Genomic DNA, 144,179 nt, shown 5'->3' with positions numbered 1-144,179 from the left:
GGACTAGGCTAGGACAGAAGATAATGTTATCTCAATGTTCGTGTAGTACTCACGCGAAGAGTTGCCGGTGGTGGTGGAACTGTGGCTGGTGGTAGAGGCAGTGCCGGTGGGCACCCACTGCGCCTTGCACGCGCTGCACGCGGGCGCGCGCTGCGAGCTGCGCTCCGTCACGTCTGGGGCGGGCGCGCTGCGCTTTTTACCCTGTATTGAGAGAACATTACTAACTGATATTCAAGACCCAGAAAAATACTGACTAAGTTCATCAATAACAAACTAGGCATAACAAAATAATGTGTATACAAATTCAACTTGCAAATATTGATATAGCCTTTATTCCAAAACCATTGAACTTTTTGTGCTTATCAAAATGCACTTGCTAAACGATTACTAACTAACAACGACAAGAACGCAAAGCGGAATGTCACCTCAAAACAACATTGCATGCAGGCCGGAGCGGCGTCAAAAGAACACCTATTGCAATACATCGAGATCACAAATTGCTCTACATCACCCTGTTAATAGCCGCTTCGATTGATTTTTTACGGTTAGATATTTTTGTGCGGAAAAGCTGATGCTTTTTTTCTTTGTTAGATCGGATTCCTTTGTGACTATTTGGAGCGTAAGAAATATTTCATATGTGTCGGGGCAAGGTATAGGAATGTTTCGTTTGATTTTACCTGTGTATCGTAATATATTGATGGTATTCTGTTGTCGAGGGTGGCGTTGCAGGTGCAGTGCGCGTGGGGTCGCGGCGCCGACATGGCGGTGACGTCGGCGTCCAGGAAGGTATGGGCATCCTCGACGGAGTCGGCGCGCGACCAACTCTCCGGCACCCGCTCCCTGCACCGCTCGCTCGGGAACTCATTGTACGACATTTGTCTCCTTATACTCCTACATCGACTACGGTTATCTAAAGTGGAAAATTTCATACTTTCTACAGCGGGAGAGTGCCTCGTTATGAGATCCTCGTTATTGTCGAAGCTTCTCATTTTTATTATTTTTTGGGTCGACTTTCTACTAGTGTCGGCACTGACGCCGCAATCCTTAAGTCTGTCAAAACATTGGTCCACGTTTCCTGAAAAATTCGCATAAGTACTGGCATTGTTTTTCAGGTCGTCTTTCGACTGAAATCTCGTCGAACTAAAAATACAACTTTGGCTGTTTACTCTTCGTTGCGACTTGTCGACCAGTGACAGCATCGATAGTTTCTTCAGCGAGCTCGACGAACCCGATGTTATCTCGGCGAGTTGGACCGCATTCGAATGTTTTTTCAACATCGCTTCGCCGCCAATCTTTTTCAAGTTGGATAGTTTCCTCTTTATTTTCTGAACGATAGTGTTTGTGGGGTCGTAGGAAATCAACTGTTTCGAAATGTAGTTGGAAACGCCGATCGTTTTGCTTTTGGTATGTTTGCGGTCGAGACTGCGATGCGAGCCTACGCTGAGGTGACTGCGGCCGGTGTCACGTTTGATTCTCTCTAGGTCATAAATATTGAGGGTGTGGCCTCTCTGATCGACGGGCTCTCTATGGCAGTTCAGGTAGTTGTTTTGTTGTATGTTGCAATTGCAGACGAGGTCTAGTTCGTGCTCGGCCAGATGTTTGTCGAGGCACTGTCTCTGAGCGGCGAGAGCGAGGCAGGCGTCGCAGTCAACACCGAGGAGGAGCTCGAGGCTGGTATTGCCGATGAAGCCGTCGCTGAAGGTGCGCGAGCGGAAGTGCGCGTGGGGCAGGTGGTGGTCCCAGTCGGCGGGCGCCGCGGAGGCGCCTGCCTCGCCGTCCACCATTGTGGTGGTGGAGGCGTCGCGGTTCACCGTGATGACCCGCGGCTGCCGGAACACCCTGCTGTCGCTCCGCACCGAGCTCCGCGATGGTGAAGGAGATGGCCGCTTAAAATTGTCCACTTGAATCATGATTGCTCTCTAAACTGATGAGGTGTTAACTGATAACCTGCAGCCTGTAACAAAGATAAAATTGACTTTGTTAGCTAGCTTAAAGCTCGATTCACACATATCAGTGAAGCCACAGTTCCGTCACAGTGACCGCTCAGTTCAGTATCAGTGCTACAGTGTTGCGACAGTGAAATATTTTGAATATTTTAAAATGTTAGAGAGCTGTTTCAATATTCTTGTTCAGAAACTATGAACTAAGTTATTTTGTTTTTGATGCCGCGGCGGCGTCCGTGATCCGACAAAAAATATCGTCGTCAACGAATACGTCCGTGATTGCCGATGTCGGCACTGACACTGAGAGCACTGTGTCATCACTGACACTGACAAGTGGGGATGCGTACATAGAAACTGTATGAAAGAATATTTCGCACTGTGCCGGTACTGAGCCTGAACTGTGACTTCACTGATATGTGTGAATCGGCCTTAACTTAGCTAGGTTTTATTTTAATACGCAGGAAGTATCTAAGTAAACGATTAGTATTAAAAATTATGCACTTGGTAAATATTAATAAGAATATTATCACCTAGATAGAATACCATGGGCTCACGTAGAGAGATTACCTATACGCGACGCAAAAAATCATATAACTCACTTCCCAAATATTTATAATAGAGATCTCTCTATCCATTTTTTTCAATTTGTTGTTCAACCAGTTGAATGTTTTTTCACTGTGTTTCATTGGATGGTAGGAAATACAAACAGACGAGTATTTGAATAACAATAACCAATACAATCTGTTAAACTGGTTGAGTGATCAGATAATCGCTGGAATTTCTCTACAAAACAATCAAGTTCGTCGACGGTTGACGCCGAACACGGAACAGTTAACTAGGAAATCAGATTCTGCACACACTGTTGAATACAAATGGCATAATACCTACCTACTGGTACATACGTAGGTACTTAATATCTACAGGATGCCGATTCGCATGTGTGCGGTATTTATAAGCGCCTATTAACACGGATTACACTGAAATCACAAAGTCATTTTCAGTTTGGCTTGCAAATTATCAAACCTTGATCTTTAATTTAATAATTAGTTGATTATTTCATGATAACTATTCTGACTTCCTTATGAACTTTCTTTTACATCCATTACTTTAAACAGAATGTGAGCCAATATTATAAAATACTTTTAAAAGCAAAAGCTCCCAATATAAGCCTTAAAAATGTAAAATGTAATGCTTTAACGGGAAAATTTGTTCAGTTAAATCCTTGGACAATAGGTAGTAACGATATTTTAAACCTGAATGATTTAACGTTCAAAAGTAATTAACATTTTGAAACCTACTTGTGCCTACACGCTATCATTAAAAGGTGTACAATTTTCGAATCGCTTCAAGCTCAGCATCAACTTATCAGTATTTTGCCTTCTTCCGAAATTTTAATCACTACTAATATTTTGTATAAAATACGATTTTCGCTGCGGTTGGGAGGGCTACCTACAGCTTTTGAATTCTAATAAGATTATTCCGAAACATAATCAAATGAATAACATTTGTATGCATACTTCGTAACTTCGTAAAACACTTGTTACTTAATAAAAAAAACATTATGAAACAGTTTGGCCCGCACTAACGGCCGGAGCTTACGGAAAACCACAAAAGCGCCCAAACGTAACACATTCGAGCCAATTCATCACTTGTAGCTACAATAACTGCTTATTGAACGTGCTTTTTCGAAACTACAATAATGCTGTCTAAATAACTGGATCGATATCGGAGTAGATTTGCACAAACATTTTTTTTAAAATTGATATTGCATAATTATAAGGGTTATAGTACTATGCTAATAAGTATTTATAAGGATGTTATGTGTATTATATTTTCGTTTTCAATATAAATCAAACGATTTAAAGTTCTCAGCATGAATAGGACCCAATTTCCTACCTACATAAGATGCCTTCAACATAGGCATTACAAACCAACATACAAACATTTTCCTTTTTAGTTTTAAGGGTAAAATATGATTTACTGAGTTTGTGGTCAAATCTTACCAACTTTCATGATTTTTTTATTGAACACTACACCATTCAGGTCACGTACAATCAAAGTTCAGTACGTTAGGTAGCGATAGATACAATAATATTATGTAAAGCGTCTGTTGCGAACATGTTGGCACGCGTTCCAAAGTTTTCAACTCGAACTGAAAGACTGGTATCACACCAGGGAGATGAGAAGTTTGATACACAATATGTATCATAAGTTTCAGCATTCGCCATCAATAAAGTTGACTTGATATATGGAATTATGAACATTATTCTACATTCTTCAATAATGCAAAAATATGTTGAAACAATTTAATGCGTAACGGAGCAAAGACGAAGAAAATCTTTTTTTATTTCAAAAGTAAACTTTTACAGTTTCCTATTTACGAAGAAGCTAAGAAAGGACTTGATAATAGCATAATGAGCCCTCGTAGTGGGTGAAATACTGTTTATTGTCTATCCATAATTGGAAGAACATTCTTGAATAAGATTACAGCGGCGCATTTTCCCGCTGACATACCTATGAATATCATTGGCATGTTTTCGTGACGGGCGACTTGTCGCAGGGCGGTGAATGAGAGACCGCCGAGCCGTCGAGACTCGACTGAGACGGGAATAAGCCATTTTTGTTTTATGTCTGTTTTACCGCTGTGGAATCACAATACGCCTTTTGTGTTGAGTGCTCATTTCATCATTCATTATTATCAGATCTTATTTATACGCATGCTAAGCAAGAATAGCACAGACATAATCTAGTGTAGCTGCATTGGCTACACAATGAAGCTAGAATGGGAACATACATTGCGGGATAAGTAAACAGATTATTCATGGTTGTCATCGCAGAGGTTTTGGTCGCTGTTGTATGAGGAATAATGTGAGCCGAGTAGGCCACAAAATGCTAGTTATTTTCGCATCGAAAATATATTTCACTTCTGGCTGAAAATGTGAGACAGTAGGCTTAAGAATAAAGATATTCAGTTCATAGTGCTTTGTGTTGGAGATAATGTAAATCAACTTATATAAAGTCTTTGCCTTTTTAGTTACTCTACATTAGTCTATTATTAAAGTTGTATAATAAAATAAGACGTAATCAGTATAATATAAAATATCATACAATATTAATTTCATAGCATCCTATACCCATAGCATTTGAAGAACTGCAATATATTTAAAATACATTATAGGTAGGGTAAACCGTATAGCTATTGCCCACTTAAAGATTTCAAACACATTGAGATGAAAAATTAAAGAAAGTATTTAACACCTAAACCATTGTACCTATTCTTTGCAAATAAATACTTTGACTTTGACTTTGACTATTTTAATTATCGACCATTTATGACTTTTTTCTTATAACTCAATAAACTGTTAAACAGAATATTAACAGTTTTTAGTTAAAACTTACGTAACTTAGAAAATATTGAAATAAATTTAAAATCCTCCAAAAAGTACAGTCATTGCCCATTACTTACACTAATTGCCCACATCAAAGCACAGTAATTGCCCAGTATCTTAAAACAAAATAATCAATTTTAAAATGACAAAATAGGCTTTAAATAAACAAAACAAAACATCAAACTTAAATTCTAGTAGTACAGTCTTCATCAAAATAAATTACGTTTGGCCTTATTAACATATTATCAAATATTTCTTGAGCTGATGTTGATGAGTCAGAATCGGTAGAGACAGAATCATCTCTACTTCAAACCATAGATGACGCAAAAATTTGAATTTTATATGTAAATTTTATATGTATTTATTTTTTTATCTTCTTTGATAATATCAGTTCAAGTGGTTGCTCAGAATGTTCAATTAGCTGTTGGTTATTCTTCCCTAAAGGTGTATCTATTTCCTTACAATTAACATTTTCACTAGTAGATTTAAGGTAGGATTTTCATTTTTTGTATTTGCGTTTGAATTTTTATAAATTTTTTCAAGCCAAACCATATTTTTCAGCAATTTATCTTGTAGATAAATTGTTGGATACATCTTGTACAGCTTTGATCGCTTTTTGCAAATTTTCCATGCTATATTGAACTTTTGGAGTCTTTGGCATACTGAAAATGAAACATTAAAAGCCATTTTAATATTTATGCCTGTAAATTGCAAAACAAGTCTAGCAATGAGCAACTTAAACACTGCTACTGCATGGTGGCAACACTCTAATAATAATTGCTCTGGGCAATAACTATACATTAACATATGGCAATAACTGAAATTATGGTGGGCAATAACTAAAAATATACAGATTTACGTGCAGTGATTACCCACCGTTAAAATGACCGTTAGAAATCAAATTTTATCAGTTATTTTCATTGATAATGGAGAAAACACTTATAATTTCATCATGACTATACACCATTAGTTGAATATTAAGTGACTTGCAAAAAAAATTTAACCTCTAAGCAAGTAACTCCTTAGTAAAATTGTCAAAGTCTTTACTAGTTTGAGTAAAATTTTCACCCGTCTTGACAAAATCCGCCATAACTGTTTTTTTAGACTTCCTATTGTAAATTTTAAATCTACTGTAACTACATTGATCTCGGAGCCATCTACTTAGTAAATTCAAATCTAACTAGAGTGATTCAAAGTCAGCACCTGACAATATTATTCTTAAAGCGGGCAATCACTACCAGTGGGCAATCACTCTCTGGTTTACCCTACCTACATTTAGTAAAATACTTAAATTCTTCGTACCTAACATTGATTGATATTGTAGCTTAACTTGATATTTCACCTGTCCCGATTTTCCCTCATTTTAATCTCCGGTTCCGTAACTTTTTGTACGCCTACGCAAGCAAAAAAAAGGATTGTCAGTCTGTCGCTCTGTGAAACATTCAGCCAGGTTTTCTCCTTCAGGCTATATACCTAAAATTATATTTTATATAATAAATATTCATTGCCATAACATCACAAACTTTAATTGCTTTCTAATTATCTGAAGCCGCAATGCTGCTGATATAATGATATTTAAACTCGTACTGAAAAGCGCGTTTTGATTTGTAAAAGTTATCGTTAACTTTATTAACAAAAGCAGTCTATTGGTAATATAATATGAGAGATATTTTATTATAACTATATGTAACTGATAAACACCGACTGGATTGGACCGCCCATATGTTACAAATTCTCATACCTTCGTCTTTCAGATAGGCTTACATTGTTTGGGCATCTCTGAACACCGTTCCATTAACAGAATAATGGGAGTATCTACAGGAGAGAAAATAAAATGTGGAGAAAGATTTCGCAGTAGCCACCTAAGCGGTCATTTGTAAGCGGCCGAGAAAAATGCTCACTCGTCTAGAAAAAATAATCGAGAGAACAGCGTCGGTGCTCTGCTTCAGTTCAGCAGCGCATTCCTCAACGCTGTAAGCACTTGTAATCTCCGACCTAATTTACGTTTCCGAACTAATTTTACTTATAGCGGCCAGTTAATCGAGTTCTGAGGCCGTGTAGCGTCGAACAGTGAAACTAACTATAGTTTAAGCAGTTTTTACGACATTCATAAATTGCATCCTCTTGGAACAATGACTATATGTTGCCCCTAATTACAAACGGCACACTTAAAACAGTGTTAATGTATTTGCAAACGCGCGGCGCTCGTTTGTTAAATTAAGTTGCATATTTCTTTTGACTGCTTTTAAATGAGTAAAACTTAATTCGAAGACCTCTTTTTTCAGGATTTAAAGTAGGTAACGTTATTTATTATTTATTTATTTATTTAAACTCTCTTCCCTCCAGGTAGGTATTATTTATTATTTATTAAAATTTGTTTTAGAGTTTAACTTGATATATCCTTCAATTACCTATTTCCAAATCACAAAAAATACTCTACTATGTATTTCTTGTTATTAGACGCCAAATAAAAGGTGTGCCGGGAATGAAAATTGCTTTTTAAGTTTGACTTTGTGCAGCGAAAAGAATAAGGAAAATAACAAAGAAATGTTACTTAGCGCAAACCTGGGTGCTTCCTTCAAAGCGCATAATTAACTAGCTCCTGGACGGCGTCAAATTTTCGCTAAATGCTCGCGGGATCTCACGGGAGACTAATTGGTTACTGAAGACTCTCGGTGCTCTGCACGGTGCTCAAGCAACTCAATTCAATAAACATGAACACCTTAACCGAAGTGAAATTGTTTTATAATCGGATTCAATTAGTTAAGTGTCAAAGATAGAGATAGACGATTTTATTTGACACAGATATCTACTTGTAGTCTTGCATTTTTTTTATCTATTTATCTTATTGTACCTTTCATTGGAAGGTACCTAATGCAAAAGCAAAATTATAATTTCAAAATGTACTCTTAATATTGTTCGTATTCTCTTGATAACAATCTCACCCGAGGGCGTAGATGTGATCTAGGATGGAGCGAGCTTGCCCAGATTTCCATGCAAATTAACTGTTTATTATCTCGACGTTAATATGAAAATGTATATTTTTCGCTTGTATCCGTAATTATGACATTATTGAAATAAACAGCCTTTTTCTTTAGCAAATGATTCTTTGACCACTAATTTTATTTTCGTAGTGTTTTTAGGACAAAATGTTACATTTTTAGATAAAAGAGAGAGAGAAATCATTAATTGGATTAAAAAATGCCTAACAACTTGTCATTGTAAAGGATAATAATAGAGAATGGCACGTCGATTCATTAAGCTGCAACGCACAATAAAATTTGTTCTCGTAATCATGTGCCTGTACTTATGCCTAGTAATTACTCGTAAAAGGGAAGTTCCGCGTTTAGCAATAAATTAAACTTCATTTAAAATTAACTTTTATTTGCATTTACGTCTAGGAATTTAAGAAAAGCGCTAATAAACAAAATAATTCATACTTTTTGAATAGTAAATGTGAAATTCTGTTTGTTTTACTTGATCGCGGTCCAGTGGCTAAGCAAATTCTGATGAAGGCACACAGTGTGAATATAACATTTTATGGACACTTTATATTTGCATCTGAGATGCATTATACTCTTGTATAAAAACAAAAATTATGCGGTAGCAACGCAACGGGCTACGTAAGCAGTTCTGTAAAATTATTGTTTTTGAGGTTTGTTCTCTCGTAGAAATATTATTCATTAAATTGCTGAATGCACTAGCAATTAAATGAACAATATTTCTATGTGAGTGCACGAGCTTAAATTTTACTAGGTACTATAAGAAAACTATCTTCCACAACATTTATTTTCATTACCTATTGTTATCCAATAAAGACGTTTGACGTACTACTTGTGTCGTTTAATGCTTTTCTACGAAGTGGGTCGTTAAGACATGATAGACGCTTTTATGGGGGCTTTAATTACTCTGACAATTAGGTAATCATCGGCACCTCCTAATTAATCGAGCCCCATGCAGTGAGGCGTAATGTACCAAAGGGAATTAAAGTAAAGGAAATTAATTATTCTATGCCTGCTTTTTTGTTCAAAATTGACTTCTGTTAAGGTACGAGTGACTTTTATTTTTTTCTTAGAGGTTTCATCTTTTTAAGATGGTAGGTAGGTAGGTATATTTATTTATATTCATAGTTAGGTACCTGTTTAGGAAATTCACAAGTAGTTATGGTATGGTATCTTACATCGTTAACATGTAAAGAATATAAGTAGGTAACTACTTAATAAAGAAATAAGTTTGCTTTATAAAATGTCTTTATAATCTACTAGCGGCCGCCCGCGACTTCGTACGCGTGGATCCCATTTTACCCCCTTCATCTATCTTACGCGGTTTAGATTTTTTCATACAAATGTTTTTCCCGCTAACTCCCGTTCCCGTTGGAATTTCGCAATATCCTGTTGTAACTAAGCTTTGAGTTTACTAAGAGACCTTCATGCCAAATTTCAAGCGTCTAACTTAAGCGGTTTAGATATTTCATACAAAATGATTTTCCCGGTAATTCCTGTTCCTGTGGGAATTTCGGGAATTCTTTTCTTAGTGCACCTCTACGGTACCTAAGCTACGTCCCTTATAAATTTCAAGTGCCTACGTTTAGCCGTTTAGGCTGTGCGTGGGTATGTCAGTGAGTCAGTCATACAAAAGGAATTTCCCGCTAATTCCAGTTCCCGTGGGAATTTTGCAATATCCTGTTGTAACTAAGCTTTAAGTTTACTAAGGTACCTGCATGCCAAATTTTAAGCGTCTAACTTACGCGGTTTAGATATTTTCATACAAATGTTTTTTCCCGCTAACTCCCGTTCCCGTGAGAATTTTGCAATATCCTGTTGTAACTAAGCTTTAAATTTACTAAGGTACCTGCATGCCAAATTTCAAGCGTCTATCTTACGTGGCTTAGATTTTTTCATACAAATGTTTTTTCTCGCTAATTCCCGTTCCCGTAGAAATTTTGCAATATCCTGTTATAACTAAGCTTTAAGTTTACCTGCTTGCCAAATTTCAAGCGTCTAACTTAAGCGGTTTAGATTTTTCATACAAAAGGATTTTCCCGCTAATGCCCGTTCCCGTGGGAATTCCTAAGTATCCTATAACCTGCCCAGGAGTATGAAGAATAATTGTACCAAGTTTCGTTAAAATCCGTCGAGTAGTTTTTGTTTCTATAAGGAACATACAGACAGACAGACAGACAGACAGACAGACAGACAGACAGACAGACAGACAGACAAAAATTTTACTGATTGCATTTTTGGCATCAGTATCGATCACTAATCACCCCCTGATAGTTATTTTGAAAATATATTTCATGTACAGAATTGACCTCTCTACAGATTTATTATAAGTATAGATTAGTCTTTAAATGCAGCGTACCTACTGAATACATAAGAAGGAAATTAAGGATTAATTAAAAACTTCTTTAATCGTAGGAGTAGGTAAAAAAGACACTGCGCAAATGAAATAGGCGCAGTACCTACTTACGTACCTACTACAGGGTGGCCCAGAAGAAAGTTCACTTTTGAAAATTCAAGGAAACGAAAACTGTACGTTTTTATAGAACTTTAACTATTGCAATTCAAAGGAAATTTAATGCAATTTATTTTTAAATTTGCCTTTATTAGATTACATCGCCCAGGAGATTTCCTTGGCGCTTACAACATTCGATCAACATACATCAAAATCTTGAAATGCATTCGTTAGAATTACCTCGAAACCTATTTTCAATTTTTTGCCGAATGCTCAGCTTTAGTTGCTGCATGGTTGTTGGATTATAAAAGTATACTCTATTCTTAATGTAACACCACAAAAAAGATTTTTCTGGAGTGAGATCAGGGCTTCCTGGTGGCCAGGAGATGTCACCCCTGCCTGAAAAAAATTTTTTGTGGGAACATGTCTCTTACCATCTAAATGCTCTCATTTGAAATGTGACACGTAGCCCCATCTTGATGAAACCAAGTGCTCCGGTCATAGCCATGCGAATTTTGCAGCTTTGATATAAAAAAGCTTTTCAGCCTACCAGTATAGCGCTCTCAAAAATTAATCATCCTTTCAATGCAACAAACCAATTAAGCAGGGGTGAAATCTCACTGCCTCAAAGAAGCGCTAATCTCATTCCAGCAGACTTCTCTTTGTGGGGTTACCTTATGAGCAGAGTATACTCTCATAATCCAAAAACTCTGCAGCATTTATTTATTTTATTTATTTATTTATTTATTTATTTAGGTTCACCATCAACTATTACATCAATATTTGCACAGACACTTTGACAATTCAATAATGTAAATGTATAGCTATATTAAGGTAAACACCGCTTACATAATATTTAATGTTTGCTAATTATTTAAAGGAAAAGAAAAGAAAACAATAAAAAGTCTGTTAATCATTACAATTTACAACTCATTCAAACATGTTCAAAAGTCTCCATGACTGCCTTTCTAAACTGTTGACGGCTATCAAAGAATAAATCCACCGCCACACTGTGCTCATTCAATAACTTGCATAGACGAGGAATTGTGGAGCTCCTACCCAGGACGGTTTTGCGATGGGGGGCACTAAAGGGTGAGATCGGCTTGCGGGGGATCGTGCGTGGTACGCGAAGATTAAATTTACTCAGGAGTTGGCTGCTGTCAACCCTACTTCTCATGATGTTATGGAGAAAAACCAGGTCAAGCAAGTCCCTTCGCTGATTTAGTGTTTGCATTTTGAAGTGCATGAGCCTTTCAGCATAAGATTTAAGTTTTTTTGTGAGACCAAAGGAGCTTGACAGATGCCAAAGAAATCTCTTCTGTACCCGTTCTATTCGTAAGGAGTGAACCGCATAATGAGGTCGCCACACAACGCTGCAGTATTCCAAAGTGCTACGTACAAGGCAATTGTAGAGATTAATGCGTGTATAGGGCTTATGGAATACCTTTCCGTTACGCATGATGAACCCTAGCATTTTATTGGCCGTACTAACTATGCAGTCGATGTGCTCAACAAAGGTTAATTTTGAATCGAACGTTACTCCCAGATCTTTTAGCGATTTCACTTCGCTGAGAGTTGTGCCTTGAATGTGGTATTTAGATGGAATAATCTTTGTATTTCTAGTGAATTTTATGTGTACACATTTTTTAGAATTTAATAGCATGCCGTTTGAGTTGCACCAATAAGCCAGGGCATTAAGGTCACGTTGCATCATGGATACATCATCCGTACAGGTTACAACTTTTATAAATTTTAGATCGTCTGCGTATAAAAATGGTGTAGAGTTCTGAAAACACAAAGAAACGTCGTTGATGAATATATTAAAGAGAATAGGGCCCAAATGGGAACCCTGAGGAACTCCTGAAGTTACATCTTTATTGCCCGATTTGAAGCCGTTAACAACAACATGAAAAGTACGGTTCTTAAGGTACGAAGCCAGAAATTGCAAAATATTACCTGAAAAACCATATAACGCGAGCTTTTCAAAGAGAATATTGTGGGGGACGGAATCGAAAGCCTTACTAAAATCAGTGTAAATGGCGTCAATTTGTTTATGTGCATCTACCTCGGAAATAATTTCATCAAGGTAGAGTACTAGGTTAGTATTTGTAGACCTACCTTTGACAAAGCCGTGTTGGTAATCAATAATAAAATGGCTAAAGTGGCGTTCGATGTATGGATAAACTAATGATTCCAGAATTTTTGAGAAAGTTGATAAGATAGAGATAGGCCGATAGTTTTTAACTGAGGTAACGTCATCGCTTTTGAATATCGGAACAACTTTAGATTCCTTCCACAACGAGGGAAATTCACCATCCGTGAGAGCTTTGTTGTAAATTAGGTAGAGCGGGAAAGACAAACTTGAAGCGCAGTTTCTTATAAAAAGCGGTGGAAAGCCATCGGGACCTGCTCCCTTAGTCGGGTCCAGTGATTTAAGTTTTTCTTCAATCTCCTCCCGGGTTACAGTGATAGAGGATAAGCTTTCGCTTTGTGCATGGAGGAATTGAGAAATATTGTAATCAGAGAGCTCTACATCTGGGGTTTCACTATAAACCGAGGCAAAGTAATTAGAAAACATTTCACAAATTTCAGGAGTATCATTCGCCACTCTACAACCATCTGTCATCTCTGCAGGATAAATGCTGGCGGCGTTACGCTTTGATTTGATGTACGACCAAAAATACTTTGAATTTGTGTTTATTCTATCCTCCATCCTAGCGACATACGCATTAAAGCAGTCTTTAGCAATTGATTTGCAGCGTTTATTTAATATATTAAGTGTTATTTTGTCGATTGGATTTTTGTATTTCTTATATCGGTTCCAAACTCTATCCCTCTCTCTAAATCTTCTTATTGTACTACGACTAAACCAAACCGGGTAATTTTTAGTTTTTTTGGGCTTAAATGAGGGCACATGTTTATCTATAAGTTCGTTAAGTATATTGGTGAAGACTTCTACCATTGAGCTAGCGCTTTCACAGCACGAGAAGAGCTCAGTCCAGTTAGTTCTGTCTAAAAGTTGTATTATGGCCTCGTAATCCCCCTTAAAAAAGTTACGTTTAATAATACTCTGGTTGCATTTGGCATTAATGACAGCACTTGATGATAGCCTTATATCTAATGGTGGGTGATGTGGGTCTATTTTGCATGGGGCGTCCACTTTTTCGCATATATTTGATTCTGATAAGTTAGTTAAGACAATGTCCAGTATTCTATTTTTGTAGTTAAAAACGTGGTTATATTGTTTAAAATCGTTTACGTTACAAAAATCTATCAGTAACTGACCCAAACTAGAAGTACAGCGAGGAACGCCTGTGGGGCTCCATTCAATACATCCTAGATTAAGATCTCCGACTATGCAAGTGTACATGTTATGTTGCTCAATCACTCTAGAGAAGCTGGCCAGAAGAGCCTTAAGCGAAGTACTGTTAACAGGTGGCGGCAGATAGACGGCGCATAGTGCCAATTGAGACACAGACCCATTCGTAACGGTATTAATGACGATCCATAAATCCTCAAAATCACTCTCCCAGCATGACATGCGTTTTGATGTTATATTCTGAGAAACTGCAATTAGCACCCCGCCACCGTCTTTTTTTATGCCATATTTGGATGAGGCTCTGTCTCTCCTATACACAATATAATTGTTCCCAAAGATTTCACTACTTAAGATATTATTATTTAACCATGTTTCTGTAAAAATCACTACATCATAGTAACAACCTATTAAATTATTATAAAGATCCTGAGTTTTCGTTTTAAGGCCTCTTACATTTTGATATAATAAATTTAAGCAATTGAATTTTATAGTAAAAAAAAAACATAGTTACATGCAACAAAAAAAAATAAGTTTTATAATAACGAGTAAAAGTAATATAAGAATCCTATTTATAGTAATAGCATTCATTCATCCTGAATCCATTTCGAGGTAACTCTAACAAAAGTTTTCCAAAATTTTTATGTATGTTGACCGAATGTTGTAAACGTCAAGGGAATCACATGTACGATAAAATTTATAAAAAAAAGTAAATTTAAAAAAAAATTGCACAAAATTTCCTTTAAATTGCAATACTTAAAGTTCTACAAAAATGTACAGTTTTCGTTTCCTTGAATTTTCAAAAGTGAATTTTCCTCTGGGCCACCCTGTACGTACGCTACCGGATTGAATTTATTCGCCCTGCGACAGGATAATACGGAAATCTTATAAAGGAAAAAATACAATTTATCACGATACAGAATAAGACCAGATAACGAATTGTATCATAATAGGATTATTTCAGTCTGACAAGAAGCTTATTTATTTATGAGCTACATTAATCTTTCAGTTCACTTGTGTACATGTCTGAAAGAATCTTCTTTATCTTTGAAATCATACTTTTTTATCGTGGAAAAGGTAGCATACTAACATCTTGCAATTATTTTTTACAAATTAATAGAAAATCTCTATTTTACACGAAAACACCAAGAGCATTTTGATTTGTAATGAGTGGATTTAAAACAAATTATTCAAACGACTCCCTCAGGTTATGGGATTACCTTAACAACGAACGCCTTCATCTAAGTCAAACACAAAGCCAAGGCTTTTTGTTATGTTTTGTTGATCAAATGAATGATGGGTATGCATATGGTGTCTATTCAAAGTCGGTTTTTTTAGTAAACTTACGGTTTTTCTTCAATGTCAACAGGATAATCCATTCAAGATAAAGACAACTATAAATAAACATTTAGTTTAAAGTTAGGAGCTATTATTATTTACGTGAAAGCCGTTTTGTTTTAGATCCAAAAAAACTTGTTAGCTCGACCTTATAAGTTTTAATGCAGTTTAGATTGCGGGTTTCTAATAATGTTTCAAATGCGAAATCCCGTATATTTACTAAGTTTTTCACGTATTTATGTATTTAAAATTAGGGATATTTTATCATCATGGTAACTTCTCTGCCAATTTGGGAGTCTTAACTTACATAAAGGTATTAGAAACATTATTAAAACCAATTAACTTTATACTAATCGAGCCCTAAAACATCAAATCATTTAGTCTCCACTGCAGGAGCACACAGCCCTTTCTAATTTACTAGAAGCAAAAGGGAAGACTAGGCTTACACTCCCCACGTTCAACTGACGGGTTCGGACATTATTAAAATTACCTATAATAAAAAGTTAACAACCAGTTACAATATTAAAATTTAATCATGCTCTTCACACTAACATTTAATTTTGTCCTCCACGTGGATCAATCGGCCCGCGAACCATCAAACCGGGCATCCATCTAATATAATAGCCACCATTGAAAAAGTATTGTACACAAAATGATAGTAGGTAGCAAAATTGTGTTTAAGATCCATTTTAGATGTAATAAACGACGTCGCACGATTCGGATCCTCTATTATAAGGCCCCTGGGACTCGCTGGCCAAAGTCCGTGTTGCGATTTACCCACGTCATTTCACGTTAACTTTTTGCTTGTGAATTTGTTCTCATTACAAGTTTAATGGCCCATATTAAATTATTCATTAAATAAATCCACTTTCTCTTTAAATATATGACCGTCGTTCCGAGAGCTAGTATGAATCATTTTTCAGGGCCTTAATATGCGAAAATTCTGCAAGGAAAATTTCTATAGGGACATTGTAGTCATTGTCTGTCAGATTCGCGAATGCAAAGGATTGTCTAGATTCTGGAGAGGTTGCTTGCTGAAAAAGAACATTTTCATAACCATGACGTTGCATGTAGCGGGAGTCTCGAAGATACACACGTTGCATATTAATTAATGTCTTGACTAGCTATAGATTTACCTGTGTTTAACGGACTTTGGTAACATGAGTTGTCAGTTCCCTACTCCTTTGTGCAGTGAGCCATAATAAGAGCATAAAAGGATCTCGACGCACTCAACATTCGATATGGAGGAAGGTAGTCCTAAGCAAACGTAGAGTCCGCTAATATTTCAAAGATATCTGTATCAATATAAAGCGCGATGTGAATAGTGCCCATAGCCTCGAGCCAACTGTAGCGAAACAAAAACACGTTGCCGAAAAAAGTTCTTCCGGTGTTGTACCGGACGAGGCAATGTTACCTAACTAACTGTCCATTTGCTAACAAATACTGTTGTTCTCCGGTCATAACATGAAATAATTAATGGTTCTATAGCCGTGTTTTTTTTTCTTTGTGATTAAGAGCGTTGTAGCAAAAAGTTGGCGTTCGAATTTTAGGTTTTTATTGCTTGACATCGCGTAGTGAGTGCGCAAACTGCATTTATCTGTACAATTTCAACGCTGCGTCGACTAAACGATCTTAATCCGTAGTTGTATCGTACCTAAGATAGTACATCATACATAATAATAAAGAAATAATGTATAATTTACCTATTTGATTTTTTCTCAGATCAGACTTTTAGCAAAATCAAGTTACGTAATTAATGTATTTTTTACACTAGTAAATCCCGCGACAAGTTTTTAATCTTTAAATTGATTAAAGTAATAAGTTGATGGGTCTGAAAGAATGTATGTTTTATTTTATTCTTTTTACAGCATCAAAAGCTTGTTTATGAAAAATATTTACTATTTAAATTTTACTTTTGACTTTTAAGTTTTTATGATGCGGGATGGAAAAATTAATTCTGATTTTGTGACGTTTCCGCACATAAATATGGATAAGTTAAATAAATAGAATGAAATGTATGAAAACGAGCGTGCCATTTTTTAAACGTTTTCTATAATATCTGTGTCCATCAAAGAGCTCGTAACTAAACATCGTAAGCGCCATTCACATTATTATCTAAAAGTTAATAATAAATATTTAGTTTTTGTAAATCTAAACAAGTCAGGAAATCAAAGAGGTAAATACTGATATCATTGTGATTTTATAGAATTTATTATTATAAACCACGGTCGTATAATGCTAAAAAATCAGAGGTAACTTTAAGATTTTTATCCATAGAGCAATATTTATCTAATCGTGTTTTAAACAGTTATCCCATTAGGTACACATGCGTTCTGTAATACAAACCCATCAAAAACAATACTTGTCAAAAAACCAAGTCTCACTACTCAGTTGTTCTACGGTAAAAAGTTGTGAGATCCATGTAATACCAAGTCCAGTTCAGGAAATCATTAACGTTTTACATAAATATATTGACTTGGCCATCGCATGAAAACACGTGTAAATTAAATTATTTAGTGCGAAATGAAACGAAATTTTGCATGCCTGTGTAGACATGTAAAATTTCAGCTCAATGGGAAAACGGGAAGTAAGTAAATTTTAAGTTGCAAGATTTTACAACTCCAGATGTCAAAGAAAATAAAAGCTTGTAGATAGCTTTACAAAGAAAAGAAAGATTTATGAAGAAAATAAAAAGTACTGTCTACGATACATTTGTTAGGCCGTGTTGCACCGTCTTACTTTAACATTGACATCAAAATTTTGGATGTCAAAAATCTGTCTAACATAAAACACCGGTTATTGTCAGTTAGGGTCAAAGTTAGGTGGTGCATCTCAGCCTTAGTGTATTTTAATTAAATTTAATACAAATAAGGATGACGAAAATAATCGATAAGTGATCTCACTCGAATATTTCTTATAGCAGGTATACAAGATCTCGAACAAATGGTTACTTACTGAAAAAGTGCTTCATGAGACCTAGCAAATGGCATCAATAATATGTTTAAGAACGAACTGAATCTATTTAAAAAACCTATATTTCCAGCTTTCATACATTTAATACAGTTACAAACAAACACGAAATCAATGGTGTCTGAGAATTCTGAGTGCCTTAATGCCGTCCCCTTTATCTGTTTATTTAGTGTATTTATTAATTAGTATCTCTTGATGATATTGTAGCAAGTTAAATCTAAAATCATGTTTTCCGTAAATAATTTAACTACGAATGCAATTTACGAGTTTGTTGTTTGATTATTATATATGACTCAATTAAAAATTTAAATTTAAAAAATTAACACTTCTAATATGGTAGGTATGGCTGGCGGCATACATTTAGTATGAAATTCGGAAACATTGAATTTTCGCATAGATCCAGTTTATTCTTTGACCTATTTATTGTTATTGTTTTAAAGAGCTCATGAAGCACTTACAGGAACAGTAAACAGTTTCTCGATATCTTGTATAATTAAAAATCAAGTGAAATCACTTATCGTTTCCACCCCGTACCTATACTTTTAAAAATAAACTCATTTTATACGTTCATTTGTATAAGTATCTACAATACAAATACCTAACCAACTTAGTTGACGTTTTATAAAACTGTTTGTCTAAGTGTCATCGAGTGACCGCTGGTGGATTTGCCATTTACCTGACCATCCCCTTTATTACTAAACGTTTAATATCAGATGAATAGTTACGCACCAGTTTCTTTCATTCAGTCGTCAGTAATTGAACTTTCGGAAAAACATGACGAAGCGTTGTGTGACCATACAGACGCTATTCAACTTTTATTAGTAAGGAAGAGTATATTTTATGTTGGTAGAAACACAATAGCATAGACTAATGTTTTGACACCCTGTTAAAATTTTTATTAGTCATTTATTTTTACCTGACCAAACAGATACCATAATAATAATAATATCTTTTATCTATTCTACCCATATTCTGTAAGTAAAATAATAAAAAGTTTGAAAAGAAAGAAATTACAAGTCCGATTTACCTAAACAAATAAATTAAAAATACTTGCGGATCAAAAGTAGGTACTCAATCATACTACAATTTACGAAAAAATCACGCGTGACGCATATACGTCAGTGGGCAGTCAACTGACATAGACCCGGCGTCTACGAGTGCCAAAGCACGACTGATTTATGCCATTTGATGCACCCGATTTTATAGTATTTTCAAATTAATTTTTCATTTGAAGATTGAAGATAGATATTTTTTCTTTTTCACACAATAATAGTACTATGTTTCTTCTTAAGTATAAAGTAGTTTATGTTGCCAAATGACTTTTAGATTATGAGATGTGACCTGTTTTCTTGCAGTAATTTTCTCGAATTTTGACTATCTTAGACATGATAAAAATGCATTTTAATGAATTAAACATCAAAATTTTCTCAATACACTTTCTTCTTCAGGGTATGCTTATTCTAATGAATACATTCTATCTTCTTACTTAGAAATAAATTTGTTGTAATATTAGTTCAAAGTTGTGCCTTCGCGAGTTACCTGGAAATCGGGCTTTCGAAATTCGCTGTTTTCGTAGGCAAAAATCCAATTTGAACGAGATTTTGTCAATAGACATTCCGTAAAAACGTATGATAATTACGATTATATAAGTCAAAAGAAGCTATAACAATAAATTATATGACTAAAATCATTTCGAAATCTGCCAAATTCTCGATTTCTGCATGAAAAATGTGACAACGCTCTTATACTTGAAAAGTTTTGTTCCAAAATAGTAATTTATTGGTAAACTAAATAAGTTTTAACATTATTCACAAAAGGTATATAACTATTTCACTTCTTTCAAAACTTTTCAATTTCTTAAAAACCCATTACTTAGTAAAGTACTATTGTTATCTAAAAACTTCTAAAAGTTTCGCAAAAAATTCTACTTACAAAAACAAAATGTATATAATATAATATAAGATAAAATTCCTAAAAGTTGTAAACAATACTTACTCGTACAAAAGTATCAAAATATCACATGAAAATGACACTGGAATTAATGGTTCCACAGGTGCTTTCCATGATATTTTAATGTGACATTAGTCTCGTCATTTGAACACAATAGGGGTTGTATTAACCCACTTACTCCTACCAGGTGTTATAACACCGCTAAAAAGTAGTTCGGAATATCCTCAGATAAATTATAAAAATATCGAGAATTTGTTTACTGTTCCTTGTATTTTCTCTTCATTACGAATCAAGCTGTAATTGAGTATGTTCGATATCGCATATTTGCTTTATTTTGTTAGTTTTTTATTATTTTGAATTCTGTTGTTTAGTTTTGTGCAAAAACGTCTAATAAAAGGTAAGATATTTCATAAACTTGCTAGTAATACCTCAGATTATACTAGTTATTATTTTATGTACTACTGTTAGCTATAAAACTATAAACATATGTTTTTGAAAAGCTTTACATTTTTGAGACTTTTTATGACAAAATTACGATCGGTGTTTTAACACCTGGTCGCATAATCGACGTCTAACCTGTATATTTATTAAACATTTAGGCCACGATATTAAAGACCGCTTAGACTGCACGAATTGTAGACGTATTAGAAAACATTGACGACGATGCTCAGATACCGAATAACATAGCAATTTTACCACCAAAAAATGCTAATACAGAACCAACGGATGAATATTCTGGTGAAGAAGACCACGTTACCTTACAAAATCTTCCAGGTTAGCCTGGTTCCGTTTATCTAACTATAACCTGGAAGATTTTGTAAGGTAACGTGGTCTTCTTCACCAGAATATTCATCCGTTGCTTCTGAATTACTACTTATAGCGTGTAAGTTTTCTATTGCTATTTCTCGTGAACTCCAGGTTCTCAACTTAGAGCCGAGGCAGAAGTACAGTACGACAAGTCTTCTTCAGATAAAGATGATAACAGTCCGATCTCTGAATTTTTTAAAGTAAGACGAAATTAATCTAATGATGTCACCAATGCAGTTAGTTCTTCTACCATGAAAGTACCTACCGCAATCACAATTACAACAATGCAATATAGTGCAAGTACCTTCTGTGAAAGTTCTGTGCCAAAGTCATACTCCGAAAAGATATTTATGAAGAATGGCGCCACAACCAGGGTCCACGGAGCTTACATCCCTATGTACTACTTTACTTACGAGTACTACACGCAACTGACATGTAAAATTCGCAAGAAAAAATCAATTTGGTGTAAAATATGCGCCACGTACTAAAGCATCCTAGGCTATGATTTTTGTCTCTACCATCCTCCTACCTCCTCTGAATAAGATTTTGGTATTTTTTTAATAAATGAGTATAACTTACAACTCGTTTTTAACTCTTGAACCTAACAAAATCATAGTATAATTTTTTCTCGTAGTAGTAGTCCATTCTCCGACCAGGTGTTAAAACACCACCCATTTTCCGGCTTTTCCAGTTGACCAAGAATTTTTCTAATATTTTTCTGTGGACACTTGACCTCTATTTAGAAACATACTAAAAAATTATAAAAATTGACAAGTATAAAAAGTTTCAGGAGTATCTGGGTTAATGGCATGCTTTTAAATAGCGTCGCTAAAGGCGAACTCGAGCCACGGGTGAAAGGTTATTACGTGTGCGAGCTCGCGGGGCTCGACCGGTCGCGAGCTACGAGCTACGAGCGCGGCGAGTGCTACGCGGCGCGCTACGAGTGCTACGGCGAGGCGGGCGGGCGCTCGGGACGAGCAGTCGCGGGGAGCGCGTAGGTCGCACTGGCACTGGCTCCGCTCCACGCTCGCTCCGAATAATCCATACCGGGAGGAGAGGAGGCTGTATTTACCGGACCGAGAGCGGGCGGGCGAGCCGGCTCCGCCGCTGCGATGCACGCGGCGCACCGCACCGCATCGCGCTCGCCTCCAGCCCGGCCGTGTTGACACGAATTCAAATATACACATAATTTGCACAGGCTGCGCAATAATTTCCGTGCTCAATTCTATGAAAAGCTAGAACAATTGGTTCACGAACTTTAGTGCCGATTCTACCTCGGAGTTCGGCAGCTTACCTCGATCGAAACTAAGTTCACAAACACAAATATCATTTATCACTTCCAAATGGGCAAGTAGCGTTAGCAAATCGAACTTCCATTCAGGTTTAGTTTTGTAAAAGGATTCAATAAAGTTTTCAAATCGTGTTATTATTTTTTGAAAGTTAGCCGAACATACTTTAACTTTTGAGAGTATTGGCACGCTAATACAATATTTCCTTAAACACAGGTACAATTACTGAGTTAGAAAGTAACAAAATATTCTTTATGTAATATAAAAATCCCGACATGAATATAAGATCCTACGGTGATCCAATTTAGTCAGCTACCTGTTTAAAAAGCAATCAAATTAAGCGCATAAACCCAATTTAATTTAATAAGTAACAAATTTGTTTAAAGGTCCTATTAGGCTATGCCCAAATGGGGTTGAGGAGGGATAAATAAGCCTACTGGCGTGGTTTTCTTGTTTTTTTGTTGTTGCTATAACAATAAATAACGTTGACGTGACCGGTGTATTAGTAGCTGAATTAGGTTGGTAAGGTGTTCTCGCAGAAAAATTTCTGATTTAGCTTACTTTTGCAGATAAAGGATGGATCTTCTGAAACGTGCAGAGAAACGTTTTATACCGAATGGGAAGTATAAATTTTCCGGTCATAAGTCACTCCACTCCAATCACGATATCTCTGTTGAATTTTGTTTGTTTATTGACCATATCCTTTGTGTCCAAATGGCTTTTGGGAATGATTTAGCGCTGGCACACTCGCGGGTCGTGATACGCTCCGTTCCCTTCCATTTTTATTCATAGCCACAAACAATGACGTTAATAAGCAGATTTTAAAAGAATTATGTACGAATTGACTGCCCGACTTCAAAGGGTAAAATGCTCTGGAAGAGTTTCAATATTTATGAGTCACGCTTATTCGGCTGTTGACTGAAATAACTACCGACAGAAGGGACGTGTAAAGCATGTAATTTTATTCAACGGATTTACAGTCATAACGTTTACAAATTACAAAACAACATTACCTAAAAGGTGCTGAATAAATGTACTTATTTCTTATTCAGTTTCTCCGTGATACAGTGGAGTTATAGAGTATTCGTGGAATATATAAGCATGAAGGCAATTTTGGAGTAGAAAAGGAAAGGGCGGAAAGGTAAGGAGTAAAGTGGGTGACATGAGGCAGCGCCGCCTCTTGAGAGTAAAGTAAAAGATGTTTGGGTCGCGGGAACTGACGTGTACATTTATGAATGTTTCACACCCTCTTCAGTGAACGCGAGCATCCCGTCTGCCCTAACTAAGTTCTTTGTTATTGAAATAGTTATCAATATTTTTTACGGAATATTGACAAATGTATCGCAAAGAAAACATTTTGTGCCTCAGATAGGGGTAACCAAGAACTTTATAAATACTTAGAACAAGTTGAAGTAAGCCCGTTTTGAATACTCTCTGTTATTTTCATTAAGGCTATTTGGTATTACCTATACCTATTACTTGCGAGAACCCATTATTGGTTAATTAATCGCTAAACTTGATTGTGTTTAACGTGATTTTCTTAGAATTGTGTTAAACTAGAGTTCCAGTTCATTTGTTCACATTCAAATTAAGAACTGAAATTACAAAAAGATTAAGATTAATTAAAATTCCAGCGCAGCATGATACAATCTGAACGAGTTATTCTTTGGCGTCTAGAGATTTGCGTATAATATCACCGGCTGTTTCAATATGACAAACAGTAATTTCAATTTTAATTCTAAGCACGCATTTTCCGCCCTTAGATAATAATTCGAATGTACAAAACGTTGGGATTATTTTCGAGAGGCCCTTTCGGAGTTTTGTCGTAAGTATAGCTATGTGGCGCGCGGCGTTTCCTGCGTGTCGTTATTGTTAACGCCTTCCCACGGCGCCTCTCTCGTTAGCTCGTTACCGATTCATTCAAGGCCCAACACTGATACATTTTGCACGTTCAAAGCGTTTACCTTAAGCACTTATAAAATATGCGCCTTCCTATTTTTAACAATCGCCGACGTCTCATTCTTTGCCTGAATATTCAAGTAGACACTCAAAGCAATTGGCTACCGCAGCCCAAGTTTATACACCTCCAGGTTACGGATACTGGGGATTTCATTCACAGAATAAAGAATTACGGAATCAGCTCATGCTTTCACTTATTACGGTTCGTGGGTTACTTCTCTGATTTAGGTATCAATAAAGTCTAAATTTTGCTGAATTTCGCAAAATTCACAAAGAATGATAGCTAAACCATCTGCTGCAATACTTACTGCAAGTTTTTACCGCAGTGAATATTTTAAATGAAGATAAACTCCAGTAAAGGCAAAAGAACGAGGATAGCTTTCAAGTTTGAAAGAATATCTACACTTGCATTGGTCACGGTAAAATATCACTTAGTTCTTAGCAAAGTTAAGTATGCTTAAAATACACTAGTTTGAGTAGTTAGCTTCTGATCGTTGCTTTGCTGATGCCGGTTCAATTAATAATTCTATTACCTACCGAAGATTGTGGCTTCAGTACGAACTGACATAAATCAGGGAGGAAAAGAAGATTCACACATAGTAATTAAGCATTCGTGTTTTCGAATGATCTGATTATTTCTATTATTAACTAGCTTTCCGCCCGCGGCTTCGCCCGCGTGGAATTTTGTCTGTCACAGAAAAACAATATCGCGCGCGTATTTGCTCACCGTTTAGACCTACCCTGGACTACGACAAACATTTTAAAACCAAAATCAGCTCAATCGGCCCAGCCGTTCTCGAGTTTTAATCAGACTAACGAACATCAATTGATTTTTATTTATATAGATTTGATTTACTATGAGTTTAATGGAATTAATTATAAAGTACCTATTTCCAAGTTAAATTCACGTTTGTCATGATATCAGACTAAAATAAGACTGTGGTAAGTAAGTAGATGCGCACACACCATGCTGAGCTCGCTTTTGTTGGTGTTGTTCACATGGATGTTGATCACATCTTCCTCACAGTTTGCACAGCTCATAATTAACGAACTTATCAGTCTATTAAGCAATCTGAAAGATAATGAAAGTTTAGTTTAACCGTGAAGTTACTATTTGTACAGTATATTATATGGCCCAGCAGTCAGCATACACAGCAGGTCAACTGTAGTCGCCGGTCGCCCGCGGAATTTGCGTGTTCGGCAAACACGGCCGCAGCGCGGTCGCGCACGAATTATACATTTGAGGTTGCACAAAGGTTATGTTATTCTTGTTACTTGTTCACTGCTTATATTCAAATAACATTGAAAATAATAATTACATTATTATAAAGCATTGGAATTGTCAATATTACACGGAGTATTAGATACGAACTTTCATCTTTTACAGTTAATTATTACGATACTCAGCATATTCTTTCTTGCTTCGGCAATCCTAAAAAACTCAGCTAAACAAATGACCCTGTCAGTGAAATGATGAAGCCTAAAATTAGCAGACGACAGATAACCAGACAAATGACGTTTTATGTTGCTATCAATCGTTGAAATTGGATTAATTAAGATAATATTGTCCCAGCCCCAATCTATTAATTTGTTAGAGCGTCGCCTTCAATTTCCTTATTTTAGACATGATCCACTTTTGTCACCAGTTGACTGAAGTATTTCATTCTCTAAACGAGGGTTACATAAAAATTGTCCCTCAATTTGGGAAAACAGCGCAAACAGGATTAAGGGAGTTTCTGTCCGTGTGTAGCCGGTCAGCTGTACGTAGTACATATTATATCTACTTGCGTTGGTATTTTTGGGAATGAATAACACGCGCCCCACAATGTCTAATCTAACTAAATTGTTACGTACATACTATGTGTATAGGCAAGGGTAATGTCTCCCTTACAGCAATTAGTTAATAACAATATGTTTTGGTTTCAATTAATTATTTCACGCAACTCAGGATACTGTTATGTTTTGGTATTAATGTTACATTGCTTAAGTAAGTACTCGTACCTATACAGATTGTATTAGGAGGACGAATATTGTTTGAATTATTATTCTCTTCGCTGAAAAATAGTTATCGCTAAAATGTTATTGTTATTTCAATAATAAATTTACTGAAATCAACGATATTTTTATAGTCCTGTATGTCCAGTAGCAATAAATAAAAGTAGAGTTAAAAGCAACAATTTTTCAGTGTAATAAGTCTACTAATTTAATTTGTTTTATTAAAAAAGTAGGTGTAATGTTTCAGTAATTTTTTCTCTCACTTCTCGAATACTAGGCGTTAAATTCGCCAGTACAATTAACTTGCCTGTGCTCCACCGAAGGTAAGCCTAAGTTAAAGCAAATTTACTGAGAGAATATTGTATGTTGCGCTTAAGCCGTTCACTCCCTAAAGCGAAGCCAAGGCGCTTGCGACGTTTCAAACAAACTTTGTAGTTCTGGAAATCCAAACTTGAAAGATAATTTCCTGTACCGATTATTACTCATGTGAAGTAACAATCTCAACTCACATAGCAAATGCACTTCATAACACGTTCCGTGCACGTTAATTATACGTCGTTTAGTAACAAAAGCGAGAAAAAAACGTTAATTTACGTATGTTTCATTGTTCTCTGTTCATTTTGTTTATTACTACGTCCTGAATATACGGAAAATGCCATGGAGTTGGCCATTGTCCATTACTTGCCTATCAATTCACTCACGCCGGGCTAAACATTTGTATTACCTACGCCAAAATTATATTGCTCTACCAAAACAAATTACGTTTCAGCTGAACGTTATTATTACAGAATTGATTAATCGTCAAAATATAGGTAATAGGTGTTAATTTGCAAAGAAAATAATAGCAGAAAAAATATATGACAGGTATAAAACTGTTAATTATTTGCCGGCGCTACGTCGAACCGTAATAACAATAAACGCTACGTTCGTTTTTATAGTCTTTTCAAACATTGTAAGTTGAGCGTTTGTTTTGGAGGGTTCAGAAAACATTCATTTAACAGAGAACTTTTTATGGTTCCGTCAGAGAGAAAACAACCTTCACTAATAGGAATTCCTTCGGAATACTGTAAATAGGAAGACGTGCTGGGGAACTCTGTTATCTGGCTCATATTTTCGTGTCGGACTCGGACCCGATGGCTTTAGGAGGAAACCTGTTTTTACGCAGGTTTATTTGGGTATTACGGTAGAGGTTCAATATGTTGTACAGTAGATTATTTCGCCTTCACATCAGGATATACTTGGCGATACCTGGAAGTTATGATATAATAGGAATCAGAATGTAATATTTGTTTGCGAGGAAAAGGGATTCGAACATCAGGTTCCATTGTATTCCTTTCATTACGCACGAGTAAGTATAAAAAGCAGCAACAATTTATTATACAGGATATGTTAACCCATTCCTCCCCACTGTCCTATTTTTAGGACACCATATTCAACATTTTTTTTTTACAAGTTAATGAACTAATTTTTATTGTTTTTGACAACATTCGTATTCTTGCACTGTTATTCTAATAAAATAACATTTTTCGGCTGCAAAAAGTGTATCCGTTATTTTAATGTAATTTTTTCAAATTAACACTTTTGTTGCCTCAAAAAGAAGCATCATATTTTGATTTTATATACCATAATATAAAAAAACTGGCCAACTCCAATTTACATAAAACTGATTCTTAGACATCTACCAATACATAAAAAAAATAAACATAAACAAAACATAATTTAAAAACTTGTGGTAATGTTTCAAAATAAGCCGTACTATAAATATGACACTGGGAACATGTCTATACAATTTGCCGCGAAGGCATTTTCGGATCTGCAACGATAAGCACTAGTTCAAACGTGACAATTGTTTGTTTCTTGCGGGTCCTGTGTTTAGATTACTCAAAAGGTCTCCGGCCGAAAGGCCGAACAGATATAAAGAAAACTGTAGTGGTGAGGAGTTGGACGATAATAAAGTAGCCATATTACCTCCGGACGAAGTGGACGAAATAACTGACATGGAAGAAGGTTCTGGCGACTTCTTCTAGTAATCCAGTATATTCTGAAATTCAGCTAGTATCTAATACCGCAAAACAATGGGCTTATTCCACTATTCCCCATTGACAATCCCCGTCAACGCCAATTGGAGCTTATAATGGGGAATAATGAACTAACAAGTTCATTTATCCCCGTTATATTAGGATTTTATTTTTAACGTAATGGGGATTAACTAACTTTTTAGTTCATTATTCCCCATTATAAGTTTTATAAGCTCCAATTGGCGTTAATGGGGATTAGTGAACAAAAAGTTCACAAAACTTCAAATATTTCTATCGTTGACTTTCGTCCAATTCTGTAATCAATAGATTATCTTCAGCTTCAGAGGCAAAAAATGGTATTGGCCTTAGTCATTCGTGTTTTAGACATGTCCCTAGTGAATGCATGGATTATTTATTATTTACAATGAGGTAAATAAAGATGAGACATGAGAGATCTAGAAAGATTTCAAGCGTAGGGTTTTTTCTTGGATAAAAAAATCGGGAGGCAAGGCAAGAAAACCTGCACCAGGTACATATGAACGCCTTTTACAACCTGTGAGGTTTAACAATATGATCAATATTAACGACTATATGACGAAGAGGGACAAATAGAGGCATTGCCAGGGAGAAGATTGTAAAAAAAACTCTTATTTTTTGCGCTAAATGTGAAAAAAACACTCTGCAGTGATTGTTTTATACCTTACCATACAAAACAAGTTCCTAAAACTTTATGTTTAAAGCTGTTTACGGACAAATTTTCAAATAGGTACTGCTAATTTTCTTACAATTGTTATCTTTTATTATTTCTGATCACATGTCCCCACTGTCATATTTATAGGACAGGCTGACTCAGCATTAAAGGTACTATTTTTTTTATTTTTTTGTTTTTATTATTTTTTCTTATCCTATTATGAACTTAGTTTCAAGATTTGATCAAAAAATTTCAAAGATTTCGATGCTTGGGAAGTAATGGGTTAATATTGTGGTAGAGTCTAAACAAGTTAAACATTCAATAATATGTCTCCGGAATTAATAAAGTCTTTGATATCACGAGAGCACATTTTATGTTGATTCTATAACCAATTTAGTCGGAACATCATCCAATCAGGCAGGTGCACGGCGGGAAGGTAAGAGTCTGGCTCATTATTGCTACGCATCCCCGTTTATTACTATGAAATCCACCCTCGTTTATTTTAATAAAATCCCCGCTGAGATCCCGCGAGAAATTCACGGATTTTTTTTAAATGAATCAACAAGCTAGTAGGTATTGATCAAACTGCGAAAGAATATACTAGCTAAAGGAGCTCTCTAGAGTCAGCCTTTCTCATACCATCCATAAAAGAATGAGTAAAACCTCTCTATTGAAAAATAACCTTATTTGTTGACGTCTAGTGTGCTTCGGAGGAAAATAAATTTGTTCTGGTGGATATGAGAAGCCCCGGGGCACTCGCAAACGACATCTTATTGAATGCAGATTTCAGAGTCTTATCTATTTATTTTACCTCTTGACAGCTCGTTTTATTGCAAGGTGGACTACCTATTTTAAGTTTACTTTTGGTAAATATAAAAGACAAAATGGAACATCTTTTGTTAGATACTACGACTAATTCAAAGTACTAAGTACTTTGAGTCGTAGATACTGGGGGAAAAGAGTAAGAAAACAACTCTAGATTGAAACTTTCTAACTTTTATGGACGGAATTTAAACTATTCTGCTTCGTTTTATTATTCCGTGGTGTTTGTTTTGCGGAAAGAAAGGCAGAAACTTGAAACTCATGGCGATTTAAATGAAAAATCACGTTTAAATTATTACCAGGTTTAAAATGCATAATGCAACTGAATTTCTATGCGGTATATTGTATACCGCTGAAGTACTATTGAGTACTACATATTAGGTATATTTTATGCATATTATACTTAAGATTTCGATGAATGATAAAAACTATGTTAAACATAATTTTATTATACAATTATTTTCAATAAAAATTTTTTTTGCTCTTGGTGATGAACAACGTTACTACTATGCATTATGATTTACTTACAGCTCTGCAAAATCTGGTAGAGAAAATCAGAGAAATAAAACCAAGTCATATCAAATCGTTTCTAAAACGATCGCTAAATACAACAGTGTAATGTGGCAACTCGTGGAAATTGTAACACAGACTTCAAAAATATTTTAAGTCTGTTTCCCAGGAACCTAAAATGTAAGAGGCTTTAAAAGCTATAGTAACAGTTAAACAGGTATATATTCCGTAGCGTACCCACGTTTACGTAAAGTTGGCTTGGCACTTAAAACTGCATTTCAGGAGTGCAATAAAATAGCACATAATAGCTTGTTGATTGCTTAACATAAAATTATAAAATTATCACTTCACGGGATTTATTGCAACAATATCTATTTTAACGGTTATTTCTGACGAAAATATTGTGCAAATGCGGGTGGGTGAAGAAAACTCATCGCGCCGGAGCAGACGACGCCGCATCTCTTCAGTCTGCCCGCGACCATGACTCGTGCAACCGAGCCGAAACGTCGGGAGGGTAAATATTATTTACCGTTAAAATAGATATTGTTGCAATAAATCCCGTGAAGTGATAATTTTATAGTAAAAAATGCAACATAATAGTTTAAAATATTATATAACATAAAATTACTCTACATCGAGGAACGGTGTTACTACTTTAAGCCTTAATTGGCACTAACGACTGCAAAATTATCAATTGTAAAGTAAAAAATAGAGACTATTAGAAGAAATAGATTACCATCAAGACGTCGAAGGTTCTATCAAATATTCCAAACGAACATAATAATAATATCGTAGTCAAGTTATTTGTATAAAGAACGAAAGTATTAACTACATAAGTCCTCTCTCTACATATTGTACAAAACAGCAATTTAGACTCGTCAATCTACAAAAGGAACCTTTGCGTTTTAAGTTCAATTTATCTAAAGCTACGGGCCTTCAATAGTAATTTAATCTTCACGAAAAGACTATAATAGATACACAATTCTACGCCCTTAAAATATAAGAGGAAGCTCTTCGTATAGTTTGACGAGAAGTGGAGAAGGCGTAGTATCGCACCCTCTCGCTATATAAATTTCAATAAAGGTAATGGAGTACAGATTTAAGGCAGCACTTCACCCTAAATCGGCGAATACAATATTGTAATCTACGCGTAACCATGAATCATTGCGCGCTGATAATTGATTTATAGTTAGTTGGGGCGCCGGCCGGCCCGCTCCGCGCATTATTCACAAAAACATCATAGTGCCGCCGCACGCCGGGAAAATGAGGATCTATGTTTTACATAAAGCCCGTCTTTGCTTTTCTTATGAGTACATGATTTACAGCAGTTTAATAGCGTAATTAAATATAAACGGACCTCCTCATTCGGGCCGAACAAAAATCTAATTAACTTTCCAATGATCACATAATTGTCGAGCGAATGAACGCTTTTTGGTCGCTTAAATTAATAATTTTTAATTATGGATTTTAATCAAGCGCTGATTAAAAGAGTTTTTTTAAACATCAAAAGAAGAAAGGGTATTTAATCAGATGAGAAGAGCGCAATGCAAGTTTTGACTGAATAATGTCTGACTTCATTAACGTGATATTGTTTAATCAAAGTAACCCACTATGCTGGAAATGCTTTACTTACTCTACCACTCTGGGTTTATCATTCACTCGCGACTTCATTAATTTTAATAAATAGATAATCAACTTTGTGCATGTTATTATACCAGTACATTAGTAATGTTAGTAATTAATGAAGTTTCAATTATAAATGTGTACAGAATTTAATATTTGTATTTTTCTTCCATGGTATCTTTTGTCAAAAACCGCCTCGATACATGTATTTGAGTAATTTTTCCTTTTTCTTTCTTCGTATTTGGTCATCCACACGCGTTTAACATCCCCTATGTAATTTATAACACAACTTAACTAAGCCTCTGCCTGCATGGTAGGGCGATATAGGAAGGTAGACTGCATCCGTATCAGCAGGATAAAGCGGTGTCGGTCCTGCGGGTCAAAATATTACTTTTGTGGCGCCCAACGTGTGGTTTTCTTATCATAAATCAGACATGAAAAGAATCGAAAAACTAACCGTATTTTCGTTCCACATCATTTTTTTCACTTACATCTTACAATTAATACTTTTCGTGGAAAAGTTCTCAGAATACAGAGCGCTTATTATTTTACAAATAACCAGTAACCTATTTCGAAATTCAACTGAAAATGGAAGAATGATAGTATTCACGTGCTTATTATAATCTAGTTACATTGAAGCTGAAATGTTATCACGATAGCACAACAAATATGCTCTAATGTTACACGAATAAGGTTTATTTTCACTAGAAATTATTTAAATTTGTAGTAGGTAAGCAAAACTGATTCATTCAAACTTTAAATTTATACCCTAGTATGATATGGATGGATCACGTTTAAATTAGAGTGAAAATTTTGACTTTCGAAGTTATCAATTGCATTAGATTAAACGAGATGAAAGTCTGGTTTTTGAATTGAACAAATTATTAAATTAACTGGTAAGTGCCTAAACTTATTTAATTTCGCAGATGAAAAATAGGTATGCGATTTTTCTTTTTCTATGGAATGTTCTATTAGGAAATGTTGATTTCATATTAAAATGACTGTCCCAAGTAATCTCTGTTAGTACTAATAATGAAAATATTTGATGATTGATGTTTTGTGACTTTCTAATTAGGTAGAGAAGTTTTAAATTATTTCTATAAAATACATCACAGTTCTGACATTAATGTGATATTAAAGGGGAAAGACAAAGGTCTCAGCTAAATGGTGAAGTCAAAGAGCGAAAGCTGAGACTGTAATTGCGTCTGCTCGATAGATAAGGCGGGTGAGAGTTCATAGAGTACATAACTCATAGATTCAGTTATTCTAGTTAAATCAATTGAATTCAATTTTAAATATTATATGTGCACGTTAAACTTGACTTTAAGGGAAATTCTAGGTAGGTACATATGTCTGGTTTGGTTGATTATAAAAAGTTGAGTTTTATTTTCGAGCACGGGTCGTTTAATACCTACCTTTGAAAATTACTATGAAATTCGATTCTTATGTCAAGATACGATACTACGAACCCTATAACTCTATTAGTGATTTAATTGACGTTGATGTTATTGTATTTTTATTTTCAAGTTTCCACTTGCACGCCACTCTAACCCAAGCAGGTATGTTTTGAAGAAGAATATTTAAAAACAATGAAATCACATTATAAATTACATACTTAACTAGCGAAAATCAGTCTTTATTACAAATACCTAGTTACTTATAAGTATCCGAGTAACATCAATAGAATAAAAATTGCTGGCACATCTGTCTTATTTTCTGCTACTTTATTCTTATTGGATCGTATCGGAGAATATGGGTGTTTTGATTGATTTGTATTTATAACTCATCCGCCATTCTTTTGACGTGGAGATACGAGTGTCCGCCAGGCAAGCGGATGCCCAGCTTCGAGGCAGCCAGGGTACACTCTTCCTCGGTCGTGGGCATTTCGTCCATTCTTATCAGCGCGTACGCAGTCAGGTCTTCGCAACACATCATGGCCATGTACCGACCCAATAGCTTCAGACGCACATCAGCGAATTTGACCAGCGGGAGAGGATGTGGACGAACTGTAACAATAAACAAGTTAATGATTGAAGTCAATATTTAGGTTAAACGTTGAAGAAGTAATACAATTAGGTAAGTAAGGTAACGTAACAATTATCATGCGGCTACAAGATATATAACACATTTTCAGGTAAAAGGTAATGCAGGTGCGCTGTTTAAAAGTTTGTACGTGCTGTTTAACACGACAATTAAGGAACACAAGCATTGCTAATAGCAGTTACACAGTTGTTCACAAAAAGAAAAATTTAAAATAAATGCATGCGGACTCTTTAAAAGATAACAGTTTATTTAGCAAGCGCCTGTTTTCCGCCCACGCGATAAATATTTTGTCAGTCACGATAAACAGATGCTGTCCAATAAAAGCCGGTTAAATGGCAACGTGACCTCCGCAAAACTTCCTAGCGAGCATAAATATTTTTTTGTTCCCACTGTAGATACTGCTCCTCGTTTGTTAAGAGAAATAAGTGCAGAAAGAGAAAGTAACGAGTAAAATTGTTACAGTCATTAGCAGACGGTGAAAAGAAAAAAAGGTGTTTTGAACGCGACCTGTTTATTGTGATTGTAAGTCAGGAAGGAAAGTTAGGGGCGGAAATGAGTGGTGGGTACATTGTTGCACCTTTAGTGCGCTGTTCTATCTTGATAAGGGCGCGGAAGGCGCCGGGGGTGCTCGCGTACAGGAACACCACCATCAGGCCGGGCCGCGGCTCCATCAGCAGCGTGGCCTTGTGCCATTCTACGTCTAAATCCGGGTCCACTGCCTCTACCATTGCTTTTATTTTAGCGATTCTCTGCAAACGAAACAAAGCCTAGTAGCCGGCAGGAAAACTCAACGAACATGAAATATCCAAACATTCATACTGGATTGTGATTGGAATGGTGGCTTGCTATAGCCCAGCGCTTTATAGGTACGAGTACCTACATAGAAACCATATTTAGTATACGTTGTAATCTTATGTAAACGTTATTAAGAATTACTTATTTTCATATTTTCACACTTCTATTGGCTAATAAAGTATATTTAGCTTTTAAAACTGCCCAGAGTAATAATAAACGATGTAAAGTGAGAAGCTTGATTATCCAAAAAATAATTACGGCTACCCATTTTAAATTTTACTTAAACAGTTTTATAATCTGATTTAATATAAAAATGAGGCGTGATTACGTATATTAATAAATACTAGGCATAGTATTATTAGAAGCTGCTTTTAGAACACTATAAATGTTGAATTTAATATTACCAAAACAACTACCTATCTACATAGATTTAAAAATAAAATAAAATGAAATCCGTACGTTCTTTGCAGGCAACGAAAAGATTATTGGATACATTTCAGTAGTGTTTGCCCAGATGTAAAATATTTTCCACATGGAATCGACTACATCGTACGGGTTGAAGTATGCGCTTCGCTCGAATTCTTCACAAGTCGTGATCGCCTCGGGGTCGGCGTACACACCGAATGCCACTGCACTCGACACAACAATCCCAACTAGCCAAATCCACACACACATCCTGTCGTGGTTCACTCTGTAATGCCAATCTGTTTACTACACAGCGATACTTATAGCCTATCGTATCTCAAAGACAAGACAACCTCTCGGAGACAATCCTAGCTTAGGTAAATACATTGCTGTGAGATACACAACCCAGATACCTGTTAATAAATCAGTGCGCCTTCATAATCAATGATTAATGTAGGCAATTAGCATATGCATGGTGTATGAGGTTATTACATTTACTTAACAGGGCTATAACAGAAATAAATTGCATTGCACGGAAAATTGATGGTAGAGATCTAGTCCTCATTCTGTAGAACGGTTGGATAAATTAATAACAACTCTATAAGTAAGTACAGGCCGCTTATGGATTTTAAATGACAGGTAGGTAAAATAAACATTAAAACTGGCAGACTGCGACGTTATCGATTCTATGTTTATTTTTATTGCAGCATCGTCAAGAATTCATAACAGGTTCAAATATTCGAAGGGAATCCGTAATGGAAAAATAATAACAAATGTATTTTGACTAATATTGACACCTGTGTTATGTTACATAAGATTATAGATACGAGGTGTAGAGACACATATTCTGTGCAATATTGTAGTCGCATTGGCCTACATACTTTTACTGCACTTTAATTTTCACATCATTAAAATTAGAATGATTCTATCAAAATAATTGCGGCGGATAACTAATTTGGAAAATTAAGAAACAGGAGGCGGTCATGCTCATACTTCTTTTTTTTGCTGCGGGAAACTGTCTACTTTTAGCTGTTTTTAAACTTTTCCTCAGTACCTATACTTTTGGTAGGGTCAATTTACTTATTCAATAATTTATAATTTTCCTCGAATTTCTATATAGAGTTTGAGTTTACAATTTGAAAGAGATTTTTCCAGAAACGTACCTAGTTCAATATTACCTGGGTGCGTGACAGTTTATATAAGTTTATATGATATAAATTCATTTCAATAACGTTCATATTGTATAATAAACGTATGTTATAATAACACTTGATATAATTTTTTAACATATAATGTTTACTTCATATAATAAATCATTTCTAATAATATCATTTCAGGTACCAATCACAACGCATAAAGACATTTGATATAAACCTTACTTAATCTAAGACTCATTTGATGTAATTTTGTTTAATATAAATATTATTTCACATAACCATTACTTGTAATAAATATTATTTGTTATACTCTTTAATTGATATAATTTCTGATAGATATAACTTTAAGTATGTTCTTTTTTAGCTTGACTTATAAATGACTTTAGTGACAAAAACGAATCGCCGTAAAACCGACTCCACGTAGTCTTGTCTGTCCTACCCCTAGAGTGTAATTTAGAAGCGCGTAGGCACGGAGGGGCGAGGCGGCCCGCGGGGCTGAGGAGCAGGTGGCTGGAAGCGAGGCGCCGCGGCTGAGGCTGGCCGGCGAAGCCGGCCAGCAAGCCGAAGACGCGGTGTCGAGCGAAAGCCATCTGCGACGATTAGCACGCGAGGGACCGCCAGAGCCCCGCAGTGCCGGAGCCGTGACAGAAGTCTCAAGTTTTTAGTCAAATTTGCATGCTGCATGCCTGCATGCCTGCTTGCTTGCTTGCTTGCCTGCTTGCTTGCTTGCTTGCTTGCCTGCTTGCTTGCTTGCCTGCTTGCTTGCCTGCTTGCTAGCTTGCTTGCTGCTTGCTTGCCTGCATGCTAGCTTGCTTGCTAGCTTGCTTGCTTGCTCGCTTGCTTGCTTGCTGCATGCAATGCTTATTATAACAAATGAACTTTATATAAAATTATTATTGTTATATGATTTAAGTTTTATAGGAAAAGAATTTTATCTCATTTGATTGTTCGACATTTTATTTTTATATGATTTGAATGTTATTTGTTTTAAATAGTATACATTGTAAGTTTTATAGAAAATATTCATTATATCAAACCATTTTATATCAGTTAATAGTTATTTGTCTTAAAATTATTCGTTTTAAAATTATATCATTCGTTTATTATAGTAAATAATTATTATATTAAACGATTTTATATAATTTGATGTTATATCCTCTAAGTATTATATGATATGTAGTTATATCATACATTACACACCCATATTACCTATTATTTGATGATAGCTTTACACACTTTACACAAGTATGTAGGTTGTAGGTACCTACAGTATGCACATTGATAGAAAAAGCTAAGTGTAGAGCGCTACATACTTAAACAAATACTTACAAAAATATGGGACTCAGCAACAAATTGCCATCGTTCCTTTGTCTATTTTACAGTATAAATTCATTCTCAGCCCGAGCGGAAAGAAAGATTTTATTCGCCGTTTGGCCCCGTATTTATCACCTGTGGAACTGAATAGGTGCTGCGCAATTCGCATTGGAGATTCCTCGCCGCTGCAGGCAGTAAAGCACGCCCCATATAGAGCACAGCACGGCATACCACGCCTTAGTGCGCCACTACTACTTACAATGCCCATTTCAAGGAAGCCAAATGAATTCCCCAATATAAAAAGGCATTTCATATTTCTTCATTAAACGAAGTATTAATTTAACCAACAGACCGTAGAACGCCCCCGCCTAACCCATCGGGAAATCTGCCTTCTTTTTTAATAACAATTAAATTAAAACTAAAAGCGGCGTGAAAATATCGTGGTAGCTTTGTTCTTTAGAACTGCTATCCGTATTTAGGTACCTACACACTGATTGTTTGAATATAGGATCTGGATTGAAAAGTGATAGGTATTTTAAGTGGTGATTATGAATTGACAACGTTACGCCCCTTACGCTTATTTTGAGAACAGGGACTGAAATTAATACAACATTAACGGTAAGTTCGGGCAGTTGAGTTGTTACATGTCGCTGTGTTGACCAAATAATAGCGAAAGATCAACAGAAAGCGTGCAGAGGGCAAGCAATAACACGGCGAGCGCCGGGCTCCCGTATTTTAAAAGACGCTGGAATCTGCGGCGGAGTTTGTCAGGATGAAGTTTCTATCGCCCAGTAATATTAGTTTCAATTTGGAGAGCAAAGATTTCAGCTGCCAAAACCATTGCACTTTTATCAGAACATATTATTATGATCACGAATTCTCTTCGCGTTACAAAATGAAGAATATTTTTATAATACAACGCATTTCTGATTTTTCTGTAAGAATTTCATTTTTGAAACTCTGTTTTAGAGGTATCATATTTTGGTTGACGTGCCGTCGTCTGTACCTAGTTATTATTTACCTTTGTCTAGGTATCCCATAACACGCTCTGTAGCATCTTCTGTAGATTTTAATATTTTGGTGGATAATTGGTTTAGCCATTAAACTGTTTCCACGACCTTTTTTTAAATAAAAGACTTTCATAGCATTTATGACAGAATAGCCTTTCTACAAACACTTAAAAAAGCGTATCTTTTAAAAGAGCCATAAGAATTTTTATTACGAATTAAAAGCGATCGGATAGCCGGAGCTAATGAATAATGCAAAAGAACGGAAAGTGACGAGTGAAGTTAGTGTTTATTAATTGTTTCGACGTTGGGCCGGGAATTGGGAACTACTTGTAGAATTTGGAACGCATCTGGCGGGATGTTTGTACCTGGCTCGAGCAGAGCACACACGACACGTGCGGTGCAGTGCGCAGCGTCCGGGGATTACACAGCCCCAATCATCATCATAAATAATATACATTATTCAATATCCGATATTAGAACGCTCCAGCCTCACATTTTCGGAATGGACTTTTGCAACGCTCTAGATGTTCAATCTCATTGTTTAAGGCTTGGTATTTCTGCTAAAGTAGGTATTTCGCGCTGTCAAAATCTGCGCGCGCAATACTTCGCCGAAGACAGCGCGCCAAAGAGCTCTCGCGGCTACACAGTATAGAAATACGCAGTTTAGAAATACGCAGTTGGTTAGGTTAGGTTGACTTCCTTCCGTTCAAGCGTCACACTCACAGCACTTTCTAATACAAATCATATCCAAGTGATACAAATTAAAACAACTTTCAAAATTTTTGGGAATATATTTTAGAATCGAATAAATATAGAATATAACTGCCAAAGTAAACACGGTTCAAAGAGGCGTGGCGTCACCCGACCTTCCGGAAGTTCCGCGCCGGCTAAAAGAATTTCAAGATTAACCCGACCTATCGGTAGATCCTCGGGAGCTTGAGCGATTGGAAAAACATTTTATGATCAGTTACTCGTAGTAGCGATTATTAAGAGCTTGGATAATAAATTATAGTTGTTGCAATTCACGAAACTTTGCGAGATGGTTAATTACATTAATCAGTACACGCATCAATTTTGTTCAGTCTTTTTGTTTATTAATAAATAAAAATATCATACTAAAATTGCATACATATTTGTTTGTATTGGTCTGGGTGTTTTCTTTCCATAATTTATGTATAACGTATGTACGGGGCTCTGTATCGAAAATCACTATGAGCAATGAGCATCACACACGGTTTTTAAATGTTGCAAATTTTTTATAAATGTTGTGCTTTAGAGAGTCGAGAGTATAGCAGATAATTAGTCCATCGTGAGCAGAAATTTGTCCACTAATAGCAAAATTCGTTCAAATTATAGTTTTAAAGTTATTAGGAAAAAACAGATTTTGCTGGGGTAACGTTTCAAACATTACCCTGGCAAAAATTTTTTTTGAAAGTCGTTCTATCCCGGAACCAAATACATGGATAGATAGCTCTTGTTGCGTAGTAATTTGTCCACGAATAGCAAAATTTCTTCGTGTTCCGGTTCTCAGTTATTTAGAATTTTGCTGGGGTAATGTTTTGTGATGTCCCAGATCTCGTAAATGGCTCAACGCAGAAGTTTGAAAAAAATACCAATGATAGACCTTGATATGTCCAAATTAGTTCAAACATTAGTCATTGATTTGAATGATAAACACCAGTGTAATTAAAAGATTTCGAAAATCAGATAAAACGGATTTGTGAGTAAACCAGTACTCTTACAATTGAATAAAAAGGTAAAAGGTGTAGCATGTACCCCTGGTACACCTTTATAACCACAGTAAATATAAATGATGTGGCTTTGCGCAAAAGAGAGATTTCAAGAAATCTAGTTTATTTTAACAGTCTTACTTTTGTGGCCGAATACGCGATTCCCTTATAACAAGGGAACATGGCATACAATGGACAAATTAAAATGTTCCTTGACTAAGCTATCCTGTTAATTTCAGCTATACAGGGTGACAGGTAAAGCGATACATTCCTTGAAAGGGGTTAAAGTAGAGCTTATTTGCAGTCATTTAAGTCATATGATACCATGTCCGAAACTTGTTCATTTCCAAGTTATTCAAGATTTAAGTATTTTTAAAAAAATCTCCAGTTTTTATGTTAAAATGTACCCTTGTAATGAAGAATACGAAATAATGTTAACTTTTTTGTTGTATTCGTATAGCTAAATAACAAGATTGACATTTTAAATTAAAATTTGCAAGAAAGAATCGTCATTACTCAAGTAAAAGCTAAAAAACCATGTATTATTTTGCAAAAAAAAATTGTTTTAGGTAATTAAACGAAGAATTTCCAAGAAACAATGTATGGAATGTTGTGTACAAATTACAGAATTTAGTTCCTTGATTCATTAGCTATTCAAAAAGGTACAGGTGTTTAACAAACACTACTTAATTATTTTTTTATTTGAATTTAAACGTCTAGTGAGATACTTTCATAAAAAAATAAATAAATAAAAAAGTCACACTAACAACTGTTCTTGGGTCTAAATAAATGAAAAACTTAGTATTTTAATAATAATTGTATCACCTAATTTTATCTAGGTACATTATTTTAAGTCCTGCTCAAACTGTGAGCCCCGTCTTCTAATACAAGCTCGTAGTCTGTTTCTCACTTTTGTTTTTGTGACTCTTGTTGTCAAACTGCTGAATATCTTGAGCTGCCCTCTGAATGCGCTCACGAAGCTCTTGCTCGTTGTTTACGGGGGTTACATACAAGAGATACTTCATGTGACCCCATAAATAAAAATCGCAAGGGGTCAGATCCGGACTTCTGGCTGGCCAAGGAATGGGTCCACCGCGCCCAATCCAACGAAGTGGATATTGTTGATCCATCCATTGGCGTACACTGAGCCGAAAGTGTGCTGTGTGTGTGAAAGCTTCGTGAGCGCATTCAGAGGGCAGCTCAAGATATTCAGCAAAGTTTGACAACAAGAGTCACAAAAACAGAAGTGAGAAACAGACTACGAGCTTGTATTAGAAGACGGGGCTCACAGTTTGAGCAGGACTTAAAATAATGTACCTAAATAAAATTAGGTGATACAATTATTATTAAAATTCTAAGTTTTTCATTTATTGAGACCCAAGAATAGTTGTTAGAGTGATTTTTTTATTTATTAATTTTTTTATGAAAGTATCTTACTAGACGTTTAAATTCAAATAAAAAAATAATTATGTAGTGTTTGTTAAACACCTGTACCTTTTTGAATAGCTAATGAATCAAGGAACTAAATTCTGTAATTTGTATACAACATTCCATACATTGTTTCTTGGAAATTCTTCATTTAATTACCTAAAACAATTTTTTTTTGCAAAATAATACATGGTTTTTTAGCTTTTACTTGAGTAATGACGATTCTTTCTTGCAAATTTTAATTTAAAAAGTCAATCTTGTTATTTAGCTATACGAATACAACAAAAAAGTTAACATTATTTCGTATTCTTCATTACAAGGGTACATTTTAACATAAAAACTGGAGATTTTTTTAAAAATACTTAAATCTTGAATAACTTGGAAATGAACAAGTTTCGGACATGGTGTCATATGACTTAAATGACTGCAAATAAGCTCTACTTTAACCCCTTTCAAGGAATGTATCGCTTTACCTGTCACCCTGTATATTACGACTTATAAGAAAGTTATCGAACTGCAAAAAATATTAGGAATTCTTCTATAAGCCGACCAAATTAAAAAGGTTACAAAAAGCGACCGTTCCATACATAAGGCTTGCCATCTTAAATTAACTGTATAATATCGAGGTTTCGTCAGTACAGTTGCGAACAAAGGTGTTTGTGTAGTGTAGTTGAGTTGAGAGGTCAGATTTTTGAAATAATAAAACGAACATTTTATTATTTAAATACATTTTAAAAATAATTTACATTACAGATAACAATGAGAGGATGACATTGCAAGGTGGTGCCAGTCCAGTCTTAAATCCGTTGATATACAGGGTGTCCCAAAAACAATGGATAACCCTGTAACCATCGATAGGCCTCGCCATGGTCTCCCTAACGTCCAATTTTGACCCCAATAAAAATATCACCGTTTTCAAGATTTTTAAGTTTTTGTGCATTTTTAGAAAATTGCCACCTGCGATTACTTTTTCTCATGCCATTTCTACAAATGAGGATACTTTTCAATCTAGTTTTTTTCCTTATCACAAGGGATAGTTGGGCTATCAAATGAAAAGATTAAAAATCAACAAACTAGTTTAAAAGTATGAAAATTTTAAGAAATTGCAGAGAAGAAGGAAAAATTAATTCATTGTCTTGCACTTTTGATCAGCCACCGTGTAAAAAAAATGTAGGAAGACCATCGTGCCCATTACCTTAAAAACTTTCTTGGTTAATTGAGATTCTAAAAAGATATCACAAGCCTATGTATTCTGTATTATTTTTATCTTATGGCTACTTGAATAGCAACTAGTATCAAAACTTCAAAAATGAGTTTTTCTCGTAATAGTTAAACTAGGACTGCATAGTGGCATTAAATACAAATGGATAATTTTTAGCGTAGGAATTTTAATAAAGCAACATTTTATCATCATCATCATCATCATTTCAGCCATAGGACGTCCACTGCTGAACATAGGCCTGTACCCCAATGATTTTCATAATGACCGCTTGGTAGCGGCCTGCATCCACCTTCCTGCTTACCTTTATGAGGTCGTCGGTCCACTTTGTAGGTGGACGTCCTACGATGCGCTTTCCGGTACGTAGCCTCTACTTTAACCCTGCCGCCTCAGTTCTGCAAACTACTGTGCCCTGCCCATTGCCACTTCAGCTTGCTGATCCATCGAGCTATGTCAGCGACTTTAGTTCGTTTACAGATCTCCTAATTTCTGATACGATTTCGTAAAGAAACCCGAGCATAGCACGCTGTCCAAAAAATCCACGTTTCCGAGCCGTGTATTATCACGGGTATCTGTCTATAGGCACATTTATAAGGTTTAAAACAAAAATTAAGTAATCACAAAAACGCAGAACGGACGGCCAATGGGGCAACAGGGTTCAAGTAGAGGCTGCGTACCGGAAAGCGCATCGTAGGACGTCCACCTACAAAGTGGACCGACGACCTCATAAAGGTAAGCAGGAAGGTGCTGGATGCAGGCCGCTACCAAGCGGTCATTATGAAAATCATTGGGGTACAGGCCTATGTTCAGCAGTGGACGTCCTATGGCTGAAATGATGATGATGATGATGATAAAATGTTGCTTTATTAAAATTCCTACGCTAAAAATTATCCATTTTTATTTAATGCCACTATGCAGTCCTAGTTTAATTATTACGAGAAAAACTCATTTTTGAAGTTTTGATACTAGTTGCTATTCAAGTAGCCATAAGATAAAAATAATACAGAATACATAGGCTTGTGATATCTTTTTAGAATCTCAATTAACCAAGGAAGTTTTTAAGGTAATGGGCACGATGGTCTTCCTACATTTTTTTTACACGGTGGCTGATCAAAAGTGCAAGACAATGAATTAATTTTTCCTTCTTCTCTGCAATTTCTTAAAATTTTCATACTTTTAAACTAGTTTGTTGATTTTTAATCTTTTCATTTGATAGCCCAACTATCCCTTGTGATAAGGAAAAAAACTAGATTGAAAAGTATCCTCATTTGTAGAAATGGCATGAGAAAAAGTAATCGCAGGTGGCAATTTTCTAAAAATGCACAAAAACTTAAAAATCTTGAAAACGGTGATATTTTTACTGGGATCAAAATTGAACGTTAGGGAGACCATGGCAAGGCCTATCGATGGTTACAGGTTTATCCATTGTTTTTGGGACACCCTGTATGCTGCATCTGCCATGTTTTTGGCTAAAAGATTCTTCTATCTTGCAGCTTAGACTTTTATTACAGACCTTAGACAGTATTTTTGGAAAACTTTTACGCATGGTGGAGGAAGGGACGCTCTAGAGACTCAAGTCTAGAAGGAGTTACATGAACTCCAAGTTTTAAATCCGTTGACATCAGCTGCATCTGCCATCTTTTTGGCTAGAAGATTCTTCTATCTTGCAGCTTAGACCTTTAGCTACAGACCTTAGACAGTATTTTTGAAACATTCTTACGCATGGTGGAGGAAGGGACGCTCTAGACACTCAAGTCTACAAGGAGTCACATCAACTCCAGTTTTAAATCCGTTGACATCTGCTGCATCTGCCATCTTTTTGGTTAGAAGATTCTTCCATTTTGCAGCGTAGACCTTTAGCTACAGACCTTAGACAGTATTTTTTATTATTTATTTGTGTCAGTGTGCTCTTCTAAAGAGTGTAAGACGATTGTATGTAGGTACTATTAAAATGTAATTTTAACTCATTGGTTTTGTCACATATTTGAGGAATGTACTATGTATCATGAGTAGAGTCTTCGTTTAAAAGGATGCGAACGATTTAAATTTCAATAGGTAGACAAAATTGATAATTCTTAATTATCAAAAATTTAAGCTTTCTCCAGTAACACTGATATTATTATACTGTGACTCATCAAAGTCATCATTGTCAAAAATATTGACAAATCGCGAACTGTCACGGCCAAAAAACTGACACGCGTCCGTCCTCCGTAAGCGCCACCGCGCGACTGATTGAGATTGTCCAAGCCGTCATGGACGATTTTTTCCACATTTTTTAACATAGTAACTAAATAAGACGCAATATAAAAATTTCATCCGTTAAAAGCCCTCAAGTTATTTCTGAACTTTAGTTTAGTAAAAGATTTAGAATCTAAAATCGCTTATTTTAAAAATAAAACCATAAATAGAAAACGAATAGAGGTAACTTTGGGAATTTATTCTATCGAGTCAACTTCATCAAATCGTGTTTCCATCCGTTAATAGCCCTAGAAAATATCCTCAACTATGCCCAATAAAAATCTTAGCCTTTAATTTTACTGTTTAGTACCTCAAAAATGAAAAATGAAAACCTCATTTTCGCCATTTTCTCTGCTACCCGGCCTTAAACAATGAAATTGGATTGCAGAAATGCTAATATTCGTACGCTAAAGCGAAATCTTGCAGTTCTGATCGTTAATACAATCTCATTAGTTGCACTCGACGTTAATTTTACCGTAAAAGAAAAATGGATTCGGAAAACTTGTTATTTATTGCCTTAGGTCGAGTATTTTCGAACAAAACCTCAAAGTTTTGCTGCTTTATGATGAATATAATGAAATTCGTGTTGACGAAGAATATGAATCGGGTTATAAATGAGGCAGTCGACTAGAACAGATGTCGAACAATATCAGAGGAGCGCGAGCAGGCGGCACTTCTGCTGCCTCTCCAACAAAACGGTTTTACAGCTTTACTCTGCCGCTGGAGAGGCCCGTAATTAAACGAGTCCGGTTTCAACGTAACCGAACAGTGAAACCTTACTTTTTTTCAGGAAAAAAATACTTTTCAAGTAATTGAAAGGTAATGAAAGTTTTAGCTTATATTAAAACGGTTTGAAAGTGAAAATGTGTTTGCCGAGTGGCAATTTCTTATAAGCAATAACACTTGTGGTTGCTTCAGCTTTAGCTCTTATCAAGGCGCTCGTTCTTGATATTTTTTATTGATATAGAGAACAAGCAAATATAAAAGTCATCTGTATACTTTTTGCGATCTCGGGCGGGCAAAGGAGGTTAATGTTTACAGGCAATGTCGCCTCTGATGAAGCTGGAGCGCAGCTGCACGAGTTATTCAGCGACATTCATAGAGCTAGAAAAGTCCAATTACGTTCAAATTATTCCATTTTTTAGAAGTAAGTTCCAAGTCCCCGACTACAGTTGCCGACTTTAATCATAGATTTCTTCGATCAATTTTGCATAACGGTTAAAGATTTTGAATCGATTTGCCTCACCCTCCGTTTTCTTATAAGTACCTACTTTACTTTTACATAATAAAATCTGCTTAAATAGTCGTTTTTCTAAAGAATAACTTAAATATTTGCTTCCAAAAGTATTAGAAGATTCACCGTGAGCAAAATTAGTCATGGTTATTAAATTATTATCTCTTACCCTCATTGCAAATATCTCGCTTATTGTGAGAGGTAGACGTAATTTGTTCAGAGACCAGAGTGTACATTGGCGCCACAGATTTGTAACCCTTCACAATCGCTATAAAGATAGGTATAGCCCCGGTGAACTGTAGGGGAGAGGGGGGCATAGTGGAAGGGGTGGGCAAAGCGAAAAATTTGATTTTACCAACACTCTTTCACCCAACGGCACTCGTGCTTCACGTAAGCCAAGCACAGGGCCGACCAAGGTCATTGACCAAAATCAGTCCGGCTAGCGCCACCGAGCAGGCTACATGACTGCGCGATGTAGATCGAGTGAGTTTCTTACGAAATTCAAGGATTTTGGAGGCTGGATATTATTGTGAAAAGTGAGTAGTGATGGTATTTTTATTATTTAAATCTAATATCTGTTTATCATAGATTCCTTTGACATTTTGTAGATTAAACAAATTTAATTACTTTTTAAGTTATCAATTGAAAACTGTAATTATTATCAAAAAGGCAAAGTGGAAAAAATTACAAGGGGGCAAAGTGGAATGATTTCCACATAGAAATATTTAATTTATTTTTTCAGATGGTTCATAATTATTACAAAAGAAGAACGAACAAGGCTCATGGACAGAAGATCAAATGAGAAGAGCGATGGAGGAAGCGAGTCTTACAGTCTTACTACGATTAGTTCGGCATAAAAAAATATGGTATCCTATTTGGAACTCTTCATCGTCATTTGAAATCTGGTGATGCATCGAAGAAGATTGATAGGTTTTGTTCGGTATTTTTCAAAAAACTGGAGCAAAAAAATATATGATCTTGCAGTAGTAAGGGACAAGGTTTTTTATGGCCTAAAACAGTTCCTAATTACCAAATAAGTTGTTTAACTTATTTCATTTAATTGACCTCATTAGCAAAATGGTCAAATAGAGTAGATAAACGCTTAATAAGTGCCTTTTTCACTTTGCCCAAAGTGCAATTCCACTTTACCCTTCTGATAAGGGCAAAGCGGAAAATTATAGACTATTAAAAAAAGTAATTTTATGCCAAAATACTTAATAATTCGTTAATTTTTTTTAGAGTTATCTATAATACAATACTTGTAGTATCATTTCGATTAAAACTAGTCTTCATAACTTATCTGGTTCTTTTTATTTTTTCGATTGAAGTTAAGTACTCCACTATGCCCCCCCTTCCCCTACTATCTATCTAGGATACACGATTCTCGAGCCAAATCACAATAGCCGTCTCATGCAAGTCAATTATGTCTGTCTGCCGCCTGGTTAGTTATCCGAAGCCACTGATACAATATGAATTCGGTAGACCGAGTTACAGTTTAGCCCAAACTATTAAACACGATTATTCCTCGGTGAAATTGAATTAAAATTCAATTTTATTATCTCGGTCAAGTGCCGCTGATAGTCTAACCGACTTGACATCTCTGAACAAATTAATTTGCCACAGAGGTACTGTTGTATTAGATTGTAAGCTATCTGTTAAGTAATTGCTTTGTAATATTCCGTTAGCTGATAATTATGTAATTTATCTGCTCATACGCTCGACCCTGGCATGATTTTCAGAGTGGGTGGTAATCTGAGTTTGATCAGAATGAATACACATTTTTGGCCGTCTAAATTAATTTTGCATTATTTGTTACACAAACGCTAAAGTGTTGAACGAATGCTGGCCGCAGACCGCAAAAGCAGTCGGTATCGCGACCGCGGCTTTCGATAAGAATGTGAAGCAGTACCTACTCTATATCCATGTGAAATTACTTCCTAAGGACCGCAAACGTAGATCGTATTAGATCGAAGCTTTCGAAAGTCTTATCAAAAAAGCTTTTTTCTGCTGTGCACTTTCTTGACTTTTCTTTACATTTAATTCAACTGTATCTACACTGTTTATTTACGTGAGTTCATAAATAATGGGACTGTCTCAATTAATAACAATAAATTACACTCCCATGCTTGAAATGAAATCTCCCCTGTAGGTATTGGGGTACACCCGGAAATAAATTATTTATGAGACCCAAGGTCCATCTATCTGGTAAAATAAATTTAGGCCTAGACAAGAGTTAGTGTCAGATATTGATTAGCATGACGGGCGAGTTTGTGCCGGCGTGTTGCGAACACTTAACAATGAACATGCGGAATCCTTTATCCTGTTGAAATGAGCACGTTAAGCCGCACCGCACCGCTATGCGGCCACACGGTGCGACGCTATCATTATGCAAAAACTCGTGAACAACTTTTTTGGTAAATCCTAACTTTGGAGCTTGAATTACGTCAACTATTTAATTAGATTTGACGGCATAATCCTACAAGCATCTAACTAGACGTAATTGGAAGTTCGGTACGTTTTGCTTGTTGTAATATTGACGGCTGTCGGTCCAGCGGCTCGCGCTCCGGACTACAAAGCAAGAGGCAAATGTTTGAATGATGAGCGCGGACTTTTGTAGGTAACTGTACCATACATGGATGGAGTAGTATGTTATGAGTGGTTTTATGCATGTAGGTATATCTACAAGAATACCTGTTTTCTATTAAAATCATAATATACGAGAACTGTGATGATGGTACACGAAACTAACTTTAGATGTTATTACTCGTAGATTAGGTAACCAAATACATATGTAGATAACAATTTATTTATTTATTTGCTTGTCACATGGTAAATACAGGTGGTAAAATACAAGTTCCTTGCACACGCACACATGACACCCTTGAAAACAATGTATCTAGCTAATTAGGTAATGCACGTGAAAACAGTAATCAGTACAACAATCCCTTTAGTCTTTAAAACAACATTCACAACACGTATTGTAATAAGGTAGCAAAAAAATAGGAAACCAATTGTATGCTACTATTTCCTCGTAACTTCCTCGGTTATACTATAGTTGATTTCAAACAGCTGAAATTAGGTCAATTTTCATCTCGAATATTGTATCGCCGAGAGCTGGTACCGTATAATGTGTTGAGACCGCGCCAAGAGTATTATTACTACGGGCCACACAGCTCGCGTTGATTTTTCAAATGCTCGCCAGCACTGGTGAATGACCGATAACAGGACACCAACTTAAGTAAATGTACGCGATGCACTGCAATCGTGGTTTCCGAATTTTGTTCTTAAAAATACTTCTCGGTTTGGTAGCGGTCCACCTGTAATGTTGCCCAAATCTTCATTCAATACATTTTTATGTTTTTGTACATTCAATATATTTATTATTATTTTTAATCAATTACTTATTTCTATAGGTATCTATGCTTTAAGGGGTTTCGGTTTGGAGACTACATACTAAAATTAAATCTTTAAAATCAGATAAATTTATCGCCAATTTCATCAATTTCCATGAAGCTTTCTCGTAGAATTGCTTTAAATGTCTGTTCATGTCACACAAAAATATCAAAATTTGGGTCACTAAAAATGCTGAGTTTTTGCACCCTCAAAAATCTTCTTACAAAACTGAAATTTCAAAGGTAACTTAATACATTACGACGATAATTGCTGCGCATGCTATTAATTAGTGTAAAGGGACCCTTCGTACTTACTGTGTAAGTTATTAGGTGAGTGTGTTAGGCCCTGTGTATCATTTACTACTTTGCGGTGCACAAATGGTTTACTAGTTTATGGATATTGTATTTGCATGATTAAGTGGGTAATGTGTACAACAATGAGGTAGAGGTTAATCAATGTCATAGCGACTGAATTCCAAATAATATCTTCTTCCTAGATAAATAGGTATTTAGGACCTGTAGGGTCTTGGCTAGGAAATAATGTAGGCATGATTTTTGATAATTAACTCTGGAAGAAAACGTAGAGCGTATGGAATCAATAGCTAATAATATAATAATTTAGAAATTAAATTGATAACATGATCCGCATCTAATTAGTATACTCGTAATTAGGCTTCAACAATCTCCTATCTTAACGGTCGCCCCCTAAGAGGGGTCATACATTGGGTATATTCACCTCACCAGTAGATATCGCACAAGAGCACAATAGGTACTTAAGTAAATAATTACAGTAATAAAATATTAAGTACAAGTTAAAGAAGAATGTAGAGACGTAAGTTTTATGAAATATGCAGCTTTAACTGAAAATAAAAATATATGTTTAAAAATAATTTATTTTCACTTGTTGAAAATCTGTCAAGGTTTGCGGGTCCCAGCCTTTCAATAACTTTGCTTTATCTAAATAAATACCTGCCTTGTCTTGCATAAAAAAAATCTATAAATAACAAGCAAAAATTATCACGCTGTTATGATTATTCCGAACAAGTTTTCTGTTTTTATCCCACATTTAAAATAAAATTTTAAAATAATTTTATGTCTAAGATCTTTCCAAAAAATTTGTAGCGCGAACATAAACAAGCGCCCACGCACAGTACGCGCAATTGTGCCCAATTTGTATTAATAGAATTTTACTACACACAAATAGATGAAACAGTTATTTTAGTGGCGAGGCGCAGTTGCTCGTAGCCGTAGTATAACTTTTACTACGAGTTAAATAAATAGAGTAATTTTACGAGTATTTTGCAAAAGATTTTCCTTTTGGTCGATTATCGTAAAAGTTATTTTCCCCAGGCTAACTATATTTTTCCAGAACTTTTCCTTTATAAGTTTGGTGCTCCACGCTGCGGTCGCATCGACAAATTTATTTTATAATAGACATCTATTGAATCCAAATTTTCCCTATCTATACTTATAATAAATCTGTAGAGAGGTCAATTCTGTACATGAAATATATTTTCAAAATAACTATTAGGGGGTGATTAGTGATCGATACTGATGCCAAAAATGCAATCAGTAAAATTTTTGTGTCTGTCTGTCTGTCTGTATGTTCCTTATAGAAACAAAAACTACTCGACGGATTTTAACGAAACTTGGTACAATTATTCTTCATACTCCTGGGCAGGTTATAATATACTTAAGAATTCCCACGGGAACGGGAATTAGCGGGAAAATCCTTTTGTATGAAAAATCTAAACCGCTTAAGTTAGACGCTTGAAATTTGGCACGCAGGTACCTTAGTAAACTTAAAGCTTAGTTACAACAGAATATTGCAAAATTCCCACGGGAACGGGAGTTAGCGGGAAAAACATTTGTATGAAAAAATCTTAACCGCGTAAGATAGATGAAGGGGGTAAAACGGTATCCACGCGAACGAAGTCGCGGGCGGCCGCTAGTCTTTGAATAAATTACTCTCGGTTGATTTATTAATAGCTAAGAATATTCTAAAAAGTTCTCCGAGATAATACAATATCAACTTATTGACAGCTATTACAATATTATCCAAAGTTATTGTTGCGAAAAGTTTTAAAGTTTTTAAATTCTGCGTTTCTGCCGATAAATTTATTATGAAAAATATTGTTTATCACCGGAATGTTGTCGAGCCGTGTTTTAGTTACTATGTTCGCAAGTACATTGCTCCGAGTTGATAACTCTATTAATATCTATCTGGTGTCTCGAATCGTAGGTACTTTGCGAACCAATAGCCTGCTGTGCGAGGGCCCACTGTATAGCAAACGGCAAAAAACAGGAAAAATATGTTTTTTAATTTGTGCCTACAAAGCCTGACTCTACTTTTTAATACAGACTTAATAACGATAGACATTATGCCACGGCGATGATAAGTTCTTAACGTTATTATTGCCATTTAATATTCATGTATGTTAATAGATTCTGGAAATAGCGCTCAGCGAACAAGCGTTTCATAAATATTGTCAGTCTTCATCTAGTCTTCGTATTGTTCGGTTATTAAAACTTACGTTATAACATTAATAACATGAGTTAATTAGTATCTAATTATGTGATATTGCTCAAATAACATTACATATATTTTATATACGCGAGTGATTTCGTTACAAAATCCGATTATTTAGCTCAACAATCAAATACTTATACAACGCATAATGTAAGTAAATGTATTAAGTAAGTAATAGACTATTTTTAATACTCTTCTAGCTTTGGAAGATGCCCCGTGGGCCGTGAGTCGTGAAGTCTTGCATTTTTAACAGTTTTCCAGCAAACGATTTAGATTCACTGTAAATCATTAGTGATTAGTGATTATTCAGTGAGTTTTTGTCGCGGCGCGTGTACCACTGTGCAGCCGGCAGCCGGCCAGTGCGTGTGCGACGCGCGTGTTCCTGATAGTGTTTGCTCGTGCGCCGGTTTGTGTTCATGTTTGTATAGACGCCGTGCGCCGGTATACATCGTATTTTATTTCGATTTCGTAAACTTAACATTTGACGCACGAGTTCAAAGTTTTAAAGTGAGTATTTTTGTTTTTTTACAGCTAGTTCTAATTTGGTAGATTTTTTTTAAACAAGTTGAATAATTTAAACATAAGGAAATCTGCACTCGTCTTAATTGACATAGAAGTGTTTTAAATTAATTCTTATTATACATAGTAGAGACGATGCGCGACGATGCAAATGATGCAATGAATAGGATAGATGTCAAAATTTAATTGAAAATTTTAATAAGCCTACTTCAGTTATAATTATTAAGTTGTTTACAAATGCATTTGAGATGCTGTTATCAAATATGCCCTAGGCAAACATTTTTAGATAATTTTCTCTGATTTATAATTTGTAAGTTTTGCTTTTCTTTAACAAATGTCTAACTAGGTAATTTCCTATCTTTTTAATGATATTGAATTAAATATTGGTTTTTTTATGTGACGGGAGGCAAATTACAGGAAGATACAAGACTTTACACAAAAAAAATAAAGTAGAGTCACAGTAGTAAATTTGACGAACACGATTGTTTATTCATGGCCAAACTGAATATAGAGCTAATAATAAAATAACCTTTGTCGCCCACTGTCAACAAACCTCACATATCATGATAATATACAAACTCAAATAGCTCCTAGTGACCTCTAAAACGCAAGATTTTTTGACCTTCACTATTCTTGATCAGTTTTTTGGTTTTTTACCTTCAATTTAGATACTGTTGGCAATCTTTATGTTTTGAATATGAATACATTCCAATAATTTATCATTTATTCACCCACTCAATAAGTTTAAGCAGTGCAATAAAATATCGAATAATTAAACCGTTTTCCTTATAAACAGACTAGTAATTACATAATAACGTAAGTAATATACATTAATTTAAACTAGGTACTAACTACTCGTATGTTAACCTTAGCTTTTTTCTGAAATATAACCGGTTTATAATACTTTACCGGTATATAATACTTTATATTTTATACCTAAAACGATACTCATATACCTATCTAACGACAAAATTATTCAGGGTGTTTTTATATAAGTGCCCAAATCATTATTTACAGCTGTTTGTATGGTGAGTTTGATGGTTTGCTTTTTTTTAATCATTGAATAAAATAGGAATGATTAACATAATTTTAAATTTTAAAATTAATGAGAGATTTTAACTGAAAATGCATACGAGATTACCACTACCGTATAAGTATTTCAAGCATAAGTGACACATCGCACATCATTTTATGGGGACGAAGAAGTATGCTAGACCGAGTGTATCGATGCTTTCTTATTGCACCGTGCACGCATGGTCTGGCATGAATTACGGAGATTGCGTCTACATATTTTCATCAAAATATTAGAATTTTCTTCAATACTACCAAGCATCAGATCAGTTCTTTGTTCAGGTTTTCATAAATGCGCTTAGGTATGGATTTCGGTTCACTGGCAGCGGGTTCAATCATAATAATATATTTTATTTTGGAACTGATACGTGAGACTGATAGAGATGGGTTATACTAGGTAAATTTGATACTAGGTGCACCTATTCCTAGTATTTATTTATACTCGATCCAAATACCTATTCCACCTAGTACGTAGTAATTTAGCATACTTGACGCGACTAGTGCGGACTAATCCACGTATAGCCTGACCAGGAACATAAAAACCCTGGCATAGAGGCGCGTCAATTGCATTTGATAGTGCAACACTGAGTACAGTCGTACCTGTGTTAAATTAATAGGCTAACTTTATGTATCAGGATTCAGGATTACGGGCTAATTTGATATTTTCATAAATTAACGAAAAAATATTATTATAGGTAACCTGGTATAATAAATTAAATGAAACCATCAATCGAGTTAGTAGGATTTATTTTATTATTCATCAATAATCAAATTCAGAACTTGAATATTCAACTGCAATGTCTGCTCATGAACGCTTCAAACTCGGTACTTCTTTCCCAATTCCATAAAATTCAACACTTAGAAAGTGACAAAAAATTTAAAATAGGTATTTGAAACAAACCACAGCTAATTTTCATAATGGACTGTACTATACGATAAACATGTCAGTCAATTTGACAACCTTGTCGGAAATATTATTCAATGAAAATATTGTCCGAACCCTTAGTATTTCTCTTCGATAAATACTTTAACACATTGTGAACCACTTTTCTTTCACGACTATAAAAAGATTTTAGCAATTTAATTTACAAAATCAATTGCGCACATTTAAAATAAAGTTTGTTTACACTTTGACAGCAATGGACTGACATGCAAGGTGACATGTCAATGAAGTTTTCAGTTACTGTTGCCATTAAAAGAAATTAGTACCATTAGTTTTCCGCAACATGGCGAGGGTTTTTATGTTCCTGGTCAGGCTATAATATGACTTTAAAATACTTTTTTTTTTTAAAGATACAACCGTAGTATGAATAATGCAATTTGAAATTGAATAAAATAATTCCTCCCTTCATACTTCAACATGCTTAGGACTGTCAACTTAAAAGTTGGCGTATTTAAAAGATATCAATTTCATAAAAATATTTACATATTTTTTCTTATTTACATGAATATGGTTTGACTACGTTTGTGCGCGTTTGCTTCGTCGCGCTCAAATTTGTTTGGTCAGACAGAGACGGAGTGAATCTCTACGTTCGCACATAAGCTTAGCGAGAAATACTAGGTGCGCGTAATACACGACTACGGATTACGCAATAATAACCTCTATTACTTTGATGATAGGGTCGGAAATCGTGTAATTTATAAAATACTAGGTGGATCAAGTATTTAAAAAATTGGAATAGGTGCCGCCTAGTACTGTAAAATACCTAGTGTGTGGATCTGTTCTAGTAAATACGTCTCATCTCTAGAGACTGAAGGTGGACAAAAGCAATGAGAGATGTCTCGATCAAATAACCTCCTTTTACGAGCGCGACAGGGAGTTGTTCCCATAAATCCACCTGGTGTAATTCCAAGATGCTAACTCGGTTTAATATAAAGCAGATAGCGAGTAGTGCCGCCCCACCTCCAGTCACAATAACTCATTTCGACACCCTTCGAGCTCAGGTGGATGTCGAGCAGCTTAAAATATTGTTGTCACCGAAAACGATATTTCTTCAGCAGCAAAAATGTCTCAACCGCTTTTACAGCCACGAGTTTTTCGTATAGTGATTTATGTTTAATTAGAGTGTCCTTCACATTTTTATATCATTCCAGAATAATTCAAGAACTTCGTGACAGGGGAGAACCCGCGGAAACTTCTAAAACAATTTAAGAGTTTCCCCGCAAATGTTACTACATGTTGGGACCGTTGAGAAATAAATTGTTCGTAATAAGCGGGCTGAAATGTAAAATGCATGTTATTATTTTAATTGTGATAACAGAGTTACTGTGACATCAGTATGATTGACCTCCTTTGGTCTCAAAGTCGTACCTAACTGATAGGTGAGGAGTCTGATTTATCGTTCAGTTACTTTGTTCAACTCAATAATGCTCACATTTTACTAAGTAATCAGGCACAAAGTGAGATAGAGCTGGGTTTATCTGCGTTGTGACAACATCGCGACTAAACAACATTTAATGAATGTCAACGAAAGATCTAAAGATCTTTTTATTTCTTTTTAAGTAGCTACTTACAATATTTCTTAAATAAAATTTACAGGGAATATTTACCGTAGTCGCTTTATATCGTTGAATGAAACTCTCACTGTCAATAGGCTACTTAATTTTATACTTAATGACTTTTTTATTTCCTTTTCTATTAAGGTTTTCTCAGTGAATCTTAAGGAAATCCTCACACGAGCAGATTTGTATTCTTATCACACCATAAGGAAGTGGAAATACTTAAGTTATGTTATGTACACTATAGTTTCAACAAAATAAATGCGTCAAGGTTCTTTGATGGTGATGTGTTCACTTTGGATTTCCTATAATCAAACGATAGACTTTGTAGTCATGCAGACTGCTTGTATTTCATGATGATACAATACGATTGATAAAACACATCCTTATCTTTGATAAATTGTAAATATGAACGAACAGTGTGTGTAACAGGTGCTATTAGGAAATATAGACACGTTGTTCCTCGCGTCTAGACTGTATGTAACTCAAGGACATTTTCAGTGCAGATGAATTATGTATTTATGTATTTATATAAAATATGCATGCAAGTCATGTTGTCATTTACGTACAATGGTTTAGGATTCAGAGAAATGACTGGATGCAAAGCTATGCAGCAGTGAACGACGATGATGTGATTATGCTACACGTGTAGGTAATCTCTCAGTTGTTTGTTTTTTACATTTTGTTTCTTATCTACTTACTTAGTTTTAACCAAAATAAAATTATCATATACCTATCATATGAACATAAATAAACAGAGATCACGGTTTGAACACTGGAGTTAACCCTGTGATCTATAAAGTTCTGCCGTCGGGGTTAGGGTTGCCAGGTCCAAAATCACAAAAGCCGGACTTTTTGTTTCATTTGGCCGGACATTTCACCCTAAAAGCCGGACATGTGACGGGGGGGGGGGGGGGGGGGGGTGCAATTAGTGTCAGCTCATGAGTGAGTATTATTATCATCGGTTGCTAACCAACATCCTGATGCGTGCGCTTCTTATGATTCTGTGGCTCGACTTTCGCCTGGCGCGGCAAGCAAATAAAAAGCCTAACAAAAGCCGGACAGGCCGGACAAGGCAATATTTGGCCGGACAAGACCCTAAAAAGCCAAACATGTCCGGCTAAAGCCGGACGCCTGGCAACCCTAGTCGGGGTTCACGCGCCCGCGTCCCTCACAAGGGTCTAACCGCAGACATGTCGACCATCATTGTACCTATTTTCCGGATACTAACCGCCTCTACATAAGTTAGCGCAGCTCTGCCAATGTTGCCTTCGGTTATTCAATTATCATTAACACGTATGAGGTCCCAGATGAGGTACTGTGTGTGCGTATACCTTTGTGTACATTTTCCGGACCTACCCAAATTGCTTTTCACACTCATGATATGAGTGAGTTATTAGCAGTAAAGCCCCTGGCACGCGGGCATTGTGAATATGGCGTGGCGTGAACATTTCCAAACGATTTGACAGGTTGTAGGTAACTATGTTAGTAATTTCATAATGTCCAAAATAATTATTAATACCTATCACCTATCAATTAGCCTAGGCGCAGACCACCGACTTTTAGTTGGCTGATAGTTGGGCCCGATTCAAATTTGTATGAAGAATTGGCCGATACCAAATCGGTGTAATGTGCGCACTTTATAAACAATCCGACCTATCGGCCAACTAAAAAAATCGGTGGTCTGCGCCTAGGCTTACTTGCGTGTTGTAGCAAAATAACTTATGCATTGCTGATATTTAAGTACGTCAGTTATTATTTGTTTTTAAAATTGAATGCAAAAAGAATAATATCTATGTTTAGTGCAATCATTAAGTTATGTAAATAGATAACGAGTATCTTCAGGTTATCAATATTATGACGATCTGTTTTATGTTAGTATTTAGGTATTTAATGAGTATTTTTTTAGGTAGTTATTCAGTTTAATTACTATAATATGATGTCATACAGAAAAAGATGCAAATGTAGGTACATGTTTTTTTACGCGCCGAGTTCAAAAATAAAATCTTATTTTAAAAGTAGTATCCATAGCAGATTTCATTAAATACATCTAGGTAAGTAAGCAGTAAATGAATATTTATATTTCACGAAAAGATAGAGCATAGTCCCTTTGTAAAATATGTTTAACACAAAGTATAGAGAGAAACACCGAAATAATTAATAGTCTGCCTACCTTTGTCAATGAAAAGCTCCCCCCTCCTTCCGTTCCATTTCCGAACCCTAATGATACCTATTGATCGCATTACGCCGTCACGGGAAACAGGCAGGGCATATCTCAATATTTCTTCAGACAATAAATAAAATATTCCGCTTGAGCACTAAATCTTATTACGGATAAAAGGAACCGCTCCAATATGCCTCACTCGATTTCACAGTGTGAACAATCAAGTATTATTTATGTACAAAGTGAGAGGTCATTCATTCAGTGACTGAACATGACTAAACTTCGTGACCTGTAAACGTTGAAAGATAGGTAGTTTATTGGTAGGAGATGATAGTCTTAAAAGGTTTTCCGATATGGACAAATTATGGGGTCCCCTATCCTCAAAGGATGTTTCAAGTTTTGACAGTCTTGTCTTTTTAAAAGTGAACGCATTTTTCATTTAACTCAAAAAATTGTCTACCGTGAAAACTGCATCTACCAAGTGCTTTAGAAGTAGAGTTAGTGGTGTAACAAAAGCACGGATGACAGAATCGCGATTTTGTCTTGTACTATTTTCCCTCCTGCACTTGTTGCCTGTTTTAGATTTCCAAGAAACTTCGTAGCTTTAGCATTTTATTTATTGACTTTTTCAATCGCTAGCTTTATCATACGACTATATTTGCGGTCATAAACACTAGCGTAGCAGCAAATTTAATTACTTTTATCAGCATAATAACTATGTAGTTATGTAAATAAAGGCGATGTTTCATCATCTAAAGGCAATTGACATATAAAAAAACCAGTTTCGAAAGTAAGTAATATTGTAACTATTTCGACTTGTCTATGACTCTACAATAAGTAAGACTTAATTTTACATTAATTTTGTAGTCAACCTACTAAGGTTAGGAAAGAAGAGTACTTATTTAAAAAAAAAGCTGGGAAATGTTATCCAACAAAGCTAGGAAATGTTTGGCCATCACAGAAAACTTAAAAAAAGCGTATTCGACTGAAACCGCGCACTACCAAAGTTTAACTAAGCCAAAACTTACGTAAACTTGTGTAGAATATACTGGAAACTATACCGTGTAGAGAACATCTGTTTCATCAGCAAACATTTGCCCTGGTGCGAATTAAATCCATTACCCTCGCATCCTAGGCTGAGTACTTACTTTGAGGCAGGGGTTCTAAAAACCTTCTAACCCAAATAACTTTTTGCGTTAGCCAATTTTCGTCAAGTCGTGGAACCAAGTTTACAGTAATTCGAAATGTAAGATTCAAATGCATTTGGTACATTTTCAAGACTTAAAAAATATACATTTTTGTGTTTATCGATACTTCACCGAGATTTTGATAGAGTCACTGTCTTATTTCAATTGCAATAATGGGTATAATATATTCGTACATAACACCTACTATTACGAGTAAATGTATTCTGTGAAAGTTCTTTTTTTATTCAACAATGAAGAAATGTATTTTAATTAAGGAAAAGATCACTTATTTTTAAAAACCTACACTAAAACGTAGAAAAATAATTACTAATTACCTACTTATTTATTAGGACGAATTATTAATATTTATGTAGGTATACCATGATTGATACTTCTGGAGTCGGTGCCAAGATTATGAAACATGTAAAGTTTGCCTGCACCGACTCCAAAAGTATCAATCATGGTATACCTACATAAATATTAATAATTCGTCCTAATAAATAAGTAGGTAATTAGTAATTATTTTTCTACGTTTTAGTGTAGGTTTTTTGGAGTCGGTTTTATTTTTTTTTTATAAAATTTTACTTATTTCTTGCTTTTTAGTTAACTAATTATTACCTTGATGTTACCACTGAAGGTAGGCAGTACACTGAGACCAAAAAAAATTGGTTCATAATCGGCGGAGATATTGCGTATAAAAAAGTTCATCCCCAATTTTCCACCCTTGGGGGTGAAATATTTTCTTCAAATTCGCATGAAACCACCCTTTTGATAATACCTATTCAACAAAAAAAATAATCGTTCAAATTGGTTTATAATCGGCGGAGATATTGCGTATAAAAAAGTTCATCCCCAATTTTCCACCCTTGGGGGTTGTTTTTTTTATTATTAAATTTAAATGGGACCACCCTTGAGGTATTACCTATACGCCGATAAAAGATTTGTTCAAATCGGTTCATAATTGGCGGAGTTATCGCGTAACAAACATAAAAAAAAAAAAAAAAAAAAAAAAAAAAAAAAAAAAAAACAAAAAAACATACGGGTCGAATTGAGAACCTCCTCCTTTTTTGAAGTCGGTTGAAAATATTTTGGCACAGCTGCAAATAATGAGAAGATTGCAAGGAACGATGCTCAAAATATGAATCAGTCGCACATACTCAGGTCTGTGATTGGCCTGTTTTCAATTATTTAGACATTTAGCCTATACAATAATTTTCAAACTGGCCACGCTTATTTTAGCCGTTTAAAATTGAAAAATAATTTTTCACAAGGATTTTTTTTAATTCCAGCTACCGACGCACAATGACGCCACCTAGCGGCGAGGGCGCCGAGCCGCCACACATCGTGGTGTTGGACGGCGGATTCTCGACGCAGCTGTCCTGTCACGTCGGCCACGTCATCGACGGAGACCCGTTGTGGAGCGCCCGATTCCTGCACACCCATCCTGAAGAAGTTGTCAATACTCATCTTGATTTTCTGAGAGGTATCTACATCTTTTATTTTCTGTGAGATTTTGATTATTTTCTTTAATTTTCGATTTTCTGAGAGGTAGGTACTTACTATCTTTTAAATTGTTTTGACACTTAAAACGGATTCCGAAATAAAAAGGTAACAGGTAGATTTCAAAAAAGTTTTGGAATTCCTGAAAAACCGTGGTTCGTCCCTTAGGTACCTACGTTAATTGTGTTTATAGGTACTTACCAACATTTTCAGCCGAAGGGCGTCCACTGTTGAACATGGTCTCCCTACCCTAGCTGTTCAATTAAATTAATATGATAATTATTAATAAATTATTTAAATATTAACAACGTACAGCAGGGTATAAAAGGAAGAGGCGAAATGCGCTATTTCAATTACTAATAAAATACACATTTGCTCTATGTTAGCAAATAATTACGGAATTTCAACCTGTATTTCGCAGTGTGCACTTGATTCGACGAAACAAAACTATTCACAGAGGTATAAACGTAGAAATTCTATAGCAGCCTGTAGTTAATTTTCCAAATGACTCGTTTTACCACCGTCGCTAATTCCACCATTGAAGAACAAAATTACCATAAAAATTGATAGACTTCCTTGTTCCTTCATTACGAGATTATCAGGGACAATCGTTAAAAAGTATTAAAATCGTTATTTGATTCCGGTTGAAGGAAATCTTTAATATTTATTTTGCAGTATTTGCGTACCAGCTTTGAAATATTTAAAATTACAGGCAGTGGCTTTGAACTGAATTAATATTTAAGTACATAAAATATTTAAAATATTAATCATTTCGTATTAAAATTAACGAGGAAATACTTAAAACCACTATTTATTATTCATCCCCTCTATAGATTCTTAATTCCATTGGAGGAAGCAAAGCTCTACCTACAGGGTATTTATTTAAATGTACCAGTTAATAGCTTTAGTCCGAGGCTTTGTTTCGACTTCCGGTTAAACGAAAGTACCGATCAGTATTGAAAGCGTTATTTATTGCTCCACTTCTCTCGATAACTAGTGCTCAAAGTGTTAAGCCCTGTTGGATAATTTACTAATAGTAAACACAATACAATAATTAATTGGTCTTCTTTCTTAAAAGTTTTTAATTACTTATTTTCGTTCTCTAGCTTTTTATTATGAATAATTTATTAAGTGGGCCTTCATATTAAAAAAAAAAAATTACCTACCTCAATCATCTCATTATCGTCGCATAGCTAAATTTATTTTTCGTTGGAAAATGGCACAGTTCACAGAGATTTTAGACAATTATTTGCGTCAGTTCTATTCAAATTGACGAAAAGAGCCTCGGGGTCACAACCGTTGAAAGTTCTACGGGTAGACAAAATGGTCGAAAACTTTGTGAACCTGAATATTTGTAAGGCACAGGTAAACTCGATACTACCTGCGGTAGGTACTTTGAGGGTAGTTTCGCGCGGGTCACGGCAGAGCACCCTGGGGAGCTTATGAGCACTCCGCGAAACATACCTTCTTGCAGATTGCGCTCTGTTAATAGACTTCGGGGATTTGAAAGAAAGTAAGGTAGTGCTTCGCTGCGAACATTTACGAACGCTATAAAGTCTTTAAAGTCGTACAAAATATTCGTTATGAGTTTTAATCAAAAGTAACGCGCTACCATATTTTGCATTAAGTGCGCTTTTTAAATACGATAACATTTTTATTTAGAAACTGGCCAATCTTTCAGTATTTAAAAGTTTTGCATTGAGTAAGTTTTATGAAAACGTGTGATTGGAGTCCGCCTGAACCTTTAGTTTTTTAGTAATATAATTTTAATTAACTATTACATGTAACAAATAACAACTATTACATACAACAACGTATGTTTATTGATACTTGCGTACCTACAGACAGTGATCTCGTATCATAATATCCATTATCTTTTAGTGCCAACATAAAATGATTAAAGGCACAGCGTTATCTAGTTTGTTGCTGTTTACAAACTTGCGAGTAGATATTGGATATTCAGTCTCGCAGCCTGATAGGTAATGTGCATCAGCGGGACGCGCTAACTTATCACTGTAACAAGTTCTGAACTATCTAGCTACAAAGATTGCAGCTATGGTGCTCGGGCCATGAATAATGTCAGCGCCTTTCTGCGCATCAACGAACACTTGCGCCTCCAGGCGTCCACGAGCAAACAGTTTTAGACACTATTATTATCGCATCGTTTTATTACATTCACTGCAACAATTTAAGCCACGTTAGGTACCTACTCGCACCGAATGACGTTTAATTTAGCTAAAACAAGGAGGTTGGAAAGCGTAGGTACATATTGCGCGAAATCTGATGGATGGTGCTTGTTTACCAACGTCACGCGCAACTAATCCCTTTGAACTGCAAAGTAATTGCTTTGTTCCCCATTCCAAAGGCGAAGTTTGAATGAATTTCAAGACACACCTACCGACACGGGCGCACAGCAACCGCAAACGAATGCGTAGCGACTTAGCGAGCGACAGGAGTGAGCCCGCAATACACTCGTAGCTAAGTGTACATGCGTGTTTTGACGGATTACACGTTAGGTCGCTTTTAGCCCGTCATTTTCTTGCATCTGACAGCGAGAGTGCGACCTCGTCTCGTGTCATCGTCCTCTGAAAGCGCTTTTCTTCACCACAAAACGGACCGTTTCTTTTCATAAGGAAAAGCTGAAAAGTGTCTGCAAGCAAATAACTCCCTGGAGGGGAAAGCCTACTGCCTTGCTTTGCTTCTTCTTATACGGGACTTGATATGAAAAAATATAAAAAATGGCCGCGTACTTTGCGGAATTGTAAATGTTACAGTGACACCTTTTAAAGGAGGGACATAAAATATAAGCACCATTACATTTCCTGAACTTAAATGAAATTGAAAGATATATTTCGTGGAATAAAGTGCTGTCATAAAATAAGCTTGTGATTTAAATTAGTAACAAGTTGAAATGAGAGCCCACTTATGAGAATGACTGGAGAATCCAGATGTTTTCGTGCGATTATTATCATGGACGCGGTAGGTAGTTGCCAAGCGATAGCGTTACTCAGTCGCGTCGAATAACTACTTCACATTTGCATAGTAGAGGGCGGGCGGCGGAGGCTCCGCGGGCCGGCTGCAGGCTCGGGCCGAGGGCCGCCGGAGCTTCGCCCCGGGTACACTTCCTGCCGTCATTAATCACTTTGTGTGTCTAATACGTTTCCATTCGCAGCCCGTGCACCGTTTATTTATTATTACTACATAATTTTCATCGTCGGCAGGCCCGCTTCTGCACGTTTCCTCATTGTCGGTCTGCCGGCAGCCGGCTCGCGTTACTCTAAGTTTTAATAACATTAATTGTTACGCCTCTTGGCCGCACCCTACTCACTGTTAATAATACGCGACGCTGAAGTTCGCTAATATTTATCGTGCTAGTTTACAAATGCGAACTTTGAGAGCGTGTTTAATTATCGTAGATATGAAAGGTAGGGAGATATCGGTTAAATATTTTGAAACATTAATCTTGGGATTCATTCGTTTTCATTACATCTGTTGGTGATTAATGGGGATAGAATTATGAGGTATGAAATTGATGTTTTTGCAGCGGGGGCGGACGTGATAATAACGAACACGTACCAGGCGTCGGTGGAGGGCTTCGCGGAGCACCTGGGGCTGGGCGCGGAGCAGTCGCGCGCGCTCATCGCCAGCGCCGCCGAGCTGGCTGTGCGCGCGCGCTCCATCTACCTCGACGAGTTCCAGGACTACCTGCAGAGCGGTCAGTATCCACATGTTACTATAGCTACACGTACCAGGCGGCGGTGGAGGGCTTCGCGGAGCACCTGGGGCTGGGCGCGGAGCAGTCGCGCGCGCTCATCGCCAGCGCCGCCGAGCTGGCCGTGCGCGCGCGCTTCATCTACCTCGACGAGTTCCAGGACTACCTGCAGAGCGGTCAGTACCTATATGTTACATACAAATAAGTAAATTATGTAGCGTATCACAGAAAATATTCGTAAAATTTCAATTTTAATTGAATTGAGAATATGAGCGAACGTAACGTTGTGGAGTGATGAAAATTTCCGAGAATCTTTTGTGTAAAAATGTGTCTTAAAGTTGCCCCGTTTATAAGGTAGGTTTCAATAGAAATGATGAGGCATTTTTATGTCTTTCATAACAGATTGTATAAAAATGGTTGTAGGTATTCTTTACAACGAGGTACAAAGGGGCCCTAAGTAACTATTTTCTAGTAAGCTTGTCAGAAAAAGCTTATCTCTAAAATCATAATTCATTGCATGATTCTTTAAAACTGTAAAATTACGACATTGGTAATCTTTCTGCGACATTCTCTAATAACTATTGAAGGTGAAATTCTAGCTTGATTGATTGATCACAAAGGTCAAAATGAAAAAGTCTTACAAGGTATAAAAAATACGCACATCTTTACTGGTTTCAGACCTTTTTCCATTAGTGATAGTAAAACCAAAGTCCTGTGATGGAGTGAACACGGCATGCGTGAACTTTATGATCATTCCCGTGCGAATTTGTAATGGAACGACATAAAATACACCATAAGGCACATCCTGTATACCCAGCATATCAGAATCATAACTTCGATAATGTTAAGAGTCGAGCATATTTTCCTACGTGCAAAGGATTCTTGTATTATAGAATTTAACCCACATAAAGACGTTAAAGAATGTTACTCTACGTACCTTATTTTATAAAGATAGGTATGGGCGTAGATGCATTTTCCATCTTTTGCCCTTTTTGCTAGTTAAAATATTTTATACGAAAATGTGTTGGCTATGTTGCTAAGTATTTTCAGAAATACAATATCATTTCGTTTCATGAAATCATCCCCTCACAAATAAAACTGAGAAACATGTTCTTGACATACCATTTATAAGCACGAAGGATTCGCTTAATGTTCCTTTAATGCCAAAATTGAAATAACTTTTTGCTAAAATAAGTGCACCTATATTTTCCTTTACAATAAAACCAGTTACGCTGTTTTAATTAATGGTATTGGAGATATAATTAACTTATTTTATATTATTGCGTACGACTGAACGATTTCCGTCATTATCTGGTTCACCTGGCCTGAAATAAGCGGTAATATTATCTCGCATCCCACAGAACGAAATGATATTATCATTAAAACCACGAGCAAAATAATTGCTTATATTGATTATGCCCGACTAGAATTGGAATGCACAACATTATCGGTCCCTCCAATTCGAAACAACAATCTGTCAATATTAATTAGGGGCTTAGAATATCCCGAAAGAGAATTAGTTAACTCCTTTAAACTCGAGGATTGACACGAGCGGCGTTATTCTGCCTTATTTATACGGTTGTCGCGAGTTGTAGGGATCAGAGAGTGATTTTTGGCGGGTTACACGCTCCAGTGCGGGCGGCGGTTTTGAAGTGAACTCATAAATAAACAGGCGCGGGAAAATAGGCTGTTTCTTGCAGCCGATTAAGGCTTATCGTTTGAATTAACCATTAAATATGTCAATGGAAATATGGTACATATTAAAAAAAGCAAAATATTGTGACCACTAGTTACACACTGGCTAGCACATAAATGTTATGTCAAAGAGGTAGAGACGTAAAAATCATACACAGAAGATTTCCTTGAATTTGAGTAAGGCTTTGACCAAACCTAAAAGGCAAGTCGTGTTCAATAAATGAACTTACTCACCTTCCATTTCTCCTGACTTTGAGTTCTGAGTTTACGGCAACAATTGAATATTATCATATCTACTATTTTATTTTATTACTTACTCAGCAATTACTGTTTGCATTTCATTATGAACTTTTGCAGCAATTAACTTTATGAGAACTTCGAGGAATAACTCGAAACTTACACCGCAAAAGTAATTTATTACGAGGATTAATAAAATTTCAAGAATGTTTGCATTTTCGCGTAAACAAAGATTCCCGGGCCCGCATCCCTAGGGTCGGGTGCAAGCACGCATTAATTACTCTGCAAGGGCTAACGGTACATGTAGGTGTGCGACATAACAACGCGTTAACGTTTCCTGAAAAAAATACACAAAACATTCGCCTCAAATCTGAACACTCTGAATGTTGAATTTATGGAAGAAATTTTCAGTTTTCCGCACCAAAATCGTAAAAACGAAACATTTTGTGGAATCAGTGGCTGTCTGGCCGGGTTTCACGTTGCTTTCTAACAATCAACCTTAGTAAAGCACCGTAGTTGTGCATGCTGGCCATCTGTATCGAGTGTTTTGTTTTTCTCCTTACACTCGTGCTCTCGTGCGGGTAACGGTTTCAATAGGATTAGGTCTCCATGTTATGTGTTGCATGTGAATATACAAGTGAATTTTTTCATCTGTGCGTGGATGGCCAAATCCAATTAACTATTTTACTATGAAATGCCGAAAAAATCTGACTAGAGTCACTGCTAAACCGGACAAATTTAATTCTGCTGCTAAAATATAGCTATTATTCGTAGTCAGCCGTTTGACTTCACTTTACACAATTTTATTCCCCTAAAACTTTTTACTGGTGGTATGTTGCTTTTTCAGCTTTGATGAAAATAGTTCAATTCATCTCCAGTGAGGCTTTTTAATTAATTGACAATTTCAAACTTGGCCATACCTACACATACCTGAAATCACTCTGTATACCAACGTAGGTGTATTTTAGATCCAAACGCAGTTGAGGCGCATGATTGATGACCAATAAAGCGATGGTTTGGATATGAGTTAATCTACATACCTATCTCGTAGCACTACGAGTATCAATTTCATTGTATACGGGATCGGGGCACCCACTGAGTCGAGCTCAGTGAAGCAGGTGATACTGGACTGGACACATTCGATGTACCAACCTACGTAAAGTTAGGTACAGATATAAGTTACCTCAAGACGATTCAAAAACCAAAATCATTTTATTTGAGTAAGTAACTAGAGGTTGTTATTTAGGTGTGACTAAAAGTGAATTAATTGTTTCACTAAAAAGTAGGTACAGTAAATCTAGAACTACCTCAAAATTACAATTTTAATCAATTTAACTGAGGAAGGCGACTTGTTTAAATATATAATTTCTCAAATTCCTTAGAGAAAATAGAGAGGTTTGTATAATTACATTCTTGAAAATTCGAAATTATTTTACTTCGATATCCTGTAGGGATATGACCCGTTACAAAAGGTGAAAATCTTTTACTGTTAGAAATTGCTTTTAATTTAATAAGATTACGGTACTCGCGACAAGGGAGCGGAGTATCACTCAGGAGCAAAATCCAATTCAAGATTGTCTTAATTTTTATTAGCTGACACTGACACGAGACGACATTATCAATCTAAAAACTTTGATATTACGACTTAATTAAGAGAAAAATTGTAAAAGGATTTTTTTAAGTCCTTGGTAGTAATAATAATAAACTAAGTAGGTACATATGTATTACATATTATGTACCTACTGCCTACTTAATTAGTAGCTCTATCGATTTTGACAAATTAAAGCGCCATGTGCACTAAGTGCATGCTTACCATGACATGATTTATGTGTACCTAAGTAAATAGGTAGGTATGTAAAGTCAAAATAATAAGCTGTTTTCAAAGTCCATGCATCTTACTAATAGATACTACCTACTCACTTAATAGATAACTAACATCAGTCGTTTCTACACCAAAGTAAAACTTTATAAATGAAGGCACAATGGCGAAAATATTGTTTAATTTTAATCATAAAACGGTTAACTTTTATCTTTTTTCATGGCGAAGTAAAGAAAACGGAAAGAATACAAAGAACAAAGAAATTAAAAAGATCATTTGCATCTGTCAAGCGAAATAGACAGGCCGTTCACGAAGATAGCAAAAATCTACTCTGTGTCCTTGAGAGACATTTTTTTTTAAATATCATTTGTAAGGTATAATTTCACAATTTAGGCAAGAAAGTTTCAATCAATAGGTATTAATTATGATTATAGACGATTTGGACATGATAATGTTTCAAGAATTCTGAAAATTTATATTTATAATAATAATTACTGTGTGAATACCTTATTTTAAGTAGGGCAGATAAATTCGTGGAAAGAAAAATTAATAGCTTTTCATTCATAATGAACAGAAATGAATTTTCCGAATCGGTCGGACGAATTCTCGTAAGTAGAATATCGCAACTGGAATTACAATATCCGTGTAAAGTTAATTATCATAAAATGGAATTGCATCATTTATTATATCATAATTATGTAGATAAGTAGGTTATTAAAGTATTGGCTTACCACGTGTATCATACTGAACACTGACGTTGAATTCTGAAGGAAAGTTTACAAATCAAATCGTTTAAGTAGGTACCTACCTACTCCTTCCCTTCTTAATAAAAGTTACACCCTAGTTGAACTCTGGTTTAAATTGTCATTTAGTATCGAAATAAATAAATAAAATAAATCTTTATTCAAGCAAGAAAAATTCACAAAATACGGTATGACAAATGTTCACAACTGTCATTTTAATCCAGTGTTCATCCCAGGTGTAACTTTTTATTATTAAGGGGGTTAGAGTACAACTGTAGGCAGCCGTCATCATAATTATGTGCTCCGGCTCAGGCACCCAAGTAGGTAGCTAAAAGTTGCGAAAATTTTAGCTACCTACTTGGGTGTCACAAATTATTTGACGCTGACTGTACATTTAGTTATTTGGCAACTCAAACAATTATAACTAATGTTTCCTATTGTCTTCAGATCACATCCCCTTGGTGGTGGGGTCCGTGGGCCCGTACGGGGCGCATTTGCACGATGGCTCAGAGTATGACGGCAGCTACGCGGATACCACAACTGTACAGGTAAGTTAAACTAGGTACTTTTAAGTATTAGAGCTTTCGATGACAAATTCGATAAAGTACACTTACATTCATCATTTAATACACTGGGCTTCACTGGGCCGCAAAGAAATCAGTAGAGTCCTTTTAAAAACCTTCTATACCTAAGTACCTGGGCCATTCTTATTCTTACGCATTTTTGTGTGAGATGTAAGAATAGCATATGTTTTTAAAGAAAATCAGTGCACTGTATATTAATTTACTTAGTAAAATACCTCTATTAACTAGGCCCAATATCATTTTTATCATAAAACTATTAGAAGAATATTAAAAAAAAGTTACAAGTCCAAAATGTCACGGACCGTGTAGTGTGAGATTCCCGGATTTGGACATACAATATTTTTTTCTGAAGAGATGTTATGTTATTTTGATAAATATTACAGTAATTATGCAAGATTAATACATGTTATATAAGACTGTTAACCTTTAACTACTGACGTGGGGGCCTCTCAGGCCTTGCAAAAGTCAAATTGTTGAATTTCTCCTCTCCCACGTGCACGACACACCCCAATCTTTTAGTACCTTCGAGTTTCATTGCGCCGAGGCTGCCAACAACGGTGCACATGATTGCACGCGCAATTTCAGTAGGTAAATTAATTTTAAAGTTTCTTGTGGGCCTCTCAGGCCCCCACCTCAGTATTGGCGTAACTTTTTTTGTCTATAGTTTTCATTTAGTTGTCGTCTTTTCTTGAAATAATTGGAAAAAATCTATAATATGGAGCCCACAGTACGTCGTCCGAGAGAAAGCGGTATCTCGGAAGTAAAAATAACCAGCATTTAACGAAAAATAGAAGAACAGTAGTTTTTGGCACGTATGCTAGGAAATGATAAGCCTGTACCTGTCTATCAAGATTTAAACGATGAAACCAAGTGCCATACATGTATTTTGAAGATTCAAATGAAATCTTTATTTGAAAAACATGTATGGCTTCCTTCACTGAGCAAAGCAAGTTTATCCAGACTGTGTTTAATTCGCACTATTTGATGTGTGTAATTTTTTTCCCCCTATTTCATATTAGGATTACTGATATATCATTAGCTAAAAATACTATTGAAAATTAAGATTCTAAGTTGATTTGTTGAATTTATGAATATTTTTCATGATAACTTTGTGAATCATGATTTCATGAAATTTTTGCCAAAAATGCTACATGTTTTCTAAATATTGAAATAATACGTACATATTAACAAATAATTTACATAAAAATCGTTTTATTGTATTTAAATATAACCACTATTAATAATTATTAAACATAAAACCCTAAAAAGATTATATATTTTTAAATATAAGCACACATATGTACGGGCCTCTCAGGCCCCCACGTCAGTGTTTACGTGATATTAAATCCACCTCAGTAGCTAAAGGTTAAAAATGTATATCAATAATAATTACCATTTTTGATTTTGAACACCAAACATTGTGTGAGCAGTTTTTGTGTCACAACCACGTGCGCCACTTTAAATATGCGTAACTCGGTAAAAAACTATCTTTGATATTGACATCCCTTGCTAAGTTTTTTTAGAACAGTAACATTGTCATCTTATTAGATTTGCAAATGACTGAACGTAGTGAGTGAGCCGCAAAAAAATATTTCCTATTTATTTGAAAAAAGGGACAACCATAACACGTCCATCCCGTGTACGGTTTTTAAAGGTAGGTATCAATGTCACGCTATTGTATAAAACATAATTATGTACCTCATGCAGTATAGTTTCAGATAATTGCACAAGATCTGCTAATTCACAGATAGTTTTTTGGATATATCGGACACGTTCCAAATTGTCACGGCCATGGTATTAAAAATGTGTCACTACCGCAAACTATTTAAGTACATGGTCGTGACATTACAACGCGTGGTTGTGACATTCTATTTTTATTATTTTAATAGTTTTTGTTGTTCTGCTAAATTATTTTGTGTATTGTGCAATTTTTAGGAATAGCCTTTTAGTAAGTGTACTTATTTTTCGCTAGTATGATTTTCTAGATGCCACGAAGGAAAAATTATTGCACTTTCTCATTTCTGCAGTAATATCAAGTTTTACTGAGACAGCTCCCGGTAAAGGCCCTGCAGAGGTGGTCGGAGTTGTTTTAAAAGGAATTGCTATTAACCATATTTTTAGTGGTACGGTGACTATGAAACATGTTTAAGTTGTCAAAACCAACTATTATGTGAATCCTACAGAAATCTCATTTGATACTCAATTAGGTACCTACTGTATTTAAGATTTACTAATTTGTTAAGCATATCATCATATCGAAACCATGTAGGTAGCATATCGGAAGCATGATCAGATAGTGCCAATAATAAAAAGTCTATTTTTAGTAGATATATTAACTACCTGACGGTATTTTTGATCTCAATTTTAATTTAATTTTTGGATGTTCAGAAAAAAGTACATATTACCAAATAACACCTTTGTTGATGAAAAGAATTTAGTGTATTTTATTGTTAATCAATTTAAACTATTATGATATAAATTTAACAACATAAATATTATTATTTACAGTAAACATGTAAAACTGTCACATCCGTGGCATGCAGTGTCACAGCCGTGTTTACGTAGGCTATTTTGTTTCCTTTCCGAGGGCTTTAAGGTTGTCCATATACATTAAAAGTATGCTTTTGGTTTATACTTTCGATACACATCGCAAAAAGTTTCAAAAAACAATCTTTAATTTTTTTTTAAAATTTGGCACAAATTTAAGAATGGCCCACCTACTTCAAAACTGACCTGGCCTTAAGAAATAAAGACTAAATTAATATAAGCTTTTTATTTTAATAATGTACATTAAATGAAAATACGTAGCTTTTCCAGTATTTTTTGCTTCATAAAGCTAGGTTAGGTAGGTAGGTACTTTTGAAGATATTGAAGATTTTATAACCAACCCTTTTTCTTTGTGGTCCAGTGTTACATATACACTGGACTATAAGTATTTCATAAATAAATCTGTATACATCCTAATGTAGGTAAGTATTATTTATTGGTATCTCAAAGTCCGTGGCTCTCTCCGCATGAGGCACACTGAAAAACCAGGGTTGACCTTCCTTATCGTGGGTCATAATGACATAATGCTGAGTGGGGTCCTATTGCAATGACCCTCGCGATTGCGACAATTTACTATTCATCTCTTTTGTACAATTTTTGCAACTTGAATATAAATGATTATGTAGGGTATTAATTAATAGTCCTTACTTTGTGATGTCCCATTGTAATAAATGTCTCTATACATATATCTAAATAATGCTGAATTTCATTAATAATGTTACCTACTCATTATCATAATACAGATAATGAAGGCAAGTGCACGTAGGTACATTTAACATAGGTAGTACCTACATACTTATTATGATGAATTTATCAACCCACGCGTTATCAGGACAAGAGCTATCGTTTGCTAATCCACCAACGTCACTAGCCTACTCTTATACATTTATATTGCATTGGGTAGGTAGGTATACTTAGGTATAGACTGAATGTCCGATATTGATTTAATTTTGAGCAGACAGTCCGATAATATTTCCAACGATTTATGATGCACTTTATGATGAGAGAATGTTATACCAAAAATAGGTACAAATGAATGAAAGCTCTCACTAGTAGGTATCTAATGAATTTGATATGTAACTGACATTGCAGAGCGGTATTGATTGGGCTTCTGATCAAAGGCGGGAACTCTATATTGCAAGGTGCATTTTTATAAAGAGGGAATGAAATACAAAAAATGCATATCACAGTGGAAGCTCGGGAGTAGAGAATAGTGTGGCGAAACGAACGTCGCTTTGTGTAATCACCCACACTTGTCACGCGGGCCGCGCCGCGGATTTGTGGATTAGTACTGGCGGTAACAAAGGGTTTAAGGGCACGACGCACGCTGGTACATGACAAACGTACAATCTTTGTAGATATACTCACTTTTGAAGTGATATCTTATGTCGTAAGATTATCCGACGCGCATTGTAATTCTTTATCTAAGTACGACGCACGATTTCACAGTTGCCGATGCAAGTAATGTGACTCTATTACCATAATCTCTATCTACCGAATATTTTAATTAGAATAAAACTTTGGGTTATGTCCTTTTATACCAATAGGTCATTCTTAACGATAACTTCTATCACTCGGTACATATTATTTCGCTGTGCTATCTACGCCTACATAACACTACCTAACATACAGGCCTACCCATAATCCCCGTTTACGAGTCAAAGTAGAAATGTAATAGGGCGGTTTGCCATTTCCTCCCCAACTTCACACACAATTGATTAAAGAAGTGATAAATGTGCAAGTTTCCTGGCGATGTTTTCCTTCATCCTCGAAGAGCGAGACCCGGAAAAATAATTATCTACTGAAAAGGCTCTGAAAAGTCATTGATACCAGTCAGGATGGCCTAAGAGTTTCGCGATTCAATTATATCTTAAGAAGTTATAATCCAGACGAATTAACGATGTCCAAAGCTCTTAACCGAAGTCAAAGTAGGCACTTAATTATAAAATGTACCTACTTATACCCAATTAGGTTTGCCAAAACTCTTTGATTGCTTTCATTTTGACATATCTTGACTCGCGATCATAACCCACTTCGCTGCAAAGGGCCACGGCCATTAAAATAGCTGTCCCGACCGAGGAAACCTTGGCCGGAATCTTATATATCCCCGTTTATAAATAAATGAACCTGACTGCCAACTAATTAGGTCTATCTCCACGTCATCGAGAGCTTTTAGAGGCGATTCAGTTCATCGAATCAATTCCACTAAATGTTAAAGGTGAGCTTTCCGACTAAAAGCAGTAAATTCTAAATGAGTATTTTTATTATTGTACATTACGCCACGAGATTTTAGGGTCCTTTCAGCCTCTAGCGAGCATAAAGTGGTCCAATGCTTAGTCACGCAATTTATTACACAGTTATAGTTAAGTGTTATTAGTAAACTAGAGTAGGATAATGGTTTTCTGGTGATTTTTTTATTCGGTGATTTTGGATTTGATTCATTTTGTAATAATAAGGGCCTGTTCAGATTCAGAGAGTTATGGAGATGCTTGTTGCTGTTTACTTATGACAAATATCCGAGTCCTGTGAAAACAAAACTATATTTTATCTGGCAGATAAGTACCTACCTAATCATACTCCTGTTCCTAAAGACACTTTATCAGCAAGTAGTAGGTACACAAGCTGTGAGTGTAAATTAATAACTGACAAGCTTCATTGTTGAAATTAGACAATAGAAAACTGTATGAAAAGCTTTCCATAAAGCTGAAAGTTACTTATTTGTTGAACATTTTGGAAAACTGATTTAGTTGAAAATCATTTATAACAGAAATCCAAAATAACATGATGAAAATCCGTAATTTTAGCCTGAATTCGAAAATGTAATCGTTACCAAAAATTCTTAGCGAATAGAGTCGCTTCTCAAACTGTGGGTTCGAGTCCCCCCCTAGGCAGTTCGAAAATTTTCAAGTTGTTTATTTAAAAATTAATAAAAAATTCGAAAATGTAGTTTTAGTGAAAACTGATGTTGTCTGGTAATGTGGGATTACCTAATTAGTATTTTAAATCTTTTGTATCACAGATCCAAATTACCTAGAGGTAGGTAAAAACGTTTTCAGAAATTTAATTTTTTCTTTAATATTAATTCCATGGAAATGACATAGACAAGACTTTTGATGCGATGAGAATATTCGGAACTCTTTACATGTAGAAGTTACTCGAACTCAGACAGTTAGTATTTTATAAGTAGGTATTGCTCTCTAAAGTTATAGTTTAAGTAGGTAGAGTCTGCTACTTAGGCACTTTAGAGTACCTAGAGCTCGCATAGCCTGATAGTAGTAGTGAATTAATATCTACCTAAATTTTGCCCAAGTAATATTAAGCTTTTACATTAGATAAACTTCCAAATTAAACCTTAATGAGGTATTTTCCGTTACCACAATCGAAATAGGTCAATTTCGACGGTATTGCTAATCCAGGCCGTGTTTCTATTAAATATAATTAACACACAAGTTTATTTAATTCAGTTAATGAAAACAAAACCACAATACTTAATCTGTTTATTAAAAGCTAACAAGTTCAATTGCCACAACCGGTTCAAGTATCTAATTGCAAAAGGTAAATTGGGTATTTGTACGTTAACATGCTTTAACTGACCAATATATTAGTTACCAAACGTAAATAATTTTCAATGAATTCAATACTCGTAGCAACGTAGGGAATTCAATTTTCACAAATAATATAAAATATTTCTAATGACCCCATACTGAACCCCGGGCTCCATGAATGCACAGCCTAATAAAGGTTGAAAGCGGCAGCTAAATCGTAAAGAGGGCCGTAAAGTTGCCGGCAAATTAAAATTTACATCGCCAATATGAAAAACTCCCTCGCCATTCCTCGTCTTTTTTTCGACCGAGAGCATTTGACTGGGGTGGACAGTTAATTAACGAAACCTAGAACAAATGGCCATCAAAAGCAAACATGAAGTAACAAAAATACCTACTTCAGCTGTAATTAATTTTGCGATCCCTTTGCTATTGTTTGAACACGGTTTCCCCGTTAATTGTATTTTCCACTTGTAATGCGTGCCAACAAAGTGGCCAATAATATTTACCTCTTTTCTAATGGGAGATATTCGCGTTCTCATACAATAAACTGGGTATGAAATCTTGAAATACAGATGTGTCGGTGCGAACTGCGAACTCTGTCACACACGGTTTTACTCACAACTTAAGTAATTTTGAGTTTCATGTTGCCACTAATTAATTACGCACATCCTTTATCAAATCACAAAGGCGAGAATAGACGGAGTCGCTGTAACCAGGAAAAGTGCCAAAATTTTCATACTTCCAAAGGTTTCAATGGAAATACGAAATTGCTTTAAGGTTCAGTTTGTGAAACTTCTTTGTAGTAACTAGAAAGTTAAATAATGTTCCATCTGTTTCCAGGTAACTTGGTAACTTAGGTACAGATTAGGAATTCTCTTTAACACTAGAAAGACGGGAGCAGTCATTTGACTGCAATTTGAATTTCAAACCTTAATAAATCGTAGAGGTTTTGACTAAAGTTTCTGATAATTTGTGACTTTTATTATTTTGGGTAGTATTTCAAAACTACATGATTAAATTATGTTAATTTGCTTTTATTATTATTTAAAATGTAGTTGTACCTATAAAAACGGCGCGCTTACTCTTTGGACTGATATTTAGTAAAATGTTTATAATATGAGGGTCTCCTCATTATATGTAATTGTTGTTATGGCGTTAAGTACTTTATTTCATTTGATCACAGAAGTAATATATTTCATCATTTCAATTCATTTTTAGTATGTTATAACATTTTTGAGTATAAACAACCATGCCTCACACCTAAGATAAGAAGAAGTGAAATAACTACTAAGTATGTGATGGATGTCATAAGTTATTATTTGGATCTTGTTATGATAATAAAACAATAAAATGCGAAAAAAACGAATGAATGTAAAAAATAAAATATTAACTTATTATTAATTTATTGTTTTGTAAAACCTAATCTAGTATTTTGTAAACAAATAGTGTTTTATTACGAGCGCAGTCATATGACCGGCGTCCGTCTTTCTAGGTAGTTAAAATTTGCCGTCTTTCTAGTGTTAACATGGTGAAACATAGTAAAATAAAATAAATCATAAGGAGCCGCACAATAATTAACTGCCTATAAAACATTTAATTAGAGAGTTTTTATGGTCTAATATTACAGAAAACTCGTTAAACTACTTAATATCGTACTGATAACTAAGATCTTCCTTTATCGAATAATAAACAAAAATATAGCTATTCTGGTCTTTTCCACTTTGATCACCAAGGTGTTCTTACTCATGGGTGATCTAAGGAAACCAAAGTGTCGCCTGGAGTCCATTTTGATCACATGGGTGATCAAATCCAGGTGATTAAAGTGGAATAGAACGCTATTCTTACTCGCCTTTTCTTCGTAGACAATGCGCGACTGGCACCGGCCGCGGATACAGGCGCTCGTGGACGCTGGAGTGGACCTCCTGGCGCTGGAGACCATCCCGTGCCAAGAAGAGGCGGAGATGCTGTGCGACCTGCTGCGAGAGTTCCCCGGCGTCAAAGCCTGGCTGTCCTTTAGCTGCAAGGTTAGTCCTACTTCATCGCAATCATGCAAATCAAGCAAATGCTACGATTATGCAAATAGTACCTAAGGTATGAAATTAGCTACGCTGCTATCTAAATATTTAGCTTGCTAACTAGTATTTAGCGATAGCTATCGATCATATTCAAGAAGTTCAGGAAGGTAATGTTTAACTCAGTTTTGCAACAGATTTACCTGGGAGTACACTTCCTATAGGTAGGTAACCTACATCTGTAGGTAATGGGGAAAACTATCTATTCCATGTGGACGAGTTAATGTAAACACCTGTCTAAATGCCAAGCATTTAGTTGGGTTACCAAGCAGCAAATGTACCTAGCGAATCTAGGGTTAAAGTTATTAAGTCAGCATCGGTTAGTAGTTAGGTGCGGGCTGGTTGTGTGCATTGGCAGTTATGTCGGCGACTCCCTGCCAACTGCGAGAGCGCGTTTATTTGCTTTTGCATTTCAATGTTTTCAGATATGTAAACGAATTTAGATTCTGTTTGTATTTCCTGGTACGTTCGAACTCTGTAAATGTGGAATCTTGACATGAACACGCTTAATTAGTTTGCAAGTTTTCGTAACTCACGTTATGAGAGTATCCTAACATGACTGTATCTTATTATTTAATTAATGATATGTTAACTTTCTAAATGAGTAAACTCCCGGTACACTTGAGGGCAGGTGTTAGATATGATCTATATTATTACTAAGGAAATTAATAAAAGTTGTTTAGACTGAGGTAGGTATTTGGTTAATGATTTATAACTTTCTTTCCCGAATGTGTGAATACAAGTAGTTAAAATGCCTAGACAGAAAAATAGGTAGTTAAAAATATTTAATTTGTTCACAGGACAACCAGAGCATAGCACACGGTGAAAGTTTCCAGAAGGTAGCAAAGAAGTGTTGGGAATCAAATCCCGACCAGCTGGTGGCAGTGGGAGTGAACTGCTGCGCGCCGTCCTTCGTGTCGAAACTCATCAAGGGCTTCAACGATGACCGGCCACACGACCCCATTCCACTTATCGTCTACCCCAATTCAGGCGAAAAATACAACCCTCAAATAGGGTAAGATCGCAGTTAGATAGCGGCCCACTTCTATGAAAGCAAACGGCCACACATTTCGCGCTTCAGGTGGCACGGGCATGACGTAGTTACATTTATATTCTCGATAAGGCGCATAGTTTATTGCAAGACAGTGTGAAGTATTCAACATTGGTATTCACTGCTCTAAAATGGCATTAAAGTTTTATTGTTATCATTGAGAGAAGAAATTGAGTGGGTGGCTCAAGAATACTTGATTAATTATTCTGAGACAGTCTACGCTATTTTTTTTAACTTAAATGATATCTCATTGAGGACTGCTATTTTTAGCTTTATAAGGGCAAACGTCAATATTATGAACTCAAAACTATAGGCAGATTTAAAGTTACATTATAATATTAAGTGATTGAGGTAAACGGGTAAAATAAGTTTTAAATATGCATTTAGGTCACCATCAATACAGCTACTAATGAACATGCTTATTGATCTTCAGCGAACACGATTAAAATAAACTAATGGCTGGCTGCACATTTATCAGGTCAGCCGTCTATTTAGGCAACAGCTTTTGCTGGCCTTAAATAAACAAACCGGGGTTTCCATTAGAGAACTATTTCTGCTGACCCTGACCTTTATGTCAATTATATCCGAAATTATCCGCCGGTGGTGGGCTCAGCTATCGATAAGGCGCTAATTCTCTACCTTGAATAATAACAATAAATTTCCAGACACCTTTGTTATTGTCTGAGGTAAGAATTAAGATCAAGATACGAATAAAATAACGTAATGGAGTTTTATTTTTCACGTTTTTGTACAAAAGTTTTCCGTATTGAGCACCGCATTCGCTTTCGTAAATACGGCAAAGATTGAATGAGAGATAGGTGTGAATCAATACCTTGTCTGTTGTTGCTTATATGTATTTCGCAGTAGCCATCAATGTTCTCTCCCGTTGGTATAGACTCTACATAAAAAATACGGAATATTTGTTAATGCTTTAAAATAAACAAACTGGTACGAGCTTAGTCCTCACATAATCATCTAAGTCTAAGCATTAGGTTAGGACAACTGAACAAAACGTTGTAAAAATGTACCCACTCAAAATAATATTTCAAACTAATGGAAAGACTTTTTCAGCTAGAGCTTTCAATTTTCGCGAAAAATCTTGCTGATGGATGACCTTTAAGAGATTTTGAATTTTTCACGAAATACTCAGTCTCATAATATTAGTCTCATTTAGTCCCAAAAACTTTGCACTAACCTGGAATCTGATTACAGCTGGATAGACCGGGACAAGTGCGAGCCAGTAGAGGTGTTCATCCAGGAGTGGCTAGACCTGGGCGTGCGCTACGTAGGCGGCTGCTGCCGCACCTACGCTGCTGACGTCACGCGCATCCGCAACCAGGTCTGCCGCTGGCGCGACCAGTACCGTTTCGCCAAGTACCAACCAGAGACCAACGTGATCGCCAAATAATGTTGCCATTTATACTGTTTCCTATAGAATTAAGTATACAAGTGTATATTCTGAGTAAACTTTATGTGAATATAAGATTAATAAGTATGATTGTGATTTCATTTTAAGATATTGTCCGATATGATTCTCTTGGTCGTTATTAAAATTCTAAGAATAAGACAGGGAAGCAGGCCAGACGGTAACTTACAATTAGATTGAGCTTCAACGTAATAAAAATTAAAGTTAATAACGTTACGACTAGGTAGGTACCTAATTCCTATTAGTTTGATAATTTGTCTTGCAGAATATAATTAGTAAAGTTTTTACAGTTTAACAGTCAACCATTGGGGAAGCAAGAAATGATTTCATCATAGGCCTATGAAGTACGATTGGTTTAACATAGCAAGGAATCAACAAGTATCTAACAATTCGCATAAATCATTATTAGACCTTTCGATAACTGGATAATTAATTTATTGTTAACAACTTGGCGAAGTGGGTCGCCCTAGGGTGACCCCTCGGCTATCAGCCATGATGAATTCTTCCTACCCGCTGAAGTTTCTTTCAACACGGAAACAAGTCAAATTATGAGTTTTAATAACTTCTTCAGAAGTGGCGAAAGACTCAGTGCCGTGAATGCAAAATTCTAGGTGACGACACCAAATTGAAAACGAAATTAAAAAGCTAACGTTTGTTGTCGGTCCCGGCGACGAAACGACTGTCGCTCCAAATTTTTAGCGGCTATGAAAGAAATGAAAACATTCCAACATTTTATCAACTGGAGCACGAGGAATGAGCACGTAATTGAATCGACTTCTTTTATCTCGTAAATGCTTCCCTATATATTACACAAATAGGCATTGGTGATTTTACCTGACCGTTGTTACGAGAGATTACTTTCACCTAAGTAGGTAATTCATTTGGGGTTTTTGTTGATAGATTCATCCAGAATCCAGATACCACATTACGATACACAATATTGTATCAACAAAAGTACCTAATTGCAATTTTGCTTTTGATTTATCACAATATTTGTCCACCAAGCCAGGCGACGACATGGTCAATAAATTAGTTCCTAGATTTATTTTTACCTAAACAAAGAAAGAAAGAGAGATAATACAACATTCTGCACTAATTGAGAAAAATAGTTCACCGGCGCAGATTCATTTCGTAAGTTGCTCTATTTTGAAACCGCCTATATTCACCAATTAGAAGCAAGTTAACCAATAAGATGGCCCATAAATACCGTGACCACTATTAGTATTCCGGGCACAAAGAATCGGACATCGTGATGAATTATTAAAGAAACTTGCCTACCCTCAGTCACTCCTAATTAACTCCAGACCTGTTTAATAATACAATTAATGTCATTGTCAGGACCCTCTTTATAGTGCGCCGTGAACCGAAGGAGGTAAAGTGCAGATGGTTTTATCCTCCCATTATTGTGTAACTCTTCCCTTTACACCTAAGCTGTAGTGGCGGTCCGCTCGAGTGAGTGCTCATTGAACTGGGCCGTGTGTCACAACGCGACATAGTTAATAATGGTGTATAGTTGTGCCAAGATCGCTAAACAATTTATGTAAACAGAGCAAATATTATGTGGGTTTGTCACTTCATTTATCTCTAAAACAAAATGGGTTTTCTGTAGGTAGAAATTCTGGTTAGAATATTATAGTGTCGTTTTATCGAATTGTCAACATTCTGATATTTTATATTTAAAGTTGCATTATACAGGACTTTTTTAATAAATTATTTTTGCTATATTGACCTCTAAAGTCACAGGTTTAAATGTATGCAACTCAGTTTTAGTACCCAAACTTTATACGAATTAAGAAGTGTTACAACAGTTTAATTGCTGTTCCACTTTTACTGCAATCCTTTAGATACATTGTCGCTACTCTTTAGCGTCGGAGTGAATTCACCCATCGAGGTTTTTATTGATAGATGGTATAATTTAGTCATATCATCTCATATATTTGCTCAATATAATATGACTCTAAAAGTACGGCGCTCTAATGGTTCGCGCCCCGGACTACAAAGTCAGAGGCCGCGGGTTCGAATCGATTTTGTTGAGTCATTAGTAGAATTAGTGGTATTCCTTGTCTTACAAAAGCTCTATATAGCGTAGGTAGGTACCTACACTCCTACAAAACAATACTTCATGTTTTTGCGAAGTAAGATCTGTATTGTGGTAAATAGGTAGTAGTGTAGTCACTTATCCACGCTGCAGTGCGTGCAAGCATAAAGCGCTTTGATAGGCAGTAAACACAAAACAAACCTGTGTGGTGTATCCCGCTACTCTTTTATCGTTTTGTTTGCTTTATGTTTGTGTACTTTCAGTTACGAAATAAGAGTGTTCAGTTGGATGCCGTTTGACACGTGAGTGACGGGGGCTCCAGATTGTACAAGCGGTAAAGATTCTTAAACGCTATTTTTCTGTTCTGCATAACATGCGTGGTGCTTGAATACAGACACTGTATTACATTTGAATGAGTTTCATACACACTAGACGTATCTATACAGGGTTATATTTTATTTATGGACTTTCCAGAGTGATTCTCTTTTTGAGATTTAGATGTCGGTATCACAGAAAAACTTTTGAACAGAATCATCTCTTAGAGAAGTTAACTAATAGAGACCAAACTTCACATAATAAATCGAAGAGGAATGAAATAAAAAAAAATATTTTCAAAATAGGTATCGAATTAGTATATTGTATAAAATAATACTCGTTGTACATTAAAACTATTAGGCACTTAACATTTACTTTCTTTTGCGTCTTTGTATAAATTACTGGTTTGCAAGGCGGCAATGGCAAGCGTTCGCTCCTGTCTTTCGTCGTTGAGTTGCAGCTGGAGGTTTTTAACGTCTAACTTGAGCGTTTTTATTTCGTTCTGCAATCGCATGACAATGGTCCATAGGGTGGGCGAGCTATGGCTGCCCGAGTGGACCGGCAGCGACGGGGAGCGCACTAGCGCTTCTATCGAGGGCGTCTCGTCATCGCATTCTGAAAATAGAATCATTGTATCACTACACGAGATAAACTCACCACATACACCTCAGTTAACTTAGGTATTCAGTGGCAATAATTTATTCCGCGATAACGTCATGTCTCAGTCAATGATCGCGATTAGTCGGATTGAATTGCCACTGAACAGCATTGTTAATTCGGTACCCACCTTTATAAGCAGAAGGGCTTGATTAAACAAGATATGTGTGTGTTATGAATACCGAATAATTTATGTTGTTATTTATCAAAAATCTATTGATAGGAAATGGTTCGCGAGAGACCTCATTTATAAACGCTACAAATCATTTCAGCGTCATTACTTTTCTACACCCTCCTAAAGAAAATGTTTGGTACGTACAAACAGCCAGGGATATTCTCAAGAATAGAGCGGAATTTCGCGACGTGACCCAACCACAAACTAATTTTACATCAACAAATGGGTTATTTTAAGCCAACTAACTTTCCATACAAATTACAAAAGCTCTATCGACAACTTAGCATTAGTAGATTCTAATAAGCGAATTAATAATATCGAAGTTATACGATCGTCGTCGGTCCCAGGTGCACTGTGCATTTTCATACCAAAGGTTCAAGTGGAGAATAGATTTAACTTCAGGCAGTAATTAGTTTGTGTAATAGAGGTGGAGTTAAAAGAAATGTTTGCTGCAAATATACTTTCCAATAATTTATTTAAAAGTCTATTAATATGTAACTACAATAATATTCCAATAGAAAAATAAATATAGCAAATATATACTTACACACGATTTTGAATAATAAATATTATTAAATACAAAATCAAATCTTGGCTTATGTTTAATTTTATTATTCAAATAAAATGTGTTATACTTATGCCTCATCGACTTGTTTATTCATATATGTAACATAAACATAAAATAGAAAGCACGAAAAAGTACCAACAATATAGCACATATATTATGTTAAATGGATGACTAGATGAGGAACAAGTCAACAACACGAGAAACATACAAAAAGTGATGAAAGATAGAGACTGTTTGTGTCACAGACTTTTACGAGTGTAGTAATAGTAAGTCTACTTTTTTTATTTCTTTCATCCAGGGCTATTCCGCTGTACCACATGCATGTCCAAAAAAGTAATCCTAAAAATTTTGATGTAATTGTAAGCGATATCAAACCGTCTCTATCGTAATCGAAATAAGATAGCAGAGTCCCTTTATCGTTGTTTTCATTAGAACAATCTATTTGATGAAAACCAATGCATTGTATGGCTTCATATTGGAATTATAAATTCTACTCTCTGCTCTACCATAATTACTTTGGTTAACTTGATATTGCAAAATAATATTACATACAAGTCCTTGCTATCTCACTACGACGAAGACAATTTTTAAACTTATAACACGTACTTACATAAATACTAAATACTCGTAAATATATTTATGTTAGTGAGATGAACGACTTATAAATATAAATAAAAGTTTTATAATAATTTAGGTAAATAATGTAATAGTAATAGTTTAAAACATCGTGATGTCGAGTCAAACTGTGTTTTTACTCTATTGAGAATGAAATAGATAAATAAACACCAACTTATTAATATAAGATAGTTCAGGTTGAATGTGGATAAATAAAGTGAAGCCACAAGAAAAGTAGTGGAATTAGTTTTGTTTAAGTTTCTTTATAATAAAGCTTTAAACACGAAATACAAATTAACTCTTACGCGATAATCCGATTATTGCATATAAATTTTTATATAAATAGCCATGAAATTGTAAATATGGTGCTGGCGTTGCAGATACTTTTTAACGAATACATTTTAAGATTAATTTGCATAAATTAATATCGTTTATCTTTAATAGCTGTTTTACAAGCTTCAATTTTCCAAACGCATTAAATTGGCAAATAAAAGTGCTTAACTAACATAATGGGCAATAAACAGTTCGATCGAAAGTTTGGTCATGCATAGGAAATGATTAGTCGATGGAAAATCTAATTAAATTGAATTTGACTTAGCGTAAAACTAGATCAGCTTATTAGAGTAGGTACCGCAAACTCCGGCCAAAGTCTGCCTGCGGTGCTATGCGGATTTTTCAGATTCTGCTTCAATTAATCAGTGCCAGCTTTCGCTTGACAACCTCGGCTGTTTTCAGTTTCCCTTTTCCGAAATTACCGCAAGAAGGTCACTTTGGAATATTTTACGGTGAAACTTTGACTGTGTAAGATTAATTATAACAATCAATAATAATAATTAACTTTATTATGATTTAGAGGGATTCTTGAGCTTTTAACCCATAAGTATTATACAACGAAATTGTAGCATGTATGTAGCTTTACCTACTTATGATATTGCCAAAACTTTCTCACAGACTCAAAGAGTTTATCAAAATCATAAAGATTGTTCAGGAAATTGAGTTTCTTTCAAATTCTTCATAAGAAACGGCAGTTTTATAGGTAAACACCAGGCACCTAAAACTTCGAAAATATTTAAAGGTGTTTCATGAGATTTTACTGTGTTCAGCTAATTTATTGTCAAAGTTTGCACGATACCTTAAAAACACACCGAGTGAAGTCAGGGCGAAACGCTAGTAATAACATAAAACATGGAAAATGTTAGCTACTAAAAAGACTAAGTACATTAAAACTCTATTGTTTTATAGGGGTTTCATTGATCGTGTTACGACCCCATAAATATATTTACAGGTAAGGGGCCGTCCATAAATTACGTCATCGATTTTTTCAGATTTTAGACCCCCCCCCCCCCTACAATCATCCTATCGTCATTTCTTAATGACCCCCCCCCCCCTTCTCCCAAAATTGACGTCATTACTAGTTTGACAAAATTAAAACATTGAAGATTTGAGAAAAATAGGGTATTATATGATTAAAACACTTGGTTATAGAATCACCTTTTATTATTTTTTCTTTGGCAATAATCATTGATATAATATAATATAAAAGTAAAAAATAGGGACTTACTAGGTGTGCTGGAAGAAATTTCTTTTTAGAAATAATCTTTTTGTACGTGAACAATAAACTGTAAATAAATAAATAAGAATGACGTCAATTTCGAAATACCCTCCCCCCCATCCATCATTTACCGTCATCCGCAGACCACCCCCCCCCCCCCTAATTTAGAATGACGTAATATATGGACGGCCCCTAATGCAATAAAAGGAAACAAGTGTAATTTAGTTAAAAAGAACCTTCATTGCCGATAGCCTATCGCTAATGTATTACTTGAAGGCTGTAAGTAAATATTTTAAATATTAAGATAGAAATCTTGGAAGTATTGGGGAAGGAAATTGGATTAGAGGGGTTCTATCTGATGCTAATATAGCCGCTGGCGAGGTTTTAACGTAGCGATATAAGTGTTGCATGCGGCGCGAGTTGCGCTATCGCTGCGCTGTTCAATATTAAATGAGTAGCGCCATGGCTGCTGTCCGCCGTGATTACCCCAGCAATCTAATAACCTGCCCCACTTGTCTCCATTAACTGTCGTATCTACGTTTTGCATAATTCCGCCCTACCGCGCGCGTTAACGACAGAACGACGAAATAACGCAACGTGTTACACATTATTAACGAAGATTTAATGAATATTGTATAAGCAAAATTAATACGGGACGGGCATATTTACAAAGCCAGTTCAAAGCCGCGCTCTGCGATTATAATTGGGTACCCGTGTACTGCGCCGAACCTTTATCCTTTATCTAATCAGATTATACTGATGCCCAAACATCACTACATAGTATAAAACAAAGTCGCTTTCCTATCTGTCTGTTCCTATGTATGCCTTAATTTTTTGATGCGGTTTTTTTAATAGATACGAGTGATTCAAGAGGAAGGTTTGTGTCTACACTTAGGCCTCAGCCTCGAACTTAGCGGGCAGCGGGGCGGGAGCGGCGGCGGCGCTGGAGCGGGGCGGGCAACGCAGACCCGTTCTCGAAACAAGCGGGCAGCTCGCGCGGCGCTTTAGCGGCGAAGTGTTGTGTTTGGGGTTGTGTTGTCGAGATAATTTGTTTTTATTCGCAAACGAAATGTCTGAACAACGGCGACAATTTTATTTCGATTCAAATTTATTCCTAACGCTCGATTTATTGTGGGCAAAAGAAGGAGTGCGCTGCCCGCTCGTTGCCCGCTCCCTCGCCGCTGCCCGCTCGTTGCCCGCTCCGGCGCCGCTGCCGCGCCGCTGTTTTCGAGAACCGGTCTATTTGATTTTACGCATAAGTTCGAGGCTGAGGCCTTAGCATCCGTGCAAAGTCGGGGCGGGTCGCTAGTTTTAGAAATAAATTATCGTAACGTCATTTATTCATAAATTATTACAAAACATCGTCCGCAAACGTCAGGTGCACAGTTGAATTTCACATCCGTTTATACAAAATCATGGAAACAAATGGTTTTGCATTTGTAGTTTCACGAACAAATCGTTGGAATACTGCCCATCTGTGCCGGTTAAACTTAAATTGTACTAAAACTTTTGGATTACTATAAAAATATGTTTGTTACTTCTATACTGGGCGAATGATTATACAGTAACAATGCGAGAATAGCTAAACCGATTTACATCAACCAACGTGAATAAAAAAAGTTATCTTGTACCACCACGTTATTTTAAAAGAAAACTATGTCACATTAGTAAAACGAGTACTATGTAAGACTGTACTTTTTTAATATACTTGAATAAATCAAATTACTTCAAAATCACTTTTCATAAATCTAAGATCAAACAAGAACACAACATAGCAAAAACTAAAGTGAATATCATCGTCACTTTGATTTTTTTTAAAATAAAATGTAAGCTGCTTTTCTTTTGTCTGTTTAGGCTAAAATCATCGAATCTAACTTGGTATAAAATCAACAAATAATGTCAATAATTAGCAGCACGTTTAGTAAGATACGAAGTTGGTAACATTACCTAAGATCTTAACAATTCCTAATTTATTTTACAAAATACAAAACCGGTAGAAATCTCTAAAGAAGACAACATTTAATTTTTATCAAAAAAGTGTTTCATAAGCTTAGAAGCTGCCCAAAAAGTGGTTAACTATCAAACTATAAACTTATTATTATTATGCTTCTAAAGCTACAACGATATCACACATATTTTTGCCATTACGGATAATACACCGCTTACAAACATTTAATAGCTTCGTAAAAACAATGTACGATGTACATATTATACCGTGTTTTCATTAAAAACATACATAATACTAAATTACATTTAAATCATGCGCATTCGCACCAAATTAATAATGCACCATTATTTATTTTATTTAGACTATTATTAATAAGCAATCACTAATAAATATCAACTCTAAATAATACTGCATACATGCACAACACATTAGATGAATTAAAATCTATGTTAACATAGATAACACACATTACAGGCATGTATAATCAATCACATACCTGTTACTAAATGGCACTTACGAAAGTATGAAAATATGAAGAGCGTTTTAACTTGTTCATGTATTCTTTAAATACACATGCATTTCTGGCATACATCTATTTATGAATAACGCCTACTTATCTTTAAACCTTATTTTCTATAAAGCCCATAAAATGTTAGCGTAAATGGATATTTATAATAATGCGTAAGTTAGTTTGGAAATCTGTACAGCAGTGATAAATTCAACATTAAAATGTATAATTAACTATAGCAACATTATGCTAATATCTATGAATAATTGCATTTTCAAAAATAACTTGCACGCTTTGTATAATGTAAATCTACCACTGCGTCATTATAATATTAGTCAATGGAATAAACTTTGGTTAATGAGGAGTTTGCAAGTCGAAAACCATACAATGATCACGCACACCTATCCGATGGGTATCAGTGGGTTTATAAATGGCTCAATGTCAGTCAGGCGGAATCATGTAACTAAAGGAACATCGGAGAATTGAGCAGCAAAATGAAAAGTTCTATTTATGTCAGTCGAAGTGGTGGGACTTCTGTAACTGTTTGACGAACGTGCCGCAACACCAAGTGGAGGATCGGGCCGAGCGAGGCGCGGGCGGCGGCGCCGGCGCTATCAGAGGCACCCGCAGCGGCACGAGGCTCGGGTGGGACCCGCTTCGCCTCTCCCAACCACAGTTCAACTTCGGCTTACGCTCCTCGCACTCCCACAGATTGGGGTTCGACCGATTCAACTGGAATTTCCTCTCAGAGAGCAGCCGCCTGGTGTCAGGCCCGCGGTACAGATACGCGTCCGCCGCCGAGGAGCTTTTGTTCCGTTTCACTTTCGACGACTTGCTACAGCCGTAGCGCTCCGGCGTGTCGCTCCGCTGCACGAGCGGCAGTTTAGTATAGTTATAGTGAGCTATGTTAGTAGCGGGTGCGTGATATTGTACTTTACCGAGAGATAAGTGGCCGCAGTCCACTGCAGGTGCGATATAAAGGCAGCCGCATGTAACAAAATAGAAAGGTTCAGACTACCGTGTCACTGGGGTCCAAGCTGTCGTGTTGACTTGAGTTATATTTACATTAACACAGTGCCTAGACTCCGCACGTGGAGAAACTCAAAGACTTGCCATCGAATTGTTAGTAACGACGTAAATATTTATAGATGAGGCATAATGCTTATTAATTTACAAATGCAGTTGTTGAAGTTGAGAAAGATATAGTGCAAATATACCGGCTAAACTACAAAAATAATTATATTTTGTAATATCTATAAATGTTTTGGTTTCATGAAGTAATGGATTCTTTTGGTACTAAGCCAAATATTAGAGACAACCACTACTTAAAAACTGAACATATTTTAAAACTTTACACACTAAAATGTAAATAACTGAATCTATGTAAAATAATTTATAAAATCTACAATATGCGCGTACCGTTTATATATGGTACGATACTCATATCGACTAGCTACTTTGTACTTATAATATTAACTGTAATAATACTATTTAATACTCTACATAATGTTTTTCCTAAAGAAACATACTCAGATCTACCAATAAATAGTGTAAATAGAGAGATTATATAGGAAGATTACCAAAGCATGCTGCATTATCATGCATTTAGAGATGTGTGCTTAAATCGAGAGGTATAAGTAATATGCGAGTATACTAGAGTATTATAGTGACTCGTGAGGTGCGTTAATTACACCGACAACAAAAACTTTATGACGATTATTTTCAAGCGCTAACTTTAAATGACTAGCGATAAGTTTGGTTGAAACAAATACAGATCTTTCATTCTAAAAACCAACTGATAATTCGGTTTCTTGATTTTGCGTGCCTCCTCCTTGTGGACTCGAATATCTCCAGTGGTATATTGGGTACTGCATAATAAATACAGCTATGTTAGTATTAACCCTCGCCAATTATCTAATGTCTAATAGCATTCCAATATAAGTACTTATTTTACAATATATTAATACGTAATTACTATGCATTTAATTCAATATGTCCTCTAAACTACCAAATTTAGTTTCAATAAACGAAATTCATTAACCGGTAAAGTACATGTCGCGTTGATAATAGCCTCGAGTAATATTTGTTAATTACTGTGATTAGGTAACAATGTTCGCTATAATTAGCATAACGAGAGCAATTTAACGAACGGCCATTGTGGACGAGGTCATTAACAGTTTGGGGGAGGTTGCTAAATACTATATAGGTCACAGTATAAGATCAGTACAGTATAACTCACCTGAACTGACAGCGTTTCGACACCGCGCCGAGGTGCAGTAGGCTTCGATGACCTTCAGTATGAGGGCGTCTTCCTCGTAAGAGTTGGATTTGCGTTGGTGAGGCGCGTAGGGGTGCGTGGGCCCAATGTTCTCGTCTGAGCCAATCGTGAACGATTGCGGCCTCAACGGCGGCGCAGGTCTCAAACAAGTTATACTCCACCCTAAAACAATACCCCCATTAACACACAAATCCCTTCCAAGTCTCAGCAACATTTTAACATAACAAAACGTCGCACTTTACCTTTATTGCTGTAGTTCAAGCTCGATGTGTCAATGAAATCAACAGACGAGAATTTCTTTCCAATAGGTGTCTTGTTTGTTTTAGCGGGCGATTGGTCGAGAGAGTCGCAAGAGCTTAAAAGCCACCGCGCCGACTGATTTTTTTGTTTATTTTTCTGGGATTGCTGCGTATGTTGAGTGTAGCTTTGATGATTGTTGAATGAGTGTGATCTTTTGTGGTTGGTCAGCCCGGATGATAAATCAGAGTTATTGCTGTCGCTCATGGCCATCTGTAGAAAAAGTGTGATTTAGTATAAAACTTTAAAGCTGTTTTATGGAGTTATCAGAATATCCTAGCACGTTGAAACAACTATTTAAAGCGCAGCGGTTTATAGCGCACATTTGTGACTCGGCTGAGTCAGCGCCGCCGACGTTTTGTTTGTTGTGCCATATGCTAGGACGGCCTCTTTAGCACAGACGTTTTTCATTAAATATGAACGTAACTCAGTGCGACGCAAATGCACACTTTCATACTCTTATTATACAACTGATGAAAGAGTTCCTAGAATGAAAACCCAAGTCCCTAATGGGTTTTATATACTAAATAACTAACACAAAAACAAAACCACACAGTAGTTGTATATTTAAGAAAATGTCGTTGTAAGCCTTTCCATGCATTTCTTTCCTCTTTGTTAGTATGGTGAATTCTATTTACTGTGATTTTCTTTTTATGTTAGTAATGAATTAACACAGGCAAGGATGATCAAGTAAAGCACTGCAACACTGGGGAAACTCTAAATGACGGTATTAATTTAGCGGTTATTAAACTTGAAGGCAATGCTATCTGCAAAACCAGTGATACACAAACAGTATCTCTTTACAAAGTAATGATCCTTGCCTGAGTCGGTGACCACGGTAATCGGTAACTTTGCTTTCATCCACCAGTGCGCGTACAAATCGGAGCGGTATACCACGAAACCGGTGCCCGCTTCGCTCAAACCCTTCTGCAATTTGGACAAGTCCTCGCTACGAGATCTCGTTTTACGCAACTGTGCGCTGTCGGACTCATCGTTCGATTTGTTCTCCTTATCGAAAACATCACGGTTTCTAGGAATATTACCGCGAGACTGTCTACCCGGGGTCTCGTTCTTAGTATTTCCAGTATTTTCCCTGTATATGCGCATATGATAATGCAAACTAGGCTTCGTTCGCTCCGTTATATTCAGTGTGCTCCACTGACACGGCATTGGCTGTCGCACATTCTTAGGCAATTCAATGTGCGCGCTTGGTTTACGATAAATACGTGGCGGAGGTTCCGGCTTTAATTTTATTTCTGGAACGTACCGTTCAATGTTTCTCCGTATAGATGTTCTTTTAATCTGAGGTGATAGTACTGGTGGGTTAGCAGTAAATGTAGATTTCACATTGGTGTTAGACAAATCCGTGACGTCCAGACTGTTTTCTGAAGTGACGCTCGTCACACAAGATGTCCTAGCCGTAGATCCGAACGGCGACGTACATCTACATTGGTCTTCGAAAGCTGCCGCCTCAATTTCAGACAACGTCAACTTTTTACGACGATCATTATCATAAGGTTCTTTACTCAGAGAAGTTTTCATGTACTCGTCTTTTTTCTCTTGGCTATCTGAGTCATTTTCAATATTTCCTGTATTAGGGTAGTCATGCATATTTAACTCTGGTGAGGCAAGGTTGCAACTGCCCACAACACCTGAATCAGATGATCTCGGACTAGGACACAGTGATCTATTACAACATTCACATTTTTTAGCAATTTTATTACTTTCAGATTGCGAACTCATTCTTTGGACGCGTGACTCATCGTTTTTACTAAAACTTTCCGTCTCAACCATAGATTTGGATAATGATCGCCTTAATCTTTTGTCCGAATTAAGCGAGTGTTTCCTAAACGGTATATTAGTGTTGAGGTTGACATTTAGGACCTTTAAATCATCTTCCTTGTTACGAAACATTGGGGGCGGGTCCAATATGATAGAATCCATTGGATTGTATTCTCGAGATTGTTTTGGTGAGGGTGGAGCTAAATATTGCAATAAATTCGTTGTGATAGAATCGTTGCAATCTATGTCTTCTAAATCTTCATGAGAGTAGCTTTCCTCAGTAGATTTCCACAGTTTTGGAACAGCGTCCATTTTTGTTTTACAATTTGGAAAGCTTCGTCTTGTAGAAATAAAATCGGTGTCTTCACTTCCTAAAGTATTCATCTGAGTATTTTGGTCCATGTTCACTAAGTCTTCGCATGCCATATATGGTCGAACTTCATAGTTAGAATTTTCTGTACTTTCGGAATGTTCCTTAAGAATATGAAAACTATCCCAATGCCCTTGCGAATAGTCATTCTTTTCAAAATTATTACTACTCCCACTTAAAGGTATAGATTGGAAGATATTTTTTGTACAATCACCTATCACTGGTTGATTTACATCAAAATGCATATCCGGACTATTTTCGAAACATCGTACGTATCCGTAATTACTACCCCAGCTGCTACAAGACGAGGACATAGCTCGAGGACTAGCGCTGTCCATCGCGTCTTGCCGGTACATCTTATTAGACGAAATGGCTTCTGTATCGGTGCAGCTAGATGTGTACGATTCAGTAGTGTCGGTTTCTCTCTCGCTGTCACTATCGGAACACTCAGTCTCCGTTTCAACAGTGCCATCGTTATCTATTCGTAACCGAATATGGTTTTTGTGTCTCCTCCTAACCGGTAAACCAGACAACTCTAAAGCCTTAGCCCACGTCCTTTCATGTAACAACTTGCGCAACATCTGTCTGGTTATAACTTTTTTCTTAACGAGTCTCGCGAAATATTTTGTCAAGGAATAGTAAGGAGATGCAGAAGGGTAACTGGGCGGTGGAAGAGTCACATGATACAAACTGCGGCGGCTATTGTTGATGCTAGACAACGCTCCTTCGGACGGAGAGCGGGTCAGCTATAGGGGACATTACAAAGGAACTTAATAACTGATAAATAAATATGTAACTAGAAACAATAAATAAAAATATAAATAAGAAGAAATAAAAGAACTTACATGGGGTAAGGAGTGTGGTTGTCCAGGCTCATGAGTGGGACTGCTCGTGTTAGAATGTTTCTGCAGCAAGCTGACCCAGTTATCAGCTTCTGCTCTGGTTTGACACACAGCGACTATTGTGTCAATCATTGGCCCACTAATTTCAAATGCATTTTTTCGAGTATCAGTGTCATCTAGCTTGCACACTGTGATGCCCGTTAATGGAAGACAACCCTGTCAACAATATTTTAAATTAATCAGTGTTTCAGAAGTCGCTAATTCGAGAACTCAATTGACTGAGTATTGAATTCAAAACCACTAAAAATCTAATTTTACAGCAAATTAACTAACTTGCTAAATGTAGTGTGACATGCAATAAACGTTTTTAATTTGAATTTGCTTTCTGGGTTACAACACTGCAACATTTATAAAGAAGATATATCATGAAATTACAGGTTAGTTACATTTATTCACTATCACCTCACCTCATAGACAAAAGCAGAGACCCTCTTGCTGACAGACAGCAGAAGCAACGCCGTTGGGAAGAGCACGAGGTATCGATCCTGGTGGGACGGGCCCACTGCCACGCTGCCCATGTGTAACACGTCACCCAAAGCTGCCAGTTCGCCGCCGGGCCATCCTCGAACTTCACCGGTAACTACCTGGAGTTCTAACTCCTTTTGGCGCCGTAATGCTGCGCAGCCGCTCTATAGACACGATGCAAGGTGTTAACGTGAATCGGATAAAGTACGGCCAACGAGAAGCGATACCAAATGTAATAAACAAACCCAATGTCATGGGTGAACCCGTCTGACTTTGACATATTTTGGCGGGAGAACGAGACATTACGACAAATACACAAGATAGGAAGAGACATAATATATTGTCAACTCGACAGTCGCACTGTGAACCAAAAGGCCAATCTAGCTGGACATAATTATTTAAGGCTTGGAATAGGTACTAAACGCTTTAAAAACTCTTACTTTGATATAATATGTTAAAAAAAATGAACAGAAAGCTTTTAATAATTATTATAAAACAAAAACCAGTATAAGCTGACCCTCTTTATTAAACATTTTGTACGTGTATGGAGGTCTAGTTAAACTGGACTTGTTAGTTAAGGTAAATTATTGTTTTTTTATACTGGTACTTGTATTTTAACATCTTTGCACTAGTTCTGTAAAAGTACTAAGGTATAATGCTAAACCTAAGCCTAATTACTTTTAAAGATGGCTTTCTATACTGAAAATTACAAAGCTGAAGACCTTGTTTGTTTGGTTAAACGCGCTAATTTCAGGAACTAAGCTACAGCCCGATTTGAAAAATTATTTTTGTATTGGATAGCCCATTTATCAAGAAAGGCATTAGTCGATATAACACCCTACAGCCAATAGGGGTGGAGCAGTAAAGAAAAATTTTGCAAAAACGGGAAGTATTATTTAAACTATTTTTACGCATACAAAGACGCGAGCACAGCTGGTTAATAAATAATGGAAATTAAATAAAACTATAACAATACTTGGGCGGCCATTACCAAATCGTCAGTAGGTACTGTAGGACTTAAATAAATCGTCAACTCGTTGCGTCTTCTTTTTGTTTTGAACGCGGTTTGGACGAAGTCAATCTTTGGGCGACCAGGACTTGAAGTACCTACTAGATTGACTTTCTGAAGATGACGTAGATGGATGCAAAACACGTGTATCAATTTGAAGTTTTCACCATTCAGCCATTCAACACCAATCGGCCTTGTCACAAAATCGTCCCGAATTTTACCAAACTAAACCCATTTTTTTGCCTAATTTTGAGCTAATCTGACTAAATTCTTTATAATGTTTCTTAAACAACACTCCATCACGTCTTTTTAGTCTTATCTAGCTAAGAAATAATGGAATAGTCCTGAAATTTTATTGTTTTTGTGTGTTTTAACCATTCGTAATAAAACTCGCTTCTGGTCACCGCCAGTCCGCCACTACGTTTTCTGCAAAAAAATCAAAGTTGTGCTTCAGTGTGCTGTCTACAACCTACTATTTTTTGAAGCTCACATATGTGGCTACTTCATATAAAAAATCCAGCCCGGGGACATGAGGGGCCATGTAGTTCCTGGTCTCGCAAATACAGAAAAACGTGAAAAAATACGAATTTTCATTTTATTTCTACATGTATCTTAATTAATTAATAGGCTTTAGGAACATTTTTTTGGTTTAATAAGTAATACATACCTTCTACTTCACGATCCATAACAAAAAATTTCACAATTGTATTAGAATTAATCAGGAGACACTGATATATCAACCTCAAGAAAGTGAATAATTTGATCGTAAAATACTCACTTGTTCAAGTTCGTCTTAAAATTACTAAATTATCAGAGGATAGTTGCTAAAAATAATGACTGAATCGTAACCTCTGGTTATTAAGCTATCGTTTTTGCTAAACGAATGAAAGATATGCGATGACCCTTTTTGTCCAGCTAGATTGGGCTTTTGGTTCATAGTGAGTCGTATCGACCTTTTGTATCGCTGCTAGTTGGCCGTACTTTAGTAGAATTTATCACTACATAGTATAAAACAAAGTTGCTTTCCGTTGTCTGTTAATTTAAGCTTAGATCTTTAGAACTAGGCATCGGATTTTGATGCGGTTTTTGAAATAGATAGAATGACTCAAGAGGAAGGTTTATGGGTATAAAACATGCATATTATACAAGAGAAAAGCCGGGAAATTCCATTGCTACGCTCCGTTAGTATAAATGTAAGTACTAGCAATAAGAGGAATCCATCTTAAAATGTGAATCAAAAGATATAGGTACTTTTTAAACTATACAAAATTAATGAAAAATTGTTTTAAATGTAATGAAAAGTTTTCCTCTTTTATGCACTTTTATCAATGTGAAGAAGTATAGCCATAATACACTACACATCAGAGATTTTGTAGCTATGGTAGGTATTTAAAGATTATTAAACTTACAGCTATGTCCTTATACACCACAGAAGCTCTATGAGTGTCCCCTCTATCTGGATGGGCTTCATGGACGTGTCTAGCTAACTCCTGCAGCATGGCTGGGTACTTGCCAAGCCTCCTAAATGGCTTGGATAAGCCAGCAGTTAACACCAACACCCCAGGGCAGACCGCACCAGCATTCTCCATCCATGTGTTTAATTCCTCCCTGAAAAAAATTGGTGCTTTAAAATATTGTAAAACTCACTTTAAACACTAGCACATTAAGAGTATTCTTCAAGTTCTTAATAGTCCAATACTCAGTTAAAAATAATTTCAGCAATTCACATGGTGGCACTGGCACACATTGTTTGCCTTTAGATCAAATGTTATTGAACTAATTAAATGAAAACTAGACTGTGTAGTTTTTCTTTAACTTACTTATACTTATCAAGAATGCACACAGCTTTTGGGTGACCAGCACAGTAAGTCTGATGAACTGATTTGATTCTTGGAGCCCACTGGAGGAACAGGCCCCCAACCCTTTGATCAGGGCCAGTTTTGGTGGCACATTCTTCCAAAAGACTAAGAAACTGCTCATGGATTTGAAGAACTTCATTGATGTTTCCTGTTAACTGCTTGAATTCATCTTTTGTGAGCCTAAGCAAGAGAGAGAGAGCATTAAACAAATATAATAACAAATTCATTAAAATAACTTTGTCGTTTTACTCACATCTCACTTTTTTCAAGGGGCTGTAAAAAGTTGTTAACAAGCCCTTGCATCTCGGCAACATGTGCTTTTTCTGAGTCAATAATATCTTTGAGCACCACATTTCTAAAGGCTTGTATTTCAGAAGCTGCTCGAATCGGTGAGGTGGTCACTGAGCCAGATGGATCTAGCAAACATATCTTGATTAAAGTTTTGGTCATAAATGTTTTAATAGTACTTAAATATAACTATTGTAAAATAATTGAAATTGGTTTAAAAACCTTTTATATTGCATGATTTATTTTATTAATTTCCATTTTACCAAAACAGATACTTTACTGTTCTTTGTAAGGATTTAACATGATATTATAACTAAACAATGTAATGATAATGTATTATGGCAGGTTTACCTTTATACTCCGTCACATAATTACTGGGAAACCACCCTGTTGTTTCACCTAAAGTGCCCTCCCACCAGCCCCCTTCTTCCCTTTGGGTAACAGTAATAATATCACCTTTCTTGAAACATAGCTCGTCATTGTTTTTGCCCTTGAAGGAATATATTGCTTTAACAAGACAATTTTCAGTAGACATTTTGTTTAGAGCCTAGCACCATCATTTCTGCAACACAAAATGTACATAACTGTTAATAAATATACGCATCAAATATTACAAAAATATTGTATCCGCTCATCATAGCGTTTACATGGAGCTAAATACCACAAACTAAGATGATTAATAGAAATACCAACATTCAGTATGAATGAATCACAAATGCGCAGTGCATCGGCAAGTTTGGTGGTTACTAGTTAGACCATTTTTCATATACTAAAAGCTAATTTCAGCTAATTTGGGCTTTCTAATAGCTGTAGGCAATCGAGAAACAGGAAGAACGAACATGTCAAATCTATAATGGTCACACACAGCACACAGTAGTATCACAAGATTTAAAACGAAATTGAGGGAAAATAATAGTATTACAAGCTTATCATAAAGAAAATAAACTGTATAAGACGTTATCTACTGTACATACACGAATAACTTGCATCCAAATTTACTGAAATTCACAGAAATTAATTTTAATCAATGTCCAAAAATAAACGCGGCGCCATCTGCAGTAAAACGTCAATGTCATATATTTTTTTTTTATGTCACTGTCACTTGCGTACAAAGACTTTGTGAATTTATAGAACTTGTAGACTGCCCAGCCACCGTGTATCACTCTCTAAACACTCAACATTGGCAAAACTAGTGTGCTTCAAATTCGCACCATATTGGAGCCATTAGACAGAATAATAATAATAGAACTTGTAGGACCCAGTGCCGTATTATCCATAAGGCACTTTAGGCCAGTGCCTAGGGGCCCACTATGACCAGGGGCCCAGCACTCATGATAAAAAAATGGACAAATAATGTTAAAGATTATTTTTATGCAACAAAACTCAAACCACCTCAAAACTTCGCCTTATTTTGGTTTAGGTACACATTCAATCGTCACATTTCGATATTGTGGAACCTAATTATTCATCTTCGTAACGTTGGCATTACTGCTTTGGTTTACATGACAGGTCGACCGTCGACGCCCTTCAGAGGCTAAAAAGCCTCACTGCGGAGGCTAGGGAGAGGGGTGACCGTGAGGGTGTGTTGGCTGTGTCATTCGATATAGCCAACGCTTTCAATACCATCCCTCATTCCACCATACTCTAGGCACTTCAACATCACAGATTGCCTCAGTACCTTCGAGCGCTGCTGGCCGATGACTTACGGGACCGTGAAGTCCTGTATGGCCAGCTCAAACGGCGCGGCGTAGCCAGCGGGGTTTCGCAGGGTTCGGTGCTCGGTCCACTCTTGTGGAACCTAGGCTTCAACTGGCTCCTCCGGGGCGTCCTTCTCGAGGGCATGAGTGTCATATGCTATGCGGATGACACTCTGGTCACTGCCCGGGGGAAGACATTTGGGGCCGCGGTACGGCTGGCGTCGGCGGGCGGCACATTAGTCGCTCGCAGAATACGACGCCTCGGCCTGAAAGTCGCGCTGGAGAAGACTGAGGCCCTCTTCTTTCTGGGGCCTCGCCAGCGCGCCCCTCCCGACGCCCACATTGTGGTTGAGGACGTTAGGATTGACGTCAAAGGCTAGATGAAATATTTGGGCCTCACGCTTGACGGGAGGTGGCATTTTAGCCCGCACTTCAACGGGCTAGCGCCACGCCTCCTCAAGGCAGCCGGCGCACTGAGTTGGCTCCTCCCGAATTTGGGAGGGTCACCAACGAGGTGTCATCGACTTTATGCCGGCGTTCTGAGGAGTATGGCGCTATATGGCGCCCCAATCTGGGCGGACGCACTCAACAACAGGGAGAATGCTGCCCTTCTGTGCAGGCCCCAGCGGGCCATAGCGCAGAAATTCACGAGGACCTACCGCACGGTAGGGCACGCTGCAGTGTGCGTCCTCGCTGATACACCTTGGGAGCTAGAAGCTGGGGTCTTGTCTGTCATCTATCACTGGATGGCAGACCAGAAGGTGCGTGGAAAGCGCCCGGCCCCGGAGCGGCGCGGCGCCGTCAGGCAGGAAGAGCGCGAGATCATGATCGACCGCTGGAAGGAAGAATTAACTCGCGCGCAGTTTGGCCGCCGCACTCTGGACGCCATTGGTCTTGGTACCTGCATAGGATCGGGCGAGAGGAATCCCCGCTATGCTACAAATGCGGCGCGGTGGATGACACGGTGTCTGCACAGGCTGGGAGGAGCAGCGCCGTGTCCTCACTGCGGTCGTGGGCCGGAATCTTTCGCTTCTGAGCCTGGTCAACGACACGCTGGTAAATGGAGGATGCTGGATGGCGGTCGTTTCATTTTGCAAAGAGGTCATCCTTCAGTAGGAGGCAGCGGAGCGCGAGCGGGAGAACGATCCTCTCGCCTCATCACTCCGCAGTCCGCACCCCCTTGGTGGAGAAGGCGGTTGTACGACCGTTCTACTCTGCCCCCAGGTGGCGGCCAGCAGGCCGGGGGTGCGGGGCCACCCTTGTCACCTCCGTCTGACGGGAACGGCTTGGCGTTTCGGGCCATTCCCGTCGGACCCCCACAAGGGGGGCGTGTAGGGTCCGCCGTGTAGGCGAGCTGTCGCCGGTGGTGTCGCGGAAGTCTAAGGCTACGGCCGGATACTCGTGACACCCCCACTTGGGCGATGACGGAACGCCGCGGGATATACCCCTTCCTTTCAGAACGGAGCAGCGCCCTTTTTAGGGCGCCGGGAGTCCCTTAAACCACCCTGTCCCCCGGCAGTGATGACGGTGCACAAAGCATTTCTTCCGCGACAAAAAAAAGGGGGGGCCCGAAATGAGCTGTGCCTAGGGGCCCCGAGATGGTTAATCCGGCCCTGGTAGGACCTTAAAAAAAGCACCCTTTCACATAGTTTAGTTGGCATTTTGGCAATAACACCTTGATTGACTTTTTATCTGAAATAATTGTTTATTAATTTAATTAAAATCTCTGTACATTTAATTACCTCTGATATTTTTTCTTCATTGCCTATTCCTCTTCACAAAACGCCTCCTATCCTCCTCCCCCAACTTTATGACCCTCCCTCTTCGTTATTCTCTTACTCATCTGTGCCACAATCTTTCAGCAGTTTGCTCTATGATTATATCATCTTTGGACTTAATTTTTTTTATGTCATTGTCATTGTCTCGTTTCCGAACGCAGAAAATTTTGATCGATCGATTGTTGTTTTTTGTCACAGATGGAGTTTTTTGTCATGTTTGTATTGTTGCTGTAAATCTCATGTTGTTGTCCAAAGGATTTATTGAATTTAATATTTGTTTGTAGATATGTAAGTATAAAATGAATACTTTGTTTTAATAAATGTTGTACAAGGAATTGTTGCCGGTGTTGTTATATTGCGTTTTAAAAACTTTTTAGTTAATATTATTGAAAAGCTTCGTCATGAACAGTGAAAAATGAAAATAGAAAAATGCTTCTAATGTCCTTTAGAAACAAGGGCAACTATGAATTTCTGAAAGCCACATGCATATTTATTTATATATTTACCATAAGTAGTGGAAGATGGAAAAATCCTTAGAAGATGGTCTTTACCAAGCTGTATTATCACGAGATCATCAAACAGTGGCACATTTATTATCCAAAGGTAAGGTGTGTGGCGTAGAGAATGGATAATCATCATTCTGGGCTGATGTGGATTGTGTTTGTTTGCTACCATTTTGTCTGTAACTAAGGAGTACTTAATTGGGTACATAAATGTTTAAAAATATTTTCTTAATTATCTTTGGTCGTCTCTTTTGCAGGTGCTGATCCAAATAAAACCACCAGCTTTGGTAAAACAAGTTTGGGTTTAGCAGCAAACACTGGAAATCTTGATATAGCTAAACTTTTAATAGAGGCCACATTATCTTGTAGTACATCAAAAGCAACATCTGTAACTAAGAAGAGGCATAAATCGAAAAAAAGGAAGTATCATCATGGTGGTCCTGCAGAAACAGTTGTGAAATATAAGAATTTAAATGACAGAAAAATTAACGATTTTAGTTTAGGTCAGTGTGAAGATGTAAAGCAGGACAGTTTGAAACCAGAAAAAAATCAAGGTTACTTTGTAGTTATCCATAGTGAAGGTTCAAGCAGCGATGAGAGTAAAGTGTCAAGTATCTTAACTGCATCTTCGTTGACACCGTCACCTCAGTCTGACTTGGAGTGGGATGAGGAGATAGATAATGACACACCCATAGTGGACACTAGTGAGGATGAATCCTGGACGTCAATGTACAGGTTTGAATCTACACTGACAGGTTTTCTGAAGGAGAAACATAGTAAACAAACTTTTACTAAGATTTTAAGATTTCCTATTGTTTCTAGTATCATGGATCAGCATTTTATCTATAATATTAATTGTTCTGGCATAGATTAGGTATAATAATTAGTTCTATAGATCATCTTAGTCCTGGTTTTTAGATGGATTATAATAACATTATTTGTATCACTCACTGGATCAAATCTGTTCATGAGTAAAATCGGGTTTAGACTGGCAATTCAGAATATTAGTTTAAAAGTGGCTTCATTTTAAAATTACTTTTCTAGTTTTCCTGAAATATTGGAAGACTATCAAATCTTTTAATTTGTCTGTAAACAGGTGGTACGCTGCTATATTAGAAAGCACTGGTGCAGCAATAGCGTCAGCATCAGCAGCAACTTACGGTGTTGATCAACAAGATTCTTATATGAGAACAGCTCTTCATTATGCAGTAGAACGCGGCCATCAAGATATTGTTGAACTCTTACTTAAATCTGGTACAGTAGTAGTAATAAATCTGCATAAAAATGAAAAATTACATTTATTAAAAGTAAATAAAGGAATTTGTAAATTTTATTGATGAAATCTGGTTCCAGGGTGTAAAGTAGATTTAACAGCTTCTGAAGGACTAACAGCATTACACATAGCAGCCATGGAAAATGAAACAAATATTGCTAAGATGCTTTTGAGTGCAGGCAGTCAAGTCAATAACAAAACTCATGAAAAAATAACAGCACTACATTTTGCAGCATCTAGGGGATATTTAGATATGGTTAGTTTTGATAATCAGATAAAATTAGTTTCACTACTTTTTTCTATTGTCTCATTCTTAATAACAAATTACAGGTCAAGGTGCTAGTCGCTGAAGGGGCTAATATCGAGTCTAGGGACACTAATGAGCGGACTCCTTTGTATGTAGCCGTCATGAAAGGACATCCGAATGTGGTTGAGTACCTTATTAGTGTTGGTGCAAATGTAAATAGTGAAGAGATTCATGGTAAGTTTATAGTACTTGATTGAACATAGATAACACGCTTTGAAAATTCACATACCTACCAAACTAAAATCCATTGATTGTTTTTTTTTTTCAGGATACACACCACTTTGTGAAGCTGTATGGGAAAGATTACCAGACATTGTTGAACTTCTTTTGAAAGCAGGTGCTCGAATAACACATTCACATAGGTTGATTCACAATGCCATTATTCAAGGCCAGGTCAGTCATTATTCTCATAATGCTTGCTACTTCTACATTTAAACACCACATTACAAGTTAAATTACAACAGTCATGTTTGAAAATGTTTAATGCATTAAATCTTTTTTCCATTTAGGAACCGATTGTAAAAATGCTAGCAGGTGTTGGAGGAGGAATAAATTTGCATAATGATAATGGTGATACGGCGCTTCTACTGGCTGTACGCTTGTCACAACTTAGAGATGTTCGGCACTTGCTTGCCAAAGGTATGATCTTCATCATTATTTACTCATTAGCGCTATAGCGCTAGTATGCAATAGTCAGTAGATGGTAAATAGTTACAATTCTAAACTTAACAAGATAAATATTAACCGATTGAGTCCCAGACGGCATTAATTAATGTCATAACAATTGATTATTCTATTGTGTCTAGATTCGCGGAGCTTGAAGGATTTATTTATTTATTTATAGCAATAAAATACATAGTACACTAAGAAACTTAAAACTAGGTGACTTAGGTAACTATGCACACCCGGTTGGGTACAGCAATCTACTTACATTTATAAGTAGGTATATCTTAACTTACATGCTTATTTTAGTTTTTAATAGACTTATATAAAATATTATTATATTTATATAACAAAGTATGACAATATATACATCTACTACTTACTTATAACAAAATTTATTACTTATCTTCCATAAAATCTTTGACACTATAGAAACATTTACTTATTAGGAATGCTTTAAACTTTTGTTTAAACATATGATTCTTATCTATATCTATATTTTTAATATTATCAGGAACTTTATTGAAAATTTGTATGCAACGATTATGCTGCTGGGCTATTTCTAAACATTTCAGAGTTAGGGGTTGGAAGGAGAAGTTTAGTCCTGCGGCGGGGGTTTGGATCTTGCTGGAATAAGTACATGTGCTTTCTAACAAATATTGCTGATTCTAAAATATAAATAGATGGTAGAGTTAACATTTTTTCATTAACAAAATGTGGTTTGCAACTGACTCTTTGTTTTATATTTATAATTATTCTTAAACATTTCTTTTGCATAATAAATAAGTCATGAAAATCGCAGCTATGACCCCACATGATGATGCCGTAGCGTAGCCAGGCGTACGCGTAGGCGTAGTAAGCAGAGAAGGCGGTTTCTTTAGATGAGTTGGTTTTTAAGATGCTTAGCGCATATAAGAATTGAGATATTTTCGATTTTACTACTTCAACATGTTTTTTCCAGTTTAGGTGAGTATCTAATGTGATGCCTAGAAGAGTAAACTCGTTTATTTCTTGTACATTTATTGTTTCAGTTACAGAGTTAAGATTAAGTTTTTTCTTTTGATAAGGTTTAAATTGGATTAGTTTTGTTTTTTTATTGTTAATTTCGAGATTATGTTGTTGGAGCCAAAGTTTTAATGTGTTATAAGATTCAGTTATGTTATTAGATAAGGATATTGATTGAGTCGCAATTTGGTATTTTAAATAGTAGGGATACATCATCTGCATATAGTACGCTAAGTGTGTTGCATACTTTAGGTAAATCATTGATGTATATCAAAAAAAGTATACATCCTAAGATACTTCCCTGGGGGATTGACCAGTTAGTAGTGATTAGTTTTGATCTTACGTTTTGTATTTCGCAGGAAGATTCATTGAAATATTGTAATTGTACACATTGTTGCCTATTCCTAAGATATGACTGAAGCCAACCGTATGCGTCGCCCCGAATGCCTACCCCATAAAGTTTTGAGAGTAAGGTTTCATGGGAAACTCTATCGTAGGCTTTAGTCATATCTAGTAGCAGTCCTACAATAGTAATGTTATTTACAGGTGCAAATATTAATGCAAGCAATAGTATAACTGGCGCGAATGCTTTGCACGTCGCCGTGGAATGCATCGAATATTTAGAAAATTTTGAAGAGTTATTGGAATGCCTAATAGAACATAAGATTGATATGAATCATACTGCTCTCACAGGAGACACCCCTCTGAATAGAGCTTTGTTGTTGCATAGGTGAGTACATAGAAATGGTTTTTTATTTCTCTATTTTAATATTGCACAGTTAAAACCAGTAAAAATATAAATAAAACGCATTCAGACACGAACATAAAATAAACAATATAATAATGATGATAATACTTATTTTTCAGGGACTATGCCGCACTGCTACTTATAAGGCATGGGGCCGACGTAAATTGCTGTGATGTGCGAAGATGCGGATTGGATAATCTTTCTATAGCTAGTCGACGACGTAATGCCGATCTTGTCAACTTACTTATCAGAGCCGGGCACTATTTGCCCTATCCAGAAATTTATGAACAGTCTCCTAAGCCCGGAAGCACCGCAGAATGGCTGCAAGCCATTAGCCTAACTAAGCAACCTTTGAGTCTTACGGATCTCTGCAGGATACAGATTCGACGTTCATGCCAGAATATGGGATTGTTTACATCGGTAAATAGCTTACCATTACCAACAACCTTAAAACGCTTCCTCACCATGCAAGACGAGTATGAATGGTTGATCAATGAATGACAGAACCTACATAACCTTTTCAGGAATGCCGGTGCACAGCTAGGCATTATTTTACGCAGGTTGAAATCACTGTAAGAAGTGAACACAATTGCGGCCTGAAAAGGGATAATCGCAAGTTGCGCGATTATTTACGATCGATCAAGATTAATTTAAAATCTAGTCATGAACAACTAACCGTAGAAGTGCGCCGGCGATGGCTAGTGTCACACTAGCCATCGCCGGCGCAGTGACAGCAGCAGCAGTGACAGCGAGCAACCCTCGTGAAACCTCGTTACGGACGTAAAAACGTGTAGTGAAAAGGACAGTGCCAATCCATGTATGGAAGTTGGACCAAGTGCTGCCCAGAATGAAACCATAGTGCATTTTGTTCCTCAGGCCAATACTAATTTGTAAACCGAAGCGCACTGAAATCTATCCCTGGAGTTAAGAGAAAAAAAGAGTTTTGTTTTGAATAATTTACATACAAAATATCATCGATGTATACGTACTACGCATAAGATTTCGCGATTGTGGCATTAAATAACACTTGCTATGTTGAACTTAACCATACTGCATCCGTACACCTTACTTTAGTACGACTTCGACATTCTTTATAAGCGATCAAGCGCTGTTGCAGTAGTTTGGTTACTTGACAGAAATTAATTATTTCCAAAATTGAGCAAGAAGTTTTAGCTTACAATAACTTCAATAATCGATTGTAATACACCAACAAATTGATTTTTTGCAAGGATAGAGAACTAAAACTTCTTGCTTCATTTTGGAAATAATGAATTTCTGTCAACTTACCAAACAATTAAAACAGCGCTAGATCGTTTATAAAGAATGTCTAAATCGCACTATAGTAACGTGTACGAATGCAGTATGGTTAAGTTCAACATAGCGAGTGTTATTTAATGCCATAATCGCAAAATCTTATGCGTAGTACGTATACATCGATGATATTTTGTATGTAAATAATTCAAAACAAAACTCTTTTTTTCTCTTAACTCCAGGGATACATTTCAGTGCGCTTCGGTTTACACATTAGTATAGGCCTGAGGAACAAAATGCACTATGGGTTGATTCTGGGCAACACTTGGTCCAGACCCTGGCACTATCCTTTAATGTGCTATATTTATTGTTATAATAATAATTCTTGAATACGGTGCGGTGTGACAACACCCGCAATGTATATTCAGACGCGTGACCGAAATCAGCTAGTTGGAAAAATTATGTTTTATGCGGAGGCCGCAGTCCACAATCGTGTGGGCGCGGTTTCGTGACTTCTTAGCATTAGCAGACAAATTGTTTAGTTAATTTTTCTGTTGGTTGTTTGATACATAATCAATAGACATATTATATTTGTTTTCTTTTAAGAACCTAGTGGTTTATTGTAGATATTACACTGTCTAAGACTATTATTAAATAAAATTAAGTGTAAAATTATTAATTAATTTATTATTATTATTATAAAACGAAATATTGTCATAATGAATGCCTTTACAAAGGTAACCTTGAAGTCATTATATTCAATCTATACTACATAATATTATAAATGCGAAAGTAACTCTGTCTGTCTGTCTTGCTTTCACGTCTAAACCAATGAACCGATTTTGATGAAATTTGGTAAAGAGATAGTTTGAGTCCCGGGAAAGGACATAGGATAGTTACTGTGGCAGACAAAATTCAACGCGGGCGAAGCCGCGGGCGGAAAGCTAGTCTGTATTATAAAAGACATTTGTGTTACTATATCGAAAAGTAGGTAATATGTCCTAAATATAATTTGTATTTATCTAAATGTGTACCTATGACAAGTGCATGCTTTTAATGTTCAACAAATAAAGGATAATACTTCTTACTCATTTTTTTTCGACTTTACATGAACATCTTTCGTAAAATAGTATGAAAGTATCGAGATTACTACTACTATTATTATTTCAAAATAGAACAAATTTTGTGTAATTAAAAATAATAATGTTCCTAATTTTTTGTTTTGAATATTATTATTTGCTAAAATACTTCAGTGAGGGGTTTATGTGCAATATAATACATTAATACAGAAATTATGTATTCTATTCATCTCGCGAATTCATTAACAAAATGTACGATGAAAGTGTTAGTAACTCGAAGATTAGTAATAATAACAATAGCATGTGTTTAATAGATATGTAATCATTTATTATCAACATAATACAAAGTCAATGTATACTCAAAGATGAAAACATAAACATTATACCTAATGAAAATTCTAGACATGTAAGATGCATAATGGTGTATAGTCGACATTAAAAATATATTTACAGTGCTCAAAAATGCCTTTACAGTTGAGACAAAATACATGAACAGAAATAAAAGGTGTAATGATATTTTTGACGTCGACTTATTTAATGTAGTACCTATTTATTACTTGGATCTCTGTTAACATACTTATTATTACACATTTTTAAAGGTTAAAAAATGATATGATTATTACACCATGTAAATGTTACCATTTAGTTTAAAAATCAGAACCTTCGTTTCTGTTACAGCATATCAACTGAGGATACATTCCACCAGCCCACCAACCAATAATAAGCAAGCATATGTGGCAAACTTTAATTAATTTACTATTGCCACACTACTAATATTTATTTAAACATTCGATAGTGAAAAAGCTGCCTAGATTGAAGAACATTGGTTGATGGGGTCCAAACTTATAACATTGTATTTTTATCCTCTTTTGAAAAACAAAATATCAGTGGTAACATATACATTTTAAAACCTAAAATTACAGGGATGGTATATATTGTTTACAAATTCATAATAAAATACTTAATTCATACTAATAAATGTATTTTACTTAAAATTATATGGATTAAATATTGCCATGACTGTTTTAGTAACACCCATGACTCCTTACTTCTGTTCCTATATCCTCACAGCACCTTAAATGTGCAGTTAAGTCTGATAATATAAAAACAAATATAAATGCTACAACAATCTTGCTTTCCATTTTGTTTACAAACTTAAAAAAAAATGCATACTTTTATTTCCTAATGACATCCTTATTCAGGCGAAATAAAAGAGAACAACTCCATATCAGTTTCTCACTTGCTATCGCGAGTGACGTCAGTGAGATTCTGCAATGGTACATCTAAGTCTAGGCGCAGACTACATACTTTTAGTCGGCCGATAGTAGGGCCCGATTCTAATTTGTATGAAGTATCCGCCGATACAATGTGCGCACTTTCATTCATCTCCATACTGATTAACAGCCAGACTCAACTATCGGCCAACTAAAAGTCGGTGGTCTGCGCCTAGGCTAAACTGACAAAAGTGCAAATAGTTATCTTCTGCTTACTTTCACTTTTGATATTAACAGCTGGACAGATAGACCATTGAAAATGTTTAGAAATCTGGTACAGGTTAACAGAGTTGATACATCAATTATTGGGAATGTGCACAAAAAAGGTTTCTTGCAAGTATGACTAGTATTACCACCAATATTAAATATTTACTTAAACACAAGGTATTTCTTACTTTTGAATTCCTGATTGATTACTGATAATTGCAAAAATGTGGCAATATAAATAAACGCCTGCCATTTTATGTAAGCAATATTTGTGGTCATTTTCTAATAAAAATAATTGGTGGTAATACTGTAACACCAAAAATTTGGCCTCATAAAAATAATAAATAAACATTGATAATAATTAAAAATAAAATATAACAGTAAATAATTCTTTTAACATAAACTTATCATTGTTATCATATCAATAACTTATATAAATTTCGATCATCAAGAGAATAACAAAATTATAAATGATTTTTCATTCTACTGGTTGTGACCAGTTATCATAAAAATAAAACATGGAATTATATTTAGGTTTTCTAAAAATAACATATTTTTAGTTTCATTTAAATATAGCAGCATACTTCTAATTCAATTAAATTATAGGTGTTATGAGAAATAATGTGTCTAATGACAAGTTTCGTTTACACAACAAGCTAAAAAGTCAACAAATGATCAGAGTTTATAAAAAAGGTAAAGTGCATAAATTAGATACAAATATTTTGTTATTCAGGTATATTAGGACGTCTGCCTTTAAAGTCATTAATGTGATGTAACTGAGGACATGCATCTAATAAAATCCTGACCAGTTCAAACTTGTTGTTTTCCAAAGCTTTGTGAAGAGCTGTCTGTCCATCAACATCCTGCATGTCTACAGTTGCTCCCGAATCAATAAGAAACTTCACTGCTGTGGTGTTTCCTGAAAACAAAATGATATTTTTATAAATGTTAAATTTATAAAAGTTAACATGCCTCTTCTAATCTCAATCCAAGAAATTCATTAAAGTTATTTAAATAAATTGGTAATTTACCTGCTGCAGCAGCTTTGTGGAGAGGTGTTGCTTTGCCACTTTTGGTTTGAGCGTCGATACAAGCTCCATTTTTTATCAATATGTCACAAACGTCAGTGTGTCCATTCCGTGCAGCATAGTGAAGTGCAGTGTATCCCGAATTGTCAGGGGCATTGACTGTGTCTTTAATGTTAGATGCTTTAGAAATCAGGGCATTAACTCTTTCTATGTCACCATTAAATGCTGAAAGTAGAATTTATGTTATAATAAATCAAAATAAAACTTAATTGGTTTCCAAATCCATTACAAATAATTAATATTTATTTATTAATTGTGCAGATTGAAACAATAACAAATTCAATTTGTAATTGAATTACTAATTTTGTACAGTCAAATAATCAGAATACTTTAATTACCTGCATACCATAAGCCCCTTTCCCAATCCATTTCAGATAATGTTTGACAGACTGATTGATTGGAATTAGCTGCAGTGCAGTTGGTGTGGTCACAATTACTTTTGTGTTCCATTATAATAATTTGTGTTTTAGTTAGAAGAAAAACAATTCAGTGAATTTGTCAGTTAGATCTCCTTTTGCATAGTCCAAGTGATTTCAGACTCGCCAGTGCTGGAAATGATCCTGTACCCAAGTTTGCTAAATAAATTTATGACTTCGACAACATTGTCTCGAATCGAAAAGCCATTCAAGCCGACGTCATATTTTTTCGCCAGAACCCGTACTTCTTCTTCTTGTGCTCCAAATACAGAACAATCTGTTGCATGCAATGAACCTTTAATTGCTATGTATACGACCCCTTCTTTTTTCAACAGTGGGTTGCTCAAAGAGCTTGCTAGAATTTTCGGACTACCTTTTGTGTCCATAATAAAATTAGTCAAAAATTTGAAAACAGATAAAAAATATCAAATTTTAAAAATTCTATGATATAAATTTACACCTCGTCGTCCTTATTTTGGTGCTGATAATTGCCCAAGTGCATAGCCTCCTTACTAAAATTTGTGATGTTATCTTGCTCTACAATAATAGAAGGTTCTGGTTCAGAAAACTCTTTTCTCATAGTCCACATGTACTCATTATAATCCTGTTTAACGGCTGTGGAACTAGACGCGACAACCTTGTAACCCAACACCTGCAAAGTTTATTGATTACTTACATGAGTCATCTACACACAACTACTCTGTGGATGATTGGCTTTTATGTGTAAGTAAATAATGTAGCAGATCTTACCTCTAACGCACTGAGAATAACACAAGGATGCTGTAAGTAGACAATAGTGGAATCGTCGCAGTATCCTCCACAAGCAAATCTCTTCAACTGCTCTATATCGCCAGCTGCAAAAGACGAAGTATAGATTGGATTACACAAATAAGAGACAAAGTACAACTGAACTATATCAACTACATCACAAATAAGCCGACTACGCCTAAAATTAATAAAGTATCTCCAGTAAATTTGTTCAAAATCTACCTTTTAGTCCGGACACCAATACACGCCAAGGGTTTTTATGCCCATATGATGCAAGATTGCCCCTTATCAAAATGTATGGCATTGATTACAGATATTTTTCCACTTGTACAGTTATTTATTGAACTGATTACTTACAGTATTTTATTTTATTTATTTTGACCAACAAATACGCTGCAAACTCCAACAAGAGAAAACTGGAAATAATGTTGCCAGTAACACCAGTACCAAATTACTCACGAATTTACGAAAACCGAAAATCTAGCGAAGTGAGTACGCGAGTTGTATACGATTTTATTGAATATACACCAAACACGGAAATTGTAGCACATTCATGCATGTCTCAGTTTAATAAAGTCTGATCTTATCCACCACGGTATTAAGATAAATAATGAAACACAAATGTTTATCAAGTAAGAATTACATAAATAATTTTCTTTCTTTTCTTTCGTAATTTCTTACAGACATTAGTTTTCATAAGGTGTATTTTTGTACATAATTTGTACTAAAATTTTAACCTGGCAACATGGCATGTGACTTTTTATTTTTTAATGACCTAATTGTTTTCTTAAGCAAAGACATTTATATCATGAAGCTACAGATAAAAATGGAGGCCACACTCCGAATACCTACTTGAAGCACAAACTAAGTATCACTATCTCGCTCTCTGTGGGCAGACTCGCTCTTTCTAAATAAACAAAAAATATAAAATTGCTCAAATTCAATGAAACCAATGTAAAATCTTTATTTCTTGACATAGGTATCATTAAAAATGATAAGTGTAATTACTGATAAAACGTTTTAGGAAGAAATTACTGTAAAAAATGTGAAAAATGTTTACAATGATCCAATGTCGGAAACTCGGAAATCACGAAATAAACACTTACGCGTGGAATCTTATGTCACTTCCAGGACACCACGTACTACCGCAACCACGCACTACAAAATTTTGCACCAATTCTTGTGATAAAACAATGATTATTTCCTGTAAACAATCTCAAACGAAATTAACTGCTTAATAAACAAAATAGTAAACAACCGCCATGATGGGCCGGATTGGGCCGATGTTGCCACATGGTACCGATTACCCAGGAATTGGGATTGTAATTCCCTGATTCGCCAACACATTAAGCCTAAATGGCCGACAATTTTGTGATTTTTTATTTAACTAGGTAATCTTAGTTTCAAATATTAATTATTTATTTGTTTAACTTCTGATTTGGTTAGTGAATTGGCTATTTCGAAGAATTTACAAGGAGATTTAAATCAGAAGATAGCAATACTACAGTTCACACTAAAAAGAGAGGTAGGGCCGCAGAGAGCGAGATAGATATAAGTAGGTATTTAACTCAAGTTTTTGTTCCAACTCTGCCCTCCATTTTTATCTTTAGCTTCATGATTTATATATATTATATTTTATGTAAAATAGACTAAGAAAAATTAAAACTGAATATTTGGCTGTATGACGTAATGCCCTTGCCTTTTCTTGAAAAGGAAAGAGTCAAAGAATCAAACCTAACTAAAAAACTGTACGCGTAGGAGCAGATCACCGATTTTTCGTCGGCTGATATTTTAGTCGGGCAGTTTAAAAAAAAAGTTAATCAGTATGGGCATCAATCTATGATGGGTATGTATGGAAGTGCGCACATTACACCGATTTGATTCTCATACAAATTAAAATCGGGCCGACTTTGTACCAAAATGTTTTCTTTTAAACAATTTATTTTTATTTATTATTGCAACCCTGCTGTTATAAGCCGTCCTACAAGTTTTTCCGTTTTCCGCCCCACATTACCTACATAAAATATATAATATTTGTCTTCTGTAGGTCTAAAGTAGACAAACTGGCACTTTTTGATCGATCGAAAGTCGAACCTTTAACCACAACTTTAACTCCATACAAAAAAACGTCTTTTGCTACTTGTCTAAGGGGCAGAACACACAAAAGTTCATTATTTAAGTAATTCTAAAGTATACACTTTTACGTACCTACATAATTAGTTAGGTAAGTATCATCAAAGATTAGTCATGGGAATTGGGATCTACTAATTGGAAAGTTAATTGGTTATCGATTTCCCTCCATTCAATTCTAAGACAAGTAAGTAAATAGGTACCTACTTAGGCATTATGGAAGTCTAGACAAATGTCTTCTGGAGAAACTCGCTTCATCTTAGATTTATTCTGTAGGTACCCTTAAGTCCTATTTTGTGCGTCGAGTGACATTGTAAATTTAAAAAGTTTAGTACTTAACTACGGAGCTAAGGTGAAATATTTCCGACAAAAAAAATTGCCCAATTTTTTTTTTATGTGATAGGAGGCAAACGAGCAGACGGATCACCTGATGGTAAGTGATTAATATTAACTGGTAATTTATGTATCGTAAGTAAGATTTTGTTTAGGTACATAACGTACTGTAAGTAGGTAATAGGTACCTACTTGTTTTATGTAAAAGTATGTAATACCTACGTAACGTAACTAGGTATTACCTATTAGGTAGGTATATTAATTTGAGAAACATGTTAGGAAATTAAATTGTTGTATCGCAATATCCGTTTTACTAGGAATCGTTTGTTTCAAGCATCAATTTGTTAATTGAGATATCTCGTAAAAGTTCGTAGGTTCCTACTGGCATAAAAGCTCGGCTACGTGAAGCGTCGGCTCTGAAAAGCTCTGTGTACTTTTACTCGCTCTGAATAGGGGGGGACATTCTGACAAAAAGTCGACGTATTTTCCATTACTTTGTGGCAAAGCGATTTGGCAAAATATTTACTGGGCAACTGTTGACAGTAGGCTAGTCATCTTTTGATGTCAAGTAATTTGCCAGGCTATTACCTACCTACACACTACACGTGGGTTTTTGCCTACTTATTTCCAAATAATAAAAGGAGTTAGTAGATAGTAGATTGTAGGTAGGTACTATATTAATTAACCATGACTCCTTGTCCTCCCCAAGATTTGCCCCCAACGTGATTTGAACCAAAATTGTGATCGCAGACCAAATCGCAATTTACCAATAAACTAAATTCATCAATTTAACACATAGAGATACTTAGGTACCTAATTATACTCGTATTATCAACTTTAAATAGACTAAAACGACAGTAATTCTTAATCTTGTAACACTTGTTTTGGCACAAAAAGTGCACTTATCAAAATATGTGTTTTGGTACCCATTGTGATACTTCGCTCTACTTCTTATTCAAATGTTGCCCAATTTTTGTTTTACTTTTAAGCACCAGCGCCACACAACACAGCGCAATTTCGAGATACTTCGCGGGCTTTTATTGTAATTGCCCCCACGCTTAGTGAGTCGGATGGAGCTAAGTGAGTATTAAGTGGGTATGGGGAAACTGGTGGAAACTCTCATAAGTAAAGATACCTAACTAGGCGTGTGCAACAAACGACGTGATCGTGCATGCCATTCGAATCGCTTAATCGATGGATTTCTTTAAAACCTTATACCTTTTCGCCTTTCTCGACCATATAAGACCATAACTAGACGTACTTAAGTAAGTAAAAGGTGATCGATCAGTTAAAAATGTAGTTTCGCAGTTTAGATAATGTGATAGTAAGTGGCAGGTACCGTACCATGATCATATTTTGCGGTTTTCTCGATTTCCACGTAAATGAATCCTATTGTTAAAGCGTTGCAAATAAATTGTAATGACGGCAGATTTGTGGTTGTGGTCACGCGCAGATATTTTTTTGCAGCTGAATTACTGAAAGTCATGAAAATAAAGTTCATCGTCATCATCATGATTTCAGATAAATAGAAGTCCATTTACTATCTATTGTACGTTCGTTTCAGCCAAATGACGTCCACTGCTGGACAAAGGCCTCCCCCAAGGTTTTCCATAATGAACGGTCCTGCGCTGCCCGCATCCAGGCTCTTCCCGCGACCTTTACCAGATCGTCGGTCCACCTAGTAGGAGGACTGCCCACGCTACGTCTTCCAGCCCGTGGTCGCCACTCGAGAACTTTCCTGCCCCAACGGCCTCCTGCGGATCTCCTCTTTTCTGATTCGATCACGCAGGGAACGATCTATTGTACATGTATTCTCCAATACATTAGTGAAGTTTCTTTCCTAACTTACTTTTAAAACATAGTACCTACTTACTTACTCGTACCTTACTTTTCAATTAGGCTAGGTATCTGTAAAATATTTTGTAGGTACTTTGAAATCAATAAAAAGTAATTTGAGCTGGCTTTCAGAGCCCCAGAAAGTGTCAGAGCTTTCTTTGCCAAAAAAAAAAATGGGAGAGTCGCTATGTATCAAAAGGGGGTATGAAAAGGTGATATACCATAAACTTTCTTGTCAACTTTGAATCGACAAAGTCACATAAATAATTTGCTACAACTTGGGACGTACGTACCTACCTAGCATAGCGAAGCAAACCCAAATCAGAATCTGTCACGAATGTAAACACATTTTCGCAGGGTTTGCTATATTTTCTAGAGACCCAATTTAAGTTGCCAGATACCTATACCTACTTCCAGTGTATTCAGTGATTTTGTTTCGTTGTAATTTTGGCTACATTTCCATCTTGCCGACTTTTTCTGACTGTAAGGTTCTGCTGTACTTATTTTCATATTCAACAGTATATTTTCTTTAGCTACGTATGTTGTACTAAGATAGCTAGGTAATTAAATTGTTCCTGAAACAAGTTTAGTAGATAATGAAAGATAGCTCGTGGGTCGTAGCATGTTTACTTTAAATCTTCTGTTATAATTAGTAGCTCTAATTATAACAGGAGTTTATACTCATTAGCGATTTAAACCTCCTGAAATTCAGGTTCTCTTCTTTAGATATTGTAATTAAAAAGATGGTAAAGTTTCAGTATTGGAATATTTTCAATAGTCAATTTTAATCTTTTTTCTATTACTTGGTGTATTTTACAAAGCTTTTAAGTCCTGTAACTTTTGGTCAATTTAAATAAAAACGCTTTCGTCACGAAATTTAAACTTGTGGTTATTTTTAAAATAAACGAGGAGGGGGCTACTACATTTCCTAAAATATCTAACGATAACATTAGGAAAGATGAGAGAACTGGTTGTGTACTTACCTGCCTCTATTAAAAATAGTTGCAGCAATAAAGTAGCCTCAAACTATGCGATAACAGCAGACGTTCAGCATTTGATTAACAAAATGAAGAATTTAAAAATAAACCTTAGCGTGTTTTAGATTTCTGTAAAGCGCTTGTCTGTAAATGATTTTATGGGCGTAAAGTAAACACGCCGTTTATAGCAGAGGTTCCTGTTTCCCCGCGAGGTGTCTAAACCTTCTTTTTCAACTCAACAGATTATTGCCAGAACGCTGTTAATAGAGTTTAATTTCTACTAGAATTTCCCAAAGAACATAGGTAAGTACTTACCTCTATTTTATTTTATTCTAAAACTAGCTTTTCGCCCGCGGCTTCGCCCGCGTGATATTTTGTCTGTCACAGAAAAACAATATCGCGTGCGTATAAAATTTGCTCACCGTTTAGACCTACCCTGGACTACGACTAACATTTTAAAACCAAAATCAGCTCAATCGGCCCAGCCGTTCTCGAGTTTTAATCAGACTAACGAACATCAATTCATTTTTATTTATATAGATAAATAATAGTGAATTTAGCCTATCTCGAAAATAAAAGTCAGTTGAGTTCAAAGATTTTCTTTTGTTTATCGCATTTTCTTATTCCATTCGTTGTACTATGTGAATGAACTGTGAACTATGTTTACTTACTCTAAGACGATCTAGTGAGTAAAAAAAGGATCTATTGAAAATCGAGACTGATAAACCGTCTCGTGATTTTCAGATTGGAAACTCTAGTAGTTACCTACGTCCTATTTATAGATTGTTTATGTAAACGTGTTTTTCATTTAGCTCATAATGAAATATGTTTTCGGTGTTCTGTATATCTGATATAAAAACGCGGCATATTCGTCGATGGCTAATGTCGGTATGCCGTCAAGGTCTGGCACGTTATATTGAAGAAATAGACTCAATAAAGACTTCTTCATTTAAGCAGCATCACAATTGAAAATCAAGGCGCCTCCCAGCTCTCACTGAAAACTTTTCAGTAATTTACTTTCACTATGCTTTCAGCTAGCTATTTTCTCAACTTCATAATGATTAGTAAATTTTCATTAGGGCTATTTTATTCCTACCTACTTTACGATAGTTCTATAACATTGCTTATTTCAAATTTGTTTTCTATTTTATTTGTAAGATATTTCATTCTTAAGCAATATTATTTCCTAAGTATTTGTTGTATCGTGGAAAGTAGTTTAAGTAGTATCTTTGGATTAAAATTTATTGCTACGCGGAGCTAGGTGCTTTATTAAATCTTAATAAGCACTTACTTACTTGCTTAATGTTTAATTTATGAAAATAAGTACGTACTACATCTTACCTAGGTACTGTAAAAAGATGTCATAAATATTGAAGACTAATAAAAGGTATTTACATTTTAGTAACTTATTAAGGACTTTGAGAAAGCTCTCCAAGTTGGGATCGTGAAATATTCAGATAAGTAGAAAAGTTAAGAAATACGAAATGCTTTAGTGAAATATTTTAGTCTCGTTGAGGTGATACGTAAAAATACTTAGAAAAAAGGTAGAAGGATGCGCTAACTAAATGTCGGGTTTCGTAAAACATTAAAGGTTTACAATCCTTTAACTGCCATGAATTGAACCCTCGGTTTGTCTCCAAACGACGCTGCTAGATAATAAAACGCGGGATTGTGTTATTATCACTGCCGACTCAGCCTGACACGCTAAAATATAGGTCTTAAGCCAAAGCTTTCAATAAAAGCACCTTCGAAGCTTTGAATCGTATTCTTATAGTCAAATTTTAGTTAGAATCTATGGGTGGAGGTATCTTTGTTTTCGTATAGGTACCACTATGCGCCAATAGTAGGTAGGTACCTACTATCTGCCTAATAGCGAGTCTATTACCATAATAAAGCATTACCTACGCTTTAAGAGAATCCTTATCTATCATAATGTCATCATAACTAAGTTCTATTAACAATAGACAATGGATAGAATATTCATGAATTTCATTTACGTAGGTTGTTAACTAGATACTGTCTTTTGATCAATTAAGTATTTACAAATTTTTACTTAGGTTCTATGAAAGACGTTTAATTAAATAAAAGGTAATAAATATCGAATGGCTCATATTTAATTGGAATTATGTTGTTTGGAGGCTTTCTCCAATAAAACAAGATAAATAACTTTCGTAACGTAGCTAAAAGTGCTCGTAAATGATTTTACCACAATGAGCTACATGCTAACACGGATTTTGTAATGGGATTTAATCATGTGGTTGGACAGGTTTTCCTTCATCATTTTCTGAAAGGACATTGTGTATACCTACCTACTTATTGTAATCTTTATGATGAAAAATACAGTATGAGTCTGACAACATGTCTATTTGGAGGTTGTATCTATGCTTGTACTCTAAGTATTATTAATTCGGAAGAAAATCTCATTTGGTGAGTGTGTATTTCAGGGTAATTTATATTTTCTACGTTGTTCTACGTTTCCTTCGTTATTCCACGTACTTGACAATGGTACGTACTTTAAAAAAATTCTGTGTTAGACCCAAAAAAAAACCATGCGGAAAAAGTCGCGCCTCATAACTACTTAGTGTCAAATACACCATAAGCCTGGCATAATTTTGTCTCGTCTCTCAGGTAAACACAATTACGGTATGATGTATGACAGTAGCCTACATGATATTGCTATGTAACGTGTGTGCCATGTGTAACGGAGTGCCCTCCGTAATGTCATTCCTTAATACCATGGATAATCACTCTGTGTTATTTTTCATTACATAATTAGAGGTGAACAGTCATGACACATTTCCTTTTATATCTTTGCGTATAATAATTGCTAGAACCTAGTCTGAGTACTGTCTGAGAAATTAATCAGCATTACTGTAGGTAATTACTACGCCTTAGTTTGATCTAAAAATAATTAGACTCTGATTATCTCGAGACACACCTGGAAGCTACGGCTTATATTATTAAGGAGTAAAGGTATTTTTTAAAAGTCTACGTTGACATTGAACAATAAAAAATTGATTAGAAATTATTTTGCAACGAAGTTGCAAACTTTACGATAAAAATTCGTAGGTTAACATTTTTTAAAGAGAAAAACTATTTTCTTTTAAGTTGGTTAGGGAAGTTTTCTTTCTAAGAAGATTTCTTAAGTTAGCCATTTAACATCAGACCAGCTTAAAAAAGTAAAATAGAGTCCTATAATCGACTTACAAGGTTTTCATAACTTTAGTTCAATCGAAACACTTATTTACAGAAATAAGAGCGAGTAACGAACGGTTTTCAATATAAAACGGCAAAATTTGTCCCATTTCATGGAACTTACGGAATTTTCGCCATACCTAGAGCCTAAATATCTGAGAGGACTGGGATGACAATGTACCTATATTTAACTTTTAAATGATTCCGGCGTTATTCGGACTCAGGAAATTTTGGAGGAAATTGGCAAATTTAGTTTTGTTGCTAGTTATGAATTTGGAATTTGTTGCCAAGGTAGTTTACGTTTTATGTAGACAAACTGTTTAATTACGGGTAGATTATCGCTAAGGGCAGCAGGTAAAGAAGGTTTTATACACCAATACGCCTTTCGGAACGGGAAAGACTCTCAATTTCGAGTGAGTGTAGGTCAGTTGCGTAAGTAAATACAACTCCTGAATTTCATTGCTAAAATGCGATTAGAGTCTACATTAATAATGGGATTTGAAAGTTTTCCCCAACTAAAGTCTGAGGAGTGACGAACTAAGGCACTGCTTAATTTGGTTTGTATAAATAAAGTAACTGCGCGTTCGACCAAGGAAGTTGTTCTGGAACACTGACGAACTAGAGAGTTAAGCTACTTATCTTGATTTAACTTTGGAAAGTTCGTGATTATTTCGTGATTAGTATCTACTGCATTTTTTATTTTGACCCTAAATGTACAGCTCTTAAATTATGTTAACACTAATTTATTATTTACAAAACAAAAGTTAGTTAATATCGTTAATAAAACTTCAAAAATAATAGTGCGTGCATTGATGGATAATAAAAAGCATAATTAATTGATCCAGTTTTTTTTCATAAATGGAACTAGTACCTAACCAATACATTCGATGTTGCTATTCAAATGAAATAAATAAATGAAGATAAATAGCTTTAGATATTTCTACAAGAGTTCTTCCAAAGTTTCATTCAAAATAAGTTGCTCTCAGAGAACTTATCGTTGTATGTACGAGTAAGTTATGTTTTCTATAGGCGACGTATGACAGAATTCTGCGAGGAAGTGCGGGCAAAGTAGCAAAAAGTTTAGTGCGCTGAGAGACTCATTTAATTACAGTGGTTGAGTGAATTACTAAGTAAGGTGGTAAAATAACGGCTTATCTAGGTTATCTTTGGCTCTAAATCTAACACAGATGGTAGAAATATGATTTCGTGCTTTATGGAAAACTTAAGCCAAAATACATCCATGGCGGATCATAAAATCTGAAAATAGTGACGTCAGATTACAGACCACCCAACAGCAGAAAATTGTAGTATTTTGATAAATAAGTAAAATAACCGAGTTAGTAGCTTATCTTTTGAAAGGAATAATGTGCCGATTGAAATAGGATCTCAAGAATATCCCGACGACTAACTCCTTTAGCTGTTATCTAATATTTCTGCTACATTATCATACCACTTTACCTTTTGGAGCGATCTTGTGCATGAAATTTTATTGAAGCTTGTGGATAAAGGATTTTGACTTAAAAAATCTTCACAAAAACAATTAGGTAGATAGTGAGCTTGATGCTTTTGTCAAAAGAAAGGAAGTAGTTTTCCAGCTTTGTTACGTAGTTGTGGACGATTTTTTTTTTGGTTAATTCAAAGATGTAGGAATTTAAAAACGTATGAAATGAAGTACGGGTTTGATTCCCTCCTTGGGCAGTTCGATTTTTTCAAGTTGTTTATTTAATTTTGTATGAAGTTAGTTAAAAATAAGCTATTAGGATTTTGTACTTTATATGAAGCTAGCTTATGAATTTTAAGGTATGAAATACGATACCTTCAAATTCAATATCGAACCAAAAGTAAGATTATGAACGGTAAAAATGAAAAGGTGACCCTTATAGACCTTCCTTAAGGTATTTGAAATTAATCCTAATGGTTGTGACACACTTTGATCAAAATTTTTAAACAATATTTTACAACTTTGTAATGCATAGTCTGGTAAGAATTTGTTTTTATCACATAATGGAATGACAGTAACATCAGAACCTGTGTCAAGTTGGAATGGTATATTTTGACTATTCACATTTAAGGTTATAAAGTGTGGTGGTATTTTACTTACACTATTAAAGGTATATGTCTCATATTCTTCATATAGATTTTTAATAGAATCTATTGCCTCCTCATTTTCTTCTATAGGCTTTGAAGTCTCCAGTTCCAAAATGTTGGTTTTTCGTTGCTTTCTTTCACACATTCTGAATATGTGTCCTTGTTGACCACATTCCGAGCAATATTTATTTCTTAGAGAACACTCCGCTTTTAAGTGGTTATTTTTACCACAACAATAACACTGCTGGTTCTTTTGTCTGTAACTTTCTTACCTGCCTCCTCATTTTTAGGGCCCAGCATCGCTTCGCTGGTAAGGCCTCTTCAAATGCAATCGCAATAACATTGCTAATGTAAAATAAATAACCCAATAATGTTCTTTCCCTTTCATCTTTTAACGAGTGGGCTTGTAAAATTGACGGAAAAATATTTAAGGTTAAACCGCGATGAGAGTACGGACGACAGCACATCAAGTTTAACACATAAAAAAAAAAAAAAAAAAAAAAAAAACATGGTGTCGTATCTCTTTGCAATAAGGGTTATTTTGCAACAAACAAGTTTAGTCTGATGTGCGTTTGATTGTACATACGTTGTCGATCACGTAGGCAAGCTTCTAAGCTTTTTATCTCACGTTTTTCAGCTGAAATGTTTATTTGTGACTTAAGCACGCACGTGCCTGTTAATGAATGCAGAATATTTATTAGGTGTTCTATCTCGCTGCTCGGCCTGTCGAGATGGAAAATATTTTGTAAAATGTGGTTAAAGCGAGCATGAAAGCTTATCGTTTTAACTCTTAGGACAGAATTTAATAGAATTTTGTGTATTCCAACAGTGGTTAATTTATCCAAATACGAAACAAATTAATGTATTAAATTCATAAACAAACCCTAGCGCTGGTAGGGTAAAAAGATTATGAGACATGTAGAGGCTCCTTAAGAGCAAAATATTTGACGATTTGTAAGAACTATTTAATAGTCTATACAAATAAAGAAATTTTGATTTTGACTTTGACCAAATTCTCGTAAGGAACTCTTTGTTTTATTTTGGTGAAAAAAAAAAGAAAAGTGGCACATTTTTGATGGAAAGAAAAAAATACAATCATAATCACCGGAACACAAAAAATCTCTGCCGGGATAACAAACGACAATCAACGCCGTACCATTACCATTACTTCATAAAGTGGCGACTCAGTAAAAACTTGTTCTTTGCCCCATGGTGCGCGAGAGACTAATTTACCTACGGAAATCTTTTCGCGGTGCCATAATACGGACTTATCTTCTATGACAACGGCCACACAACTACAAAAAGTAGGTTACCGTAAGATATCCTATTATTTATGATATTACCTATATTTGTCATAATATGAATACGGTATTCTACGAATATCAAAACAAATGCCAACAATAAAATAATAGAGTTCAGGTTTATTAACATTTAGACTTGGCCTATCGCTTCTGTAGAACGAAACGTATATTTTAAAGTAGGTATTCAGATAATGCGAGTATGGTATAATACAGGGTGTCCCAAAAACAATGGATAACCCTGTAACTATCGATAGGCCTCGCCATGGGATAACATCAAATTTTGACCCTAATAAAAATATCACCGTTTTCAAGTTTTTAAAGTTTTTGTGGATTTTCAGAAAATTGCCACCTGCGATTACTTTTTCTCATTCCATTTCTACAAATGAGGATATTTTTGAATGTAGTTTTTTTTTTCTTTATTAGTTTAAGAGTAATAGTTGGATGTTTACAGGGTTATCCATTGTTTTTGGGACACCCTGTATATACAATAGACACCTCAAAGTTTGAGCTTTGTTTCATAAAGGACGAATCTAATCAATAATGTATATTTACTTAGGTAAGCAACTTTTTTATTTGCCACCCATGATGCCTGCAGGGGATCTCTCCCCAAAGGAGTATCGTTTTACTTATTTATTATGGCTTTAGGCGTTTACATCCCTTCCTGTTTGTTCAGGGACCGTGATGTTTACAGTAGTTTTCTATCTTGACATTTCTTTTTATTACATTTAATGGAACCTCGGCAACGGCCTTGTCTATTCAACTACTTACCCTTCTCAGCGACTCTGCTTGCTTGGACTTCATTTGTCTGTGATATACTTTATCATAGATAAATCCTCGAGAACCCCCAAGATAAGAGGTTACCCATGTCACTTGGGAACAGTTTTGATTAGGTATTACAAATGCAGATGAACCTAATTTAAGTTTGTATTTATAGTTAATTGGTTGACCAAAGGCTTCTATGTGAATGTAGACTATCGAAAACTGATGTTATTGCTTTGGGAAATTTAACTCATTTAGTTCATTCCGAGCAAGCGAGAGGAGCAGATGTGTCCCAAAGACTGCAGTAGACAAACTAACACTCATATCAGCTAGTGAAACTGATAAAACGTCGATATTGATGAGCACATTTTGTTTACTTAGGTAGGCCTTATTAAAAATGCATTTAGATAAGAAAGTACCTAGGTAATTGACGCACGTTCGCGCTCTGACATATTTTTTTTACAAAACAACTTGTGAAAAATGATCGCTTCTTAAAGATAAGACCGTCTAAATTGTGGCATTTCTCAAATGTCCCATCCAATTTACATAAAACAAAACCAGCAATGACCAGTGGGATTCAATTCAAAATATATTTCGATGCATAATTTAAACTTTAGCTGGATTGGAATCTCTAAATCTTCTGTTCTAAAACTCGGATTCATTTCGCATACGAATCTGCACCAAACGGATTGAAGGTACATGATTGATGCGAATTCAAATGCGGATTAGAATCCTAATTCTTCAGAGACGTCCCCAGAGCCCAGACAGATTGTTACGGTTTCGCCAGTTGCGCTTATTTATCGTCTTGATCTAACTCAGAAATATTAGGAAGCTGATTTTTACCACGTGCCTTCTTCACTGTATACGAGTATTATTGATTAACCGATATTTCGGCACAGTTGGAAGCACCAGGGACACGGCGAATTAAGGTTATGCGGGTGGTAGCACTGGGAATTTATAAATGACGGAAATATACAAAACTCAATAATATACTTGGTTCAGTTTCGTGACCGTCAGTCAAAGACACTAACATTTTGGTACGATGCCGCAGAGATTTCAGTTTATACGGATCTCTCCTCTACTAACCTACTGTTATCTTACATAAAACATGCTGGCTCCAACAGAATGCTATGTTCGGAAACGATGTAGTGTACGTGAGCGGACTTAAAAGACCTTTCCTGTAGTGTCAGTACCGAGATTTAATTCAACTCAAATAGAAACTGTGATCTAAGATAAGCCTTCTTAAATCAGAGCGGACTGAAAGTTAGAGTCCATATAGAGTTATATCACTTTACCTGCGCGCTAATTGTGGAAGTCGCCGCTGAAAGCCGTCTGTATCGGCGGAAAAGCTGGCGGTTGCAGAGTGTTTTATAGAGGTGCTATTTAAAAAGCGTAGGTGTTTGCATGGAAGCATATTAGCAGAAGATATACGACGCTTCGGCGCACCCTGGTGGAGGGCGTCCATTCAGTGTCAGTGTAGACCGTCGCCAGCACAGTCGTACGCGCCCGCCCGCCCGACCGGCTTACGCTCGCGCCCCACAAAGTTTACGCAGTGTTAACAAGTGTCGTGAATTTGTTAAGTGATTATAATTATAATAAACAGTCCTCCAGTGGTTACTTTTAACGCTCACTCGGAAAAGTGTTTTGACGTAATGTAATTAAATTAAGGAATGCCGAACTTTTAATTGGCGAGGAGAGGTATGTTATAAACTATATTATGTACCTATAATATTATTTTTTGAGTCTAAAGTGTTTTTATTTCATTTACCTACTTTTCTGAAAATTTGATTTGTTTAGGTCCTGGAAAAGTCAAAAGTCAAAAGATAGCAAAAGTAATTAAAATTGCAATTGTTTTGCAGACACACGAGGTACCTACAACTAAATTCAAAACTATCATAGTTAAAGTTTCATTGTATCTGACTGAGCAAAATGAAAGAGGTCTTTATTAATTTAAAGGGTCTCGCTTATGTTTGTGACCTCAGTTTTGGGGCTCGGCAACAAAAGTTTAAAGCTTCTGAAAGCATTTGTTAACTTGTTCTTACCTAATTGATGCGCGTTGTTCAAACACAATGAAATCAAGGTGAATCAGGCAGATCTAAAATCTTTTCAAATTTCCGTCAGAAGGAAACTGTCTCTATACCAAACGATGTTTATTGTGAATGACCCTATTATGTCCTTTTTTGATGTTAAAAGCAAACTTTTTTCTCAAACCGATTATTTGACGAACAAGTAATACATTTTATTATTAGATCAGTAACTTAGTACTTAGGTACATTGAGAAGAAATTTGTCCCTTCGATCAATTGGTTCACGCCTTGAAATTTTTCAGAGTCGACTCGTGACGTTCCTTTAACCGGGCCTATGTTTTGAAAAGGCTTAAAAGTAATTTTCATCGCTTGGCTCAAAAAATGGGTTATGCAACTTTTTAAGCTATCTCGCATTTTTTAACCCTAGAGTTCATGAATCCCAAAAGGTTGTAGATTTCACGCTCTGTTGGTTATGTTGCTCACGCTGGGGTTCGCTAATACGTGTAGGCATTAATTTCTATATAAATGTCTAGCAAGTGGAGGCAGTAGATTGCTCTTATTATACAATGATCTACAAATTTTTTAATGTGATCAGACACTACAAAAAGATTAGGAAATCTTTCTATAAACCATTCTGGTATAGTATAAACATTATGTTAGTTTACCCATCGTGAATGCGTTAAAATAATTATAGCGAAAATATACTTATACAGTGTGAGTCACGTTAGTGTACATATGAAAATAGATGAAACTAGACCTATTTTTATCGACAAAAAAGAGGTCAAAAAATTTTTGAGATTTTTTTTAAATTTTTTATAGAATTTTTTTTCTTCCTATTACTTATTGTAAAGAAAACGTAATAACTTTTAAACTAAGCGGTATATCCTGATAAAATAAAAACAGTAATAATGCTAAATAACAGGCGATACTAAAAAAATACATAAAATACACAAAAAAGCCCAACAAATAATAAAAAATGATACTTTTTGAAAAAAATCTGCTTTTAAATTCGTGTTTTTTTGGTTATTTGATAAATTTCTCCAAAAAATGCCCCTATAACAGGTGGTTTTTATTACTTTGTATTATTCTCTATCGTATTATCTTTGTAAAACCAAAAATCGCATGTCTCTATCCCTATCACAACATTTGCTATGGGCGTTTGAACAAAGGCCTGCCACAACATTATTCTCCGCTGCAGGTAGAGAAAATTTTAATTTTAACTAAAATGCTTATTTTACCTCGAAATCTTTTGTTTTTATTTGAAATTTAACTTGTCTTTATCTAAATTACAAATCTAGAGCCACTTTCAGTTTCGTTGTTAACGAAGCGTTGAATAGCGCGCCCGGAGAGGCTTAGTTCAAACGATCATTGCAAATGTTGTGATAGGGATAGAGACATGCGATTTTTGGTTTTACGAAGGTAATACGATAGAGAATAATACAAAGTAATAACAACCACCGGTTATAGGGGCATTTTTTGGAGAAATTTATCAAATAGCCAAAAAAACACGAATTTAAAAGCAGATTTTTTTCAAAAAGTATCATTTTTTATTATTTGTTGACCTTTTTTGTGTATTTTATGTATTTTTTTAGTATCGCCTGTTATTTAGCATTATTACTGTTTTTATTTTATCAGGATATACCGCTTAGTTTAAAAGTTATTACGTTTTCTTTACAATAAGTAATTGGAAGAAAAAAAATTCTATAAAAAATAAAATCTCAAAAATTTTTTGTCCTCTTTTTTGTCGATAAAAATAGGTCTAGTTTCATCTATTTTCATATGTACACTTTAACGTGACTCACACTGTATTTTCTTTAAATTTATTATAGTCTGTTTCCCCTCATTCACCGCGGAGAAAGAAATTAATGATGGGTATGCATCAGACTTGCTGCTGTTAAGAACTTTATAATGTTGAGCAATCGTTTCTAATTTTACGACGAACATTCAATCACAGGTAGGAGGTAAAGGTCCGGCTTCACGGTACGTCAAGTGTTTCTTTGGAAATAAATTGGCTTTTTATCTTGGTATTTAGGCCCAATCCGTGAGTGAGCCGCGAAAAATACTGAAGCTCGATATCGGTAACTTTGTTTGTGTTTTTTCGAGGAAATAAACAAAGAACTTTGAAATGTAGGTATTTGGGTTACCTTTGAACGAATGTTTGCCCATTTTGGATGTATTGCGGTCATTCTCCGGATCTGGATTATTTTGTTGATTACCCCGACCTTTTTTATTTTTTAATTTAGAGTAAGTTTAGGTAAAACATTTCAAAATAGACATTATTACGAGCATATTTTTTATATTGGCCCATCTGTAGCAAGCAGGAATAAAAAGTTATGCGACATCAAAATTTTCATGGTCGGGGTAATCAAAGTTGGGGGTCAGAGTAATCAAAAATAAAACAAAATATTTTATTTTCTAAGGTTTTTTTAAGTTATGGTAAAATAAATGTTATTATAACTAGCCATTTGTTATTTTGATGTATAAACGTTAACATTGTAATGTTTCAATAAAATCTGTTAAGTAGTTGTTGCGTAAAAGAGTAAAAAACATACATTTATACATTATACATATTATAATATTAGTGACTCAATGTCCTATGTCTCCTATATGGGACAGAAGGCGTCCACAACAGTCCTCCATCGCATTCGGTCTTGAGCTTCGTGTTTGATCTCGCTCCAAGTCTTAACAGTGCGCCGCTATGTTTTTTTGGCGCGACCACGTTTGCACTTTCCCTGGGGGTTCCAATCTAGAGCCTGCTTGGGGATGTGATCGGGGTCCCTTCGGAGAGTGTGGCCGATCCAGTTCCACTTGCAGCGTTTATTCTGCTGAAAGATCAGTATTTCGTGGCAGCGTTCCAAAAGTTCGTCGTTTGAAGATTTTGGAGAATTCGGTGAAGACAGCGGCTGAAGAAGATCTGCAGCTGGTACGAGATAACCTTAGTGACCTTTCACGTTTCATGCCCATAGAGCAGAACTGGTTTGACGTTGGACCCGAATATTTTGATCTTGCTTGAGTCAATTTCCGTGACTGCCATACGGCTCGAAGTTGTGCGAAGGTAGCTCTGGCCTTGGCAATGCGCGAAGTAATGTCCTCTTCGGTACCTCCAGGCTCTGAAACGATGCTCCCGAGGTAAGTGAAATTGTGGACTCGTTGGACATCCTCTGCACCAACGGTGTGCAATTCCTCACTCCAGATCGCATCTCTTGGGTCTTCCGGTACTGATAACCTTGCTTTACCCTTTTTTCGGCACAATAATTAGAAGCCCCTTATGCCAGTCGTCTGGGAGTTCCTCTTCCATCCAGATGTTTTCGAAGACAGGTGTCAGGACGTTAACGGCGGAGTTTACATCGGCTTACAGCATTTCAGCGGTGATAAGGTCGAGTCCAGGGGTCTTGCCAATTTTGAGGGATAACATTATGTATTAATAGGAGATAGGATTTCATTTTAGTAAAGGGTAATTTTGCTTATTAAACGTTATTTAGTTAATCATTCATTAGTAAAATTACAGTATTATTGATTACTCGGTGACAAAAGTCGGGGTAATCAAGGTCGGGGTAGTCAAAAAATTAAGGTTTATCCTGAGCCCTGCCCAATCTGTAAGTTGAATCCCATATGTTTTAATACACAAAAATGCGGTTACATGGACCATTATTCCTGTACATTCTCAAGAACTTTCCATTTAAAGAAACCTAAAAAAACAGGATAGAGTAAATCAATCGTGCACTGAACCAAGGTCGGGGTAATCATATTCTTATCTCGATAACTCCGAAATCCTGCGACGAGTTGCATTACCGATCACCTCGGCACGCAGGCCACCACTAAAGGTTCACGGGGGAGGATAGAGCTCGTTTCTAAATTGCGTAGCTAGGAACGTAGGCGCACATTAGTGACGTGTCGGGGTAATCACGGTTAACGCCCGGACACAACTTTAAATAGTTATTTTACAAAACCTTTTAGTCATATAGTTATATCGTATTTAATTTATCAATGTTTATTTAATCAGTAATCGATTACATAAGCATTTAAAGCGGTAATAATAACGGATTAATTTATACGAGCAAATTTGTTCTGAAATCGGGAGCGCGGACACGTCGTGGTAATCAATTTTTGACGACTTACGATTTTTTTTAAATTACTTAATTAACTATTATTAACTATTTCTGTGGTTTAACAACAAGAACCAAAGTTATACTATTAGATAAAAATATTTGTTACTAAAATGTTATGATATTCGGGTACTTTTTGGCCCCGGACACGTGATTTTCTTGGCCGGTGGAATGACCCATTGTTGGTAGCTGGCTTAACCCTACAGTGGTCGCGCGGATTACACCCGTAATCCACTCGTGCAAATTGTCGAATATTTTGAAATCGGTCAACGCGATCGTTTTGATACTTCGTGTACTTTAAGTTGCATAGTCGCAGATCACACTTAATGACGTGTGAGCGCCAGGTCGCTTGTGGATTTGTCGCAGGAGTCCCGTAAATGCCGATGGTCTACCCGTGTAATCCGCGCGACCAATTACGTTAGTATTTTTTAAGTCACCTTTTTTAATTAATGTGTTTGTTTTTGCATTATTAGTGTAAATTAATGCTTTATAATAAATTATTACGGCATAGATATGTATTTACATTTGTGTTTTCAATAAAATAATTGTATTTTAGATAAAAATCATGAACAACAGACAAAAAGCACAAATTGCAGAATGGCTAGAAGTAATTGACAGTGAAAGCGTATCTTCTGGCGACTCTTCGGTTTCTGATGAAGAAGTGCACATTCTTCCACAAGAGAACAAGTTTCTCAGACCAGTGATTAGCCATCTAACTCAGAACCATCACAGCGGAGTTTTTTATGTCGCTACTTTGACTGCGGAAGAAAGCGAAATCAAAGTACTGGAAATACTTGCAATTCGTGCAACAAATTTATTTGTCCTTATCATTCCATGATGGCCTGTATCTCTTGTTTAAAATATAATAAATAAATAAGTGCAATTAGTACTGAATAATTTCTAAACTGCCAAAGACGACATTTTCTTGATGAAAAAATATGATTTTTATGTTTTGGTTAATTTATAAAAACTGAGAAGAACTGCTCGTTTCTTTGTTTGATTATTTCATTAACTAATACATAACAATAATTAAAAAATATAAAGAAACATGTTTTTATAAAGAGATGTCTTCTTTTTTTACTCCATAAAATGGCTTACGCCTGTAATCCGCGCGACCATTAACGTGATATTTTAGAGCGCGACCACCGTAGGGTTAACAGAGCATTTTATTAATAAACTTTTAGTACCGCCACACGCTCCCTGATAAATCACATAAGCTGGCCTTGGCTCTTGTGTGGTATCAATTCATGTAAAAATACTCAATTTCAAAAGTTAATCCAAAAACTAGAAATATTAACAGACATAATGTAGGTACCTACCTACATATTAATGAACGTTAATTCATATTTGACAATTTTAATTTCAATCTCATCCCGTATAATTAAGTGAATACTTAATGCCCGTTTTCACCATCAATCCCTAAGGAATTTTGACTAAATAGGGATAATTTAAAATAGGGGTTGATGATGAAAACGGGAATTAGATACGTGTAAATCATACCTGTACAAACATGTACCTATACTATTGAGTATTGACTCTTGCTCTTATTGCAATCGGGCTCCCCTCTATCTGGCAGAATCTCGCTACGCAGAAACTCATTTGGCATAACTCACTTGGCATAATCTTCTTTAACCGAATATCTATAAGGCATAAACATTGTTAAAAATAATCATCGTTTGGTAGAATGTTTATATACCCGAATTTTCAATGGCATACTTTTAAGATAGCAGAATTTTATTTGGCATAATTTCGATTAGCATAATGTTTCTTTAGCACCATGATTATTTGGCATCATTATTTAATGGTATTTCAATGGTGGAATACGGCTAACATTTAGAGAGCCTACCCAACTTTTGGGTATGCGTGTTTTTTTAGTGAATAGATTCCCGCCTAAGACGTCCTTTTCTCAGTGTAAGATCGGCATGATCTAGTCTTCAAATGTACCAACGAAGGTCATTTTAAAAAACTTATTGGACAACAAAGCTTTAGGTTAGGTTAGGTTAGACTTGCCTTGCGACCTTACACAGCGTGAAGGCGAGTGAGCGAGCGAGCGCAGCGAGCGAAGCGAACGTGCCGCGGAAGCGGCCGCCGAGCGCTATGTCTAGAATCGCATACTTAAATAGTTGATTTCCAATAAAAACTACTTACCCAAAAAACGCAACTTAACCTCAAAATTTAATTTTCAGTTTTTTCAGAAAATAAGTTTCTGATCTCCCCCATTCACAGGGGGAGTTTCCCTACCCCCCTCTCTCCCTCCACCTCATCCCTACAACCCTTAATAATGCGATAGAGGAATAAACATTTTACCTTTAATAGTATGCCAAAAGACTATTCTGACTAAGAACTTTCTGCGATGTGATGGTTCTGCTTTTTAATTATTCGGGATACTAAAATTATGCCTAAAGATGATTCTGCCTTACAAAATTATTAGTTTTGAATGTATACCAAATGAGTGTATGCCTAACGAATTTCTGCGTAAAGAAGATTATGCCATCCGTTGTTACTTGTTATGCATGGTAAAATTATGATTCAAAAAGTTCTGCGAAAAAAGTTTGCAATCGATATGATAACATTTAAAAATAGTCAGGTGGTTGACGAATTACCTACATTTGAAGTGAATTGAGTTTGGATATCATGAAAGTGACAATTTTATATCTTCTTTGGGCCGATCTATTTATAGCTTAATGGTTCATACAAATGAGATATCAATGAAAGTGTGATTTGATACGAGTATGTCTGTGATCCTAAAAACCCACGCACTCGTGCTAACCCTTAGGTGGTTGTCCTTTAACCAAAATAACGGTCTAGTGGTTAGACTCTTCAGTTGAAAGGGAAACCTTTTTTAAAATAGGTAGTTATCATCATGTTACACACAGATGGTTCTATACCATCGTAGCGACGGCTTATATAAGAGCTAGTTTGTGTTATCTTAAACAGACGTAATTCAGGTCCTATTTGATAACAAAAATGTAAGTACAGGTTGTTGTAAAATAGTCGATTAAAGCAAAACGGAACAATCAATCTATCAAATACCTACACATTCTGTAAAAAAAAACTTTGTTTTTCGAGATTTAGGTAACCCGCTGACAGCCAGACAACGGGGGTATGTTAATAGGGTCCCATTGTGACCCTTTCGGTACGGAACCTTCTAAAAAGAGTCAACTAAGTAATACGCCATCAATGTTATCGCGATGCCTTATAACGTACATCATAATAAAACCTTTCTAAGCATTATAGTGACACATTGTAATGTAGACCGCGACAATACTTGCGCTGGTCATCGGGGAATACCGACACTAAGCCCCTCGGTATAAATCATGTCGCGCCACTTACAATCTCTCACTCAAGGGACGAGGCGCCAGCGAATCCAGCGATGCCTGAGATTTCTTCCAAGATGTCATAGGCTGGAATGTTTACTCGATAAAATGATATTTTTATCTACAAGCTCGCGCCACCTAGGTAACAGCCAAATAAATCTTTCTTTTCTATAGATTACTAGCTTTTGCCCGCGGCTTCACCCGCGTGAAATTTAGTTTGGAGCGGACACGGATCGCCATAAATTATAGCCTATAATAATATGTTATTCTGGGTTATAAGGACATTGATCTTCCAGTCGCCGTGCCGACAGTTTTCTTGTTATCCTCATTGATGTATTCTTGAAAGCCCTTATTAATCTCTATTTGAGAGAATTGTCGTTGTTACTTGATCTGAAATACTCTTAAACTACCTAAACTATAAATCATTTGTTTCACTTTGTCGCAATATTACTCTACTGTTATCGGGAATGACTGCAATTACGCAAATGAAACCAATTTAATTTAGATTTTGATTTAACTGTATGAACTGTAATGAGTTTCTTCATGAATATGCTGAAAGCCGAAACAAAATTAAATATCTAATTGCAAACATGCAAACCACGTAATTGCTAGTACCGATATTACCTGGCTTAGTTGTAATTATACCATACGTAGGTGTTCATAAATAACGTAATTAGCTCGTTTTACATTTGAATTGCTTGTTAGGACAAACACGCTAAGTGCCGTGCATGTCGGATGTATTGACAGTGAACTATTGACAGTGAGCTATTGAGCAACCCTCGGCGCATCTTGTTGCATATTCATCGTGTTGTCTTGTACCCGCCTGTAGTGTTTAAAACATCAACACTAATGAAGCCTTGCTCACGTAGGCAATACAATGTTCTGGCGCGCGTCATCTTTGTTTGTATTAGGTACAAACGACGGCACTGTGTTGAACACCGTGCATCTAATGCAGATGTGATAGTTGTTGTAATTTTAATAGTCTGATGTGATCTCGATTGTTTCAACATTAAAGTGTTATGACAAAGATAGGTAAATAATCCACCTACTTATATCTGTATCTATAAAAGCGAAAGTTTACTGGCTCACTCACTCATATCACGAAATCTCAGAAACTACAAGTGCTAGAAGTCTCTTTGCATGGGGGTTTCTTTTAGAACGTAGGTGCCCTCTAAGACGGATTTTGCTGTTTTTTGTACTGTGTACTATACTCGTATAGTCTCGCTATTATGCGGCATCATTTTTTATTGTAGGTATTAGACATTAAGTATATTATTAAAGCCTAATATTTTCTAATACTTACATAAGGGACGCATAATTTCATCTTGAAACCTCCACAGTATTGAGAAAAAGGATCACGACAGAGAAGCCGTCGAAAAACGTGATAACGTAAGATAGGCGAAAAAATTTGTAAAAAAGGGATCCACATTATAATAATAATGTGGAAGGCTGCCATTCCTAGTAATTGGAAAGCCGGCTAAATCTGGCCTTCTATAAGTAGCTTCGGACAGAGATTTGGCAGCATTTGCTAGCCTAACATTTGGGAAACATTGCTATGACGCGACACGAGAGGGATTAGGTTTGGGAAATAGAATATGTAAACCAGATAGAAAGGGCACACACCTGTCTATATTTGGCCTTTCTACGTACACGAGCTTTCAGAAAAAAAATGAATGTCACAATTAGAGTAATATACCTATCTATGTGTTCTGACCACACGGTGCATCTTATACCTACCTAACTCAGTGATCACGTTATTGTGGGATATAAATATATATAAATAGGGACATTTAAGATCTGCCTAATTAATGTTTAATTGTTTTGATGTCTTAAGGGTTGTAATAATTTACCCAAATTTACTTATATTTAAATTTAATTACACTAAGATTGTATAACCTGAGCGCTGCATGTTCAATCATGATTATTATTTTTAGGCATGGTTGAGGATGCAGCGCTTATTGGTACTCATTACCTGGTACTCATTACCTGATAAAATGTAATAATGTACAAACTTATTTAAGCAGCTAGGAAACTCTTTAATTGGCTTAGATTTAATGCTCATTAAACTAACATGAATATTGTAAAACAGCTGTTGAGTTTCTGAATAAATAAATAAATAAATAAATAAATAGAGTCATCTCACACTAGCTGGCTTATGTTAACGTCCGAGAGCTCGCTGTTTGACAGAAGCTGAATTTACAGATCAGTAAATCAATCAGATGTGTGTTAATAAAGCTTGATTTGAGATTACCGTGTACATATGTATGCTTGGCAACCTTATGGGTTCAATGCCCCTCCCCAATGTAAAGATAACTTCCGAGAAAAAATATGTCTTCTGTTTTTGCTGTAGATTACTTCGTAAACTCAATCAAATTTTTTCGTAAACATCCTAACTAAATTTCCTTGATATTGTACATATTTTTATTACACTTCCATTCATAACACTATTCACAATGTTCTCTAGTTATGCTCACCTTTGCAGAGGGAAATCTGACTAGGTACGTTCATTATGATGAAAATTCCGAAGTATTTCTAGGAAGGGATAGGCCTCAAAGATACGATTCAGCTGGTTCGAATTCCTACGCAAATGGCGCCAACTCTTATGTAAATATTATTAAGACAAATGAAGTCTCGTCTTTTGCTATTTTAAATGTTTTCAGCTCATTTCTGTTGCTGAGCTGTTCTGGTTTTCTATTATTCATATCGTAATTACTCGTTACATGCTTAATTTAAAAATTGTTTGCCTAATTTTCTTGTTATTTTCCTTTGGTAATTTCGAGAAAATATGTAGTTACTAAGGTGAAAATATTCAACGTACCTACTTAACGTTTCCAAGCAGGTTAATTGGAAATGGGTCTTGCTTCCTGAATTTTTTGATGTTAATGGTTTTAAGTGGAATTTGACGGTCATTAAGTTTGCTTCCCAACAAAGATTAAACTTTGCCTTTGCCTTTTTACTTTGAAAGTGTTTCTTCCCTTGTAGAAGATCGATATTGTTAGACATCAATTAAGAAGCGTGGAATGAATAAATATTATGAACGTTCATAAAATAGGTATTGAAGTTTCTATGTTAAAAAGTGTTTAAAAGTGTTTTATATTTACTTCGATTTTAAGTAAGTAGTACGCCGTGAATCAAAATCTCGCAAGTCACTTACCTACCCGCGACAAGTTATTAAAACGTTATTTCCCCTACGCTGAACAAAATTAAGTTCATGGCGAGTAAATTAAAAAGTTTAGTCATTTATTAGTTTGACTTGATGCTCGATCAATCATAGCAAATAGGGACTTAAGTGAAATTACGACTACGTAAGACCGATCCATTCCAAAGCTTAGTTGTGTATCGCAAAATGAAAATTACCTGTTTCAAAGTGATTTATATTCCTTTTGATTTATATCTATTTTATGTAGCATGATAACATCGAGGAAAATGTACGTAAATTAGTCAATCATTATTGTCTTAAATTACAACAGCGCTTTTCTTTTCATGGTAATTAAATGATTAGAAACATTATAACGATCATTTTGTATAACACGCGTCTTTTAATTAATTTTATAATGTCAAGCATTTACTGTTCCTGAAAATTCCTGAAATGTTTACAGTTGTGCACTGTACCTGTTTATCTAAATAAGTCTTGCTATATCCTTGAAAATAGGAAACAAAGTGTTCAGGATTATAATATCTACTAGCGGCCGTCCGCGACTTCGTACGCGTGGATCCCGTTTTACCCCCTTCATTTATCTTACGCGGTTTAGATTTTTTCATACAAGTGTTTTTTCCCGCTAATTCCCGTTCCCGTGGGAATTTTGCAATATCCTGTTGTAACTAAGCTTTAACTTTACTAAGGTACCTGCATGCCAAATTTGAAGCGTCTAACTTAAGCGGTTTAGATTTTTCATACAAAAGGATTTTCCCGCTAATTCCTGTTCTCGTGGGAATTCTTAAGTATACTATAACCTGCCCAGGAGTATGAAGAATAATTGTACCAAGTTTCGTTAAAATCCGTCGAGTAGTTTTTGTTTCTATAAGGAACATACAGACGGACAGACAGACAGACAGACAGACAAAAATTTTACTGATTGCATTTTTGGCATCGGTATCGATCACTAATCACCCCCTGATAGTTATTTTAAAAATATATTTCATGTACAGAATTGACCCCTCTACAGATTTATGTATAGATTTGCGCCTGTCGAGATTTGCAAAAAGGTCGTTTATTGTATGAAACAAATAACCTGGTGGCTCATTATTATTCCAAGTGTGCTTTTTCTCAGACCGTTTGTCCGGGCGGGAGTCCTATAATAAAAGAGCGACCCTTTAAGGGCCTGAGGAGATAACGTGGCATGAGTGACTAAAATTTGTAATTCAGCCTTTAGTCATTCACTTAGGATTTGACTTTACCTGACTTACCTAAGTTTACCGGTTGCTTGCGCTCTCACTATGTTTACACATTAATATGAGTATTTCTAATATCTAGCAAACCTCTCTATTTCCAAGTCTAAATTTTACTTACCAACTATGAAATACTTATATGTACTACTGAAAATACGTAGGCTCAAGTACCTTTTATAATTTCATAGCAATGTTTTGATTAGTAAAACAAAGCATTCTAACTCTATACAAATACGAACAGAATAGATTTAAGGAGAATTGACTCACTTCAGAGTTATGAATGGATAACCTTCAAATAAAAAGTCATTAATGAAACGTGAGAATTGATTTCTATTGTGCCTGCTTACAGGCAGTGAAGTATAAAAATCAAATTATAATTATTTATAATTAATTCACTCCATGAGTACCAAGTATATTACAAAAGGATGTTTCCTGAAAAAAGCCAGACAGTTCTGAAAGTTTAATAAGTACATAATTTAATAAAGTTTACAGCGTTGTTTTTCCCATTTATGGATTTTGTATTTCAAATTTTTGTGAGAGAGACGTGGCTTAATGAAAAAAACTGGGCGCTTACGTCGTACTTGAGTTAAAAATTCAGATGCAAAGTATGTAAGTAGGTACCTATCTAAGTATGTATTGTATAAAAGACAAAACTTTGTTAATAAGATAAAAGGACAGGATGATTAAGAAAGAAGAATCAATTGTTGGCGTTTAAAAGTTGAACCTAATTACCAACTTCGGCAGAAATATGTAGGTCGTAATCTTTTCTAGCCATTCTTTATTTTATATAGGGGCGTATTATGTTGGTCAGTGCGAGAAAATAACTTCGTCAAAGGCACAACGAAATACGGTAGCTTTTCCAATAACGTTATCAGTACATAGAATTTAATATATATTTTATAAGCGACATTATTACTTAACTAAAGCGGCGCTTTGTGGCGCGCTTCGCGTGAAGTTCCAATAAATTTTCTGTTGATAACCATCATGCTTTTTATAGGTTTCTCATTTCTGCAACATGCCAGTTTAGAGGGGCTATACTTATCTATTTTTGATAGGTAGTAATCTACCTTACCCTTTTATTCTACTAATACTCGTATTATAAATGCGAAAGTTTGTATGGATGTTTGGATGTTAATACATTTGTTACTCTTTTACGCAAAAACTGCTGAACGGATTTTGATGAAACTTTACAGTATTATTGTTTATTTAACCCAGAATAATTTATGACGATCTGTGACAAACTAAATTTCACGCGGGTCAAGCCAGAAGCCAGAGGGGAAAGCTAGTCTTTAATAATAAGTTCTTTTTTGTCGGACTTAGGTATTTAAGTTGGAAGGAAATGAATAATGATCCACATTACTTGATAGTGTCGTGACGTCAAAGTTGAAAAACATATCTCAAGTTAATAGACATGCTTACTTTTAATTACATATTTTAATTAAGTGTTATTATCGTAATGTTAATTGTGGTAGGTAAGTACTGCAGACTGATAATTTTAAAGATACCTAAATAAGTGTTTCTATGTCTGTTATTCTTATTTAGAATGAATGCCTATTGCATGAGCGGATATACCTAGCTAGGTAACTATTGAGAGTGACTATTGATCGTTGAACATTCAATTATGATAACAATATGATTCGTATTACGTTGAATTTGTATAAATATGAGGAAATGTGGATTCTCACTCATTAAATTCCAATTCTTATTAGTACCTACTTTCTTTGAAATTCTCTTTTTGGCCTAAAGGTTTACTGGCAGAGAATGTCTCACGGCATTAAGTTCGCTTTTTGTATTTACCGCAATTTATGTGTGCAATAAAAATATTAAACGAAATAAAAAAATATATATAACAATTGACAAATTTTTGCTGTTTGGAACTTACCCTAATGTATGACTAGAGACAGCAACACCAGAAACATTTAAAAAACGGATTTTTGTTCCCAATTTTTCTCCCATTCATTTTACCTGCCCAATTTACTTATTACAACACGTGCAATCAAGCAGCGTATTCATTCTTCAATGTAACGGAATTTGAAGCTTATTTGCGTTTACTTTAACCGTAAATAGTATAGTTACCTTGGAGTTAACATGTTCCACTTTTTCAACATAGTTTTTAGCTTGTGATGTGTGGGTACTTACTTACCTAGGTATTTTATTTCCGTATGTTCCGTAGAATTTATGTAAAACTTGTTCTAATCTCGATTGAACTACATACCTAAGTATACTTATTAGGATTCGCTTTTAATTGTAATGGATTTTGAGATAAATTTATCTTCTATGCCTTTAATGTTGCAATCCCACCTGAGCCTTAGGTTTATTAATTCCTTAGAATTACTTAGCCTCAGGCGATTACTTAGGTGGCGGTTAATGCACCGAATGACAAAGTAGGATTAGGTGTACGTCATTTACTCTGAAGACCTGGGGTTAGAGTCCTCTTCATGTGTGGTGACAAAAATCAATAGTCTAATGCCGGTTTTCACCATCAATCCCTAATTTTTAAGTGACTGGCAAGGCCGGGCCAATAGTTTTTCCAGATGAGCAAAATTTCTTAGACTGTGGCGATACCGGGCCACAGCTTTTTGAAAATCAAAGCAATATCAAATCAAAAGCACTACTATACTAAATTCATAAGGCCATTTGTACCACCGTGCGCCGGCTAACTCGCTGGCGGCCAAATTCAAATGCCTTGGCGGGCCACCTTGTGTCCCGCGTGCCTGGGTTTGGCCAGCCTTGCCCTATGGTAACACATAACAGGAATTTAGTTTTCATAGGGGTCACTTAAAAAATAGGAATTGATGGTGAAAACAGGCACAAGTCTGGTCCACAAGCAGCGTAGCGCGGGTTTAGTATTCCGTGCAATTGATTAGACGTCGCCTCACGTCTTGTCGCGGTATCTTCCTTATGACTGGCAAATTGTAAGGAAAGATCATGGTGATATTCACTCTGACTATGATTTTACTATTTCAATGAGCCCACACTCGTGCCAGCTAAGCAACTGGCAACTAGTGGTGGTGACTGAGTTTGTTCCGGCGTTTCTTCTCAGCACTTGCCATAATTATGTTTGTCTCGAAGCGCTGGTAGGGCTCAAAAGATAAGGAGACATGTAAAGTGCCCCATAAGGGCTACCTTTTTTATTTATTGTATTTTGACGTTCATAAGTGCCACTAGTGGTTTAAATTGAATAAAATATTTTTGATTTTGATTTTAAGTATTTGGGAGTACCTATCATAACTATTGCAGTGACGTATCGTTCAACATCAAGCTCTTCATATAATTAACTTCGAGCTTGGCGTCATACCAAGCAAAACTGTAGCGGGTCTTAGAAAGACCTTCTCCTAAATAGACTTAGCAGGTATTCGCCGTGTAGGTAATTATACCGTCTTCATACTTTGTTCACCTGAGTAATATAACCTGGGAAAGTAGATTTTTTAGTATCCTCATTTCACTTCGGATTATTTCACACAGGTGATATCACCCAGATAAATTGAGCCAACTAAAGCAGTCGCCTTTGTTCATCATCATCATCATAATTTCAGCCATAAGACGTTGAACATAGGCCTCCCCCAATGACTTCCACATCCCACGGTTGGTAGCGGCCTGCATCCAGCGCCTTCCTGCTACCTTTATCAGGTCGTCGGTTCATCTTGTGGGTGGACGTCCCACCTTTGTTCACCTAGCAATTAATCCAGGTGAACAGATGTGACTTTTTTCATTATACTTATCACCCAGGTGAACAAAGTGGAATTAAACCTTATTATAAGTAGGTAGGTATTAAGTACTACTTATTATTGTGCGTTAATACACAAGTAGGTAACTTCGCCCGTTTGTTTGTTACTTTTGACCACTAAATGGCTGAAGTATGAGAATTCATATTTATGCTTTTGGTAAGTAACAAAGAGTGTTGGGAGTGAAATGTGAGTGGAATAAAGAATAGTTACGATCGTGTTTTCGGTCGCAAACCACGCAATAAAGAATTTTCACGACAAGCCAAAACCTAAACTCGAAGCTAAGGCTAAGGCTAGTCATAAATTCTAAAGAATATTATTTTATGTTACGTTCTCGTGATGTTCTGGAATTATGGATGTTTTGACGTTGAACTCAAAGAGCAGCCTTCAGGTACTTGATCGGACTGTAATAACTTTCTGCTGATATCGTTTAAGGCGCCCGGTATTGAATGTTTTGAGAAATCGCCTATGGAATAAAATAATGGAAAATACTTTTAAACAATTCCGAAGGAAACGGTGTATCATAAATTGTTTTGAACGCTCAAAATATTAGTGCTGAACTGCTGACAACCGCTATTAGAAGTCTTAATCTCAAAGGCCGCTAAGGTTTTTTAAGACATTTAAGGGATTACCTCCAGTATCCTATATTTTGGAATTTACTTTTTATTTTAAATAAAACCTCCTGAAAGTCTTTTCATTAATTACAGGGATTTAAGTTTTTCTTATTGTAGTAGCCAGGATAACTTTCTGAAAATATAAATATAATTAAAAACAATTTTCCTTAACATCATTATAATTACTTTTGTAATGGATGAACAAATCCCCTTTGCATAAAATTATAACTTATATTTTGTAGTTACTTAGCAAACAATTTCACTTTTAGGCCACAAGCGCCATATTTTTGTTACGAAGATGCAAGAGTAATGAAAAGCACCTTTTTCTTTTCGTGTCGGTCATAGCTCAAGGCGGGCGTGCAAGCTCGGTTTATTCCACAAAAAGATCGGAGTTGCTTGACAAAAGGTAGCTAAAAGCATAAAATTATAAAACTTTTCACGATTTTGTTTTTCCACACTGTGCGTGAGGAGAAAACTTCTGAATCTGCAATATGAGGTTTTTATTATGTTACAACATAACGTTAAGCCTACCTAGAAATATTACTTATAAAACAAAAGATAAAGGGATGGTTCAATGCCCTGAAAATTTAAATTGGTTTTAATATAGTGTTTGCGTGCTAAAGTGCTGGTTTTTTGTATTTTAAGTTGATAGCCATAATCTCTATACTAAATAAGTAATACTTATATTCTCGGAAGAAAAAAAGATAGTAAAGTGGTTTGCCATAAAATTCAATTTGACACAAAACGCAAAACAAATACA

The 144,179-nt window shown here is 35.8% G+C and overlaps 7 protein-coding genes across 10 annotated transcripts; 2 read left to right on the top strand and 5 right to left on the bottom strand.

Annotated features, from left to right (window-relative positions):
- Window positions 1-33,740: 33,740 nt before the first annotated feature.
- On the bottom strand, window positions 33,741-35,587 carry LOC135088306 (uncharacterized). Its single transcript, XM_063983168.1, has 3 exons — window positions 35,372-35,587; window positions 34,695-34,866; window positions 33,741-34,080 (listed from the first exon to the last, which is right to left on the bottom strand). The coding sequence occupies exons 1-3, from the start codon at window positions 35,585-35,587 to the stop codon at window positions 33,851-33,853; spliced, it is 618 nt and encodes a 205-aa protein (XP_063839238.1). The 3' UTR covers window positions 33,741-33,850.
- A 17,313-nt stretch (window positions 35,588-52,900) lies between these two features.
- Window positions 52,901-81,009, top strand: LOC135087848 (uncharacterized). Its single transcript, XM_063982677.1, has 7 exons — window positions 52,901-53,076; window positions 61,299-61,492; window positions 65,054-65,224; window positions 70,163-70,263; window positions 78,254-78,415; window positions 79,264-79,478; window positions 80,727-81,009. Exons 2-7 carry the CDS (start codon window positions 61,312-61,314, stop codon window positions 80,920-80,922), a joined length of 1,026 nt encoding a protein of 341 aa, XP_063838747.1. The 5' UTR covers window positions 52,901-53,076; window positions 61,299-61,311; the 3' UTR covers window positions 80,923-81,009.
- A 2,577-nt stretch (window positions 81,010-83,586) lies between these two features.
- On the bottom strand, window positions 83,587-99,649 carry LOC135087847 (rho guanine nucleotide exchange factor 7). Of its 4 annotated transcripts, none has more exons than XM_063982672.1 (11): window positions 99,541-99,649; window positions 98,918-99,128; window positions 98,532-98,694; window positions 98,240-98,458; window positions 97,829-98,027; window positions 95,353-95,574; window positions 94,889-95,101; window positions 91,837-92,104; window positions 91,556-91,756; window positions 90,255-90,278; window positions 83,587-83,908 (listed from the first exon to the last, which is right to left on the bottom strand). In XM_063982672.1, the coding sequence occupies exons 2-11, from the start codon at window positions 99,099-99,101 to the stop codon at window positions 83,658-83,660; spliced, it is 1,944 nt and encodes a 647-aa protein (XP_063838742.1). In that variant the 5' UTR covers window positions 99,102-99,128; window positions 99,541-99,649; the 3' UTR covers window positions 83,587-83,657. The 4 variants fall into 4 exon arrangements, with proteins under 4 accessions (XP_063838742.1, XP_063838743.1, XP_063838744.1 ...); XM_063982673.1 differs by lacking the exon at window positions 99,541-99,649 and adding an exon at window positions 99,260-99,474; XM_063982674.1 differs by lacking the exon at window positions 90,255-90,278.
- Window positions 99,650-102,231: 2,582 nt separating this feature from the next.
- On the top strand, window positions 102,232-110,518 carry LOC135087842 (ankyrin-3). The gene is made up of 10 exons (XM_063982667.1): window positions 102,232-102,329; window positions 102,419-102,644; window positions 102,802-103,279; window positions 103,641-103,798; window positions 103,898-104,073; window positions 104,148-104,298; window positions 104,393-104,517; window positions 104,634-104,763; window positions 106,339-106,522; window positions 106,660-110,518. The coding sequence occupies exons 2-10, from the start codon at window positions 102,563-102,565 to the stop codon at window positions 107,039-107,041; spliced, it is 1,866 nt and encodes a 621-aa protein (XP_063838737.1). The 5' UTR covers window positions 102,232-102,329; window positions 102,419-102,562; the 3' UTR covers window positions 107,042-110,518.
- LOC135087844 (ankyrin repeat domain-containing protein 39) lies at window positions 109,173-111,889 on the bottom strand. The gene is made up of 3 exons (XM_063982669.1): window positions 111,778-111,889; window positions 111,383-111,604; window positions 109,173-111,270 (listed from the first exon to the last, which is right to left on the bottom strand). Exons 1-3 carry the CDS (start codon window positions 111,887-111,889, stop codon window positions 111,077-111,079), a joined length of 528 nt encoding a protein of 175 aa, XP_063838739.1. The 3' UTR covers window positions 109,173-111,076.
- A 52-nt stretch (window positions 111,890-111,941) lies between these two features.
- LOC135087846 (uncharacterized) lies at window positions 111,942-112,241 on the bottom strand. The gene has a single exon (XM_063982671.1). The coding sequence runs from the start codon at window positions 112,239-112,241 to the stop codon at window positions 111,942-111,944; it is 300 nt and encodes a 99-aa protein (XP_063838741.1).
- A 68-nt stretch (window positions 112,242-112,309) lies between these two features.
- Window positions 112,310-113,117, bottom strand: LOC135087845 (uncharacterized). Its single transcript, XM_063982670.1, has 3 exons — window positions 112,846-113,117; window positions 112,606-112,709; window positions 112,310-112,507 (listed from the first exon to the last, which is right to left on the bottom strand). The coding sequence occupies exons 1-3, from the start codon at window positions 112,925-112,927 to the stop codon at window positions 112,310-112,312; spliced, it is 384 nt and encodes a 127-aa protein (XP_063838740.1). The 5' UTR covers window positions 112,928-113,117.
- Window positions 113,118-144,179: the final 31,062 nt, after the last annotated feature.

The sequence above is a fragment of the Ostrinia nubilalis genome, chromosome 3 (assembly GCF_963855985.1).
Source record: "Ostrinia nubilalis chromosome 3, ilOstNubi1.1, whole genome shotgun sequence".
NCBI lineage: Eukaryota > Metazoa > Arthropoda > Insecta > Lepidoptera > Crambidae > Ostrinia > Ostrinia nubilalis.
This window is presented reverse-complemented; position numbering and strand designations above follow the sequence as displayed.

Coding starts and splice junctions, on each gene's coding strand:
- LOC135088306 (XM_063983168.1), bottom strand. CDS start 35,587: ATGTGTGTGTGGATTTGGCTAGTTGGGATTGTTGTGTCGAGTGCAGTG. Junction 34,867..35,371: donor TTTCGTTGCCTGCAAAGAAC/GTACGGATTTCA, acceptor TTTCGTTTGCAG/AGAATCGCTAAAATAAAAGC. Junction 34,081..34,694: donor GATAGAACAGCGCACTAAAG/GTGCAACAATGT, acceptor TTATTGTTACAG/TTCGTCCACATCCTCTCCCG.
- LOC135087848 (XM_063982677.1), top strand. CDS start 61,312: ATGACGCCACCTAGCGGCGAGGGCGCCGAGCCGCCACACATCGTGGTG. Junction 65,225..70,162: donor CCAGGACTACCTGCAGAGCG/GTCAGTATCCAC, acceptor TATTGTCTTCAG/ATCACATCCCCTTGGTGGTG. Junction 70,264..78,253: donor CGGATACCACAACTGTACAG/GTAAGTTAAACT, acceptor TTTTCTTCGTAG/ACAATGCGCGACTGGCACCG.
- LOC135087847 (XM_063982672.1), bottom strand. CDS start 99,101: ATGTCTACTGAAAATTGTCTTGTTAAAGCAATATATTCCTTCAAGGGC. Junction 98,028..98,239: donor TGCATTCTTGATAAGTATAA/GTAAGTTAAAGA, acceptor AATTTTTTTCAG/GGAGGAATTAAACACATGGA. Junction 91,757..91,836: donor CTTGAACTACAGCAATAAAG/GTAAAGTGCGAC, acceptor GTATTGTTTTAG/GGTGGAGTATAACTTGTTTG.
- LOC135087842 (XM_063982667.1), top strand. CDS start 102,563: ATGGAAAAATCCTTAGAAGATGGTCTTTACCAAGCTGTATTATCACGA. Junction 104,764..106,338: donor TCGGCACTTGCTTGCCAAAG/GTATGATCTTCA, acceptor TGTTATTTACAG/GTGCAAATATTAATGCAAGC. Junction 106,523..106,659: donor AGAGCTTTGTTGTTGCATAG/GTGAGTACATAG, acceptor CTTATTTTTCAG/GGACTATGCCGCACTGCTAC.
- LOC135087844 (XM_063982669.1), bottom strand. CDS start 111,889: ATGGAACACAAAAGTAATTGTGACCACACCAACTGCACTGCAGCTAAT. Junction 111,605..111,777: donor AAGGGGCTTATGGTATGCAG/GTAATTAAAGTA, acceptor TTCTACTTTCAG/CATTTAATGGTGACATAGAA. Junction 111,271..111,382: donor CCACAAAGCTGCTGCAGCAG/GTAAATTACCAA, acceptor TTTTGTTTTCAG/GAAACACCACAGCAGTGAAG.
- LOC135087846 (XM_063982671.1), bottom strand. CDS start 112,241: ATGGACACAAAAGGTAGTCCGAAAATTCTAGCAAGCTCTTTGAGCAAC.
- LOC135087845 (XM_063982670.1), bottom strand. CDS start 112,927: ATGCCATACATTTTGATAAGGGGCAATCTTGCATCATATGGGCATAAA. Junction 112,710..112,845: donor ATTGGTGTCCGGACTAAAAG/GTAGATTTTGAA, acceptor CGTCTTTTGCAG/CTGGCGATATAGAGCAGTTG. Junction 112,508..112,605: donor TTATTCTCAGTGCGTTAGAG/GTAAGATCTGCT, acceptor TAAACTTTGCAG/GTGTTGGGTTACAAGGTTGT.